Source organism: Macaca mulatta, chromosome 7, assembly GCF_049350105.2.
Source record: "Macaca mulatta isolate MMU2019108-1 chromosome 7, T2T-MMU8v2.0, whole genome shotgun sequence".
NCBI lineage: Eukaryota > Metazoa > Chordata > Mammalia > Primates > Cercopithecidae > Macaca > Macaca mulatta.
In genome coordinates, this window is record NC_133412.1 from 130,314,322 (window position 1) to 130,458,500 (window position 144,179).

Sequence of the window (144,179 nt, forward strand, 5' to 3'; positions counted from 1 at the left end):
GTTGGGATGTTCTCTCTCCTTTACTACTTTCTGAAAGGGTTTAACAATATTGGTATTATTTTTCCCTTTAATGTTTGGAGGAACTTATCAGGAAAGTCATTGGAGCCTAAATTTTCCTCACAGGAAAGTCTTTAATTATGGATTCACTATTTTGGACATAGACTGTTAATATTTTCTATTTTTATCTTATATCAATGTTGGTAAATTAAACTTATATATATATATATATATATATATATATATGCCAAATTACATACCATTAAAATTTCAAAATCATTCTCCTATGTTTCAAAGCCATAGATGGAGTTTTTTTTCTCCTGCCACAATTTCTAGCAGATTATGAAGTTTAAATTTTTTGCATGAACTGAACCAAGTTCTGGCAAAAGAGATGTTCTTTCAGTAGTCAGTGACATTCCTCCTAGACCTACTTTTCCTAATGTATATATTTTAAGTCCATAGTGTTGGTATTCACCAAGATAAGTAAACTAAGAATCTCGGAATCATCTTTGATTCCTTTTCTTGCTTACTCCCCACATCTAATAAAGCAACAATTAATAAGTCCTATTGGTTTAATCTTCCAAATATTCCAAATATTTCCTGAATGCATCACCTCCTCTTCATTCCTGTGCTACTCCCCTAGTTCAGGCTTTCATCAGATTAATGCAGTAGCCTGGTTTCTGTCCTCTTCTCTCCTGTAGTCCACTGCATACATTCTGACCAGTTCTTTTTTTCTAAAACACAGAATTGTTCATGTAATTCATTTACTTAATTTTCAATGGTTTTCTGGTTTTATGATAAAGCCTAAATTAATTGGGATACCATTTTAAAGACTTTTTTTTTTTTTTTTTTTGAGACTGAGTCTTGCTCTGTCACCCAGGCTGGAGTGCAATGGCACAATCTCAGCTCACTGCAACCTCCGCCTCCTGGGTTCAAGCAAATTCTCCCGCCTCAGCCTCCCGAGTAGCTGGGATTACAGGCACCTGCCATGTGTATTTTTGTAGAGATGGCGTTTCACCATATTGGCCAGGCTGGTCTTGAACTCCTGACCTCAGGTGATCTACTCACCTCGACCTCCAAAGTGCTCGGATTATAGGCGTGAGCGACTGCACCTGGCTTAGACTCTAAGTAAGCTAACCCCAATCCAAATATTCGTTTTAACTTGCCCTTTTTGATGGACCTCACACATTGAGCTCTACTCACACAGCAGTTTTTCCATTCAGTGATATACAAGTGACTCATGCCTCCACACCTTGCAAGTTTAAGTTACTTCTGCCTAGAATTCCCCTTCTCCTTCTCTACTGATGAAATGCTACTTGCCTTTTTAAAGCACAGCTGAAATGTGACCTCCTTTGTGAAATCTTCTTAGAGGTAACAGAGCAAAGTGGTTAAAACATAGGCTATAGAAGTCTAAGGATATAAGTTTGAATTCTGATGCTATTACTTTTTAGATACATAATTTTTGTGAAGTTATTTAACTTCTCTGTGCCTCCATTTGACTCCTATTTCACATTAAGTTTATTGTAACATCTATTATAACAGATCTAGCCCAGAGACTCCTTTCTCACATTAAGTCTTTCTTAGCATATATATTTTCTAATGGCCTACAAAAACAACAATTGTATGATCATTTTTCCTTTGAACTTTATTAGTAAAAATATCCTATTGGTATTCAGTACTTAATGGTCAGGTTTCCATTCATACAGTTTCTCTGATGAACTCTGTTATTAAATAGCAATTACAGTAGCAAGGAGATTATATAATAGAAAAACATACGGTATGCATTTCAAATTTAATTCTTTCAAAATGTAAGTTCTGTGTCTTGGGCATAACACTTTATCCCCTCTTCAATTCAGCTTTACTAATTTGCTCACTACATTAAAACAAACAAACTTCCACCAAAAATATAGTTGCTTCTGAGTGATAAATTGTAATTTTTAAATTTAATATTTTAAAATGTTTACATGATTTCTGCAATGACCATCCTTATTCCCTCAATTTGGTCCTAAAGCCAAAACTTTAAGAGCTATGTGAGATGAGGATGGTCTCCTCCTGAGAGAGGTGAAGCCCAGTACGGGGTATGGAAGCTCAAGTGAGGTGGGGAAGATGTTGCAGAGGGGAGCGTGTGTGCAGGTGTATATTTAAAATGTGTGTGTGTGTGTGTGTACACACATGAAGCCCCCTAGCATTATCTATTGAGAAAGAGTAGGGCTGGATATCTCAATAACAATAAGCACATCTCATGCACAAATCTTGGTTTCTAACTGCCAATTTCACTAAAAGGTAGAGGAATGGCTGATTCCAGAGCTAGGGCAAGTTAAGTACAAGATGAACTTGGAAAATCCTGTTGTGCCCAGAAGACAGTGCTGTAAAAATGACAGGAACATGCCAAAACAACACAGGAGACAACCTGAAGAGGCTTCTTCTGACCAAACTGAAATAATTTGAGATTTGGTAAAATGACAGATTATAATCAACTGAACAAAAAACTATGAATACATAGTGATACCAAGAGAATTCTGATTAGAAGGATACATACACATAAAGGATGGCTGGTTAAGGTGGCTCACACCTGTAATCCCAGCACTTTGGGAGGTTGAGGTGGGTGGATCACTTAAGGCAAGGAGTTCGACACCAGCCTGGCCAACACAGCAAAACCCCATTTCTACTACAAATACAAAAATTGGCTAGGCATGGTGGCATGCACCTGTAGTCCTAGCTACTTGGGAGACCGAGGTGGGAGAATCACTTGAATCCAGCAGGCAGAGATTGCAGTGAGCTGAGACAGCGCCACTGCACTCCAGCTTGGGAAACAGAGCGAGACTCTGTCTCCAAATAAATAAATAAACTAGGGGGATCTATATATGTCTGTATCTATTAACTAAACCTACCTCCAAAATATTTACAAAGGGAAAAGTAATAGTTTTAAAGTGCAGAAGCCTGGTAAACAGTACCTTAAGAAAGTGATAAAAATGAACATCATCAGAAATGGGGCAAATTGAAATTGTTTACTATGTGATAGGATGCAACAGTAACACAAAATTGCATCTGTGGTACTCCTGCCAAAAAGCACAACCAGAATCTAATTACGGGGAAACAGAAATCCAAATGTAGGGGTATTTTACAAAGGAACTTCCCTATAATCTATAAAAATGTCCGGAGTCACAAAAGTCAAGGAAAGACGGTGGAACTGTGTCAGAATGAATGAAACTAGAGACACTACAACCTAAAGCAACACATGATTTTGAACTGAGAACCTCAAAAGGAATTAGGACAGCTAGTATAACTCGACTGGGGTCTGAGGATTAGTAATATGTCAATGTTACGTTCCCAATTTTCATGTATTGTAGTTATACCGAAGCATTCTTCTTGGAAATACAAAAGTATTGGAGGATGGTGCAGCATCATGACAGTGACTTATTCTCAAAAGGGAAAATTTTTATTTGTACAGTATTTACAACCCTTCTGTTAAGTCTCAGATTGTTTCAAAATTTTTTCTTTAAAAAACAGAATTCAGAACACTAATCAGTAGATTCTTACTAGAGCTGATAAAGAAATTCAATATGATATATAACTAAGAAAACATAATTTTAATCATGGTAAACTTTGTTCAATTCCTGTGTCCACTGTGCACATGTTCTTCAAAACTGTTTTGGTTTTATTATTAATTTCCTTTGAAATTTTTCCCATGCATGACTTTCAGAATCTTGTTTACACACATGCACACACACACATAATTAGGAGAGCAAAATGTTCATAGATGCTGTAAAGTTATGTGAGTTCTATTTTTAAAATAAAAAAAGTACATATTACTATAAAAATAACTTCTCCCCCTTGTGGCAAAAATTGAAAATACATTCTACTGGAGAACTATAATGGAGAGGCACTTGGGTATTATTCCTTATAAAATATTCTCACATAACTTCATGTGAAATCCCCTATGTTATCCTCTAAATGGTACACAGTATTTACAGACAATATACTTAGAGGTAGCTTCACAGTTTTCTTTACATCCAGCATTGTCGAGACTCTATTTGGATATTTTCTATAGCAAAAAGCTAAGGGTTATTTTTCTAAAAACAGGGACTCACTATGTTGCCCAGGGTGGTCTTGAACTCCTAGGTTCAAGTGTTCTTCCCACCTCAGCCTCCCAAGTAGCTGGGAAGCTGCAGACTTGATAAAAGTGCTACAATAAAAGGCCAGTTGAAAGGAACCAGTTACGGTATAAAGATTAAAATGATAGGCAGGCAAAGAGGGATGGCCTCACTTAAAGGCACCTGCCAACTTAAGATGACAGGGGCATCAGGAAGACTTCTCACCTCTCAAAGTTTAATCTCAAAACTCTGGAAGTCCACCATTGGAGACTAATTCCTTTGTTAGTTCTGTCCAACCATCACTTAGTTTATTAACATAAAGATAACTGGAAAGGATACGACACTTTCTTCATTTAAGATTCCCAATGGTGAAAACAAAGAAAGTCACTCATCTGAGCTATAAAAGAAACTTAACTTTCTTATTCCAGGTTCCTACTTCCTTTCTTAACCCTCCATATTTCCTCCTATTAAGTCACTAGGCACTTATGATTCTACATTTTACTGACCTTTCAATGATTATAAAGTAATTTAAGTGATTTTTGAAAGTAAACTTAATTCCAGTTTCAGAGTTTTAAATTAAAAGTGGCTCAGTTGGATACTGTCTCTTAAACACAGTAATATAAATATTAGTATCTTGGCTAAAATGAATTATTGACAATTTTAATACATGTTGCACAGTACATATTAATATAGAAAAATACATGTTATCAGCAGCATAATGTTGACCATGTTCTAATCCATTCCACCTGCTCAAATATTAGTGCAAATAATTATATATTTGTAATGCATCACTGCTGTCTAGCAAAATCTACGCCTTCTGAATAAATGACTTTCCTCTGAGGTTGACTGCTATTTGAAGTATGATGTGATATATTCCTATTTAAACTGGCTTTGTATGGTGAGGCAGACTGCGACCTTCTAAACCACTTAGAAAATGGGCGAGCGTGTTTAATTACTCATCTTTCCCCCCAAAAGTAGATATTTAATCACAAAACAAAGGTTAATGGTACCTATTAAATAATAATGATAAAACACATGGCGTCTAGTTCAAAAATAGGAATTTTGTTAGGCCCAGGGGCAGCCTAACTGCTCTAATTTGGCAATTAAAATCTCTATTCTCTAAATGTCAGGTTTCTGTCCCCTATACATTTGAACAGTTGTTTCTTCCCTAAATTTGTAAAATGATTGATCAGTGGTAGAAATAAAAGGTAAGAGTTATAACAGCTTTTAAAACCCTTAACATGCAATTCTGATTACATGAAAATGACTATCTACTGTTAATATACTAAATATTTTGCCTTACATTTTCACTCCAGCATTAGTCATTTAAAAACTACCAACGTATTAAATAGTTAACACAATTGGCAAGCCTATGACATTTAATAGTTTTTGAACATAAAAACACTGATTTCTTCATATCTTCCAAGGTAGAGTTGTCATTTACTTCTATGTCACAAAATATAGTACCAAATATTTGGTCTCTTTCTATTGTGAAAATTATCAAGCTAGAAAAGTATATAAAATAATACCAATAAAGATTTGTGATAGACATATTTCTATTAGGTACAAACTTAACATTAAAGTTTCATGACCACTTATAAAATTTAAAAAAATCAAATTTAGAAAGTATGACCACACATTGAACATATTAAGAAAAACACAACAGTAAATTAGATATTGACCCTGTATGCCAACTCTGTAATATAAATGCTACAATAAGACTCATATTGGAAGAAACGATTAAGCAAAACTAATGAACCTACCAAACTAAAGGATCTATTTAATGTTATGTAAGGAGAATAGCATATAGAACCTAAAAGTGAGTGAGAAAAGATTTAGGTTTCAATCTGCGCATTTTACTAGCTGTAGACCTTGACTGGTCTACTTACCTTTCTATGCATTAGGTTTTTCATCTGTCAAATGGAAATAATAGTACCCAAATCCTACGGTTGCTCTAGAATCAAATAATGTATGCAAAGGACTTATTAGCACAGTGTGTGAGACTTAAATCAATACATGTAACTATAATTATCTTTATTATGCAGTAAAATTTTTTAAATTGCTAACTTTTAACTTTATATAGAATTATTCAGTCTGACAATATGAACTGATCTTTTCTTCTAAAGTACATAATAATGTATTACAGGATAGGTCAGAGAGAAATAGTACAGAAACTGAATACAGTTAAACTAATTGAATGAAAGCACAAAATGCTTTGTATGTAAAATTCAGTAATATATGGGTAATATGCAGAATATTTTTGCATTAAAAAAAGTTAATCTCCCAGATGTTGGCTTTGTTAGTCATCAATAAATTATGTACCGACTGAACTGCTGTCTCTCAAACACAGTTCAAGCATGCCTTAGCCACTACCTTGAGAACTTGACCACTTTAAGGGGTTTTGTGGCATTTCAAAAATCAACATCTCTTTATCCAGATCCTTGTAAATATTCACCATCATAGTTAAGAAAAACCCATTTTAGGGAAGCAGTCAATTCTGCACTTGGAATCAATCTACTGATTGATAATTAAATTATTTCCCTGTGAACCAGAAGGTTAGTACTTAGAAAGCAAAATACTTAGCAGTGAATGAGGGGGAAAAAAAGAATGATCTACAATGTAATATAAATTAACCTAATTTAAATTAGATTTTAATTTAACTTACTTTGGACAGTTCTTTTTAAAATAAGGAAGATTCTAAGGACTTGCAGCTATGGCAATCCTCAAAATGGGACTAAATATTGTCTTGGAATGGTCAGGTGGTCATCTGTCTAAAGATCCATCCAGCTACTATTTAATAATTCTTCATAAGGACACTTCATCTACTCTGGTTGACTGTCATTTTCAACATCATAATTTATATAAGGTAGGCTTCCTTTACTAAACTCATATTCTGCATTTCAGATATTTCTCAATTTTAGGAAAACAATATGCAGTGTGTTAGAGCGTATTTTCAACTTCATTCAATGCATTATGTAAATACTGCATATTAGCTCATGTGGTATTGTGTAATACTGCAAAGATTGCATTTATGTAAATGTTGGTTAAAGCTACCAATTATACAAAGCTCCATTCTCTACCTAAAATTTTACCATGTGCAAATGAAAAACATTTTACTTATTGATCATCTCTTCTGAGCCATACACTTTGGACAAAATTTTGTGATGGCTATAAATATGAAAACACTTAAAAAATCAGAATACCAAGAATGCATACTGCTTCACATGACACATTTTTTTTCCCCCTTAGAGAAAGACCATCTGTTTAGGATAAATTTCTAGTCTTATTTATATAGTCAGTATTTTTTGCTAAAAAAGAAAGTGAGAAGACCTATGCTGTGAAAAAATTTTAAAATCTTAAATTTTTAAATAAAAAATCATTTATAAAATTCAGGATGGATGGCTCTAAAATATAAAAAGAGTGAAATAAAAAAAACAACTGCAGGGAATTTGTTTATTGAGCATTAATGTTAACACTTCTAAATTAAGTATTCACTTATGAATTTTGCCACTGTCCTATCAACGGACATAATAGAAAATATTGCACAGAACTCAAGCATGAAAATATTAACAAAAGAACTAAGCAACAAGTATATGCTTTACATTTTAAAAATTAATCCAAACAAAATAATTTGAAGCACTTCTCTGATTTGGAAGTCTTAAAATGTTATCTCATGTTTTATTTGAGATTTTTTTTCGTTTTTTCTTTTTTACAAATTGACACTGTACAAAGAGCTTAAATGGCCAGTAAAACTACTGCCTTAAAATTGTTGGCTTTAAATAACAGAGGTAAAATTTGAATTCACATCAGAGCTTTCTAAAATGGCAATAGTACAAGCATATGACTTTCTCTAGTATCCAAAACCTGTTCTGGCTTTTCCTTGGCTAGAAAACAAGACAGCCTTCTAAAGCTGTCATATATGTCCTAAAATTCTTTGAAAAAAGTTGGTATACTTCATTCCCTTGCTTACCTTGGTAACACTGAACTAAACAGAAAATGAAGAAAATTCAGTCAATAGTAACTTAAACAGTACTAAGTTAGCTCTGGACTTAGAAGGTTTGGTAAAGTTGATGACATTCAGATTAAGGTTCTCAGAAGAAAAGCAGTTTTCCAAAAACAGGCTTAAAAGCCTGTATTAAAGAAAAAATGCCAAGAGTGAGTAACACTTAAGTTTATCCTGTTCCTAGAAGACTATGAACAACACGATGGGAGCTGAAACATTACATATAATTTAGAATGCATTCTCCCAGAGCAAGTTTACAAGGTTTATAGAATAGCAATGGCCTTTCTAAATTTTCACTTGATGTTCAAAATTTTATAAGTGATTTAATACGTCATCAAATTAAGTCAATTCCATTAACTATATCCAAGTAGGAATAACTTCAGAAATGCTTTGAAAAAGGACAATGACAGACCTATAGACATGAAAAGCAACCAGTCTTTGCAAAGCTCATCTCCAAATCTATCGATTCCTCTTAAAATAAAAGACTAACCACATATTCAGCCATTCCATCTTATTCAAGTTTAGCATTACGACAGAAAATCTTAAAGGGCTGCATTGTTGCTAAACACTGTCAATATTTCTTATATGCACTATTTAGACTATACCTCACTTTTTTTACTTCCCTTATAATATTAAAATAATGAATAAATATGGTCCTTTAGTTAAGGTCCTCCACCTTAAGTGAAATATAAAATAAGGTAGTTTTATCAATTTCTTACTAGAATTGGCTTAAAATCTATTTACCAAATAAGAAATAGTAAACTTTTAAGTTTTACCCAGAAAGCAGAAGTATTCTGATCCACTCCTAATGTCTACATAAAATATTTCATCATTTTAGTTCAGTTTATGACATTTTTTGGACTAGTACTAATGTTGTCCCTCAGAAAAAAATCCAATCAACCAACTACAGAAAGTAAACTTAATTGTTAACCTTTTGAAAGAGGCAAAAAAATTATTTATGAAAACCTAAAATAACCTGATTAACAATTGATGCTGAAAAGGTCATTAAAAACTGAGGAATAATAAATGTAGTTTTCCTGTATTTTGCCCATTATTAATGGAAAACAGAATGGCAAAATTTCTAAATGGAATATGTTAAAGGTACAAGAACCGAAAACACTGGTAACATTTCCTTTGCCTTCTGACAGCAACATTTTCTAGGATGAAAACAGTGACATGTAGTTTTAAAGAATCTGAAATTTCTACATTCAAGAATGGAATTAAAATTCAACATAAGGGGAAAAAAGCAAAATATAGTTAGTGGTATCCAAACTTTAAATAAAACCTCAAAGGTAAGTATGGCTGCTGTTTTGTTCCAGTCACTGTTTCACAAAATGTTGGCTGTGTCATAAGGTATCTCCTGTGCTTTCTATCAACCGAGGCCTGCTGAAGTACAAGAAATTCCTCTGTAAAGGAACTGACATTGAATTCCTTTGTAAATTCAATCTCAGCTGAAGTGTCGAGCAAGGCGGGCAGATCTATAATCAGCACGAAGTTGTACGAAGGAGTGAAGTATATTCTTGTCCAGATTAGCAAGTTGTTCTCCTGAGCAGACTTGCTTTAAATTATCTGGGGCAACTACCAGAAGATTGCAAAGAGCATGCAGAGTATCAAAAAGATGTAATACCATTGGAATCTGAATTGAGAGAAGAAAGAAAGTAACATTGAAACAAAACAGTTTCCAGTTTTACAATTAGCTTCTAACTTCTTACATACTGTCAGGTGGGACTTACTAGTGTGCGTGGAGTTCAACATATTAGAATTTTTTTAAAGATCACAAAGCATTAAAACTTAAAGATTTCGTAGTTAAATAAACTTACTATAATATTTCAAAAAGATTCATATGTCAATTCTCTTCAATGTAACAATCATATATACTTCAGTGGACTAAAACTAGTTATTAATATATAGCATTTTTCATAATTTAAATGTTACAGAAAAATTCAGAGGGACATAAATGAAGACAACGTTATTTTCCTAATGTGTGACATATACAGCATTAGTCATGGATGTCAATAAGTCAAAGACTGTGGAACTGAAAATACACCGTGAAGCAAAAATGTGTTTAATATTAAATATGTGGGCCACGTGTGGTGGCTCATTCCTGTAAACCCAGCACTTTGGGAGGCTGAGGCAGCGGATCACTTGGGCCCAGGAGAGACCAGCCTGGGCAACACTGTGAAACCCTGTCTCTGGAAAATAAAATAAAATTTAAAATTTAAAATTAAAAGAAAATGACTGGAACAACACTGTTTCAGGTAGAATGTGTTAATCTATCTCATACAATATCAACAAAAGTTATAAACCTTTCACTAATTGTAAGTACATAGTGATTTTTAATGATCTGACTTATGTTCCTGGGCCTATTTGCAAGATTGATGTTTTTGTATATACATACCTTGAAGTCTTTGGCACACTTCCTATATTCAGCTACATCACAAATTGCCAACATGCCACCCATACAACTGTAGGAATATTGTTGAAGATGCTCATAGATAAGTCGATGAAAACGTACTCCAAGTTCCATCAAAACTGTATCCACATTCTTCCCATCCATGGAATTTTTAATCTTCTCCACTTGTTTTCTTACGTAAGCACAGACTTTTACACAAGCCTATAAAAGTTTTTCTACACTCATTACACAGAAATGTATACCAGCTTAGCTAAAGAGGAAATACATAAGTTTCTCATTAATCTGTAAGTATAAAAGAAAAAAATCTAGGGCACAGTAGGATACACCAATGAAAATGTTAGCAAAGTATTAACAAATTGAATCATTTTACTCACATTAGTATATTGAATCAAAACATTGTTTTCATCTTCTGGCTTAAAATCTGTTTTCTTTTGTTCTGCAGCCAAAATATGCTTCATCTGTCCAATCATACAATTTAATGTCCTAGAGAATTGAGAACACAACATTCTTTAACTCATCTAACTTATTCTATGTTTATATTTAATTATATTATTTATGCTAAATTAAATCAGTTATTTAATATCCTATCACCATAAAACTCTTTCACTATTGGTAAACTTTAGATATTAGAAAAAGTCAGCTCTAGATCTTAATATGAAAGAGCTCTTGGTTTTATTATCTTTCTGCTCAAAACAGAGGGCAAAAATTCTTTGTGCAATACTTCAAGATTCAAAGATCTCAGAAGCCTGTCACTAGTTTAATTTCTTAACAACTAAGGATCTTCAAAGGCAAAAACCACATACAAGTTAACTATCCCTTTCTCAAAATTCTTGGGACCAGAAGTGTTTTGGATTTTGAAATTTTTCAGATTTTGGAATATTTGTATATACATAATAAGATACCTTGGGGATGGGACCCATTCCAAACACAAAATTCATCTATGTTTCATATACATCTTATACATGTAGACTGAGAGTAATTTTATAAAATATTTTAATAGTTTTATACATGAAACATTTATGTTCACTGAGCCATCAGAAAGCAAAGATGTCACTATCTCAGACACCCATGTGGACAATCCATGGCTGTCTGGCATCACCATCATTCCTGACTCTGAATTTATATGCTACCAGTAAGCAATCATTTTCTTATACTTATTCACACATAAGTACTTAACAGTAAAAAAGATGACATGCCATTCATACAGAGAAAAAATAATGTTTAAGGTAACCAAACAGCACAGTAACATCACCACAATACCTGTATTGCCTATTAAACAACAACAAACAAGGTAGCAGGTTTTCAGTCTCCACCTACGATGCTGTGCTTTCATGAAAAGGTTACTCTATCCTACATTTTATTTTTTTAGGTGACAGGAAACATCAGAAGTAGTTGAGAGACCAGAAAGCAGGACCTCTTTGGATGAGGAGATATTCGCTGGATGGCTTCTTAAAAGTTTCCTCTGGAGTTATCTGCCTCATTAATAACGGTTTTTGTCTTAGAAGTCTCTATTTGATTTTGTAAACTGATATGACTTCTTGTTCTGTTATGAATGTACACTGCTGTACTTTTTTTATAAGTCCATTGCACATTTTCACCATATAATCTACAGGCATTTTTTCTGCAGTGTTAGCAACATTACTTTGTCACTATTATCAAAATCACCTTGATTTAGAACCATTTTGGCTATTTCACTACCAGTCCATGAATGAGCAACTGGAGTCTCACTGATGTTAAAAATTATTTGATATTCACTTCATCCAACTTACTGATAGACTCTAAATGTATTATTTTTTGTATACGTAAGAAGTCAGACATCACTTTTTTCTCACTTGAAATATGGAAATCTTCAAAGTCACTACCTTGTTCATCCTCTTCACTGAACATAGCTGAAGGCCAGAGGTTGTGCCAGGCATGCATCACTGTCTTTAGTCACTGTGTTCCAAGCACTGGCAATAGCATATACAGCATCTTTCATGCTCAACTCATTTTGAAAACCTTCCATACTCCTACCTCTGTTCACCGTTGCTAGTATGCTGTTCAAGAAAGTGTTCTGAGAGGCCAAGGTGAGAGGATAGCTTGAGGGCGGGAGTTCGACAAGACGGGCCAACCTGGTGAAACCCTGTCTCTACTAAAAATACAAAAATTAGCCAGGCGTGGTGGTGGGTGCCTGTAGTACCAGCTACTCAGGAGGCTGAGGCAGAAGAATTGCTTGACCTGGGAAGATGAAGTTGCAGTGACCTGAGATGGCGTCGCTGCACTCCAGCCTGGGCAAGACTCTGTCTCCAAAAAAAAAAAAAAAAAAAAAAAGAAAGTGTTCTGAGACAGGGTCTCACTCCATCACCCAGGATAAATGCAGTGTGATGATTGCTCACTGCAGCCTGGACATACCAGGCTCAAGTGATCCACCCAACTCAGCCTCCTGAGTAGCTGGAACTACAGGCACATGCCAGAACACCTGTCTAATTCTTAAATTTTGGGCGGGTAGAGACAGGGTCTTACTATGTTGCCTTAGGCTGGTCTCTAACTCCTGGGCTCAAGTGATCCTCCTGCCTCAGCCTTCCAAAGTGTTGGAATTATAGGCTTGAGCCACCATGCCCACCCAAGAAAGTGTTTCTATATTTACTCTTCATTGATCTAAAGATACCTTGGTCAGAAGACTGAATAAAGTCACATTTGGGAAAAAGTATGACACGAACAGTTGTCAAGGAATAACAAAATCTTGTAGTTGTTATCCAGTCCAGCTTTTCTGCAGTATGTGCAAGCCACTAGTAAAAAACGTTTGTAAAACCAATCAGAAAAGACACCCTTGGTTATCCATGCCTTTCTGTTAGCATAACAGTGGACCCAACAAGAAATTCATTCCTTGGAAACAATGAAGATGCAAGCTTCAGCCTATTACAGCAAGCTTACACTTCTACATGCCTGCTGCATTAGCACACCCCAGCACAGTTACTCCGCCCTTGGCATCCTCAATTTCTGTAAAAGCCATCTTATCACCTGTATTGTCAGTGTCTTCCTGGGGCAGTAATGCCAAAATAGTAGTGTTTCATCAACATTATAGACTTATTCTCACACCAGATTTTCATCAGCAATAACCTTGGCAAACTCATTAAGGAATTTCTCTGCTGCTTCATGACCAGCAGATGCTTTATCACAACAAACCTTTGAAAACATAATGCCGTGTCTGTTCTTAACTTTTGGCAAACAGCCTATTGAATAGCCATGATTCCCTTCAATTTTCAATTCATTGTGATAGATCTTTGTTTCATCATCACCATACCATTAAGTGGCAATGTATTCATTGCAATGCGGACAGATCCACTCTTTCAATACATAATCAAGATCTTCACTTTTAGCTTTATGTAGTGTTTTTATATTTTTCATTAACTTCCGTTCATCACTTTCAGCACAGTTTCTCCTTCTGTTTCTTCAGGTAATATATGGTGGTCATTTCAATACCATACTCTTCTGTAATACATTTCACACTTACACCACCATCCTTTTTGTCCAACAGCTTTGATAAACATAAGTGCTGCTAGGTATGGTGACTCACACCTGTAATCCCAGCACTTTGTGAGGCTGAAGTGGGAGGATCACTTCAGCCCAGGAGTTCAAAAATAGCCTGGACAACATAATGAGACTCTATCTCTACATTAAAAAAAAAAAAAAAAAAAAAAAAAAAGGCTGAGTATGGTGGTGTGCATCTGTGATCTGAGCTACTCAAGAGGCTGAGGTGGGAGGACTGTGTGAACCCAGGAGTTCAAAGTTGCAGTGAGCTATGATTACACCACTGCACACCAGCCTGGGTGACAGAGTAAGACCATGGTCTCTAAACAAATTATTTTTATTTTTATTTATTTATTTATTTATTTATTCATTTTTTGAGACAGAGTTCTGCTCTTGTTGCCCAGTCTGGAGTGCAGTGGCGTGATCTTGGCTCACTGCAACCTCTGACTGCTGGGTTCAAGCAATTCTCCTGCCTCAGCCTCTCGAGTAGCTGGGATTACAGGTGCCTGCCACGATGTCTGACCAATTTTTGTATTTTTAGTAGAGATAGGGTTTCACCATGTTGGCCAGTCTGGTCTCGAACTCCTGACGTCAGGTGATCCACCCACCTTAGCCTCCCAAAGTGCTAGGATTACAGGAGTGAGCCATTGCACCTGGCCACAAAAAAAATTTTTTTAAAAGATAAACAGGCTGAGTGCAGTAGTTCACACCTGTAATCCCAGCACTTTGGGAGGCTGAGGCAGGTGGGTCACTTAAGGCCAGGAGTTCAAGACCAGTCTGGCCAACATAGCAAAACCCTGTCTCCACTAAAAATACAAAAAATTAGCTGGGCACGGTGGCGTGCACCTGTAGTCCCAGCTACTCGGGAGGCTGAGGCAGGAGAATTGCTTGAACCCAGGAGTCAGGGGTTGAACAGAGCCAAGATCACGCCACTGCACTCCAGCCTGGGCGACAGAGAGGGACTCCACCTCAAAAAACAAAAACAAACAAAAGGATAAACTTCCTCTTTTTCTTACCACTGTTAACCACAGGGGTATCTGCAGGCCTTTTTGAGATTTCACATCTTTATACCACAGAGCACAGAATAAGGAGAAAAAAAAAGCACACACACAGTGAGTAATACACACAGGTCTCAGCTGCATGTGGGGCATTGTGAGCAACCTACCACTGGCATGTCCAGCCTACACACATGCCATTTTATTATTCTTTGTAGGCATGCTTATTGTGGGGGGGCGGGTGGAATTCGGACATGAACAGAAAATATTTATCACAGCTGAAGAGGGTTGGGAGGGTCTTTTTTCCCTTGGGGGTACTCAAATAAACCATGTGCTGTGCATCTGTATTTTGACTGTGCCCTGTCACATGAGATCAGGTGTAAAATTTTCCACTTGTAGGGTAATTTCAGCACTCAAAAAGTTTCAGGTTTCAAATTTTGAAGCATTTTTATTTTGAATTTTTGGATTAGGGATGCTGAAAGTGTACAGAATGCTTCCAGTGGAGATAGGGAACTTACGAAGAATTGACAAGGTTGGGAAAAACAGGTAGGAGCAACGCTGAGTCGCACTGTGTAAGGACAATCAGAAGGATGGATAAGAGGTACTAAAGACTCAACTGAGAAATGAAAGCATGGATTTGCAGTGGTACTAATAACGTACCTGTTATGTGATATTCTCCAACAGCGAGGAGCCAACCAGTTATGGGAATAAAAGAGACTGCACCTATCAGAGGTTAGGGTCTGTAAGACAGTTGTGTTTGAAGGAAATGTACTTTAGGGTATTTCAAGAAAGTAATTCAAAAGATGGACCAAGTGATATAAGCACAATAACTAAAGAAATAAAGCTAGGAAAAGGATAATAGATTGGCAGAAGATGAAGAGATTAAGAGACAGAGTTCCTGCTGAAGTCAGAAAAATCCCAGGACCAGATGGCCTTACTAGTGAATTCTACCCAACATTAAAAGAAGAATTGGCTGGGCGCGGTGGCTCACACCTGTAAGCCCAGCACTTTGGGAGGCTGAGGCGGGTGGATTGCCTGAGGTCAGGAGTTCAAGACCAGTCTGGCCAACACGGTAAAACCCCGTCTCTATTAAAAATACAAAAAATTAGCTGGGTATGGTGGTGTGCACCTGTAATTCCAGCTGTTCAGGAGGGTGAGGCAAGGGGAATTGCTTGAACCAGGGAGGTGGAGGTTGCAGTGAGCCAGGATTGCGCCACTGGTCTCCAGCCTGGAAAGATGGAGACATCGTCTCAAAAAAGAAGAAGAAGAAGAAGAAGAATTAACACCAATCATTCTCAAACTTTTTCAAACAATGGAAGAACTTGTAACACTTTCAAACTCATTTTACAAAGACAGCATTACAGTGATACCAAAGCCAGAGAAGGACAATACAGGTAAGAAAATTACGGGCCAATATCCCTGATGAATAAAGATGTTTAAAAAAAAAAACAAACAAAACTAGCAAACTAAATTCAACAGCATACTAAAAGGATCATACCCCATAATCAAACAGAATTTATCCCTGAGATTCAAGGATGGTTCAACATATGCAGATCTATAAATGTGACAGACCACATTAACAGAATGAAGGATAAAAATCATATGATTGTCTGACAATGTGAAAAAAAAAACCACTTCTGGTAAAATTCAACACTCTTTCATGACAAAGACTTGCAAACAAATTAGGTATAGAAGGAATATACCTAAAGATAATAAAGATCATATATGACAAGCCCACAACTAATATCAAACTCCATAGTGAAAAGCTCAAAGCTTTTCCTCTAACTAACATCAGGAACAAGAAGGATGTCCACTCTCACCACTTCCTTTCAACACAGTAGTGGGTATCCTAGCCAGAGCACTTAGGCAAGAAAAAGAAATAAAAGACATCTAAATTGGAAAGAAAGAAGTAAAACTGTCTCTTTGCAGATGATATGATCTTAGAGAAAACTCTAAATTTTAGACTCCATCAAAAAATAGAATAAAAGAATTCAGTAAAGTTGCAAGATAATCATCACACAAAAATCAGTTGTTTTTAAACATTATCAGCAAACTATCCAAAAAAGAAAGAAAAAAAAATCCCATTTACAATAGCATGAAAAAGAATAAAATATTTAGGAATTAACCAAGGAAGTAAAAGACTTATACACTGAAAAAACTTCAGAACATTGCCAAAAGAAACAAGTAAATGGAAACATAGCTCGTGTTTAGGGCTTGAAATAATATTGTTAACACGTCCATACCACCCCAGGCAATTTAGAGTCAATGCATTCCCAATCAAAATTCCAATGGCATTTTTCACAGAAATAGGAAAAAAAAAACACTAAAATTCTTATGGAACCAGAAAAAATCCTGAATAGCCAAAACAATTTTGAGAATGAACAAAACTGGAAGCATTGTACTTCTTGGTTAGAAAATATATTATACAGCTACAGTAATTAATGCAGTATGATACCGTCATAAAAACAGATACACAGCCCAATGGAACAGGATACAGAGCCCAGAAATAAATCCATCCATTTATGGTCAACTGCTCTTTAACAAGGGTGCCAAGAACACACAATAGGGAAAGGATAGTTTCCTCAATAAATGGTGCTGGAAAACTGGATATCTACACACAGGAAAATGAAATGACACCTTTATCTTACACTACACCAAAAAAAAAAATCAACTCAAAATGAATTACATTTAATATAAGACCCACAACTATAAAACTAGTAGAAGAAAACATAAGAAAAAAGTTTCTTGACGTTGGTGTTGGCAATGACCTTTTGGATATGGCCTCAAAAGCAGAGGCAACAGAAACAAAGACAAATGAGATTGCATCAAACTAAAGAGTTTCTGCACAGCAAAGGAAATAATTAACAGCCTATGAAATGGAAGGAAATATTTGTAAACCGTACATCTCAGAGGGGTTTAACACTCCAAATATAGGAACTCAAACAACTCAATAGCAAAAAAATAAATGATCCAATGATTAAAGGCAAAGAACCTGAATAAAAATTTTTGAAAGAAGACATAAAGATGGCTAACAGGTATATGAAAAGGTGCTCAACATCACTAGTAATCAGGAAAATGCAATCAATTATCACTTTACACCCGTTAGGATGGCTCTTTTCAAAAAGGCAATAGATAACAAGCATTATCAAGAGTGTAGATAAAAGAGAACATTTGTACACTGTTGATGGGGATGTAAATTGGTACAGCCATTATGGAAAAGTATGGAAATTCCTCAAAAACTTAAAAACAGAGCTACTATATGATCCAACAACCCCACTTCTGATTATCCAGGCATACCTTGTTTTATTCTGCTTCATTTGATTGTGTTTCACAGATACTGTGGTTTGTTTTGTTTGTTTTTTTACAAGTTGCAGGCTTGTGGCAACGCAAGTCTATCAGTGCCATTTTTCCAACAGCATGGGCTCACTTTGTGTTTCTGTGTCACATTTTGGTAATTCTTACAATATTTAAAACATTTTCATTACTGCTAAATCTGTTATGGTGATCTGTGATCAGTGATCTTTGATGTTACTATTTTAATTGTTTTGGGTCACAAACCATACCCATAGAAGACAGTGAACCTAACTGACAAATATAGTGTGTGTTCTGATTACTCCAGTTAATGGCTATTTCCCTGTCTCTCTGCCTCTCCTTGGGCCTCCCTATTCCTTGAAACACAGTAACATTGAAATTAGGACAATTAATAATCCTACAATGGCCTCTAAGTGTTCAACTGAAAAACGTCACATACTTCTCACTTTAAATCAAAAGCTAGAAATGATTAAGCTTAGTGAGGAAGGTATGTTAAATGCCAAGATAGGCCAAAGTAAAAAACTTCAGGATCCAATAAAAACAACATTCTAATAAGGATGAAGGCAATATGTAAAAATAATTTTTTTTTTATCAAATGTTGTAGCAATATGGTGGAATTAAGATAAATATTTTTCTTCTCTACAAAGTATTTGCATGCTGCTATAATATGGTGTTTTTATAATTTTAAAAAATGCAAGAGACAAAACCAACAACTTGCCTGTCAATGCCAGTATCCAATTTCATCTCCATTTGTTCAATTATTTCTTTTTTCTTCTGAAGGCATTCAGATAACTTAGGAGAAGAGCTATTGTATATTTAAAATGGAAAAAGAGTCATATTAATAATATGAGATTTTCTGAAAGTTTTTCTTACATCGATGTGTATTACATTGTATCCATTTATAAATACATCCATATACATGCATTAATATTGTTAACAAATCCAAGAAGCATATAAGAAGCAAAGTAATTATTTAGCATTCACTATGCCCAATTCATTATAATAGACTAAGGAAGAGGACCACTTAAATTTGTTATTTTGATCTCTGAGGAGACATCTCTCAAGAATATAAATGTGACTTTAAAATTGTGGAATTATTTGGTTTTCTTTATAAACAAATATCTAGTGTAACACCAACAAAAGCTATAGACTAGCATCACCAGAGTTTTAAGAATACAGTAAATCATACTATAAAATTTGGAGGGAAACAGCCAATCCACTTGTATTTTTAAAAACCTGACAATCATATTTGCCTTCTGAATGCTATCAGAATGTCAAAACATTCAAAATATTAAGAAATAGGCAACCCTAATAATTGTGTGAATTCTCTGCTATGTGGTATAACAGATCTTGAAAAGTAAATTTCCTTTCAAAGTATGACTCAGGGATTACAAGTGACTGTTATCTTTGAGACTGTTTCTGGACTATTCTTGGCATGTCAGTGTTTATAACAAAAAGTCAAAAAATTTTATATGAATATTTTTCCTCTTACATAATAGTGCTAAAGAGAATTTTGTAAAGCATGTTCACATATACACCATCTTATTTGATTCTCAAATGTTTTATAAGTTCACATAAATTGATATGAAGATATAAACCAAACTTTACTTAATGCCTCATTAAAATCTGTCCTATTAATCTTATAAAATTTTTTGTATGTCTTTATAACAAGTGGGTACATGGACTTTGTCTATGAGATCTTTTAAAAGATGTCAAATTTGCTGAGTTTCACTAAGCTGGAGGTCCTCTTTCACATGAGATTTCAGATTTAGGTTTGTGACAGATTAAATCTTTTGAAATACACCAAAATTAATAATATAGTGGAAAGAGAAAACAGAAATGCAAGAAGAAACAATATTTAATGTTTTATTTCCTAGGAATTTTTATATTTTTATTTCATTCCACTTGTCCAGTCTGACATTTTTGTGAACATGTACTTTTTAAATTTAATGAAAATACACGTAGAATATTATGTAGAATGCTGTAACAGTCACTGAAATATCAATGAAAATCAGATAATTTGACTAACCTTATTAGTGGCATAAGGTGATCATTAAACTGTTTGTCAAAAAGATGAAAAATAGTATTGGCCTGTTGCACAACATCCAAAAAATAAAGATTTGCATTCCTAGAATCTGAAGAGGGAATTCCTAAAACCAGAAAGCATACATATGTTAGAATCATCCTTGAAGAAATTCATCTTGGCAACAGAAAAAAAGAATGTGGTTTTTAAATCTATAACATAAATGAAACCACTGTTTTAATACATCAGTAATGACTTCTGTGGACAGAAGAGGAAAATCAAGCTAAGCTTATACTAGTAAAACTCATCCAAAGTTATTTTTACGCCCAATGTTCACCATCTATCTACTTTGCCTTCATGATTCACGTGAGCCATGAATACATCTCCACATATTTCTTATAACCAGGCCTCTTTATCTCTGATAATAGTTCGAATAATTCTCTCATTGGTCTTCCTCATTCAAGTCTCTTTATCTTTTATCCTAGATACTGCTGCCATAGTAATATGCCTAAACTGACACATTTCACTTACGGTACTCTACACTATTTTCTCAAAAATACTCAAAATGTTCTATCTACAGATTACATACCTGATTTTATTCTGGAATTTATTCAGAATAAAATAAAAAGGGAATCAAGCCACTCCATATTCTGACCTCAAAATGTCAGCTGACCTCTGGATTTCCATTTCCTCCTTTTTGTAAAGAATAACAGATGAACTCTAAGGTCCTAGATGTTTATGTTTCTAGCTAAAAAGACTTAAGAGACTAAAGAAAATATGCATAGCTAATGAGAAAATACAGGCTTGATTACCTAGAGTTCTTTACAGGACAATGATTTTTTTGTCTTAATAATGGAAAATAAAGGTGTTCCCCTCCCCCACCCAAGTAAAAGACAAGATTACCAACTGGTAAGAAAACTGAAGGCTCCAATAACAAATAAACTTTACAAGAGAAAAAAAATCAATACATATGTAGAAAATATGAATCATTGTTATTAATGAAAGACATAAAAATTAAGGTAATACTGACGCACTTTTTTTCTTTATAGGCATCAGAACTCAGCTACGATGTATGTTTTTAACCATGAAATTAAAATTTTTAAAGAATATTCAATAATTACAGAAAAACTGGCACACACAAACAGTCCAGCAGTGGCATAAGTTAGTAGGAAAAGAAACCTTTAGGAAAACAGTTTAAATCAAAACAAAAAATTATTGAGAGGCTGAGGAGGGAGAATCGCTTGGAGTCAAGAGTTCAAGAACAGCCTAGGCCCCCATCTCTACAAAACAGCAAGACCCCATCTCTACAAAAAAAGAAAAAATTAGCTGGGTGCAGTGGCATGCACCTATAGTTATAGCTACTCAGGAGGCTGAGGCAGGAGTATTGCTTGAGCCCAGGAGTTCAAAGTTGCCATAAGCCATGACTGTGCCACTGCATGCTAGCCTGGGTGACAGAGCGAGACTCTGTCTCAAAAATAAAAATAAGGGCATATCAAAATTATTATATATACACACTGTTTAAAATTTTTTAATCCCTTACTCAGTTTTATTTTTCTTCATTGCACTTTCTAATCATTTGTCTATCTTCTCCATAAGCATGTAAACTCCACAAGTGCAGGAGTAGGCATTTAATAAGCATGTGTTAAATGAATGAATTCTGGTGAGTGGAGGCAGGCATTAACAGACAAAAATTTCATTGTGGTAAGTGCTATAAAAAAATTTAATGCAATGATAAGATAATGAGGATAACTGGGCTGGGAGAAGAGGGCTACTTTAGCTACGGTGATCAGCAATGGTCTCTCTGAGAAGATAACATCTTAGCTGGGATCAGATGACTGAAAAGCCAGCCACGAGAAAAGCTGAAGCAAAAGGATTTTGGGGATAGGGAAATACCAAGTGCAAAGAGACTAAGCAAGGAAAAACAATGAGGGTCAGAGTGACTGCTCAGTGAGAAGAAACGCAACGAGAGATGATGAATACATACCAGGCCAGATAAAAAGTCATGCTTCTCTAGAGTTTGCTGTTGTTTTCCCCTTAAGAGTAATAGGAAACCACTACAGAGTTTTAAATAAGGAAATAATTAAACTGGCTGTTACATGAAGTCAGTAATGTGGAGAGGCAAGAATGTATACAGGGAGACCAGTTACAAGTTGTCAGAGAAAATGGTGTTTAAATTAGGGTGGCATCAGTGAAGATGGAGAAAAGTACATGAATCTGGCTTATGCCTGGAAGTATATTAACAGGATTTGCTGATGGATTGGCTATCAGGATTGATTTCTGAAAAGGAGGAATTAAGGAACTCCTGGGTTTTGTTGGGGCTTGAGCAAGTGGTAAATGATTAGTAATGCCTTTCAAAAAACTGACATACACTAATCATGCATATTGGTAATGCCTTTTAATGACATGGGAAGAATGGGAAAGGAACAGGTTTAGAAGGAAGATAAAGAGTTTCATTTTGGATATGTTAAGTTTGAGATGACCATTAAACAGATGAAGCAGACAACTGCATTAATGAGACTGGACTCAGGTCATTATTATGCTACTAATACTAACTACTAAGACCAAAAGACCAAAAGCAAAATAAGAATTTTAATGTGAATCTATTTTTTTCCAGACTTAGTTTTTAATACTTCTCTTTCTAAATCTAGATTACTCAATTCCCCAATCAGAACTGTTTTTGCCTTCATTTTTGTTCCTTGACAGCATTGTAAGACATTGTGTCATACATTGTAGTGACTTAGGTAGCCTATTATTCTATTATGCCGTATGTAAACAATATGAGAGAACCATTCTGTATAGCTTTTAGCACCTGCCAAATCTTTGCATTATAAAAGCTCCAACTTCATTGCACTGAACTGAATTTGACAAACAGAGATGATTATACGCAAAACATTATGCATATAGTTTAACCAAGCAGGATCAAAGGAATTTAACACAAGTGTAACACAAATATACTTACCAGCAAGTCCTGTTTCCAAAGCATAATCAATATGCTCAATACATAAAAATTCCACAAGAATGGTAAAAATTCTGAAGGCATTCCTTGGTAAGTCAGAAGGATCAGAGAGCTTAAAAACAAAAACCAAACAATTATCACTCCTCAAGTCTACCTTTTGAAAATGCCAATTTTTTAAGCAATTTTTTATAAGATGTAGTCAGTGTTTCAGGTATCAAAATAACTCACAGCTCCCCCCATACTGCGCATGCATGCACAAACACACATACACACAATTTTAACGCTCCATATTTGCCTATAACTCTCCTGACTTAGAGCAACGTTTTTCAAACTTGGACTGCAATCCAATAGTGAAATCCAAGTACACCTTCATAAAATGTATACCTCCCCCATTTAAATATGTATACACAGGGCTAACGTGTAAAACGCATTTCTTACTGTGGGTCAGAGGTTTGACAGCCACTGACTGAGCAAAGAACAGTCTAGTAAAACTTAGAACAAAAAGAATTCTTTGTTTCACTGGGGAGTGGAGATGGAAATATTAATAATAGATGCACCATAAAATATGACTGGCTCAAATAATGGTTTTATCATTTCCTGACTAAGTGAACCTTTGAGATGTTATTTAACCCCACCATGCCTCAATTTCTTCATTTGGAAGATGGGAATAATATTAACAGTACTTACATTCTAGCCTTGAAGTGAGAATAAAATACGAAAATAAGCGTAAAGTGTTTTTAGCACAGTATTTGCACATAGTGAGCTTACAATATTCATTTTGGTGCTGCTGTTGCTGTTAAACTAGCTATTTAGTAAAATAATTATTAGTTATGCTGGGAAAATAAAATCCTTTTTTAACAGAAAATTACTCGACTTCTTATAATTGCTTTCCATATTATTTATACATTGATTTCTGCTTCTGTCAAACCTATTTGTAGTCTTCATTCACGTATTCTCTTGGGGTTAATACTTATTACCTGATGTATTAAATTAGAAGTTGATAGGAATTCTATAACCCCCTTTGAATTCCCACTGATTATAATTTGGTATTACTCAGCTTCCTTCCTGGTCTTATTAATAACTACCCCAATCTTTACCCCTCCTTCATCAGTCTCTCTACTCCAATATTCACCCTCCTCCTCTAATCACTGATGCACAAAAAATGCTCTTACTTTCTTCACAAGCCATTCTTACACTCCTCCTATTTACATCCAAACATCCATGAATAATAGACAGAAGAGGCAGATGGAAAATTGGTAAAGATATAGAAGACTTGAAAAACATAATCAACTAAGCCTAACTGACATTTATACAATACTCCATCCAACAACATCAGGATATATATATCTTTTCAAGTGCATACAAAAAAGATGGACCATATTCTGGGCTAAAAGAAAACCACAAGTCTTAATAAATTTAAAATGGGTTCACATCATACAAAGTACATCCTCTGACCACAATGGAATCAAATTTAAAATCAGTAACGGAAAGATATCTAACAAATTCCTAAATATTTGGAAACTAAATAACATATTTCTAAATCACGTTTGGGCCAAAACAAATCAAAAGCAAAATTAAAAGGATTTGAACTGAATGCAAATAAAGCACAACATACAAAAATTCTGGGGATGCAGCTAAAGTAGTATTTACAGGGAAATTTGTAAAACAAAACACCTGCATTAGATTAGGACAGAAGGAAGTTCTCAAATCAATGACCTCAAGCTTCTACCTTAGAAAACTAAAAAAACAGGGGGGTTGTGGTGGGGGGTATAAAACCCAAGTAAGCAGAATAACAGAAGTAATAAAGAGTAGAAATTGATGAATATAAAACAGAAAAACAACACGGAACAATTAATGAAATCAAAAGCTGGTTCTTTGGGGGGAAATAAATCAGTAAAATGAATAAACCTCTAGCCTGATCAGAAAAAAAAAAAAAAGACATAAATTACTATTAGGAAAGTGGTCACACCACTACAAATTCTACAGATATCAAAAGGATAAGAAAATATCATGAATATAATTTTATTCCAATAAATTCAACAACTTATGTGAACTACACAAATGCTTAAAACATACAAACTACCAAAGCTGACTTAAAAAGAAGTGGATAACCTGAATTGTTCTGTATCTACCAAAGAAGTTGAATTTGTAGTTTAAAATCCTCACACACAAAAAAATTCAGGCCCAAATGACTTCACTTGTGAATTTTACCAACCACTTAAAGAAAGAAAGAATTCCAATTCTACGCAAACTCTTCCAGAAAATTGGGAGGGGTGGTGGAAATATTTTCCAACACATCCTACGAGGCCAACATTACCCTGATTCTAAAACCAGACAAAGACATAAAAAGGAAAAAAAGCCAGGCGCGGTGGCTCACACCTGTAATTCCAGCACTTTGGGAAGCTGAGGCGGGCGGATCACCTGAGGTCAGAGATTCAAGATCACCCTGGTCAACATGGCGAAACCCTGTCTCTACTAAAAATACAAAACTCAGCTGGGCATGGTGGCAGGAGCCTGTAGTCCCAGCTACTCGGGAGGCTGAGGCAGGAGAATGGCTTGAACTCGGGAGGCGGAGGTTGCAGTGAGCTGAGATCATGCCACTGCACTCCAGCCTGGGTGACAGAGTGAGACTCCATCTCACAAAAAAAAAAAAAAAGGCCAATATCCCTCATGAACACAGATGTTAAAATTCTTTACAAAAGTTTAGCAAAACTAATCCAACAATATATAAATATGACAAAAGGTCAAAGGTCAATTGATGACCAATTGGAGTTTATCAAAGAAGGAATGCAAGGCCAACATTTGAAAATCAACCACTATAACTTACCATATTAACAGAATAAAAAAGTTTTGCACAAAATCTAACATCTAATCCTCACAGTTAAGTAGGATAAAATAATTTTCTCAATCTGAAAAAGAACATCTATGAAAAACCCAATTAGTATCATACTTAATGGTGAAAGACGAAATGATTTATTCTTAAGATCAGAAATAAAGCAAAGTGTTCACTCTCACCACTTCTATTCAGCATTGTACTAGAAGTCTGGCCAGTGCAATAAGGCAAAAGAACAAAATAAAAGACATCTATATTGGAAAAAATAAGTAAAACTGTATTTATGGGCTGATAATATGATAATCTATACAGAAAAGCCAGTGGAATCTACAAATAAAAAAAAAAGGCAAATAGAACTAATAGGTGAGTTTAGTTAGGTTGCAGGGCTGAACCCAAAAGTATCTGAGACAAGTCTCAATCAATTTAGAAAGTTTATTTTGCCAAGATTAAGGACATTCCTGTGACAGAGTCTCAGGAGGTCCCGCTGATATGTGCCCACCTAAGTTGGTAAGGGCACAGCTTGGTTTTATCCATTTTAGGGAGACATGAGACATCAATCAATAGGTGTGATGTACACTGGTTCTGTCCGGAGAGGCGGGACAACTTGAAGGGGTAAGAAGGTACTTCCAGGTTACAGGTAGGTAAGAGACAAACAGTTGTATTCTAAGTGTGATCCACCCTTTCACTGAATATACAATTTGCATGTCAGAGGTGGGTAGAGGAATAATCACTTATACCTTAATCTGGCTCAGTGAATCTACATTTTTACACAAACAATAGGACAGAGGAAACAATGAGATATGCATTTGTCTTAGGTGGGCTGAGGGATGACTTGAGTTCTCTCCTTTGTCCTGCAACTGTGAAGACAAGCTATCAATTTACATTGCCAAGGTGAAATTCAAAAAAACTGTTTTAGGGGAAAGATCTTGAGGCCCACAAGGAATTTCCTTATGGATATAAGAGCAACATAAAGAAATGAATTGTATTTCTATATACTAACAACTAAGTTAAACTAGAAATTAAATATAAAATTTAAAAAGACCATTTACATATACTATAATGGCATCAAAATATGTCAATTCTCCCCACATAGAACTACGGAGTCAATGTAATTCCAACCAAAATCTCAGACTTTTTCAAAAACGGACAAGCTATTATAAGATATAATACAAAATGATTTATATAAAAATGTTAGAGGACTTACACTACCCGATTCAAGACTTATTATAAAGTTACAGCAATTCAGACAGTATAGTACAGGCATAAAAACAGACCAATGGAACAGAAGAGTCCAGAAACAGACCCACATATAAAAGGTCCATTGATTTTTTGACAAAGGTTCTAGAGTAATTCAGCCGGGAAATGATAGTTTTTTCAATAAATGAAACTGAAACAACTGGATGCCTAATTGTAAAATTATGAACTTTGATTCACAATACTGTATAACTTAACTCAAAATTGATTATACATCTTAACATAAAGCCTCAAACTATAAAACTGCTAGAAGAAAACACAAGAGGAAAACTTTGTAACCTTTGGTTAGGCAAAGATTTCTTATATGACACCAAAATCACCATCCAGAACAGAAATGTATTATTAAATTGGATGTCATCAAAATTAAGAACATCTATCCTTAGAAATACTGATGAGAATAAAAAGACAAGCCACAGGCATTAAAAAAAATGTGCAAATCACATCTGATAAATTGTAACAATACAGAGTGCTCAAAAAATAAGAAAACACATGACTGATTTAAGAATGCACAAAAGATTTGAACAAACACTTCACCAGAGAGTATATATTGATGGCAAATAAGCACATGAAAAGATGTTCAACATGAATCATCACTGCATTAGGAAAATGAAAACTAAAACTATAATCAAATATCACTACACACTATTAGTTTGGCAGTTTCTTAAAAAAAAATACCATATGATTCAGTAATACCAAGTATTTTTGAGATTTATTCATGTTGATACATGTAACTCTACTTCATGTATTTAAATTGTTGTATAGTTTTCTACTGTATGAAAAACACCAGTTTAACAATTCTCTTTTTGATAGACACTGAGAGTTTGCTTTTAATTTTTCACCATGACAAAAACTGCTGTTATGATGTTAGACATATCACATGAACCTATGAGTTTCTCTAAGAAATTGCCAAATTAATCCTCAAAATAACCGTACCAATTTCACTCCCGTTGGTGGTGTGTGACAACTGCTATTGCTCCACTTCCTTAACAATACTTGGTCATCAGACTTCTCAATTTATCCCAACCTAATGAAAATGGGATGGTAATTCTCTTATTCTAAGTTGCATTTCCCTATTAGTGAGTCTGAGTATTATACTAGTGATTTATATTTCTTTTTTGCAAACTGTGTATGTGTATCTTTGACTTGTTTTCTATTGATTTATATTCACATGTATAATTTAATTTAGTCTCAATATAAATGTAGATTATATACATCAACATAAATAATTAAGACTGCCTCAACTCTCAATCCACTACTTAAAAGTCATGTATTTCAGTTCTTTATTTGCAAAATAACAACCTCACAGGGTGGTTATATGATGAAATAAGTTTACATACATATATATATACACACACACACACATCCCCGTATGTAAACTACATACAAACAAGATACACACACACACACACACACACACACACACACACACACACTCCACACTCTCTTAAACGCTTAGAAGAGTATCCGGCACTTCTCAAAAGAAGACATTTATGCAGCCAACAAACATGAAAAAAAGCTCATCATCACCGGTCATTAGAGAAATGCAAATCAAAACCACAATGAGATACCACCTCATGCCAGTTAGAATGGCAATCATTAAAAAGTCAGGAAACAACAAATGCTGGAGAGGATGTGGAGAAATAGGAATGCTTTTACACTGTTGGTGGGAGTATAAATTAGTTCAACCATTGTGGAAGACAGTGTGGTGACTCCTCAAGGATCTAGAACCAGAATTACCATTTGACTCAGCAATCTCATTACTGAGTATATACCCAAAGGATTACAAATTACTCTACTATAAAGACACATGCACACATATGTTTACTGCAGCACTACTCACAATAGCAAAGACTTGGAACCAACCCAAATGCCCATCAATAATAGACTGGATAAAGAAAATGTGGCATGTGTATACCATGGAATACTATGCAGCCATAAAAAAGGATGAGTTCATGTCCTTTGCAGGGACATGGATGAAGCTGGAAACCATTATTCTCAGGAAACACACACAGGAACAGAAAACCAAATACCGCACGTTCTCACTCATAAGCAGGAGTTGAACAATGAGAGCACATGGACACAGGGAGGGGAACATCACACACTGGGGCCTGTTGGGGGGCGTGGGGGGGCTAAGGGAGCACTAGCATTAGGAGAAATACCTAATGTAGATGAGGGGTTGATGGGTGCAGCAAACCACCATGGCACGTGTGTACCTATATAACAAACCTGCACGTTCTGCACATGTAACCCAGAACTAAAAAAAAATAAAGAGTGTCTGGAACATATTATGTACTATGAAATTATTGGCTACTATTATGTTTCATACACTCTTTTGCTAGTAGTATCATTTACAAATACTTTATCACTCTGACTTATCTGTTTATTTTGCTAAACTGTGTTTATTAGAGAAGAAAATCTAAGTTTTAATGGAGCCAAATCTTCATTCTTTCCCTTTGATGTTGATGCTCTTAAAACACTGTTCTTTCCCTGATGCACGATTTCTTCAAGAGAAAAGTCTAACTGTCCTTTTCACATCTTCATTTAATCTTACATAACAAAAATTTGATCTGGTCAACTTTAAAGTTATTTTAAATGCGAATTTAAATTCACATTTATTCCTAATTTTAAAATTATTCTGATCTCCAAAACAAAAATCCTATCTTTTATTACAAAAAATAGTTGTTCCTAATCAGAGAGTAAATTTGTATCTTAGTAAAACAAGGTAAGACTTAAAACACACAACTATATAGTCAATCCTCCCTATCTGTAAGTTCTGTATCTGTGGGTTCTGCATCAGCAGATTCAACCAGCCACAGATAAAAATATTTAAGAAAAAAAAAAGAGAATGGTTGCATCTGTACTGAAGATGTACTGTCATCATTCCCTAAACACTAAAGTTACAACTATTTATGGAGATTTACATTGCACTAGGTAATGTAATAACATATATAAAGTTATAAGTAATCTAGAGATGAATTAAAGTATAAAGGAGGATGTGCACAGGATATATGCAAATACTACACACTTTATATAACAGACTTGAGCATCCACGATTTTGGTATCCTTGGAGGTTTTGGAATCAACTCCCCACAGATATCAAGGAACAATTGTATATGTAAAATAAATTTACAATCACTCTTACCCTATGACATCTTTCAAAGGCTTGTTTGGTTTCTTGTAAAAGATTAACCACCACTTCCTGGGATAGAAAAGTTTCCCCATGAGTATCGATACTTGGCCCAAGTGGTAAGTTGGTACGTTGTCTAATTCTCTCCTTCAAATCCTGAATACTAGTACATCATAAAGAAAAATGAAAAAAAGAAAACATTTTACTTAGATTTCAACTTCGAGTACTTCCAAACTTAGTATATATCAACAACAACAACAACAAAAATGGACCAATAGCCAAGAGACCTAATTTCTAATTCCAATAACTAGTTTTGTGAAATAGAGTTAGCCTTGATCTCCAAATGGAAGATTTTCATCTGATAAATGAGTAGATTTGGACTTCTAATTTCTGAAGTTGCTTTACAATTCAGCCTTACAATTCTGACTCAATAGTAAAACTTGTTGGGTTTCCTTAGAAAGTGAGCTATTCCAAACAGGTTAGCATTCTAAGTGACTAAATAGTCCTGTTTAAAAAGAAAACTTTAAAAGTTTAACAATTTTAAAATAAAGTCATTTTAAGATTCTGCACATTTACTCATGATATTAAAGAAGATATATTAAACATAATTTAGCTATTCTTAATTACTGAGGGTCACCTGAAACACTTATATGGGGTATCTTTGGAGGGTTAGACATTTTTTGCTGTATCTTTGGAGGGTTAGACATTTTTTTGCTCCTAGGGTATGTAACTCCAGACTACTGTAAACTCACACACACACACACACACAAAATTCCTATTACTCATTAGTTTTTCTCTTCCCTTCCTTGCTACTACCTTTCAGGTATACCTCTTACTACTAATTTTAACTCTCTCTAATCATTATTTAATACACAACAAAATGGGAAACAAGAAACTGGTTTGTATATATATGTGTGGGGATTCTGGACTCTCAGTCCACCAAAGTCATTCTGTCTCTTTTTAGAATCTGGTTTCCAGGCAGTTAAAGCCTGGTAGCTGAGTTGCCAACTATCCTTGGAGCAAGTTACTTTCTTCTAGTCTGTAACTAATTGCAGGCTTTAAGGTATTCATTTAATAGTTTTCTTATGCTAAAGTCTCTGAACAAAACTCACCAATTCAAGGTACTTAAACTGCAAACTATTTTCTATTTTTTTCACACCTGCAACAGTAACAAAATAAGATGTGTTTTCTGGTCAATAACCTGGAATTTATTCTATCTAGAAAAAAAAATGAAAGAAACTATGGAACTTTTTATATTACTAGTGTTCTGCTTGATAGTTTTAAAAAATTATTTTTTTATTGACAAATATCTGCTTTACTTTTTTTGACGTAGAGTCTTGCTTTGTCGCCCAGGCTGTACGTAGTGCAGTGGTGTGCTCTTGGCTCACTGCAGCCTCCGCTGCCCGGATTCAAGTGATTCTCCTGCTTCAGCCTCCCGAATGGCTGGGATTACAGGTGCCTGCCACCACGCCCAGCTAATTTCTGTGTTTTTAGTAGAGATGGGGTTTCACCATGTTGGCCAGGCTGGTCTCAAACTCCAGACCTCAGGTGATCAGCCCACCTCGGCCTCCCAAAGTGCTGGGATTACAGGCGTGAGTTACTGCACCCGGCCTACATTTTAATCATGTTATGTTAGGTCATTTCAACATGTGGTTTAAGAGCAAGATTTGATCAATAATATAAGAATCTGGATTAAAAGAACTCTTCATAAAAAATTCTAATGATAGTCAACATTTGATAAATTTGCCCAAATAGAATGAAGTTATTAATGTCTTCAGTTTTAACAGTAGTATTTAACAAAAATACTCACCCTCCTGTGCCAATGGATCTCTTTTGATGGTTTTTCGAATCATAATAGCGCTGAAGGATCATAGCACTTCTGCTTTTCAAATATCCAGTCTCCACCTCAATATAGTTCTCCAAATAGGAAATGAAAATGGATTTGATAAGCTTAGACAAGAAAGTCTGTTTATCAGTACCTAAATTAAACTCCATCAGCTTGCTGGAAAGATTGGTGGTTCTTTTCATGAAAAAGGGGGAGAAAAAGATTAATATATGTTTTAGGTATAGTAACAATATTAAGGAATACAAATTTTTACAATGTGACTTTAATGATTTATGTTAAGCCACCATTTCTTAAACTCCGGGAGAGTACTTACGATGCAGAGATCAACTCTACAGGGTTACATGTAAAAGTACAGTGAAATATTATGAACAACTTTATGGTTTTGAGAACTGTTACAAATTCCTAGGAAAAGAAATTGTGAGGCAATGAACTAGTCCAGAAATGGCGACAGTGGCAGACTGGCCTCAAGTATGTCTAATGCCATTCATCGCATGTGACCCAAAACAGAGTACTGAGAGATCTACTGTCTGTTCACCCTCTTTTGTTTTGTCCTTGTAGACTTTCCCTCTAATTTTCTATTTCCCGTTGCTGAAGATAGGGTCAAAACAGTGTTGTTGTTGAGATGGACTTCCTCATTACAGTAACTTTGGAAAAACCTTCTCCCAAAATGAAGACACTGAAGAAGAGTAATAGGGTGGGGAAAAGTCAAGAGAAAAAAACCCCCACAAAACTCCATATGAAGCTTCTGAGATAATCTCTAAGAGTAACACTGACATTTATAAAAGCACAAAAAAAGTTCCTACATAAGACTTAGAGCTGAAACTATCGTTTAAGATTACATCACTTCCTTTTGCAGTTTCTAAAGTTTTGACTGCAGATAAATGTACACTAATGCTTAGAGAAAAGATAAAGCATAACATCCAATTCCTCAAGTTAATGTATTAAGAATGTTGTACAATACAGTCTTGTGCAATAACTAGTCTATACAGCTAAGCATTTAGTGCTAAAAGGTAAACTGGTGACAAACTTATTCAAAAATACCTGAATACTTCCTCATTTTCTATCAAAAAAATAAAAAAATCTGTTATCTATTATTTTCTAATCATTAAAAATTTACCTTGTATAGAGATCATAGAGATTTTTGAGATACTGCTCTGCATCAGACTTCCTACATTCTTCTAATTGCTCTTTCACAAAACTCTAAAAGAAAAAGGTTAATATTCTGTTAATTAGGCAAACATTAAATTCTGTAACTTCTCAAGATATTCTTTTAAAATTCACTCCACAGTTTTGAACCTTTCTGACTTACAATCCAATCAAAAAGGTAATGTACAGAAAACAGACCAATCATAAAATATTTTAAAACAGGTTTTTAAATTTTACAGCTTCTCGTATTTACCTGTAGAGGATCTATATCAGTCTCAGGAATAAGTATTAAGAATTTAGAAATACCTTTCCTTTTAAATTGGCCTATTCTGCTCTGTGAGGTAGATCAAAAAACAAAACTGAGAGTATAAATAATAGAGTCAATTCCTTAAAGCAGCATTTCCCAAACTGAGCTCCAGGTAATACTAGTGTTCTTTCAGACATCTATAGGCATTACTATAAAACAGGGTTTCTTAGTAAATGTGTGAAATGCTATACATTACATCCCCACTTCTTGAGAATGACAACACTATCAAAATTCCCGAATTGTGTTAAAATTAAAAAAAAGCAAGCATTTATTGAATGTTGTTTAATCCAGTAGTAAACATAGTTTAGGAAATGTTATCTGAAAGTACAGTGATATGTGGGTAAATTGAATTTCTGTGTTTTCCCTTTTCATGTTAGTACCATATTATTAAAAATTCTACAGACTGGGCCAGGCACGGTGGCTCACGCCTGTAATCCCAGCACTTTGGGAGGCCAAGGCAGGTGGATCACAAGGTCAGAAGATCGAGACCATCCTGGCTAACATGGTGAAACCCTGTCTCTACTAAAAATATAAAAAACTAGCTGGGCGCGGCGGCGGGCACCTGTAGTCCCGGCTACTCGGGAGGCTGAGGCAGGAGAATGGTGTAAACCCGGGAGGCGGAGCTTGCAGTGAGCTGAGATCTGGCCACTGCACTCCAGCCTGGGCGACAGAGAGAGACTCCGTCTCAAAAAAAAGAAGAAAAAAAAAAAAAATTCTACAGACTACTCTTGGAATTCTTGTTCAGTTTCACAAATGACATCTATTGGTGAAGGCAGGGACCAAAAAAAAGAAAAGTCTTCAAGGCTATCTTACCACAATATATTATATTACTACTACAAATACTACACAAATTTCATGTGTGTTCTCTGATAATACTTACTGATTAGCACTTTCTTCTTGGTGGATAACAAAACATTTTTTAAAAAGCATGAGGATTCCTTTCTCCTTAACTAGATTACTATTTCTAAGGTCATTACCTAAGTAAACTAAATTTTAAAAATACTTTTAAAATACAGGAAAAAAATTACATATTGCCTTAAGAACTATTTACTTTGTTACTATTTAAAATTACCTGTAGTTTGATTTCAAATACATTTTGAATAAGTTTAGCCAGGACTGTTTCTGGATTACTGAAGATATCTCCAACTTGTTTGTTCACTCGTTGACAGAGTATTGCAGCATCTTCAAATATATCATTTCTCAAATAAGCACCCTAAACAGCAGAGGCATTTTACACAGTGAACATATAATTTCTAAATGATTTTAAAACACCAAATTAGCAAAAAATAATATCCAATAAAGTGTACTGTTACGTTACCTCCTGGCACTGCTTTATATAAACATCAACACAATGGGAGTAACCCTACAAGGAAGAAACACGTTGTTATTATTCTGGTTCAATTATAATAATTAGTATTTCAATAAAAGAAGTGTTATATGTCATAAAGCTATGTCTATTTACCAGTAAATGGCTGATAGCAACACCTGTTGGACTTAAATAAAATTAACTGTAGAAAACCAATAACTTGATAAAGTTATCGTCTCCCTAGTCACTTTCTATGATAAAATTTATCAGTTGGTACATATCCTTGTTGAACTTTAGACTGAAACAAGAAAGATGAAGTATGTAACTGAGTTCTTTAGAGTGATTTTTGTCCTATGATCATTCTTTAGCCATCTCCTCCAACTCCAAAACATACCCACTCACACCCACCCACCCACATGCATACACACAAACACACACACACACACACACACACAGTCAAGGTCTTGGGAAAAGGTTTTACATATATATATGTATGTGTCTTATATACATATAAAAATATTTATATATATTAAAACGTGTGTATATACATATATATGTATTTCTTTTTTTTTTTGAGACAGGATTTCACTACCGTCACCAGGTTGGAGTGCAATCATGTGATCTTGGCTCACTACAACCTCTGTCTCCCAGTTCAAGCGACCCTCCTGCCGCAGCCTCCCGAGTAACTGGGACCACAGGCGCACGCCTCCCCGCCAGCTAATTTTTGTATTTTCTGTAGAGACAGAGTTTCACCATGTTGCCTAGGCTGATCTCGAACTCCTGAGCTAACTGATCCACCTGCCTCAGCCTCCCAAAGTACTGGGATTACAGGCGTGAGCCACTGCGCCTGGCCTTTCTCTAGCATTTAGTTTTCCTTGCAAGAATCTGGAGAGTTGTATTCAGCTGGCAGTTTGGAAATTTACTTTTTAAACTGAATCTATTTTAATAAAATGTGTTTAAAACAAACTAATTTGTCATTAAGCTCACTATAATGAGATTTTTGCCTATTAATAAATCATACATAAAAACCAGTAAGGAAAGCAATATGAAGTGCACTACTGTCTCAAGAGCCATTCTCAATACTCATTCAGATTTTACCAAAATGAAAAGTCCAACAAATAGGCTTCCCTTTCCCTAATCTGATACAAATCAAAGAAACAGACTGAAGGAAGAACCATTTCTTTAAGCACTTTCTTTGCAGAAATATACTCCTACACAGGGATTCTCTCCCCAGTTCAAATTCTAGGAAAACAATTCTGTAATACAAGGTCCTGAGGTCCCCTGGATTTAACTCTCTTACTAGTCATATTCCATCTACTCTCTGGTTCCTATATTCTACCAGATATTTACAGTCAAGTTTTCTTTCTTTTCACCTGTATCATAATATGTGAAAGTAAAAAGGCAGACAGTATGATTTTATCAAACTATAAAAATTCACCAATATGTAATTGATCAATTAATTTTAATTCAATATTAATATTGAATATAAAACCTTAAATATTAAATATATAACATTTAATACCATTTACAGAGTATAAACTGTGGAAATTACTCAAAACAATGAAAATTATCACTGTGATATAGTTACATAATGATGGGGGAAGTCAGAAACTATAATATATAGAACTTACACAATTTCCATAGCCTTGAACACTAGTCTTCATTTTTAATTCTTAGTATTTACCTTAAAATGAAGTAAAACTGCTGCTACTTCTCTCATTCTGGAGATTTCACCTCTTCTTTGAGCACTGGTAAACTCCTGAATCAGCTGGCATTCTAAATCATGGTATTTACCTAAAAATAAAGTCATTCAGCTACACTGAAGCATACAAGGCATCCACGTCATTTAACAGTATCTACATTATTTACAAATATAATGACTATGAACATAAATTTATTTTGAAGGAATTACAAAAACTAATGAGATTATAGGCAGTGAACCTAGCCCCTATAATACACTGTGGCATATAAATCTATATTTTCAAGACAAAAAACTTCCAAACTGGCAAAACTACTGAGTGTTTCCAGAGTCTGACTGTCATATGCCATTGTTACTTAAACCAGTAGCTAACTGGAAAAAATCCTCCAGATGCTATTTCTGATAGCAACGCACATGAAAAATCCTACATACGGAAAGGGTGAAGAGGACTACAGAACTCTTTACTAGAGTTCTGATGCCTCTACCTTGAACTATAGTGGACTGATGACTGAACACCAAATCTCATCCTGATAATATGCAGTATTTATATTTTTTTCACTTTTTTTTTTTTTTTGAGACAGTTTCTATCTGTCACCCAGTCAAAGTGCAGTGGCGCAATCTCGGCTCACTGCAACCTCCACCTGCTGGGTTCAACTGATTCTCCTGCCTCAGACTCCCAAGTAGCTAGGATCACAGGCACCCGCTACCATGCCTGGCTAATTTTTCTATTTTTAGTAGAGATGGGGTTTCACCATGTTGGCCAGGCTGGTCTTGAACTCCTGACCTCAGGTGATCCACCCGCCTCGGCCTCCCAAAGTGCTGGGATTACAGGTGTGAGCCACCATGTCCGGCCCTATTCACTATATTCTTGAGGCTAGTATGGTTCTCAATGAACACCTGAACTTCACACTAATCTACTGTGATCAAAAATATTCCCAGGAAGTCTAACTAGCTGTGTCACCCTTATTCTAAGACTTTTTGGGAATACAGATGAATCTTTGAATCCTCTATGCAGTGGCCTACTCTAAATAGTGACCCCGGCTACCACAGAGCCTGCAAATTTAGTGGTCTTTTCAAAAACCTAGAATGATCTAACCTAAAATAAAATCCAAGACTGGCAAGAACCAAACTAATCATGTAAGGAGTTAAACAGATACTGAAATGCTTACATAATCTTTAAAAAAAAAAAAAAAAAAAAGAGAGAATCTTATTCAGAGAGAGATGTATGGAAAGCACACAATTTCCAAAATGCACTGTTAAATTAAAAATGCAAAGCATAAAGCTATTTATGTAGTATGGTAGCAATTATTTAAAAATAAGTGAGGAGAGAAGTACATATAAATATCTATACACACACATATACATGTACACACACACATATATGGAATTTATGTCTTATGCTTGTATATCCATAGATTATTCTGCAAGAATATCCAAAAAATTGGTAATGGTTGTTTTCAGGGAAGAAAAATCAAACTCAGGGATCTTCTATGCAGTGGCCTACTGGGGTAGGAAGATGACATTGTTCCTGCTTTTTCTCCTTTTGCTATTTGTTTTATTTTTACACACGTAGTTTTTTTACTTATTAAAAAAAGGTAAAATAAATACATCACTTACTTGCAATTTTGGATTTAACTTCTGAAAATCTGAAAGACAAAAACCAACGACGAGGTTTGTTAGTTGTGACAAACATCCTATAGCAATGTAAGATGCTAACCAAAGGGGAAAATGGATGCAGGGTATATGAGAACCATCTATCTTTGCAACTTTTCTGTAAATCCAAAACCATTATAAAGTTAAAAGGTTATTGTAAAAAGAAAAAAGACCAAATCAGACGAGAGAATACCGATAGGAAGCATGCCAGGTGATAGAACTTAATGTAGGTAATTCAGATGGGGTAGCTGGTTCTCATTTAGGAAATTTACATTGAAAATCAATTCTCTTTTTAAAGAATCAACTGCTCTGCATAAGACACTAACAACCCAGCCAGTCCCAAAACTGACTTACTGTTCTTACTTATATTTGCTGGCATTTTAAACACACTTTATTATTTGTCTCCCTCCCCACTCCCATGGTTGGTATTTTTAAAAATAAAGTTCAATCATTATTATTCAAAAGAAAAAGATGATCAAATAATATACTATATGATAATGATGTATTAATGACAAAAGATAAAAAGACCCAGCAATGTGCCTAGCAGAGTAGCCATTCGATCTTTACAAATTAAAAAACTAAAATACCACACAGTAGAATTTTTTCAAGTTTCAAATATCTAATTGAAATGCATAGCATGAAAAATAAATGTTTTAAGATTGTGTGCAATTGTTTGCAGAGAGAGGAAAGTGGCTGGCAAAAGAGATGCCAAAGACAAATGAAGAAGGAAATAAAAATCTAGACTGTTATACAAAAATGATGTATCAAAGTCACAGTAGATCAGATCACATATAAGGCCATATTAATCTGTGTGAAAAAAACTGAATCTAATTAGGATATATATTCAACTCCAAGGCTTGGTGAAGAGGCTAAAGCAAAACCATAAGAGAAGTATGTTCCTGAGTGGTGGTGAATATGAGTGTGTGTGTGTGTGGGTGTGGGTGTGTATAAATATATATTTATATATGAAAGTGTGTTCTGCAGTAGAAAAATAGAATGAAGACAGGGGAGGGGAATGCAGTCAATAATTATTATGAGCCTATTTTGAGCTAGATATTTTACCCATTTAAGTAAATAGTTCAATTCTGAAATGAGATAAAGTTAAAGAGAAGTTTTGGTGGGTGGCTTTAAAAATTATTACAATAAGTTAAATCATAATGCTGGGCAACTGCCAGATTATTATTAAGAATGACAGATCATCATTATTGCTAATTCTTCATGATAATCAGAGTTGAGAATAAAACAGACACATTTTTTAGGGGGAATTCATTACATGTTTGGGAGATAATGGTTAAGCTTTAAGTATAGCAATATGTCCATACTTCATCTGTTCCTGAAGATCTTCAAGTATCAACAAAATAACATGTCTATTAATATGTATCATTTGTAATATAGTAAATCATATTTCTTTCAAATATTCACATGGAGGAAGTACTAATTTACCAAGAGTTTATTAAAGAGTCTGACATTCCATCACTAGAAGAAATCATGAAAAAATTTCCTTCTCAGTGGATAGTTTATTTTAGGATGAAATCTAACTTAGTAATGGCTCTGGGGCCTTGTATTTAAAAAAAAAGGGGTTCTTAATGTGAAGTCCCTAGGAAGAGTTCTGTGGATAGGCTAGAGTCTAAAACACCATGAAATTGTATACAATAATCTGTGTGTATCTTAATTTCCTGAAGAAAGGTGATAGCGTTCATCAGCTTTTCAAAGGTGTCCAAGGCCTCCAAAAGCGTAAGAACCTCCATCAAGAAATAGGAAGTGTTCTCTCTATCGTCTACCTGCTTCTCAAAGTCCAAAATGTGAAAATCCAAATTTTACCTCAGTTGATTTCAAAATTCTCCATCAAATTTTTTTCAGAAGACAGGGATTGAAATTATTTCAAGACCTATCATTAAATTTAGATATTAAGAAGAGACTGTATTTTTTCAATAAATTATTTTACACTGCATGTTGTACAAAGTGAATAAACTAGCAAGTAAATGAACCAGCAAGTGCTCAATAAATTCCTGTTTAATTAACGGGCAAAGAAAATCATACAGGAAAAGACACAATTTTATTTTATAAATTATACCATACATTCAAATTAGCTCTTGAGAAATGAACTTGCCTATCAAAAGGTAACTCTTGGGCAATTAGGTGCAACTTCTGAATGATGTCTGCTGCTTCCTTTATCTATTAAAAAATAAATAAAAGCAATAATTTAAAAAACTTTTAGGCATATCAAAAAATAATTACGTATTTGAAAGTAGTAGTATCTCCCTGCAAATGCCCACAGTCCCTTCCCTAAAAAAATTTCCTTTAAAAATTCACAACAAATAAAACTTTATGAGCAACAAGAATACATTTGGGGTGTTATCAATAATTAGTCAATAAAATATAAACATTTATCTTTCTGGTACTGAAATTCTGTGATTTTTTTTGATGCCATAATCCCTTCCCAATGAAACCCATAGTTCAAGTTTATTCTAAAGAAATTCAAATCATTGCTTGCTGAAAGCCAAGTGTAAATCTCAGAATTCTAAGTTTATGAACCCGAAAAGGATAAACAAGATTTATAAAAATAATTTAGAGTATACTGCCACATATATCCTACTTTAAGCTAAATGCCTGTCATTTACTGACCATATGAATTTATAACACTTGTTCTAAAAGAAAAGATAAAGTTTAATGTAAAGCCCCATGATGAAATATAATATAGAAATGTGTATATTTCTTTTCTTTCTCCTTTTTTTTTTTTTTTGAGACGGAGTTTCACTCTTGTTGCCCAGGCTGGAGTGCAATGGCGTGATCTCTGCTCACTACAACCTCTGCCTCCCAGGTTCAAGTGATTCTCCTGTCTCAGCCTCCCAAGTAGCTGGGATTACAGGCGCATGCCACATGCCCGGCTAATTTTTGTATTTTCAGTAGAGATGGGGTTTCATCATATTGGTCAGGCTGGTCTTGAACTCCTGACCTCAGGTGATCCACCCGCCTCCGCCTCCCAAAGTGCTGGGATTACAGGCATGAGCCACCGAGTCCAGTCAGAAATGTGTATATTTATTCAAGTTGTGGAAGTAAGGAACTTAGGCAAGAGTTCTAAAATTCTTTAATGCAGATATCTGTGCTTATTTACACAACAGTGTAGGGGAGTTATATAATGTTCATTTATTCTTTAAATTTCAAATTAGTTCTCAGTTTTACTTTGGCACAATTTTAATAATTCACTTTATGAAGATTCATTTTCTTTTACATTTGAAAAGACAGTGAGACTCATAAATATGAAGGAAGAGCTAAGAACATCAATATATATTTTTTTTCTTTTCTCTTTTTTTTGAGACAGAGGCTTGCTCGGTCGCCCAGACTGGAGTGCAGTGGCATGATCTTGGCTCATTACAATTTCTGCCTCCCAGGTTAACGCAACGCTCGTGCCTCAGCCTCCCAAGTAGCTGGGATTATAGGCATGTGTCACCACACCCGGCTAATTTTGGTATTTTTTTTAGCAGAGATGGGGTTTCGTCATATTAGCCAGGCTGCTCTTGAACACCTGGCCTCAAGTAATCTGCCCACCTTGGCTTCCCAAAGTGTTGGGATTACAGGCTTGAGACACCATGCCCTGCCCAATATAGATTTTTCTAAGTAGGCATATCAACTCTGACAAACAACTGTGAATAACAACAGCAGACCCTCTTCTCCCTTCTTGCTCCAAATTATAGTGAATATAGCATTTCTGCTTCAGTCATCTCTTTTCTCCTAGTCAGCAGGTCACTGTCATTTTCAACTACCAAACACTCACTCTGTTCTGTTGTATATGGGCACAAATATTACTGCAGTATCTGTCCTCACCATGCCATTTAGTTGTATTAGTAAAGTCCATCATTTTCTCCTCACCAATACCCCCTTCAGAAATAATATACTAGGCATATAGCCTGCTCTATGCTTCCATAAGGAGTTTGCTCATGTTCTTTTAAGAAGTTGTCATCATCATTGTGCTGTCTGCAAACTTTGTTTAATGTACTAAGTAGAATAGAGGTAAATGCACTTGTTTATATTGAATTTCCATAGCAAATTATTTTATAGAAATTGTGTAAAGCACAGGTATCTCTTAAGGTTACAATATATGACATTTAGTCAGTTAAAACATACTACAACAATAGGTAACAAAAGCTGTCAAAACTATATTCTAATAGTTACTGATATTTGGGCGAGGTGAGAGACTACCCTTGCTAATAGTGTTAAAGATAATCACAGTCATCAAGTATTATCCACATGAGGTACAGTAAGCTGTCACTCTAGGTAAAAAAGAAAAACAAAAAACAAAAAACAACATATATGCAAGGACAGAGGTAAACAAATAATAGGGTTTTTTTTCCCCAGAATATGAGAAGATTCCTTTTTTTTTTTTTTTTTCTTGAGACAGGGTCTGTCTGTCACTCTGTCACCCAGGCTGGAGTGCAGTGTGGCAGTCACAGCTCACTGCAACCTCAACCTCCCAGGCTCAAGCAATCCTCCTGCCTCAGCCTCCTGAGTGCTAGATCTATGGATGTGTGGCACAACGGCCAGCTAATATATATACACACATACATATATATACACATCTATACACATATGTATATGTATTTTTTTTTTTTTTTGTAGAGACGGGGTTTCACCATGTTGCCCAGGCTGCTTTCAAACTTCAAAGCCCAAGCAATCATCCTGCCTCAGCCTCCTAAAGTGCTGGGATTGCAGACCTAAGCCACCACACCCAGCCAAGATTCTAAAAGAGAACAATTAAAAAAAACAAAAACGACTAGGGGGCGAGAAGAAAAAGAATATGATGTGTTGATATCTTAACCCATTCTAATTCCTCCTACAATCACACATTGGTCTAGCTCTGTGGGTGCTTTCTCCTTTTCTTTCCATTGGGAAGGTGACTGGTACAGAGTCCAGAAATTGAGATAGCTAGGAGTTTATCTAATAATTGGCAATCTAATACTACATAAGTTCTTAAGGATGGCTAACTGGTAGAACCAGGCCAAAAATTAATTTAACTGCAAATACACGGAACCAACCTAAGTGCCCATCAACCAACGAACAGATAAAGATAAATATGGTACATTTACACCATGGAAAACTACTCAGCCACAAAAAGGAACAAAATTATGTCTTTTGTAGCAACTTGGAGAGAGCTGGAGGCCATTACTCTAAATGATGTTACTCAGGAATGGAAAACCAAATACCATGTTCTCACTTACAAGCGGGAGCTAAGCTATGAGGACAAAAAAACATACAGAGTGATATAACGGACTTTGGGAACTCTAAAGGCAGAAGTTGAGAGGGGAATAAGGGATACAAGACTACATATTGGGTACAGTGTACAATGTTTGGGTGACAGGTACACTAAAATCTCAGAATTTAACACTAAACAACTCATCCTTATAACCAAAAAACCACCTGTACTCAAAATACTAAATTTTTCAAAAACGCCTTTTCTTTAGAGGAATTATCTGTACACACATAACTATTTTCCAAAAAACTCTAAAAATTATAAATTCTATAACCCTATAGAGTTATATTAAAAAAGTGCTGCTTAATTCAAAGTGAGTGTCAATAATACTTAGCTTTTACATTCCAATATCTGAAATATTCTATGGAGTAAGTCTGGAATAATTCAGGAAGACTGTATTCAATATGAGTGGACAATGTTGCTATGTACACCTAAGATCCATAAGAATGTCCATTTTCTCACACATTTTGTTTTTTTTTCCCCTGAGGGAAAGAAAGTGAGCGAAATTACCTTCTTTCAAGATTGCAGAGCAACCAATACCATGTACCCTTAGACCAGGAGTAAGTGACGAGTGCTATGAAAAGGATTAACATAAACAATTAATTCAGAATTTTTTCAATTCTCCTTGGTCCAAACTGCTTTAATTATTTATAAGAGATCTTTATTCAAGTAATAAAAACCAGAAGTTCTGAATTCCTTCTTCCTTTACAGAAAAGCATCTCAGCTTATCAATGATTTAGGTCAGACCACCCCACCACCACCCAATAGACTGTCCCTATTTAAAGACTACAGAAATTCTGTTAATATTGAAAGAAATGTATGGTAAAGAGATACTTATGAACACAGTTACCACAGCATTTTTAAGCCACAAAAAAATTCATTTAAAAAAATGCCAGGAAACCCAATTAAAAATCTCAATATTAACACTTCATCAGCAATCTACAAGTGACTGTATTAGTTTACGTTTCAGAACAATAAAAGCTTTTAATAAGTCAGCTTCTCAGTGATTTGAAGTCTAACTCTGGAAAGCAATTAGTGCAGTTCATAATTAGGGCACTGTTATTAATGCTGTGATTTGGTTTTATCCTCTGACAGTACTTACCTTTTCAGAATTTGTAAAAACATCAGATTTCAATTCTCCATCTAGAAACTCATTAAAGTATTTCATCAATTTCTGAGCCTCCACTGCCCGTTGTCTGGGTGTGTTTACCCCCTCTAACTGGTCTCCAAGGTGACAGACTTTAGTTGCTACATAGCTAATGTGCTCATCTAGTTCTTGGAAATGTTGGAAGGCAACCTAGGAAAAATGTGCATAAGCATAAAATACAATCAGTGTGCTCAGTTTATAATCTAAACTACTAATCTTATTGCTACTAACTAAAGATAACGGAAGATATATATGAGATGATCTACAAAATTCATGCTCATTAGTGTGACATGATCTGAAAATCTGTTAACCAAATTGCAAACTTTTATACCATTAACTATTAAAATAATATTTATCATGAGTACATTAATCAACAAAAAAGCAAACAAAAAAAGCTATTTACTCCTCATCCTGTTTTAACAAAACACTCAACACCATTTAGTCCCAAATAATGATTCTGAAAACAATTAGCTAACTAAACTGAAAAGAGTAAAAAATATGTCAGTAGGAGGCCGAGGCAGGCAGATCACTTGAGGTCAGGAGTTAGAGACCAGCCTGGCCAACATGGTAAAACCCACTCTCTACTAAAAATACAAACATTAGCGGGGTGTGGTGGTGGGCCCTGTAACCCCAGCTAGCTGGGAGGCTGAGGCAGGAGAATCGCTTGAACTCAGGAGGCAGAGGTTGCAGTGAGCTGAGATCACACCACTGCAGTCCAGCCTAGGTAACAGAGCAAAACTCTGCCTCAAAAAAAAAAAAAAAAAAAAAAAAAAAAAGTCAGTAGTAAAATATACCTATTTATTTTAAATATTTTAAAATGTGATGTTTATATATAAAGTAAAATAGTTCTTTCCCAATTTTGAAAACAGAAAGGTAGCAATTATTCTACTAAGGCAAAGGTATATTACTTTCTAGAATATTCTTTCCCTTCTACCCGGGTACACTGATTGTCCTGTGGCATATCGAAATTGAATGCAATGAATGCCTTGTAATTGCCAACAGCAGAATTGCTGATAATCTAGTATGGGACTTTTTTTCCAACCTTAAATTGAGGTGGGGAAGAGCTGTAAACATTTATTGAGGACTTTCTCTGTGCTACACTAGACACTGTACTAAGCATATTACATGTATTTACTTATATAATACTCTCAACAACACACTTTACAGATTTAAAAAAAACTGAGTCGTGAAAAGTTTAAATTGCTTGAGATTACACAGTTCATAAGTGGCAGAGCTGAAACTAAAACTCAGGCAGACTGGTTCCAGAGTTTATTAGCTTAACTATTAAATTATTATTACTAGCAAGGGAAAACTGCATTAGAAGTGTTTGGAAACTGTGACCTTAACTACTTAAAAATGCATTCCTTACCTTAAATTACTGCCTTATTTCTCATAGCTGCATATGTTTAAGTAAAGCAATCTTAAAAATTGAAACTTTAGCAGAAATCAGTTTGCTAATCCCTAACACTAAAGAATTAACGATCCCTGGGAGGCAGCAAAGCTAAACAATATCCCAAACTACACTAAGGGCAATCAAGGCCAGTAGCAGTAGCTCACACCTGTAATCCTGGCACTTTGGGAGGCCGAGGCAGGTGGATCACCTGAGGTCAGGAGTTCAAGACAAGCCTGGCCAACATAGCAAAATCTCTACTAAAAATACAAAAAGAAATTAGCTGGGTGTGGTAGCATGTGCATGTAATCCTACTTACTCAGGAGGCTGAGACAGGAGAATCACTTGAACTTGGAAGGCGGAGGTTGCAGTGAGCCAAGAACACACCACTGCACTCCAGCCTGGGCGACAGAGTGAAACTCTGTCTTTAAAAAAAAAAAAAAAAAAAAAAAAAGAAAGGGCAATCAAATTCCAGATAAGGCCCAGCCTGTGAATGGGATTCAGAGGTTCCAGATTAAGTCTAGGACCTAAGAGTGACTAAGAAGTTTGGTCTGCTTAGCCTCAGGACCAATCTAGTGATCTGGTTTTACTCCAAAATGGATCAAGGCAGTTTTTCCTATAGTTACACTAGAATTCTCACTGGAGCATATACCTCATGACTTTTGTGAAAGTTCCCAGACCAGGTTTTCTCTAGGGAAAACCTAATCCAGACAATAGTTGGTTTCATATTACTTTGTCTTATGATTAAAGAGAATGCAAATGACTACCTAAATATCCAAGCTAATAAAGAGTCCCTAAAACTAGGGGTCTATTGAAGTGTCATTCTTGAAAGTTTGCATTATTAGAGGAGAATCAAGGACCACACTCAACTGGATACCACTCTATCCTGAGAAGAGTACCATGATCCTAAACCAACACTATGGAAAGCCAATGCCAAGAGTACTTGATAATAATTCATTAACATTTTACCCCATGGGACTGAGGCAGTAGAGAGAAATCTTGACAGTTACTACCATGTGACTAGACTTTTTTAAGAGCTTAAAACTGGAAGGAAATAAAGATATTATAGCCTATATAAAATACCCATTTCTTAACAAAATGTTTACCTGATTGCTTTTCTGGAGCTCTTGTACCTTCTTGGCAAATTCTTTCGCTTCTTTCTGACATTGTTGCTCTAGTTTCTCTACTTTCCTTTGAATCCTTTCATCCATTATCTGGAGTTCCTGAATATGATTTACAAATTCTTCTAATAATCTAATAGAGGAAAGTTTGAATATGTATCAATCTACCTATTTTTAATCCTTAGGAACTGACCAGTTAACTTATAATCATAAAGTCTTAATAAGAAGTGTTCCTTGAGCTTCAAATGATCATGTTAATTTTTTCTTTAGCATCTTGTTAGAAATTTCTTCATCAAAAGATCAAGTCTTTCTGTAATTTCATAACTTCCTCATAGTTGTGTCCAGGCCACATGGCTTTAAAGCAAACATGACGTTTGAAAATACGGCCAGGCTTTAACTATTGACTTTTTTTTTTTTTAATTTATTTATTATTATTATACTTTAAGTTGTAGGGTACATGTGCATAACGTGCAGGTTTGTTACATATGTATACTTGTGCCACGTTGGTGTGCTGCACCCATCAACTGGTCATTTACATCAGGTATAACTCCCAGTGCAATCCCTCCCCCCGCCCCCCTCCCCATGATAGGCCCCGGTGTGTGATGTTCCCCTTTCTGAGTCCAAGTGATCTCATTGTTCAGTTCCCACCTATGAGTGAGAACATGCGGTGTTTGGTTTTCTGTTCTTGTGATAGTTTGCTAAGAATGATGGTTTCCAGCTGCATCCATGTCTCTACAAAGAACACAAACTCATCCTTTTTGATGGCTGCATAGTATTCCATGGTGTATATGTGCCACATTTTCTTAATCCAATCTGTCACTGATGGACATTTGGGTTGATTCCAAGTCTTTGCTATTTGGTGGAATATCTCAGAGGTGAATGAAAACCTCACCCAGAATCCCCATTAAACCCCTACAATAGAAATACATTTTATAGCCTATTTAAAATAGTCAAGAAGGTAAATGTACTGTATAAAAATAATAATATACATTCTAGAGTTCAGTAACTCTGTTCCCCTAATTTACAACTATATTTAAAACAATGTATTTAATGTTTTTATTTTAGAAGTATAACCATTTCTAGTTTATGACTCATTAGAAGAAATGTCAAATTCTTATACTCAATAAAATTACTTCCTGCATACCAGTAAAACTGCTTCGTTAAAAGAATGTCAAAGAAAAAACAAAATCTCAAACTTTTAATGCTCTGCTGATTTATGTCTTTTATTGGCCAATTGTTAACTAAAATCCTTGTAGAGGAATGTTTAAAGCAATCTCAACAGTTATCTCTATTCTAACACTAATGTGTACCAGATTAGATCTGTGGGGAAAAAATTTTTTTTTATTTCACCTTTTAGGATCAAAAGCTTCAGGTCCACCTCTAGAGCCTCCTCCTGGGGTTCTCCATACAAGACGTTCAATATATTCATCTGCCACAAAAGGCTCCTAGTTTACAAAATAAATATGCTTTAACAAAGTTTCACACACAAGTACTTAATATTATTTATAAAATTAAAACAGCTACTAGGTAAAAACTTAAAATGAAATTACTGTTTAAATACATCTATATTAAAATATACAGTTTTTTCAATTAAAAAGTCTTCAATAAACAAAACAAACTACTTAACGAAAATTAGGATATTAAAATACTAGAACAGTATTAATGACCAACTGGAACAACTCAACAGAAAAATGAGCAAAGTAAACAAACAAGTAATCTATAGAAGAAATAAAATGGTCAAAAAATTATTTTTAATGTACGGCCTTACTAGTAATCAAATTATCCTTTTTTTTTTTTTTGAGCCGGAGTCTCGCTCTGTTGCCCAGGCTGGAGTGCAGTGGCACGATCTCGGCTCACTGCAAGCAGCTCTGCCTCCCGAGTTCACGCCATTCTCCTGCCTCAGCCTCCTGAGTAGGTAGGACTACAGGCGCTCGCCACCACGTCCGGCTAATTTTTGTGTATTTTTTAGTAGAGAGAGGGTTTCACCATGTTAGCCAGGATGGTCTCGATCTCCTGACCTCATGATCTGCCTGCCTCAGCATCCCAAATAGCTGGGATTACAGGCATGAGCCACCGCACCCGGCCTATCCTTTTTTTAAAAATCTCACAAACTGACAAAGTTGTTTTTTTTTTTAAATTATAACAAGCAAGGCAGGAAAGGATAAACTGAAATTTATACTCTCATTATTGTTAGAAATGTCAACAGTTAACTATCTTTTTGGAGGCCAACTGGTATTAGGTAACATCAATAGTGTTACAAATGCTCGTATACCCTAACAGTAATTTTATTTTTAAAATCTAAGGGAAAAGCATATATGAATGCAAAAATTTCTGCAGAATGTTCATTGAGCATTATGTATATTACTAAGAAATTGTTTACATAAATAATATTCACAAAGCCATAACTGACAAATTACGGTAAACTTACAGGATGAAAAACAATGTTCCTATTAAAATCATGATCATGTAAAGAGTTTAGAAACGAGAAAAAGTCTAACACATGATAGCCGATGAGAAAAAGATACGAAATCTTATAATTTTCTTTAAAAAACCATTTTTTAAAAAAGGATATTAGAAAAGGCTCAATCAAGAAAACTTCAAATGTTCACCATCAGCAGATAATACATTTTTTAGACTAATACACACTAATTTACATACTTTTCATACTACCCTCTTTCATGTAAATGGATACCACATATTGCCTCCTACCTAGCATGTAACTTAGTGATCAGCAGCAATTGCTGATGATTACAATTTGAACTTTCATATCTGCAAAGTTTTTTCTTAAACTTTTAAAGATATAAAGTGCTGACATGTTTAAGAATTAAGTTCCAAGGATGAATTAATATCCTTACAAAGAAAAAAATATGGCACCCTGAAATAAAATGAACGCATTTAGCAACACATAATCATTTAGATAATCAGCCTCTAGTCTGCCTCACTTCTGTCGAAACAAGAGTTGATGCGAATCTAAAGATTTTTAACATCATCTAAAATTGAGAAATATGAACTCAAGATGAACTTATATTTAGAACTACTTAGAACTTTAGAAACTAAGCTACTTAAAAATTTTAGAAAACTTGGCCATCACATGAAATACTCCTATACAATGAGATGGCGATGACAGCTAAAGTTTTTTAAGTACTTACTATGTGCCAGGCATTGCCTAGTATTTTACATACTTTATCATATTCAATATGTACTATGGTAAGTAGTAAGTCTACAAGGTAGGTTCTATTAATACCAATTCAATTTACAGTTGTGAAATTACTTAAGGAAGTAGTCAACCCTTTCAAAAATCTACAATATTTCCAGTAAAAAACTTCATATAGTAATCATGTACCTTTTCCCTATCATTGCTTGGCATACACATTTGTATAAATACTTAATAATCTTAGTTCTTGTGTGTTGTTAATTTGTTGAGTAATCATAGTTTTCAATTAAACACGTTATACTGTTCATCAATTTTAATATATTAGTTTTATTAAATGACATATACTAAAAACTTATAAATAGCAGGTATTTACTGACATAAAAAGTTAAGCATTTTTTTATACAAAATATTTTCAATCACCTGAAAATACAGTATTCCTTCATTCAGCAAATATTAATTGAGCACCTACTACATGCTAGAGACTATGCTAAATATCCAGGAAATAGTAAAAAAGGAGCAAAAAAATCTCTGCTCCTCTGGATCTAGTAGAGGAGAGTGACAGACAAATGAGCACAAAAAATGACAGCGGAATAAGAACCATGAAGAAAATGAAAGAGGATACAGAATGATGGGTAAGAGTGAGATGATGATGATGAATTTTTTTTTTTTTTTTTTTTGAGACCGAGTTTCACTCTTATTGCCCAGGCTGGAGTGCAGTGGCATGATCTCGGCTCACCGCAACCTCCACCTCCTGGGTTCAAGCGATTATCCTGCCTCAGCCCTCCTGAGTAGCTGGGATTACAGGCATGCACCACCATGCCTTGCTAATTTTGTATTTTTAATAGAGGTGGTATTTCTCCATGTTGGTCAGGCTGGTCTCAAACTCCCGACCTCAGCTGATCCGCCTGTCTCAGCCTCCCAAAGTGCTGGGATTACAGGCATGAGCCACCGGGCTGGCCAGAGTGAGATTATCTTTGAAAGAAGTCACCAGGCAAGGCCTTTCTAAGAAAATAAATTTTGAGTAAAGACCTGTATGCGGCCAACTAATAAGCTATCTGAGGGAGGAAGACTCTAAGCACAGGGAACACTCTTGGTATACAATCAATGAAAAGAGGCCAGTGTGACTAAAAGAGAGTGAATGCAGGGGAGAATAATTGTGGATGAGGTCAAGAGAGGTAATGAGAATCCAGAGTTTATACCAAAGTCTTATATGATGTACTATGATATATTTCCTGTTATTGATTGAAGAAAAGGCCAGGTTCTCAAGAAGATAGGTATTACCTTCTTCTTGGGAATGCCAATACACAATAATAATTCTCCTATTCCTTCTTCCAAAAGAAGCTACAACCATTTACTTTAGTACGCTAAGGAAAGAAAAATATGCAAATATTTTGAAGTCTGTTGGACATAGGGTCCTAGTTGGCATTGGCACTTGGCTGGCCCAAGGCATCATGGACCGTGTCAGAGTGAGAACCTATGGGGGCCAGGTAATAGATTCCTGGCCAAGATCTGGCAGAGTCAAACCAATATGTCCATGAGCATACCTAGTGGTGATTTCTGCAGTCTACAAATGTTTAACAGGTATAGACACACTTAAGTGGCTGATATGACTCCAACACTGGGTCCTTGGTCTACAAAATAAGAACTATTACAATGAGGAAGCCCAAGTAAAAATCCCTAAAATTGCCCCTGTCCAGTCAAGGTAGTTAATCATGTAGGATGGCAAAAAGTAATGCCACTCTTAAGAATATAAAGTAGAGATCGACAATTTTTTCTTAGAAGACCAGATAGCTAGTATTTTAGGCTTGCAGACCACACAGTCTCTGTTAAAACCATTCAACTCTGCCACTGTGGTGCAGATGCAAACATACACAACACATGAATGAGCATGGTTATGTATCAATAAAACAGACAGGATTCTGGGAAGATGGTGGAGTAAATCTGTCTCCCCATCTAGGTAACAACTGCACTGGCAGAATCTAACTATTTTGGAACTCTGTAGGCTAGTGAAGGCTTGTATCTTCCCAGGTGAAGACTTAGACAAGAAAATGTGGTAATTTTGGTCAATTTCAGCTCTTAGCACAATAGCAGCTACCCAGGTCCCACCCTAGCCCTGTGGGAGAGTGCTGTACACAAATTTCTGGAACAACATGCACACAGGTTGTAGAGGCCAGCATGACCAAAAAGGACCCTGTCCTCTAAATATCTGGGATCCCTGCACTGAGGGCTAATTGCTGCTTCAGACCACAGAGGCATAAAAAGGCCTTTGTTGTTGCACCTTCCCCATTTTTGCAAGCCCCTCTCCCTCTGGATAAAGTGACTGTCAGAGGATTTAAGTAAATGGATCAAAGAAGAAATTACAAGGGAAATTGTAAAATACTTAAGAAATGAATGAAAATAAAAACACAATATACAAAAACATAGGGCACAGTGAAGGCAGTGCTAAGGAGTAAATGTGCAACTAGAAATATTTATATTAAAAAATAAAAAAGATCTCAAATCAACATAACTTTAAAACTTAAGTTACTAGAAAAAGAAGTATAAACTTAAGTAACCAAGAAAAAAAAGAAAAACTAAAGCCAAAGCTAGCAGAAGGAAGAAAATAATTAAAACTGGAGCAGAAATTAACAAACTAGAGAACAGAGAAACAATAGGAAAAAAAAATAATGAAACCAGAAGTTGGCTTTTTGAAAAGATCAACAAAATTGAAAAGCCTTTAGCTAAACAGACTAAGAAAAAAAGGGAGAAGGCTCAAAATACTAAAATCACACATGAAAATGAAGACGTTACTACCAATTTTATAGAAACAAAAAAGATTATAAGACAGCATTACAAACAATTGTATACCAACAAATTTGATAACCTAGATGAAATAGAAAAACTCCTAGAAACATAAAATCTACTAAGGCTAAATCCTGAAAACATAGAAAATATGAATAGACCTATAGCCAGTAAGGGGGATGAATTAGTAATCAAAAATCTCCCGACAGAGAAAAGCCCTGGAACTCATGCCCTCACTGTTGACTTTTGCTAAACATTTTACAAAACTAACACCAAGCCTTCTCAAACTTTTCCAAAAAATTGAGGAAGAGGAAACACTTCCTAATTCACTGTATGAGGTCAGCATTACCCTGATACACCAAAGCCATGCAAAGACTGTGCAAGAAAACTATAGACTAATATCCCTTTATAAACATTCATGCAGAAATCCTCAATGAAGTATCAGCAAACCAAATTCCATAGCATTATTAACATGATTATATACAACCTACAGGAGAAAATATCTGCAAACTATACATCTGATAAGGGGTTTATCTAAAATATATAAGGAACTCAAACAACTCAATAGGAAGAAAATAAACGACCTGAATTTTAAAAATGTGTGAAGGGCAGAAACAGACATTTCTCAAAAGAAGACACATAAATGGCCAACGAGTATACGAAAAAATGCTCAACACCATTAATCATCAGGGAAATGCAAATTAAAACCTCAGTAATGTATCACCTCACACCTATTAGAATGGCTATTATCAAAAAGACAAAAGATGAAGTGTTGGTAAAAATGTGGAGAAAAAGGGAACCCTTGCACACTGTCGGTGGGAATATAAATTACCATAGCCATTACGAAAAACGTTATGGAGGTTCCTGAAAAAACTAAGAACAGAAATACCATAATGATCCAGCAATCATACTACTAAATATATATCTAAAGGAAATGAAATCAGTATGTCAGAGATATCTGTACCACCATGTTTACTGCAGCATTATTCACAATAGCTGAGATACAGAATCAATCTAAGTGTCCATCAATGGATGAATGGATAAGGAAAATATGGCATATATTCACAATGGAATACTACTCAGCCATTAAAAAGAAGGAAATCCTGTCATTTGAAAAAATATGGATGAACCAGGAGAACATTATATTAAGGAAAATAAGCCAGGAATAGAAAGACAAATACCACATGACCTCACTCATATGTGGAATTTTAAAAATGTGATCTCATAGAAGTAAGAGTGGATTGGTGGTTACCAAAGAAAGGCTGGGAAGGGTAAAGGGGAGGGGAGGAGGAAGAAGACAGCCTGATTAACAGATACAAATACATAGTTAGATAAAAGAAAAACTGAAAAATTAGTTGCCATTTCTATATACTAACAAGGAACAATCTAAAAAGGAAATTATGAAAACAATTCCATTCACAATAGCATCAAAAAGAACAAAGTACTTAGGAATAAACTAAGAATTAGCCAAGGAGGCTAAAGACTTGTACAATGCAAACTATAATACTTCGAAAGAAATCAAAGAAGGCACAAATAAACGGAAAGACATCCTATGTTTACAGACTGGAAGACTTAATATTGTTACAATGTCAATACTACCCAAAGTGATCTACAGATTCAACTCAATCCTTGTGAATATCCCAATGACTTTGCTCTATTCAAAAACAGACAAGAAACCCCAAAGAGCCCAAAACAATTCTGCAAAAGAACAGAGCAGCAGGACTCACACTTCCTGATTTCAAAACTTACTACACAGCTACACTGATCAAAACAGTATATGATACTGGCATAAAGACAGGGATACAGAACAACTGAACAGAATAGAAAGCCTAGAAAAAAACCCTCACATATTTGGTCAAACAATTTTTGACAAGGGTGCCAAGACCATTCGAAAGACAAAGGACAGTCTTTTCACACTTTGGGAGGCTGAGGCAGGCAGATCTCTTGAGGTCAGGAGTTCGAGACCAGGTTGGCAAACATAGCAAAACCGTCTCTACTAAACACACAAAAATTAGCTGGGTGTGGTGGCGAGTGCCTGTATTCCCAGCTATTTGGGAGGCTGAGGCAGGAGAATCACTTGAACCAGCGAGGCAGAGGTTGCAGTAAGCTCAGATCACTCTACTGCACTCCAGCCTGGATAACAGAGTGAGTGAATCTGTCCAAAAAAAAATGCCCAACATTACTAATATTTAGGGAAATGCAAATCAAAACTACCATGAGATGCCACCTTACACAGGAAATGGCAAAAGGCCTAGCTATCAGAGAAGTAAGACTGGAAGACCAAGGACAAGGAAGTCTAGAGTAGAGGCATATGGACGATACAATGAAAGAACTGTCCTGCCAAAATTCATAGGTTGAAGACCTAACTCCCAATGTGATGGTATTTGGAGATGGGACCTTTGGGGAGGTAATCAGTGTTAGATGAGGTCACAAGGTACAGACCCTCATTATGTGATTAATGTTCCTACAGGAAAAAGAAATCTCTCTCTGCACACACAAAGAAGAGATTGCGCAAGCACAAAGTGAGACGGTGGTGCCTACAAGCTAAGAGAAGAGGCCTCAGCATGACAACTACCTTGCTGGCACTTTGATCGTGGACTTCTCAGCCCACAGAACACTGAGAAATAAACTTCTGTTGTTGAAGCCATCCAGTCTATGGAACTTTGTTATGGAAGTCTGAGTTGACTAAGACAGACAGATATATGAGACTGGATGAAAAGTATGAAGTTCTTTGTATAACACGTTAGCACCAGAAAACATATAACATGAAAGAGGAACTAAGCAACCAAGCAGAAAAAATGACTCTGCTTGGCATTAGCACTCTGAGCACATGAACAAAGCAGACACAGTACAGAGACAACATGACCCCAACGGCAAGGGGTCCTACTTACCAAGGCTGATTCAGCTACTGTGAAACCAAAAATCTAGCCTAACAGTGACAAAGACCAACTCTAAGCCCCTAAAATAGCCCCATTCAAGACTAATCACATGGTTGGCAAGTTGACTACACTGGGACCTTCCCACTCTAGAAGAAAGAATATTTTACTTTGATAGAGAAATATTTGAGTTGGATTTGCCTTTCCTCCGAGGGAGTGTTTGTTCCTCTGGCACAGGACTTCACATACCACATCACACCAAAGGACCCAGGCACCCAGTTTACAGCAAAGGAGGTAACCATGGGATTCACTGGTCATATCATAAACCACACCAAACAGAGGTAGGCAGACTAACAGAGCACTGGAACAGCCTGATGAAGGCACAGCTGAAGCACCAGTTCAGAGGGTGTACTCTATCAAGATAATGCACTGGTCGGGGGTGGTGGCTCATACCCGAGCTCAGGAGTTTGAGACCAGCCTTGGCAACACAGTGAAACCCTGTCTCTACTAAAATACAAAAAATTAGCTGGATGTGGTGGCGGATGCCTGTAGTCCCATCTACTTGGGAGGCTGAGGTAGGAGAGTTGCTTCAGCCCGGGAGGTGGAAGTTGCAGTGAGCCAAGATCACACCACTGTATTCCAGCCTGGGCAACTGAGCAAGACTCCGTCTCCAAAGGCAAAAAAGAAAAAAAAAAAGAAGCACTATCCTCCAAGATGCAGTATATATTCTGAATTAAAAGGCTTTATATGATGCTTTGACTCCAATACGAAAAACACATGAGTCTGGCAACAAGGGGTAAAAGCAGAAAGTAGGTTCACTTATCATGATTCCCAATTTGTGCTTGGGATCCCTGTGACTCTAGGTTCTTCGGGAATAGTCTTGGTCCCCAAAGAATGAATACTTTTGCCTACGAACATAGTATAAGAGTATCATTAAACTATAACTACAAGTACCGCCTGGTCATATTGTCTCCTTATATCTAGGGAATAAGAAGAGGAGTGATCATCTTTGGCTGGGGCAATCAACCATAATGATCAGGATGAGGCAGGGCTGCCCACACACAATGGGGGCCGAGAGCAGTATGTTTGGCACACAGATGATCCTCTTGGGGATCTCTTGACACTCCCTCAACCAATTCTGAAAATGTATGGACAAGTGTTACAACCCTGGCCTAAAAAGGGTATTGTAACCAGTTAAAATACCAAGAACATCAGAGGTACTAGCTGAAGGTAAGGCAGAGTTACAATCGACAGTAGAGGTGAGAGATAGTGAATATCAGTTGCAACTCTGAGACCAGCTATAGTAGTGGGGGCCACAGTTCATCTCACTAGCCTTCTTCGAATTTTCCTCCAGGATAAGACTCAACCAGAATGTCAGAAGAGTTACTCCCCAAATGTATATGAAGAAGTGAAGTCTAGTAGTGGAACAAGGGTGGTCTGTGGTGAACACAACTATGTGCCATCCAGCTCGCCCTTCAAGAAGGGACTTGCCCTAACTGCTAACAGTGCTGCCAACAAAAAGACTTCATGGGCAGTATTTTCAGGGACTTCATCAGATGCAAAGAGCCACTTCACCCAATGTCATGCCTTTCCCAATGTGATCCATAGCCAATGACTGATTAAGATGGGAGTATAAGGGCCAGACCACTTTGGTCCAAAGCAGGACAACTCTGACAGGTCATTTTAGTTTCAGACCTCCCCACAGGAGCCATCAACACTGCCACTGGACCAAAACTGTAACTCTGTTTCTCCACATGCCCAATCTTGTATCCTTGCTCTGCCCCCTCATAAATGTTTATCCAAGGTTACTTCCTAATAAATATTCTGCATGCTAAACTGTCTCAAAGTCGGCCTCCCAAAAGACCCAACCTGCAATACCTTAGTAGTCCAGTCAAGAGACGGCAGTGACTCAGATGAAAGTGGCAGTGGATGAGGTGGTGAGAAATAGGTTCATGACGTTTTAAGGCATGCATTCATATAAGTTGCTGATAGATTGAATATGTGGAAAAAGAAAAAAAAGGAATAAAAGATTACTCATAGAGGTAGAGGTTTGCAGCCAGGACGACTCTGTGAATGGTGGTGCTAATTACTGAGATGGGAAGATCAGGGAAAGAGATGAATGAGGGAGCAGTGAAACAAGAGTTTTGTTCCGCATATGTTATATTGTAGACGCCTATTAGATAAATAAGACAAATATAGAGCACATAGATGGAAAAACAAGTTAGTACTACACGGAAGAAGCTGGAGCTTCACAAAATTTGAATCATCAACACATAGATGGTTACCGAAGGACTGGGTGAGATCATCTAGGAGGAAGAAAGGCATGCCAACATTTGGAGATAAGAGGAAGAAAACAATCCAACAAAAGAAAACAGGAGGCACCAGTGCAGGCAGAAGAAAATTAGAGGTCAGTGTCCTGGAAGCAAAGTACACGTTTTATCCTCAGAGACAAATTATCACTAGGGTTTAAGAGAAGTCAGCGATTGATCCCCAAGGGATGGAAGTTCCAAAAAAGCAAAAAATAAAAATAAATAAATAAATAAAAATAAAGAATTCTGCTTATATAAGCAAATAAATCCTAATGCCTTGCTTTCTAATACTTTACCTTGCTGCAAAGGCACTTACAGTGAGAAAAAGATAGCCAAATTAACAAATCCTAAGACCTCCAAATGACCAAGTCCTCCCAAGAGACTTCTCAAACAACTCCCTATAATACAAATACCTGTAAAAAATTTTTTAAATCCTTTAGAATTTTATAAGCCTGACAAAGGTTTAGCTTCACTTTCTGTTTGCTACAGTAATCAAAAGCAAAAATCACCAAGCCAAAACAAAAATCTAGAACTATGCACTAAGATACTATCATATGAAACTTAGCTTTACATAATTGGTTGTTATATTGCTCCGTTAAACTGATTTTAAATGCTTTACAAATGTTACCAATTGTAATATTAAAATATGGTGTTTGTCATTGTGGAATACAATGTGGCGATTCCTAAAGGATTAGAACCAGAATTACCATTTGACCCAGCAATCCCATTACTGGGTATATACCCAAAGTATAACAAATCATTCTACTATAAAGACACATGCACATGTATGTTTACTGCAACACTATTCACAATAGCAAAGATTTGGAACCAACCCAAATGGCCATCAATGATAGACTGGATAAAGAAAATGTGGCATATATACATCATACTATGCAGCCATGAAAAAGGATGAGTTCATGTCCTCTGCAGGGACATGGATGAAACTGGAAACCATCATTCTCAGCAAACTCACACAGAACAGAAAACCAAAGACTGCATGTTCTCACTCATAAGTGGAAGCTGAAAAATGAGAATACATGGACACAGGGAGGGGAACATCACACACCAGAGCCTGTCAGAGGGTGGGGGACCAGGGGAGTGATAGCATTAGGAGAAATACCTAATGTAGATGAGGGGTTGATGGGTGCAGCAAATCACCATGGTACATATATACCTATGTAACAAATCTGTAAGTTCTGCACATGTATCCCAGAACTTAATGGTGTTTGTGGTCATTTCTACTGAAAACTCCCTTGGATGTCAATCCCTTGGACAGGAACATAAATCCCTAATTTAAATAATGTTGCTTCCTTGACAAAAATTCAAATGTTTGTATTTTCTTATATCTCCATTCCCAAAAGTAGATCCAATACAATGTGTTGGAACCACCCACAGACTCAAAGAAACTAGGATATTTACCCCAGCCTAGGTAAAAAAAAAAAAAAAAAAAAAAAAAGTAAGTCTCAGATCATTTCAGAGAGATATTTCTGTATCTTGTTAAACCAACTAACCCATCGGTTCAAAAGTACTGCCTATCATGTATTTTCCTTAAATTTATTATGGATACCACTATCTAACAGATCATTAAAACACTACCTCCTTTTAGTGAGAAACTTCCCTATACAATTCCTATTACACTATCGAATTCACACACTTTTTTTTTTTTTTTTTTTTTTTAAAGATATAGTCTCACTCTGTCTCCCAGTCTGCAATGCAGTGGTATAATCTCGGCTCACTACAAACTCTGCCTCCTGGGTTCAAGCAAGTCTCATATCTCAGTCTCCTGAGTAGCTGGTATTACAAATGTGCGCCATCACGCCCGGGTAATTTTTGTATTTTTAGTAGAGATTGGGTTTTGCCATGTTGGCCAGGCTGGTCTCTAACTGCTGGCCTCAAGTGATCTGCCCGACTCAGTGCTTGGATTACAGATGTGAGCCACCACACGCAGCCAAGTTCACACTCTTATATCTACCCTTTAGGGTTCTTATCTTGTACCACCTACCCAAATTTCTCTGTACCTCAAAACAAATAGCCACACTTCCATCAGACTATGCCAGTCTTCTTTTTAAGCCCATGTTACTCCTGTTTCCTAATCTGTGGCCAGGTAACTCACCCTACTAAGTATGCCCTTTCTCCTCCAAAACTTCAAAGACTGCTACACCATTACTTAAAGCCTGGCTCCATTCCCTTTTCTTCTTTGAAGGGTTCCTTCCCTACATGGTCTCCATTAATTTCTCCACTCTTAAACCCCTATGAAGCTTAAAAATTGAAATCCCAACACAGAATATTACTAACTGTCATTTTATCATTTATTGATTTAGAATCATTTTCGTAAGTTTCACTCTTTTCTCCACACTTAAATTGAAAGCAAGGGGAGGCTGTGTCATACATTTCTCTTGCTTTCCAGCTGTAGTCAACAGAACAATGCTGAGCATACCAAAACACTAGCTAGTTGGGGCCATGGCTGAAATCCCTGCAGAGGGTCTTGAAAGTCATGCTCTTGATCCATATATCCAAAACCAAAAGGGCAGGACCACTACCCCACAACCCAGAAATAAAGAACAGGCATTACATGGTACTATCAATCCAAGATTCTAACAGAAACCAAATATGAGCCTAATACAATTCTGGCACTACAAAGAACTAAAGAATTTTACAATATTTGGCCTCTACTTTCTAACCCCATTTTCTTTGATTTTTCAGTGAGATTCTTTACGTGTTTTCTGTATATTAATAACTTATATTTATTGACTACTGATTTTTTTTAAAAACCACAAAATATTGTGTCTCCAGCTAACAAAATGGATTTCAAAAGTAGTATGAAAAGGTAGAAAAATAAAGCATTTTAAGACACAAATATAACTAAGGCAAACTTTGAAAAAGTATTTTGAAAACTACTTGCACAAACACTACAAAATAAATAATTTTACTTTTTAAAATTAGTCAATTTTAACATTCAATCTTGAAGCCCTTTAAACTATGAAATTGGTCAATTAATCATGTCATCAAAATTGTTTTGAAGACTACCTGAATGATGGTAACTTAGAATCTTACAAAATATTTTAGATTCTCTTAAGAAAATATTTTTCCAGGATAGAATATTTCTCATTTCTAACCGTAAAGTAATATATATCATGTGTATGTCCAAACGGGAGAGGTAACAAAATGTTACAATTCCTGTTATACTAGGCTCAGCAGAATCATATAATCAGATTTAAAATTTGTAATGCAAGAATGTTCTTTAAATATCATCACAGCCCAGCTCTTTCATCTCATTTTTACATATGAGGAAACTGAGGAAATGAAATTTAAGTCTTATCAAGGTACTAAACCAGTATTCTAACCCAGATATTTTTCCCACTCTATTACAGAGACTTTAATATAGACTGTGAAATTACTTTAAGTATTTAATAAAATCTGCCATTAGCATTTCAAATCAAATTAAGTGTATTTACAAATATACACATTAAATATTCTTACAGGCATTTAATAAACACCTTGGAAATAAAATTAAACAAGTAAGGAATCATTGCTTCTTTCATTTATTATACCCTGAATAAGCAAAGATATATAAATAACTATATTTTCTTATTTTCATATTTCAGCTTCAAGGAAATAGCATCAGAAAAGTTTGCTAAGTTTTAAAAATACATATATACATAAAATATTAACCACCAAACTTTTAAATTATTTATCACTCAACTAGAACTTTCATTTAATTTGTAGGTTATATGTTTATTTGCCGGGTGTTATGTGCAGTTGCAATCCACTTTTAAGAGAACAAGGCAATCACTCTTTCAAATCTCTCTCACACATGTTGGGCACACACACACCTCAACGATTTAATTTCCTGGGAACACCAGGGATTCAGTATTTTAAATTAATTATACACATGTGCAGTCTATAATACTGTCCTCAATTTAATGACTTGCTTATTCCAGAAGTTCACTTTCAAGTTGGTTTGACTGGAGAACTCCAAAGCATAAAACACTTAAATGGAACTCTATTACTCTTAAGCATCAACCTCTACCTCTATCACTCTCTCCACTAACACCAATAGAAGGTAAGAAATTGATCAGCCTCTGTTTCAGTTATCTATTGCTGCCTAACAACCACTCAAATAGTTAGTGGCCTAAAATAACAATAATCATACTGTTCACAAATCTGATTTGAGGAGGGCTCAACAGGGAAATCTGGTCTCTGCTCCACATGAAATAAGCTGGGGCTGCTCAACTTGGCTAGAAGATACTCTTTCAAGATGGCAAGCTGGTGTTTACCGTTAGCTGGGAGTTCAGCGAGAGCCAAGAGTGAAGGGCCTTGGTTCTTTAAAAGGGCTGCATGGGCTTTCTCTTGGTATGGTTGCTAGAGTCCAAGAGGTTAGGTCATCAAAGGTAATACATCTGGCCCTCTATGGGGCCTAACCTTGCAAATCACTACGTAGCAACACTTCTATAGTCATAGGCCTGTACAGATTCAAGAAGTGAGCAGAGACCCTACTTCCCTATGGGAGGGGCATAAACATCACAATGTGGGATGGCAGATCTTGTGACCATCCTGAAAAATATAACCTTCCATAGCCCCTTTTTGTAATCCTCTCCTACTATAATCTCCTACTTCTTGGATCATTTACTCTAAGTCAGCTGAGACCGACAAGGCTGAAGGCTTTCTCTCCCTGATAGATCTTTAATCTAGTTTTCATCTCAATCCACTTAAATTGAAAGTGGCCGACACCTAATTTTTAAAAATGGATACTACTCTTTTGATAGTATGCTAAGCAATTTAAATTTCTCAATTCAATTTAGTCATCAAAAAAACCTTCTGAAGTAGATACTACTATTTCCCCCATTATACAGATGAGAAAATTGAGGTACAAAGAGGTTGGGTAACTTGCCAAGATCACACAACTAGTAAGGGGCAGAGCTGAGAGATGTCATCCACCTCCTGACTAAATTACCACCCATATAAAGTGATACTTCCTAAACTGCTATCTCTAACTGTGATCTCTTTCTGAGTTACTAATTCATATTTCCATTTGCCTAGTGGACTTCTTTACCACGATGTCTTGCTAAAAACTCAAAGTATAAAACAAAAAATATATATACATATATAAAATAATATATATATATATTTAATGAATATATTATTTCTTTCCCCTGCAAAGGTCCTTCTAATTTTCTCTGTCACAGTTAATGAATCACCAACCACCTACTTTTCAAAGTTACAAATTTGGAATTTTAACTCCTCAGTAATTGAATTATTTTAATTCTTCCTCCAAAATGTCTTTTCAAATTTCTTCTTTGTTGCCATTGAATTAGGTTAGAATTTCATCTGGCAAGATTAATCAGTCAACAGATAATTCTGGAACACTTACCAAATGACAACAATTATGTTAGGCTGCCCATGATCCCAATTTTCCCAGCTAACAATTTCTTCCCCCATCGAAGGCCATTCTTCACACTAACATTAAAATTGTCTGTCGAAGGAGAGCCTGTTCGGCGATATGAAACTGCTCACCCACAATCTGCTGAGCTCGCATGTGCAGGGGGTGGGGTCCCGTGGCTTCCCCCTGCGCCTCCAAGCCACTGAGGTCCGTATCTGCCCTGTGAAGTTCAACCCCAACTTCGTGGCGCCTATGATACCTAAGGTGGAGTGGGCGGCGTTCCTGGAAGCGGCCGATAATTTGCGCCTGATCCAGGTGCCTAAAGGCCCGGTTGAGGGATATGAGGAGAATAAAGTTTCTGAGGACCATGCACCATCTGCTGCTGGAGGTGGAAGTGATAGAGGGCACCCTGCAGTGCCCGAAGTCTGGACGTATGTTCCCCATCAGCCGCGGGATCCCCAACATGCTGCTGAGTGAAGAGGAAACTGAGAGTTGATTGTGCCAGGCGCCAGTTTTTCTTGTTATGACTAATGTTTTTGTTGATGTATACCCTGTTTCCAAATTCTGCCGTGTGTATCCCCAACCCTTGACCCAATGACACCAAACACACAGTGTTCTTGAGCTCGACATTATATATTTTTTCTCATTAAAGGTTCAAAACCAAAAAAAAAATAAAAATAAAAAAAATAAAATTGTCTGTCTTCCTGATCCTTACCCAAAAAAAGTAAGATCAGCCCTCTTGCATGATCTATAAAAAGCCTTCTTAAAAATTCCCCCGGGCTGGGCCCAGTGGCTCATGCCTGTAATCCCAGCACCTTGGGAGGCCTGAGGTGGGAGGATCACTTGTGTCCTGGAGTTCGAGACTAGCCTGGGCAATATAGTGAGACCCCATCCCTACAAAAAATAAAAAATTAGCCAAGCATGGTGGCACATGCCTGTAGTCCCAGCTACTTGGGAGGCTGAGGTGGGAGGATTGCCTGAGCCTAGGAGGTAGACATTGCAGTGAGCTGTGATTACACTACTGCACTCCAGCCTGGGTGACAGAGCAAAACCCTGTCTCAAGAAACAAAGTAACTGGCCAGGCACAGTGGCTCATGCTTGTAATCCCCCAGCACTTTGGGAGGCCAAGGCGGGTCGATCATGAGGTCAGGAGTTCGAGACCAGCCTGGCCAACACAGTGAGAGCCCATCTCTACTAAAAATAAAAAAATTAGCCGGGCATGGTGGCAGGCACCTATAATCCCAGCTACCCAGGAGGCTGAGGCAGGAGAATCGCTTGAAACCAGAGGCGGAGGTTACAGTCAGCCGAGATCATGTGACTGCACTCCAGCCTGGGCAACAGAGCTAGACTCCTTCTCAAAAAAAAAAAAACAAAAAACAAAAAAATGAAAAACTGCCCTCGAACTCCCATGGACTCAATGCCTTGCCACCACTCCCTGTTCTTAAAATATGCACATACACATCCTAACTCTTCTCAGTTGCCTCACCTTACAACAAACTGGAGTCATCTTGTGTCTCTGCCTTGGAATGCCCTTCTCCTGTTTGAAAAATCTCTACTCATCCATCAATATCCAATTTCTATATGCCATTACTAAATGAAACCTTTCCTAATAATCCCTGGAAAAGATTCTAAACTCCCACTGCACTGTATTAATGTATTAACATGTCTGTCTCCCTCAATCAGATGCTTAACTCAACATCTTTTAACTCTAGTACCTGGAATAATGTCTGGCCTACACATTCATTCAATGTTTGCAGAATGAATACATTTTATCATATACATGATTGGCTACATTGGCTACAATTGATAGCCAATGTCTATAAACACTTAACAACTAATATGGTTAAAATAAATAGCATTTCAGCACCTTGACAGTTAACGGGGTGCTCCTTACTTGTATATCTCATGCTCATTAGTATACACCTGGCTAGCTAATTGAACAAGAGACATCATTTTCAACAAGTCCATTTTTAAACAGCTTTTGTAATTTAGTTTGAAAAATTAAGAGACAAATAAATGTGGGAAAATGTGTTCTTCAATATTCATACTCTAATTTGGAAGTCAAACAGCCATTGCTATCACAGCCAAATTACCTGACCTCAAGCACTATTATCAAGGAACCTACATTTACAGAAAGAAAAAAAAAATGAATTTTTAAACCTGGCATTTAAGACCTCCAAAATTAAACCCCAATTTACCTTACATGCCACTCCTCCTCTTTATGTGTGCTATACTCCAGCCAAAATGAATGTTCCCCTTATCTCCAGGGCCTACAACCCTCCCTTTATGTCTTAGCTTTCATTGTCTGCTTTACTGAAAAGTCCCTCCACCCAGTTCCACAAACTCAAATCTAATTTTTCCTCTGTAGATAATTCAAATGATAATAATCCCTCTGTAGATAATTCTAATCCTTTCTTTCTTCTAGAGGTAATCTTCCCATCCTCTTGACACCTATGGCACTTGATCTAGACTTCTTTGAAACCATTTATAACCTTTTTTTTAAGAGTATAGTATCATATATCTACCTTCTCTCCCTCTATTTGCTAAGGACAGGTTCTATACTTAACATTTTCCAAAATATGTACCTTGTAATTCACAAAATTAAGTTAACAAGCAGTAGAAAATAAAAATCTCTTAAAAAAAAGAAAAGAGTCTCATGGTGAAAAAAGTTTGGGAAATGGACTTCTCATCATCTTTAACATATTAAGGTTTACTGCAAATCTCCAACAAAACAGACTATGCTCATTTCCATAAGTTATTTGGCCACTGAACCCTGTTAGTTTTTTTGCAACACATCTTGTAGGATTAACATTTCTTTGGCATGCCCTTTGAGGCATGCAGATAAAGTTCAAGAACTTTACCTTGAACTTAATAGGTACTCAACAAATATTTGTAGAATGAATGAATAATTAACCCTAGTTACTAACCAAGAACTCTCCCATAATGGTAGTCTAACCAGAGAAAAGGGAAGATTCTTGAAGAATTATGGGGAAAAAATAAGCAAATGAGAAAAGAATGTCCTCAGTAGTACAATAAAAGGAGAAAGGAATATTTGCAACAACATAAAAAGAACTTCTGGCGGGGCACAGTGGCTCACACCTGTAATCCCAGCACCTCGGGGGGCCCAGGAGATCAAGACCAGCCTGGGCAACATGGTGAAACCTTGTTTCTCCAAAACAATTTTAAAAACTAGCTGGGTGTGGTGGCAGGCACCTGTAGTCCCAGCTACTCTGGAGGCTAAGGTGGGAGGATGGATTGTGCCTGGAGGGTAGAGGCTGCAGTGAGCAGTGATCACCCAACTGCACTCCAGCCTGCGCAACAGAGCAAGACCGTGTCTCAAAAACAAAGAAAAGAAAATTTAAAAAGGAATTTCTGAGCCCAGCCACTTTGCATATGTAGAAGATACAATTTATCTACACCACGTAACAATCCTTATTCAGAATGTCTATCCTGAGAAGATTTAATAACACTGTACATGGATCTTTTCAGAAAGATCTGTCAACAAAAGTTGAAACTAAGAAGGTATTCTGAGAAACTTTCAGGATATACACTATTACAATAGCCAAATCATCTATTACTAAATCATTTCGGTCAACTGAGGAAATATATTACAGTCTGATTTTGTTATATGAAGTTGTTTTCATTAAGTGTCATGGGACCAATAAGATTTTAAAAGAAGTATAGTTAACACAATTAAATTTCATGGATTCAAAAGCTTAATTTTGTTTTCATTTAACTTCTATTAACATGAAAAGTGAAAGTACAATTCTATTTAATAGTGCATGAAAATTAGGATGAATAAAAACCAAACATCCTTGACTACATCCTGCCTTCTGTTTTCCACAGTTCTCCAGCTGGGACTAAGAAAGGGAAGCAGGGGGAAAAGATACTTCCTTTGACTTGTACTAAAATCTAGATGCTATGGCAGTAGCTACAGGAAACTGAGCAGTGACAAGATTTGTTTTTCCTCCTCCCTCCAACGCCAAGAGATCAACTTTTCACTTGGGGATGAAAACTTACTCAAGAGTCGAGTCCACTGTAGGGCTGGATTCATAGCAGTACCAGAAAAAATAAATGCACTTCTTAATTATAACTACTAAAATTTAATTATAACTATTATGCTTTTAATTTTGACGAAGCAACAATCTACATACAGTGAAGAAAAAAAGTCACATAAGTTTTACGATCTATATATATGTTTAAATTTGTTCTAAAAACCCTCTGGCCTAAGAGTAGTGTAAGGGCTACTGTCTCTATTATCACTGAATCTTACTGGCTACCATATAACTAGAGTCACTAAATTACATTAAATCCTAATCTGGTTTAACTACTCAACCTAATGGCCGGACCCCAGAAAGCAAAATATATATTTCCCCACCTCCTCCCCTTCCCCGCCAGGGAGAGGGAGAAAAAAAATCAAACATATTTCCAAATAAGTTACCAAAATCATGCGGTCAAATATTTAAATAAAAATATACATAAGATGGTCCAAAGTACAACTGGAACTGGATTAACTCAAAGGATAATGTCTTATGAACTGTATGACAACATATATAATAGTTTTCTGTTAAGACCTGGCTTGTCAGCAAATACATTAATTGAAGATCTCATACAACTTCATCGTGTTCTCCCTCTGTAAGATGTGAAAAATAAAACAAGGAACCACGGCACTACTTAGTACCCAGGGACACAGTAAAAGTTCCTAGTAGGAAAAGTGTCTCCCCGATCTTGTGTCAATAAACAGATGGCACAATTTTGGAATTACAGAAATTAATGTAGCTTATCTCCCAACACTTAACTGAGAAAATACAGTATCTCTGAAGTCTTTCTTGTAATTACGATCCTTCATTCACAAATTACTGTCTTATTACAAGTTATTATAACAATAACATATATTATTCCTCTCAAAAAAAGCACTATCGATCCGAAAGCTGACTGATACGCAAAATATAGTAACAATAACAAATGTAAAGTTCCATTTATCAAAACTGTGGCATTCAAATTGTAAGCCACAAAAACTGCTGAATCTTAGGCAGAAAAAGGATACCATTTTCACTTATGGAGAAGTTCCCTATTGTGGATTACAGTCTTCTCAATTATTACACTTTTGTTACTCAATGTGAAACACAAGCACACACACACAAAAGGGGTCTTTTCCTTTTTCTCATGTGTTTTCATTTATTTCACACGAGATGCTTTATAAGTTTCATTGTTTTGTAGTCCAATTAGTTTTCCTATTCTATTATCTCAAACTTTTATCACAGCTTCTTACACCAGACTTCACGAAATTAAATTTTAAGGTTTAGATACTGAAAACGCTCGAGGAAAGATAGTATTCTCACTATTACGTATTAAGGATTCTCTAGCTTGCAGTTTGGTGATTTTATAATACACGTAAATGAATATAATACACTTAAGGTGCATTATATATATGAAACGAAGTGTTCGTTTTATAGTGTTCATTTCGGTTTTATTTTATAATACACGTAAATGCTTTCAGTGTATTATTATGTATTATATGAAATAAAGTGTTCACTTGAATTTTGCCTCCCTTCAGTCGAAAGAGATAAGTAGGCCTTTATTGTACAAAAAAAAAAAAAATTGTCTCAGCCTTTTCAAATGTAAGGTTAAACTGGCAGGCCTATGAATGCCACCTGCAGCCTTACTAATGGAATAATTATTCAAAACGAGAAGCCCCCAAGAGTCCCCATCTTAAGTGGCTTCCTGCTATTATTCCCGCAAGAATCCCAGCGACAAGACTCGCCCAACCTGAGGCTCCTGGCTCTCTTTCCTCGTCCTGAGTCAGCCCTTCCCACTACTCATCCCGAGTAGACATCTTCCAACACCCGAACCTTCCAGACTCCCCCTCTTGCCCCCACAGAGAAAACCAACCCTCCTCCCTTCGGCCACCCGGCTTCACCTCTCGGCCGACCGGTCGCCCAACCCACCTCGGCCCCAAGCACCCCTCCCCCATTTCACGCTCCGCCCGCGCTAACACGGAGCTGCCACCCCAACCCTTCAGTTTCGCGTCTCTCTCCCGAGGGCTCCTCCTGGGTAGCCAGCAAACGCCCGCTCCTCAGCCCGCCCACCTAGCTGCCTGCAAACCCCGAGCCTGCCACTCCCTGAAGAGCCGCCGGGGCCCACCTCGAAGAGCTCGGCCGTGGTAGCCATCCCGGCCGGCTGAGAGGCTCGCCCCGCACTGGATGCCGTCTCCGCTTCACATGCTGCGCCTCAGAGGCGCGGCGCACAGGTCTCCGCTCGGCTCGCCAACCCTGGCTCCGGGCCGCCGCGGGCTCCCCCACTCCCCACAGATCCCAGGCGCGGCGGGAGAGCTGCCATGAAGCGAAGCCGCAAACGCCTGTCAGCTGCCTCCCGGCGCCACCCGCGCTGCTCCCATTGTCACCGCCTCACACGCCGGAAGTGGAACTGCGCGCGTCCCGGAGGTTGTCGGGAGGGGCCCGTGAAGAAAACAAGCGGCTGGCGATCCGAAAAGAGGCTCGACGCTACGGTATATGAGGAACTTTGATCCTTGCGGGCCACCGTTCCGGAAGTGGAATTTAGAGGAAGAAAGTACCGGAGTTGCAGGGGATAGGTAAATTTCTCAACGTTATAGGTTGGGGTTCTTAGAACTTTTTGTGGTGTATGTTGAGCTAGAGCGACTCAGAAGTGTTAGTTACCTCACCTAAAAATAACCTCTCTGCTGAGCGCGACCGGTTTGTGGCGCAAGATGAGCCTTGAGGCTTCTGAGACAGCCGGTCTGCACTGTTCCTCGGTGGCGACCTTATTTATGAGATGAGTTAATGCTTCACTGACTTACCATGGCGCAGCGGGCAGTGTGGCTTATAAGTCACGAACCGGGAACTCCACTTTGTGGCACCGTGAGATTCTCCAGGTAAATGCAAATCTGAATCCTGATCGATGAAGTAGCATAGTTTTGTGGTGCTTCGTGGCCCAGGTTTGCCACGAATAGCTGCGTGACCTTGGACTAGCCAGTTAACAGACCTCTGTTTCGTCTGTTAAATAGAGATTTTAATAGTCTTACCTTACAGTGTTGTGAGAATTGAGTTGATGACTCGTACATATTAAGTATTACGGTGTATGTTTTCTATTAGTATTGGATTTTAAAATGACCTCCGTCTGCTTAGGATTAAAATGGAGATGACTAAGGGAAAGGTAGAAAATTTACTGAGCACTAAACATGTTTCAGATTTTCAACATGCATTGACAAAATCATTCAGGAACATTTTATTCTACTGAAAAATCCATGCTAAGTTACATCAGACTTTTTTGTTGTTGTTGTTGTTATCGCTATTTTTTGGAAACGGAGTCTTGCTCTGTCCCCCAGACTGGAGTGCAGTGGTGCGATCTCGGCTCACTGCAAGCTCCGCCTCCCGGGTTCACGCCTTTCTCTTGCCTCAGCCTCCCGAGTAGCTGGGACTACAGGCGCCCGCCACCACGACCAGTTAAATTTTGTATTTTTAGTAGAGATAGGTTTCGCCGTGTTAGCCAGGATGGTCTCGATTTCCTGACCTCGTGATCCACCCGTCTCGGCCTCCCAAAGTGCTGGGATTACAGGCGTGAGCCACCGTGCCCTACCCAGATTTTTATTTTTATCTTGTAAATTTGTGTCATTGGTAGAAATCATCTGTTTACAGTTCCTAATTGTTGAAGAAAATAGAAACACAAAAAAAATTAATTCACTTTTTCGTATATTGTGTTAAGTTGATCTGGTCCCACTTTTAGAATTTGCCCTGTGTAATCAAAATAGCTCTGTTAAGAGAATTATACAATAACTCATTGTAAAATGTTGGTGGCAGTCGACTGGGTCTGTTCACCTTCTGTTCTCTGGTCGTTGATAATTCTTTTTTGTCCCAATTCGTTCTTCCCTGAAGAAAGTTTATAGTGAAGTAGCACCATAGTAGAATTGAGATCGAGGCAGAAAAAAAATGATTGTAATTTTAAATGAAAATTGGTTGGCAATGAGGATATGAAAAATTCCTTCTTTGCAACCTAAACAGTTTTTGTTCCGGAGGGCATCAGAGTTGGAGTTTACCATATCCCCGCAGGATTTCTGGCTGACACTAAGCCCAACATTTGTTGTTGGATCTCAAATACAGGAGATTATATATATTCTTTAGTACATACTTTACCAGGCGCATCAGTCCATCCAAAGTATCTCTCATTTACTTTGGTTACATATTCCCTTTGGTTACCTATTTCTAACTGCCGTTCTCCTCCCCTTGACAGGTAGCTCTTACATCTTCGATGTTACCCTTTTTCATTGTATGCATTTTTCAAATTACATAATTAAATGTGCTTTAGACTTCACTTCCTAATGTTACATTTGTCAGATTTCTCAGTACTATTTTAAAGAAACATCCATGATACTTTGTGTTCATCTAAGGCAGCATGCCCAATAGAATTCTTTATGATAATGGAAAGGAGAAATGTTCTTAATTTGTACTGGCTAATACTGTAGCCACTAGCCACAAGTACCTATTGAGCTTTTGAACTGCAGCTAGCATAACTGAGGAACTCAATTGTTACTTTTGGGTAATGTTAATTAATTTTTATTTAAGTTTAAATCGCCACATGTGGGTAGTTCTACTGTGTTGGACAGTACAAATCTAGGCCATTGTTTTTTCTTGCTCTGTATTACTCCATGGTTCACATCCTACACATTTTACCTGTCCCCTTTCCCTAGTGACGACCTCTCCCAAATTTTGCCTCCAAAGAACACTGCCAAAGTATGCATCCTCAAATTGGTCCATTGGGCATGTCTATGCCGATTTTGACTAAAGACTGCCAAATAATCTGCACGTTTACCCACCTACGCACTCACTAGCAGCAAGAAGGGGTTCCCATATCTCCATTCTTTCCTAACATTTAATTTTTTCCAGTAAAGGACATCTTATTTTCGTTTGCATTTCTGTGTGTAATAATGATTGTTAGTCCTTTAAGTTTCCTTTACTGTGAATTGCCTGTACATGTCTTTTTTTTCTTTCAAAGTTGCTTGTTTTTTCCTCTGAATTTGTAGGAGTTTGTTTTGTATTCTTGATGTTAGTTCTATGTCATTTTTAGAAAGTACTGATATTTTCTTTAATTTTACCATCGTCAATTAACTTTATGTTTCCCTTGGTTAAACAGAAATCACTAATTTTGATGCAATAGAAGTAGTCGCTTTTGGGAATTTGTTGAAGTTGTTTCTTACCCATATTTCCCAAAAATATCTTCCTACAGTACCTTCTCTTAACTTTATAATTTCACCTGTTACATTTAGGTCTATAACCCATATGTAGTCCATCTTTGGATATGGTGTTAAGTAGGAATCCCATTTTGTTTTTCTCTGTACTGTGGATCAGTTTTTCTGACACCACCTTTTAAGCAGTATGTCATGTCTTCATTAATTTGTGAGGCTATTGGTAATGTTAGTTATGTCTTCTCATATAAATGTTGGTTTGTCTCAGTTCTAGTGCTTTGTCTTTCTTGTGCCAATACCATATCTGTTGCTTTTGTAGCTTATCTTAATATCTCATAGAGGTAAACTTTTTACTTAAAAAGAGTAAACTTTTTATCTTAATATCTCATAGAGGTAAACTTTTATTTTTACTTAAAAAAATAAGTTTCTTAAATCCTAGTTTTCAGAATGACTTTTAACTGTGCTCAGGATATTATTTCAGAATAAAAAGTCAGATATGTTTGGATGGGCTTTTCAATACATTTATGGAGGTAGCAAGTTGGGTTCAAATAATTTAATTCTGTATCATTGAATGACTTAGTTAAATTTTATTGTATTTTCAGTTTTCTAACCTCTTGGGGCAGGTGTTAGAGCTACACAGATATGCACTGACATAAGTGTCAATAAGTGGCCAATATTTAAGATTTAAGAAGGCAAATGATATTTTCTCTATCTAAGTACTTATTTACCATGACAAAACTTGGTTAAGATTCTGGTTTAAAGGTTTCCTTTCCAGATAATAATAGCATCCAGTTACATCTGGCTTAGGCCGGTATCATACCCCATAGTTGTAGACCCATTTAAGCTTTGAATCCTGTTTTAGAAAAAGCATATAATAAATTAGAAATGATAGGTTGAGTCATCCAACAAAATATTCATTGAACACATATTGAGACATTGTATAAGGGTCCCAGATTAACTTATCTTCACAGTCAGTTGTGAAATTTTTATACTTAAGAACTTTATCCTCTAGAAAATTAGATAATAAGAGATTGGACTACAGTTTAGTACAGAGATCTCTACTATTCATATACAGAGATTTAGATTAATAAATGGCATTAACCTGCTATGCCATGTCATTACTGGTGTGCTACCTGATTCTTCCCCTTTCTCACTCAAGAAAATGCATCAGAATGTAAGTGAGATTTACCTATGCATGGGTAACTGCTTTTGGGTTTTTTGGTTGGCTGGTGGTTTTTTTTGTTTGTTTGTTTTGTGTGTGTGTGTGTGTTTTTTTTTGAGATGGAGTCTCACTCTGTTGCCCAGGCTGGAGTGCAGTGGCAAGATCTCAGCTCAGCTCACTGCAACCTCCACCTCCCGGGTTCAAGATTCTCCTGCCTCAGCCTCTCGAGTAGCTGGGATCACAGGCATGCACCACCACACCCAGCTAATTTGTGTATTTTTAGTAAAGACAGGGTTTCACCATGTTAGCCAGGCTGGTCTCAAACTCCTGCAAACTCCTGCCCTCAAGTGATCTGCCCACCTCAGCCTCCGGAAGTGCTGGGTGAGCCATTGCACCCAGCCTACATATAGATAACTTTGAATACATTCTATTTTTTATATATATATATATATATATATATATATATATATTTTTTTTTTTTTTTTTTTGAGATGGAGTCTGGCTCTGTCGCCCAGGCTGGAGTGCAGTGGCCGGATCTCAGCTCACTGCAAGCTCCGCCTCCCGGGTTCACGCAGTTCTCCTGCCTCAGCCTCCCGAGTAGCTGGGACTACAGGCGCCCGCCACATCACCGGGCTAGTTTTTTTTGTATTTTTTAGCAGAGACGCGGTTTCACCGTGTTAGCCAGGATGGTCTTGATTTCCTGACCTCGTGATCCACCCGTCTCAGCCTCCCAAAGTGCTGGGATTACAGGCTTGAGCCAACGTGCCCGGCCTTTTATTTTTTTTAAATATTAATAAACATCAATTCTTTTTTTAGCAAAAACTGTTTTAGCCAGGTATGTTTTTGACTCTGGTAAAAACTGCTGATTTGTTGCCACCCCTTTATTTACAAACAAGAAGATAGGCTAAGGGAAGTTAAGTGATTTACTCAAAAGTTAACAGCTGATAAATGACGTTGTTCTGGACTTTGGAGTGGAGGTAGAAGGAATGAGGAAAAGTACATATTTTGGAACTGAGAAACTGTGATCTAACAGATTTCTGTAAATAAGCAAAAACATCTTCTGTTTCCAACCAAAGAAAAGATAAATTAGTAACTGCTTACTGTTCAACTCAGCACATGCAAAAACATTCTGATTTTATTCTTTTTTATTACCTAAAAGTATCTTCCAGGGCTATAGAGATAAACCGTTATTACTAAAATGATCTTCCTTGTGTTTGTAGGGATTGGCAAGAAGACTCAGGGTACCTGTCATTCACTATAGGTTGAGTAGAATAGAACATTCCTTTTAAAATTATACCATCTCAACTAATGAATCCAAAATTGTGGAGGGTTAAATTGAACCACTTTGTTAGTCCTACTGTAGCTGCTAAGACAGAATCAGAAGAAAAAAAAAGTTCTTATAGATGCCTAAAATGGTTCAAGTATATACTCCTTGCTGACCAAGATGATATCTGAGTGGCTGAGAGACAAGGATTTTGAATTAGAATCATGTACTCTACCTAAACTAAATAAATAAATTGAATTAAGCATTTTCAATAACAGATTATATACCAAATATGAAAGTTACTCTAATAGTAACTTAATGGGCATTATAATTTTTTGGTTGTTGGCATTTGTGGTTGTGTGTATGTATTTGTTTCTCATGTATTTTATTATTATTACTGTTTGCCTTATATTTGGGAGTTTTTAAAAAATTCTTTCATCTTGGTTTTACTTGGAAGAATCACTTATAATGTTTCCGTTTCCATAATGCAGGCGGTATCCAACGGTTGAAAAACGAGCCAGAGTCTTCAATGGAGCAAGTTATGTGCCTATTCCCGAAGATGGTCCCTTTCTTAAAGCACTGCTCTTTGAACTTAGATTATTGGATGATGATAAAGACTTTGTTGAGAGTCGTGATAGCTGTTCACGCATCAATAAAACATCCATTTATGGACTCTTGATAGGAGGTGAAGAACTCTGGCCCGTTGTTGCTTTTCTGAAGAATGACATTATATATGCTTGTGTTCCACTAGTTGAACAAACTCTGTCCCCTCGTCCGCCATTAATTAGTGTTAGTGGAGTTTCACAAGGCTTTGAATTTCTTTTTGGGATACAGGATTTTCTTTATTCAGGTCAAAAAAATGACTCTGAGCTAAATACAAAATTGAGCCAGTTGCCTGACTTGCTTCTGCAGGCTTGTCCGTTTGGCACTTTATTAGATGCCAACTTAAAGAATTCATTAGATAATACCAATTTTGCATCTGTGACTCAGCCACAAAAACAGCCAGCTTGGAAAACTGGAACGTACAAAGGAAAACCACAAGTTTCTATTTCTATCACTGAAAAGGTAAAATCCATGCAATATGATAAACAGGGTATAGCGGATACATGGCAAGTTGTTGGAACAGTGACTTGCAAGGTGAGATTTTTCTCTGGTATTTGCTTTATCATTTTATTTAACATATGGAGAAAGTTAAATTTGCTAGTTGTGGTTTAAATAACATTTTTTATTTTCATCTTAAGCAGCAGTTGTTAAATGGGAGAGTCATGTAAAATTTTATGTTGTCTTTTTAATTCCTTACCAATTATATTAGTTATCTGTGGCTGTGTAAAGAATTGTCTCATTGTCCCCAAAATAGACATTTATTATTTTCATAGTTTCTGTGGGGAAACTACACTGGGAACTTTCAGTGTAGAGTCACTCATGAAGTTGCAGTCAGGGTTTCAGTTGAGACTATAGGCATCTGAAGGTCTGACTGAGGCTAGAAGATCTACTTGCAAGATGACTCACTCACATGGCTAACAAGTTGGTGCTAGTTATTGGAGGAAAGCCTTAGTTCCTTTCCACATGGACTTCTCAACTGGCTGCTTAAGTGCCCTCACACTTGGTGACTGGCTTCCTTCAGACCAGATGATCTGAGAGAGAGAGAGGAGAGAGAGAGAGAGACAGCCAGGCAGAAGCGATTATTTTTATTACCTAGCCTGGGAGGTTACACTTCCACTACTTTCTGTTCAGTAGAAGCAAGTCATTAAGTGGTCCATATTCAAGGGGCATGGAATTAAGCTCCACCTATGAAAAGAGTAACGTCAAATAACTTCAGAACATACTTTAAAGTCACCACTCCTATTTTCCATTTTCTTTAGGGGGTGAAATTGACATCTCTGACATATCTAAAATTATATTGAAGGACTCTTATTTAAATAAGTCATTAGATTAATATTGGGTTCTCTGTAGAAATAGAAAATAGGAAGGAAAAGACAATGGAAATAACAATACAGTTAGTGGTGAGTCATGCCATGTTGAATAATGATTGAAAATAAAATCCTCCAGGTAAACTTTCTACAAGTTTATATTAATAGTATTCTCATTTCTTTATTTTTCTTTCTTTATTCCCTGCAGTTATGTATATTTTTTATATGTCAAATTTAATGTGTGGCTGTATATAAATCTGATAGATAAAACTAGAGTTCAAGAGCAGAGAATTAGAACAGTCCTGACAGAAATATTGGGTCTTTTTTTTTTTATCCTGTTTAACGTTAAAGTTACGTAAAAGTTTTTGTGCCTATTTTAAACTCATATCTGTCGTGGTCAAAAATACACTCCAGTTACTCACTTTCTTAGAAATAACTATTGTAAATGGCTCCAAAATTGAGGTGTTCATGGATTATGTCATTCTTAAGTTTTAAAGTAGTTGAATCTTTTTTCTCATAAGTTCAATGAAATGAAAATAGAAAAATAGGGCCCGGCGCAGTGGCTCATTCCTGTAACCCAGCACTTTGGGAGGCCAAGGCAGGCAAATCATTTGAGGTCAGGAGTTTGAGACCAGCCTGACCAACATGGCGAAACCCTTTCTCTATTAAAAATACAAAAATTAGTCAGGCGTGATGGAGCACGCCTGTAATCCCAGCTACTCAGGAGGCTGAGGCATGAGAATCACTTGAACCTGGGAGGCAGAGGCTGCAGTGAGCCAAGATTGTGCCACTGCACTCCAGCCTGGGTGACAGAGCTAGACTCTGTCTTAAAAAAAATAAAATAGAAAAATTCACCAGTTCTGTTTTTTTTTTCATTCTGTAGCAATAAATAGGGAATATGTTATTTTTGATATAATGCTAATTAATACCATGGCATTTAATGTGTCTGTGCATTGATAGGCTGACTGCAGTTTACTTGTAGGAGAATTTCAGATTGGTTCCTACTCTTAGTCCTGATACAGATTATCATGATGGGCAATTTTCTTATTTAAAAAATGTTCTTAAGGGAAAAAAAAGGGGTATACCTTAACCTACATGCTAAATGTTTCTTTAAGGTTGTATGTACATAACATAACTGTTAGCCAGACATTCTTTAAGTACTTCCAAAACTTACTGTTTAAAGGAATTTTATTGTGAAGCCCATTGTAAATGGAAATAATCATCTTCATTTTATCCTACTCTGGTAGAAAACCAGAGCCAAAGGCCAGTGGTCCAAAGTTCTAGACCTCATTCTTCCACTAATTTTCTGTATGTCTTTAGAAAGTTACACAATTTTGTGAATCTTTTCTCATTTTTAAAATGAGATAAACTCTTAGGTGCCTTTTTTTTTCTTTAATAACTTTTACTGCTAAAGTTGGGTTTACATATGCCAGATTGGTTTAAAGGGTAGTACACCAATTCCTTCTAGAATGGATGTTCTCATCCTATAGTAAATAACTGATGATCTGGCATTTTAAGTGCCCAGATAGATTCATTGGCAGGTTCCATGATGGCTGATGTTTCTCTGACCCTTTACGAATGTTAAGAGATTAATTTACTAAGTATAAACTGAATATTATTAAATTATAATGGTATTTACTATTGATGTTTGCTTATTTTGTCTCCATAAATATCTATCAAAAACAAAACTACTTTTCATTTGTTCTTATTAGTTCACATATAGAAAATAGCAGATGGTTTAAAAGTTAAAACCCTAAGTTTTTTTTTTTAAGTTTTAAAGTAAGATTATATGGCATATTTATTTTTAATGTGACTGACATTGTTGTAATTGTCACTGACAGACCTTATAAAGGCACTGATTATATGTAGTACTCTTCATAATGCCTGCCCGCTAAGTACTTACATTGTATAGCAGATACATAATGAATTCCCACACATGTCAAATAGTAGATAAAACATTAAAAGTGAAACATTTCATATTAGAAATTGAAAACAAAAGTAGGTTTATAATTAGAAAAAGATAGCCAGTCAGCAAACATTTTTTATTACTGTTTTCTATGCATAGAAATGTGTCAGGCACTAGAGATACTAAGAAAAATGTAACGATTCTTGTTTCAAAGAATTTAAAACTTGAAAAGAGAAATGGACCAGATACCTGTAGATAGTGGACAGTTAATGCATGGTGCAATCTATGTATATGATAGTGCATTAGGAACTAAGTGTTATGCTTTCAGAGTTCATTAACTCTTAAAATATTGTGTAGTTCTGGTGAAACAGAAGATACTAATAATTCTTATGGGGCTCAGTTGGTCAGTTTGATCCAGGCTTTAATAGAGGTGAATTTCAAGAGAGAGGTACAAAGACCCTGGCTACCTATACAAACACAAGTAAAGTATGTCAGTCTGGTTGGGCCAGAAGAAGCCACTATAAGATTTATAGGAGTAAAGATGTTTAACATAGAAATTAGGGCTTATTCAAGAAGCACTGAGGAAATAAGTCTTTGATCCTCTAGCTATAGGCTTTCAGAAACAGTCACTGAGGAGATAGTGAAATCAAAAGTTCACAAAGAAGTCTGAGAAACTGCCATGTCTGTCTGTTAATGACCTCACAGAGGAAATTCAAGGAAAGGTCCGCAGAAGTATAGCATCTGGCCACTTTGGCCTTGAAGTAGGAGTTCAAGGACAGGTTTGAGAAGCTGACCTATCTGGCTTCAAGGAACTTTCAAGAAAAGTTACTTCCTTTTCTCTTTTCCCTTGTGAATCTCTCATGAGTACCTCTCATTGGCAAACTAACCCAGACTACATAGGGAAGAAGATCCTGGGCTTCTCTGCATAGCAAAGGTAGGCTGTAGAGGTGATAGAGAGTGTAAGACTTCACAGAGAGCATCAAATGAGCTAAGACATGAAGAATGAAAGCATTTACAGGGAGAAAACATTGCAGCTGGAAGGAATAGCACATGCAATAGCACATGCAAAGGTGCATTTGGAGGTATAAGACAGTATGGTTTATTTAGGAAAATGCAAGAATCCAATATGACTACATGTAAGTTGCAGGGTAGAAAATTATTAAGGAGGTAGATTAAAAAACAACCCCATTAAAAAGTGGGCAAAAGGCATGTACAGACACTTGCCAAAGGAAGACCTACATGCAGCCAACAAACATGAAAAAAAGCTCAACATCACTGATCATTTGAGAAATGCAAATCAAAACCACAATGAGATACCATCCAACACCAGTCAGAATGGCTATTATTAAAAAGTTAAAAAACAACAGGTGCTCACAAGATTGCAGAGAAAAAGGAACACTTTTACGATGTTGGTAAGAGTGGAAATTAGTTTAACCATTGTGGAAGACTGTGGCAATTTCTCAAAGACATTGAGGCAGAAATACCATTTGACCCAGCTATTCCATTATTGGGTATATACCCAAAGAAAAATCATTCTGCTATGAAGATACATACACACGTATGTTCATTGCAGCACTATTCACAATAGTAAAGACACGGAATCAACATAAGTGCCTATCAATGATAGACTGAATAAAGAAAATGTGGTACATATACACCATGAAATACTGTGCAGCCATAAAAAGGAACGAGATCATGTCCTTTGCACGGACATGGATGGAGCTAGAAATAATTATTCTCAGCAAACTAATGCAGGAACAGAAAACCAAACACCGCATGTTGTCACTTATAAGTGGGAGCTGAATGATGAGACCACACGGTCACGGGGGGAACGACCACACTGGGGCCTGTCAGTTGGGGAGGTTAGGGGAGGGAGAGCATCAGGAAGAACAGCAAATGGATGCTGGGCTTAATACCTAGGTGATGGGATGATCTGTGCAACAAAATACCATGGCACGCGTTTACCTAGGTAACAAACCTGCACATCCTGCACATGTACCCCAAAACTTAAAAGTTGAAGGAAAATGAAAAGGAGGTAGATGAGAACCAAACAATGAAAGGCTTTACAAGTAATTCAGAATTGAAGTAGAATCACTGAAAGCATTCGAGCATGGAAAAAGTATAATAAAAATTATGTTTCATTAAGATAGCTCTGGCATGGAGAGCTAGGAGGATGGAGGATTAGAGGACTGATTATAGGAAAGCAAGTCCAGAAATATTTAGTGGGCTGTGGCAGAAATTGTAAGGGCCCGTATTAATGTGGTTCAACAGGAATGGAGAAAATTCAGCAGATTTAAATTATCTTTGTAAGAGCTTTAGAGATAAGCAATGGAGTCTATGAGGGCCCTCCTGGTCTCTGGCTTGGGTGTGTAAGAACATGATAAAACCATTAATAAGAACACAGAAAGGGCCGGGCGCGGTGGCTCAAGCCTGTAATCCCAGCACTTTGGGAGGCCGAGACGGGTGGATCACGAGGTCAGGAGATCGAGACCATCCTGGCTAACACGGTGAAACACCATCTCTACTAAAAAATACAAAAAACTAGCCGGGCGAGGTGGCAGGCGCCTGTAGTCCCAGCTACTCAGGAGGCTGAGGCAGGAGAATGGCGTAAACCCGGGAGGTGGAGCTTGCAGTGAGCTGAGATCCGGCCACTGCACCCCAGCCTGGGCGACAGAGCAAGACTCCGTCTCAAAAAAAAAAAAAAAAAAAAAGGAACACAGAAAGCAAAGAGAACAATACCTAAAGAAAAGTAAGTTAATTGGGGAAAATGACTTTGGTAAATTTTGAGAAGCCTGAAACAGACATTTGCTTCTGAGATTTTGGTGATAATCTTTCTGTTTGCATTTCAGTGTGATTTGGAAGGAATCATGCCAAATGTTACCATCAGCTTGAATCTCCCCACCAATGGATCTCCACTTCAAGATATTCTAGTTCATCCTTGTGTAACTTCTCTTGACTCTGCAATTCTGACTTCTAGTAGTATTGATGCAATGGATGACTCTGCATTTAGTGGGCCTTACAAATTTCCATTGACTCCACCTTTAGAGTCATTCAACTTATGCTACTACACTTCCCAGGTAAACAACCCTAGAATAGTTGAGAGTTTGCTGATCTTTATATTCATAAATACTATTGATAAGTAAATAATTCACACTCTTGGTATGAGAACTTAGAAAAAGTTCTATTTATCAGGCAATAATTGATGAATGAAGATTTAGGCCGGGCACCGTGGCTCACGCCTGTAATCCCAGCGCTTTGGGAGGCTGAGGCGGGTGGATCACTGGAGGTCAGGAGTTCAAGGCCAGCCTGCCAACATGGTGAAACCTTGTCTCTACTAAAAATACAAAAAGTTAGCCAGGCATGGTGTCGTGCGCCTGTAGTCCCACCTACTTGGGCGGCCAAGGCAGGAGAATCGCTTGAACCCAGGTGGCGGAGGTTGCACTGAGCCAAGATTGCACCAGTGTACTCCAGCCTGGGTGACAGAGCGAGACTCCATCTCAAGAAAAAAAAAAAAGATTCACTTCTTTGAATGAGATACCTCTTATCTTTGGTGTCGGTAACTACTTGTAAATAGCTTTCAAAATAATTGAATTTTTTGTTTTAATGTTCCCTAAAAATGTTCACGGTCATGGGATAGATTTTGGTATGATTTAGTCGTGGTTTTAACCATGAACATAATAAAATACCCCTCATCGCAGGCAACCTGAATTACAAATATATATTATTACTCATATCTATTTATTTATTGAATAACTGCTTGTGTGTTAGACATTGTCCTAAGCATGTTACATGTATTTTCTCTAGTACTGTAGTACTGGTAACAACCTTTAATTAGACATTATCCCCATTTTACAGCTCAGGAGAGTCACAGAGAAGTGAAATGACTTGCACCAGGTCTATAGTTGATAAATGGCACTGCCTGGATTTGAACCCCAATTTTTCAGACTCCCAAACCTCTTTTCTACTATACCATTTATCTCTTGTCCTAGTTGTGGATGAGCAGGTTAGAAAAACCTACTCAAGCTAGCTTAAGTAGAGCAAATTTATTTTGAGAATGCAATAGGCAGTCTCATTGCCATTTAAGAATAAGAAAAGAAGCAGACACAGTTCTTACTGGGACTGGAACCAGAAAATTAATATCAGCCTGTACTCAAGGTCCACCTTGTCTGTCACATGTCTGCTTCTCAGTCTCCTCTCTCAGCTGGCTTTCTCTGCTAACACATGACCTTACAGCTCTAGGGCTTGCACTGTGTAAGTAGTCTTTCTGTGTCTTACTTCACATGTACCAGAAATAATGATTGGCTCACCCCAGCCTACAAGTTGTTTCCCCTTCAGTCAGTTATTGATGACCAACCAAGTAAGTTACTGCTGAACGAGGGGATTGGAGAACTCATGGGATTCAATTGGAGAACAGGAGCTGTGGGCAGATTGGCAGTGCCTGCTGCACGCCTACTGTATACCCTATGCTGCAGGTCAGAGAACATGGAGACGGGGAGCCTGGATGAGCAAGTATAGGAACAAGAATGCATTGTACACCTTTGTAAAGCACTTTTCTCATCTCTGAAAACAGAAAGAGAGAAGAATCCCTATCCTTAAAGCGAATATAGATTCATCATTGCTGTTACTAAAACAACTTGGAATAACCTCTAAGTCATTAAAAGTAACTCTTCTCAGTTACTTTTGGTGTTTTAGACCCATTAACCTGAGAATTATATAGACATTTATGTTTCTTTTTAGGTCCCTGTCCCACCAATTTTGGGATTTTATCAATTGAAGGAGGAAGAAGTACAACTAAGAATAACCATTAATTTAAAACTTCACGAAAGTGTGAAAAATAATTTTGAATTCTGTGAAGCTCATATACCTTTTTACAATAGGTAGGAATAAAATCTGTATTGCCATAATTTCTGTCTTCCTTAATACATTCCCACTGCTCCACAATAAATTGTCTTTCTCTTTTACCTTATTTTTAAGGTCTGAATAATTTTATTCTATTCAAATGAATGCTGATTTTCATGATATAGTCATAAAAATAATCTGTTTACCTTTAAATATGCCTTTATCTTTCTAGTAAAACTTACTAGTAAATTATACACTTAAACCAATGTAGCTTCCTCAGGAATTATTTTCTAGCAATTTTTCCATATACAAGTCAAACCAAACTATCAACAACCCGGTGAATTAGCCAATTATAATATTACTTTATTATCAGTTCTACTTTTAAATTTATTCTGCAGCACAGATTTTTGTCAAAGTATATCTACATATGTAGTAAAACCATAGTCTTAATGTTATAGCAACCTATGTGACTGTATTAATACATTTTATATGATTTCATAGTTGTCTTAAGAACTAATAATGAAATACACATCATCACCAAAAATGTTTATGTGTGTTTTATTGTTTTTCAAGATTTAATATTCATTATTTTTTCTATTCTGGAAACTTGAATACACATCTGCTTTTATGCTGTCCTTGTATTAAGTAACAGTGGCCAAGTTTGACTTAGATCTCTTAAAACTGTTATATCTGTGATCTTTTTCTATTTTATCCCTTTCTTTTTAAAGAGGTCCAATTACACATTTGGAATATAAAACTAGTTTTGGCCAGCTTGAAGTATTTCGAGAGAAAAGCTTACTGATCTGGATTATTGGTGAGCAAGTTTTATTCATTGGTTTTTTTTTTTCTTTTCATTTACTATAGAATCTACTTGATTTAGAATAGTTGATTGGTATATTTGTGTTTTAGGCCAGAAGTTCCCAAAATCAATGGAAATTAGTCTTTCTGGAACTGTAACTTTTGGAGCCAAGAGCCATGAGAAGCAGCCATTTGACCCAATTTGTATTGGAGAAACAGCATATTTAAAGGTAAACGTATTTATATGGCTTACTACAGTAGAGCCCTTCCTTTGTTTATAAATTGCGTATTTCTAGTTGATTTTTAATGTTTTCCACCAATTGTTTTAGAATTCTATTCTTTTTGTCTGGTGTAAGTTCTCTTTTGGATTTTTGTTTGATTTTTTATTGTTGTTTAGTATTAGTCACTTCCATTTCACTTAATACTTGAACATTTTAAAAAGCCAGGCATAGTGGCGGGGTGTCTGTAGTCCCAGCTATTGGGGAGACTGAGGTGGGAGGATCGCTCAAGCCCAGGAGTTCAAGGTTACAGTGAGCTAAATTTTGCCACTGCACTGCAACCTGGACAACAGAATGCAACCAGATCTCTTTTAAACAAGGGTTTTTTGTGTTTTTTTAAAGGGAACCAGCTAACCTAAATACCCCAACTCAGTCTAATTCCACTCAGCTCTTGGTTATCAAATTTGAGATTTGGGCCGGGCCTGGTGGCTCCCACCTGTAATCCCAGCACTTTGGGAGGCCAAGGCGGGTGAATCGCTTGACTCCAGGAGTTCAAGACCAGCCTGGCCAGCATGGTGAGACCCCACCTCTACAAAAAATAGAAAAATCAGCTGGGCATGGTGGTGCACACCTTTAGTCACAGCTTTTTGGGAGGTTCAGATAGGAGAATCACCTAAGCCTGGGGAGTTCAAGGCTGCAGTGAGCCATGATAATGCCACTGCATTCCAACCTGGGTGATAGAGTAAGACTCTGTCTCAAAAAGAAACAAAAAATTTGAGATTTGTGTACAAAAAATAGAAGATGTAGTCCTTACCCTCCAAGAATTTTTCAGTGTTGTACATCAACAATTTATCAGTGCTAACAGCTTTGATATTTCAAGAAAAAGGTGCTACAGCTGAAGTTATTGTGGAAAGCTTTACAGTGGAGGTGAAGTTTAAGCCAAACTCTGAGGCCTAGATATGCATGAATATGAAGACTTGAAGACTGACTAACAATTGTTTAGGTAAAGAAGTTACTTAAAAGAGTAAAGAAGGATAAACAAGGCATGCTTAGAAACCAGTGCTAAAAGTAGTAGTACTATAAGAGACTGGATACATAATTTAGATTAAGATTATACAGAATTTGAATCTGACTTTTATTCCTTTGGTTGATGGTGTACTTTTTTAAGTAGGGGAGTAGTCTTTCACAAGTGATACTTTATGAATATTAATCTGGAATGGACGTAAGCAAGGTGAGTAAAAAAACTAGAGACAAGCCAATCTATAGCATATTAATATTCCATATGAAAGGGTAATATTATAATAAGTTAATAATGCTGAGTTAGTGTAGTGTCAACAGAAAGAGAAAAGAAGGGAAAAGGGAGAAAAATGAAGGGACTGCTGTAAAAGCTGTGATAAAAGTAAAGCCTTGACTACTAAGTAAATACAGAGACAAGAAATGTTGTTGTTCAAAGATGATATTGTTAAAAAAAAAAAAATGGAACTTAAACCAAATTTGACGCTTTTGAAGAGGGTAGAGACATGTGAATCTCATTCGTTCATTGTTTTATTCCAAATATCTAGTCCAGGACCTAGCACATAAATATTTGCTGAATGAATGAATATACCTAAATTATTGATATGAAGAAAATTGGGAAGAAATGGGTTTCATATCATATTTTTGGCTGGTAATAGCAATATAGCCCATTGTAAATGTTCAGTGGGTAGCTAAAAATCTAAAGCTTGATTCATAAGAGAAGGCTCAGCTGTATATAAGGATTTAGGAATTATCCACAGAGAAGAAATAGTTGAGGCAGTGAAAATAAATAACCGAAAAAAGATAAAATAATACAGGAAGATTCAGAAGAACAAGTGAGGCAATTGAAGGAGTGATTAGAAAGGTAGCGAGAAAACCTAAATAAAATGTATTAAAGAAATCAAGAGAAATACAGGCAATTAGGGGAAGTGGTAGTGAAGTCAGAAGTATACTGGTGATAATTCATTTCTTCTATCTTGGCTTCACTTGTGTCCAGAAGCTTTGTTTCAAGGATTATTATAAAAATTCCTACTTCAGATACCTTTCAGAAAAAAATGTGGAATGTTACCACACATTGTATGTCCTTCATGGGTTGGAATTATGATTTTTCTATTCATTCCCATCACCAACCAGTTACACTCACATTGAAAGCATGTAGCACATATTTTTGTTGACTGAATGATCTAAGTGTGTTTTACAGTATTTCAGTTGTATGGATATCAGTCTGGTCATAACTTATACTTATAACTATACTTAATGTTGTATTGAGAATTATACCAGCGTTGAGAATTATACCAGCATTGAGAATTATACCAAAAAAACAAGCAAAAGCCCTTTAGTATCAGAGATAATTTGAGTTGCAACAGGAAAAAAAAATTGCTGAGAAGATCTGAAAATTACATTCTAAATCCCATCTTATGCATGTGATCAGTTAGTTTGGTAATTAATAAAGTTAGGAAATGGGAGAAATTTTGTGGGAATAGAGATAGGAGAAAAAATATATAAAAAGATATCAGGGTACTGCAAAAATCGGGAGCATTTAGCAGCAGAGATGAGGAGAATCACAGCAAAGGAGAACAGGCGCTCCATGAAATGTAGATTTTTTTCACAGGTCATGTGAATGTTATTGTAACTTAGGGGCACCCTGGCCACTACACTGCAACCTGGACAACAGGGTGTGCTATGTCTTCAGAGAAGGTACTAATGATTCACTCTCTTACAGCACAGTGTAATAGTTGGCATGTGTAGTGATAGCCCCACATTGTCAATGAAATCCAGGAATTATGGAGGATGTTTTAGAAAGGTTTTCTAGGTAAGGGAAAAGGTAATTCCTAAGCTTAGTTCTATAAAAGTTAAATTTCACCCTTCTGGAAAATTAAGTAGTACAGCTCATTCACCCCAAACACAAGATAAACTGATGTTTCTGTTTTCATAATTACATTATATTTTGCTGGAAGGTTTACACTTTCCTGCCTGTAAAAGACTTATGATCTAGAATATATCATAACCACGTAGCCCTAGGGATAGAAGAGAATATACGGCATACAAGACAGCAGCACAGTGGGAGACAGCACCAGCTTTTGGAGTTGGTGTGGTCTGAGTTCAAATGCCAGCTCTGCTGCTTATGTGCTGGGATACCAGTTGCTTCCATCTTTGAACCTCAATTCACTCAGCATACCTTGCAGTATGGATTAGAGCTGTTAGTGAAGTCCATATTGTGTGTTAAGTACTTCATAATGACAGCCTTACAAAGAAATGGCCCTAAGGCAAAGGGAAAAAAAATTATGTGTGTGTTTTTGTATACATATGTGTGCACACACACATGCACACACACACAATTCAAGTTTAATACTTGTGTATTAAATTTTTTATTTTATTTTGTCAACTGTGTAAAATAAATTCGCTAAAACTGGGTCAAGGGAAAAAATGTCACCATCCTTTTTACCAAATGATCACCTTAATTTGGTATATTTCTCTCTTCTTTCTAGCTTCATTTTAGGATCTTAGATTACACACTCACTGGGTGTTACGCAGATCAGCATTCAGTTCAAGTTTTTGCATCAGGAAAACCAAAAATAAGTGCATGTAAGTTATACAGATTCAAACTAACTTAAGGGAACTAAAATGATGTTTGCAGTTATTACCTAAGGTAAAATTTGAATGTAACAGAATTTAGAAATTAGAGAATAATCCCAATTTATAAAATTCTGGACTTATCCTACCCCACATAACTGTTTGTGTACTTTGCACTGTCCTCTGCCTTCTCCTTGTTTATAAAGTGGTCTGGATGAGCAAAGATTGGGATAGAGGTGAACTTCAGTATAAAATTAGATTTGTTTTTCTCTGGTTATTTTATTCAGAGATGATTCACAGAGACTGTGGTGTTGAACAGACAGGACCTAAGCCTGGCTCAGCCATTTCATTAGGTGTATAACTTTGGGCAAATTAGTGAACTTCTTGAAGTTTTAATTTTCTTGTCTATAAAATGGAAATAATAGTGTGATTTACCTCAGGCTTGTTATGAGGTTTAAATAAGATTATATTGACTCAGTATGATACTTAGCATATAGTATGGATTTAGTAGATACTAGAGATGGTTCTTATTTAAAACTTTTAAATATCTTTAGCAAATATTGCAATCAATAAGCATTATTTAGCACCTTCTCTATTCTTAATCAATAGGAAGACAATAAAAAAGACGTTTCCGGATTTTAGTATGTTTAATGGTTGGTAAAGTATGGATCTATATGTATGTACACACACACACACAACATATGAAAATATAATGAGACAAACAAACAATTTATAAATGAATCAAAATTATTTAATTCAGATCAAATGGAAATATGTAACATAGAATAGTAGCTAAAATGAGGTAGAGTTACCTAAACTTAAGCAAAACCTTTTTGCCTCAAGGAGAATAAAGCTGTTATATGTGTGGACAAGAATGATCCCAATTTACACACATTTTTATTATTATAGTTAGATTAATATTTCTTAAACTAAGGATTAGGGTTCCTAAAACAGGAAGAAGAGGAAAGGACTCTCCATGGACATTTCAAGGGAATTAGAGAACTTAGAACTACAGAATTTTAAGCAGCTACTGTGCATGACAATATAACTTCTATGTAATGTAACCAGAGTAAACCAGTATTCTTTACTTCCCTAGGCTTGCCCTGTGTTTTCTCTTACATCATTTTTTTGTTGTATATATGGGAGACTGAAAGCAAACAGACCAGTATTTTAGATTGTCTATGGGAAAATATTTTAATTTATTTGTGTTAACTAAACATACCACAGTAATTTCCAGAGAGCATAATACAGGATGGGACTATACCTACTTCTTAATACAAAATATGTTGAATGAAAGAACTCATTTTAAATTAATATTATGACCCATCTTTTCTTCCTCTGTTAGTTTCGGAATCTGACTGCCAGTTTGTGCAATTATGTAAAACTTTATTTTGCCATCATCTTGACAATAAAATCTATTTTCAAAATATACAACTTAGTTTAAAAATAGTAATAATAATACTTTAAATAGTAATGGCTAATTTAATTAATTTAGTAAGTTTAAATAATAATGGCTAATGATAATTTAAATAATAATGGCTAATATTTATTGCTTACTATATGCCAGGCAAAGTTCTAAGTGTTTTATGTATATTATCTCATTAATCCTCACAGCACCCTATGTAAGTGTTGTTATCTCCATTTTACAGATGAGGACACTGATGGAACTGAGAGATTAGGGTCCCATAGCTAGTAAATGGCAGAACTGGGAGTCAGATACTCAAGCATTCTTGCTCTAGAACCTGTCCACTTAACAGTATGCTGTCTTGCCACTCATTGTTACTGGGTTTGAGTACTTTGAAGAGAACAAAAAAGACAATATAGTCTATATTCTTTTCATTTATGAAGAAGGGCATGAAGAAGAAAGTGAAGGCTGAATTGTGTATTTAATTATATTTAATTGGATATTTAATTATATATATATAAAGAATTTACATATGTAATTCCAAATGAACATTATTATCTCAACTTTACATATCAGAAAACTTTAGTTCAAATAGGTTGCCATTTTTGTAGGGTTTCAAAGCTATTTTTAAAAAGGCTTAAATTGATCAGAACTAGAATAAGAAATCAGTGAAGCGAACCGTTTAGAATGTTGCTAGGAAGTTGGGTGTTAATTTATATCTCTGACATTTTGGGTAAAGAATAGCAAGACCCAGAATCAGGGCCATCGTGATAAGGTTATAGAAGAGAAACCAATGAAAAATGTTTACTGTTTTTACAGTCAGAGTAATGGTCCATACGAAAAAGATTTTAGAGAAAATGTGAAGATAAAATTGGCAGATTTGGCACAAATGAGAGATATTTCATGTAAGGTCAAAGATGGGTTGTTCAAATATTTAATGAGTCCGTATTTGTAAAATGGTAAAAGTTATAATAAAGTCTTGATAATATCAAATTAAAATGAATATTTCAAAGTATTGCCTTGAAATAACTGCATTGCACAATTTCAAAAAATCATGACTTTGCTCTCGTTGAATTTTTGCTAAGATAAAATAGTCTTATCATTAATTTCTTTTTCTTTTCTTTAGACCGGAAACTAATTTCTTCTGATTATTACATCTGGAATTCTAAAGCCCCCGCTCCAGTAACATATGGATCATTATTACTGTAATAGTCTCATGTTTAAATGGGATTATATAATGATAACAGTTTGAAGGAAATCATAATCTTACATTTTTAATGTGGATGCATAGAACCTGTGAGTGAAAAATCACTGAATTATTTAATTGTAAAAGTAGTCTTATTTGGTGTTTGTAGTCTGATAGAACTTGAAAGGATGTTTTAAAAGCTAATGTCTCCAATTTTGTTAACCTTTGATTTTATGCCAGTATAATTCAGAACATAGAAAAGTAATGATTCACTTGGGCTCATTTTAGACTAGTCCTGGGTCACCCTGCCACACTTGTTTCTTAGTGTTTCTGTGGCAGACATTGCTAATCAATTATAGCCCTTTTCTGTACTGAGCCTTGGATAAAGGGTCAGGCTCCTTTTCAGTTCAGAGATTCAGGGTTGTAGATGATGTGCAATATAAAAACTATTTTCTCTTCCACATCTAAGTACTAAGCTCCTAGTATAAGGTGTTGTTGCACAATACCAGAGGCCATGTTAGAAACAACTACATCTCTTCAAAAAACAGCCAACAGAGACAAAGGAAAAGTGTTTAAGTAGTAACCTGTTCTTCTTAATCAGAACTATCCTATTGACTAATAAAGAATCTGCATAATTCTACTTTTCTACTTAAGGTGTGTAATCTCTGTTCGAGAGTTAGTTTTTAAGTAAGCTTGTTAATCTGCCACAATGACATTTTGCTTAGGATGTCAGTAGCCATATTAAGATGTGTGGAATAGCTTCAGAAGAGGATCATAGTGTTTTGTAATCGTTTAATGTCTGCAGCTAAATTTTTAAAGGTAATTTAGATCTAATACTGCTCTTTCTGTGTCTTATTAAGTTAAAATTAATGAATGAATTCTGGAAAAAAATTCAAAAGGCACTCTGTGGGTAGAGAGTATGATTTAAGCTTATTTTAGTCACATGTAGTATATATCTCCTTAAAGCTGTCACTCTCACTTTCTTACCATTCTCTTGATTTCTTCAGAAACCATCTAATCATCTTTATTCTCTACCTACTTCTGCAATTATATGTCATATTATGTTTTCAGAGCAGTTCATTGTCAAGTTGGACTTTAAGTGACCATTCAAGAAAAGATGAAATCTCACGAACCTCAAAACTTCATTCATGTCTTTTTACAGATTAGAAAAAAATATGCATTAAAGATTAATACTCAATTTGATAATATCTTGGGTTCTGTTTTTTAATGAGTCTTCTAAGGAAAAGCTTAGAAAATTTGCTAACTCCTCAAAAAAGAGCATGATAGTTTAAAGGGATTGTGCATATAAATTTAGGATTTGAAATATGATTTTTTAATTAAGGTCAGTCCTACTCATAAACTCATTTTCTGCAAAGCATTATCGTGGCATAAGGTTCTGTGTTCAAAATTATCCCAAGTAACAAAGAAAAAAGAATAATTGCCTGACCAGGACTTTAACTTGTTATTCTAGCTTAATCATAGATAATCAGCAGTGAAAACTTTCCTTTAGAAAGAAGAAAATACCATTCCCTGTAAGTTATTTGATCTCTCTTAAACTCAAATAAAGCTTAACATTTCACTTATGTTGATAAGTTAATGGTAATGGAGCCATTTGGAATCTTGATTGTATAAATGTTTACCAAATACACTAAGGTAAGCAAGAGGCATTTATCTAGTGAGTAGGCGAAGATTTAATATAATAATCCCCTAGGCAAAAGTTTATAAGCAGTTAGAAAAATCAGTGAATCTTCTATTTGGCATTTCTAGAAACCGGAGGAAAATCTAGGGTGTCCTGGAAAAGTGATGAGGTGTTGGGGAACCTGATGCCATCTGTTGCCATTCCATTCTAACATAGTGCTACAGAACTGAACCAACTTAGGTTTTCATCCCATTGAGATCAGCTGGGCACACTGTGATGCTTTTGATTTTGTCTAGAAACCTGTCACTTCAGGATAATTTCTGAAGACAGAGTCTGTTTCCCGTTTGGTAGGTGACCTGTTTAATGTTTTCCCTGTGTCTGGGAACTCCTTAGTGTAATTAGCGACCTTTGAACTCCACAACTAATCCTGAGCTATTTTGTATTCCTTACTCATCTTTAAGGCTGGACCTTTCTTTTCTTCAGAGTCTGCTGCCACAATTAAAGAAGAAACAGCTGCATTTCAAAGGGATTCCTATTCCAGAAGCTTAATCGTGATTGACATGTTCTTATTCTAAGCTATAAGACACTCTAAGAGTCCTTTCTTGGGTTAAAACTTCAATCATTTTCTAAAAAATTATCTCACTATGGATTTTATTCATTTTCTTTGATAACTATTCTTTGCATTTTTTAACTTGAAAGATGCTTTGCGTTTGCAGTGCATATGAGCAGCTACTTCCAGTGAAAGATTTGGATAGTGTCAGACCTTCTCTAGATGCAAAATTGCTAAATTCCCTTTTAGTGCCAAAATATGATTATGAAATCTGATGTCTATCACATAGGTAATTATTCTTCAATAAATTCGAAAGGTTAAAAAAGAAAAGTGTTAAATTTTTTAGAATGAACTCCAGAAAAGATGGTTCATGATTTTGTAAACCCTTTTCTCCATTTTTTACTAAACAATATTTTAAAAACTTTTTAAAGCCAGCAATATAGTACTCAAGCAATACACCCTTACAGTAGTGGCATTTTTTTTTTTTTTTAACTTTTTAAGCAATTGATTCAAATGTCAAGTTTGCAGTAGGCTTGTCAGGAATTCCGATGACAATTATTTGTTTAAAAAAATTTTTGTATTAAACATTAGTCTGTCCCATAAAATAGTTTTCATTTTTTCACACCAATTCAGTATTTCTACTGGATTAAAATTATTATGGTGTTTTTATACATTGTATGATTTAAGATCTTTCAAGGCAGACATTTATACTTAGTCACAATTGCCAATTTTTTTTGGTTTTTGTTATAGTATTTCAAAATACTTCATAGACATTGATAAACTGCTACACTACCCCTGGGAGCTAGGTAGGTGGAATTATCATCCAGGACTTCTGTAGGGACTGCTGCCACAACAGAATGGTTGTTCCTAAGACAAAGGTCAAAAAAAGGGGTGTTAATAAACAGTCCTCAGGTTTAAGGGACTTTTTTAGGATTACATCTTAAATTCCAACAAATCAGATTTAGGAGTTACTGAAAGTGAAATTGATCCATCCCTCATCCAAACTTTGCAATACTTTCCTGTTCTGACATCATTTAGATAGTTAGCTGTATTATCAGATTAGAAACCATTGTACCAGGCTGCTGAAAGGAAAAGGAGGCAAAAAGCTAAACATGGGATGAATTCTGAACCTTTTAACCTGGCTGAAGTACGTTGGTCCCTGTTATGCAAATACCTTCAATCCTCTGCTAAGTTCAGTGGAAATAATTTTCTTGAATGACAGGTTTATTCAGCAAGGATTCAGTTGGTGATTAATCCCCCTTTGATCTAGGGTATTTCACTTAACTACCAGTTACCTCGTTCTGACAAAGTGCAACTGAGATTAGGGAGATCACTAGAACACTACCAGGGTGTGCGTTTATTCTCTATAACCTTTTAAAGCAAGGGCCAAGAATGCAATTTATTTTCAGTATTTGAAGATGTAAAGTCCTGTCTGCTAAGTTAGAAAGTCAATTGAATACCAAATGAAGTTTATGTCTTACGTAATAGAACAAACATTTCTTTTTGCTTTGCCTAACAATGATATTAGGAAACACAGGCTTTGAAGAAAGAAGAAACAAAGACTACATTCTAAGTATTGCTTCTAGTTTTGTTTCATGCACTAGAGTATACTTACTGGCCCTGAGATAACCCAAAAATCAAAGCAGTGGCTATAACGTAGGCTGAGAAAATGCTTCTGTTTTATTAAGCTGCGTGGTTTCTTCTCACCTTTCCCCTACCACCACCACCACCACCATTAGAAAATGTCATACTGTGTGGTAAAGAAATCCAGTTGAGGAAAATGTGTTGCAGTACACGGTTATCCACCTTAAGACTAATGATTCTGAAGCTTTGTTAACTATTTCTTTTCTTGAGGCAAAGGAGCTTCTTATGTTTCCATTATAAGAATAATTGCATTCATTGTCAGGACGCTTTTTTTTTAAAAAAAAAAAGTGACAGCATTACCAAAATACTCGAGTAATTAAATTTTTTCTGCCTGCCTTTCTCTCAGTTATCTGAGTACCTCTTCTTCCATAATTTTAAATTTTGAAATATTACATGGGATTTTGCACAGTATTTTGAGAAAAAAATTTAAGATCATGTTTCATGCTAGGTTTCTCAATTTGCTGTTTAAAACTGTTTCAATAGTAATGTCAGTCTTTATCTTGCAAGATGTCAAATCAGAGGATTTATTCCTCCAGTATATTTTAAGACCTTTAAAAAAAAAAGTATACTGATTTGTCACAAAATATGTTTTTAAAGATTAGATTTTGATTAATGATTGAATTATAAGCAAAGCATTTTAATGCTTAGTAATTACTATTCTAGTAGTATTTTACAATACAAGTGATGTATTTAGATTATCATACCTTTTTTTGGCTCAGACTTTTTGTGATCTAATTTATAAATTGAAACAACGACTCAAAGAAGTGCATATCTAACTTATGTTTGTGCCAAGCCAGCTTCCTCTAGTTTCAATTTAATAACTAGTTTCAAAATATATTTTGATAGCAAGTTCCTAAACCACAACAAAATTGCGGATCAGGAAAAATATAAGATGCAGTATTCTATAAAGATAGAGGGCAGGTTCCCATTGGCTATGTTGCTAAGAAACTAGTGTTTTTAATCATTACACTCCGTGCAGTTATATTTATTCAATAAAACAGGATATATTTTGAAATTGACCATCATAGAATATGTATATATACACACAACATACATATACAAGTATATGAATTTATGTAAATGTATACAACACTAGTGTGTCTGACTTGATGGGTTTCCCTGTGAAACATGTCGGTATCATGTAAGATAAAGAATATTTTAAGGTCGAATATTCAAATATCTTTCCTCCAAACACAGTATTAGTTAATAGTAGTGAAAGGATTCATTAAACTGAAAATTGCCAAGGAACTCATGAGTTGGGGATTGAAACAAAGTGATTAAAACTCATGACCTGAAGTCTTTCCAACTAGCCTCCAACTTTCCTCACCAGCTGTTTTATGGATATAACATTAGTGTTTGTGTATAGCCTGGAACAATACAAAGCTGTACCTGTATCACTAGTTTCTTGCCTTATAAGCAGGATACTGCAAGGGCTGTTAATTTTTCTAATGCCCTGGCCAATCTGTATAATTGACATCAGTGTATTGTTAATGTGTGATGCACAAGCATTTACAGATGGACAAATACTCCACACTAAAAACCACCTGCTGAATTTTTTTTCCAGTAGGATGTGAAAATTTGCATTTCTAATCTGTCAGACATTTAAAGTCAAAACTGCATATTTCCTTTAAATGGCCTCTTTTAAATATTTTATGTTTATAAATTTTGTTGTAATGAAAAAATTTTAAATTAGTTATTCCTCTTAAATTTTTACTTTTTCCTTCAAGGGACTTGGGTGCCCTCTGCAGGTTATAAAGAGATAATTAGTGACTATATTTTAAAACCCTGTGATTTTTCTCTTTCATACACATAGCCTGCTTACACCCAATTTCAAAGAAAGTGTGAGCTAATTTATTTGTGTTAACTCTTATTAATTTGCCAGTGGTTGAAGTTGGAGTTTCTTTTCTCCACTAGTTTTATAGGTGTGTTTAGTGTGAAGAATGTGATACCATTGAACTTCCAGACTACTTAGCTGGAGCTCTTTAAATGTTGGAACTGTAGTAATACACATTCCCTCACAGAAGGGAGATTGGGAAAATAACTATTTTGAAATTTATTGCAAATGTAGGGAATAGCTTGTTTCCCATTACGTTTTTAGAATATTACACATTTGGAGTAAGCCTTGCTTTTTCAACAGTCGTCATGTAAAATTACATGAAAGAAAATAATTTGGAAATTGCACAAGATTTCTCTTTCTTGATCTTGTTGATGATGATGATTGTGTTCTAGCTCAAAAAGCAGACCTTCTCAGAATTGCTTATTTTTTAAAAAAGTGAGTACTAAACAGATCATGCGTAGGTACTGCCCATTGCAGACATAGGTCTACTAAACTAGAAAGAGTATTTGAAGAGCAAAAGGCAAAGGTTTCCTCACCATCCTGTGGAAGTACATGAGTTACTCCTTTCAGTACACCTATACTTTCTCAACAGGTGTAGCAGATTTGTTTCTGAAGGACATAGGAATTCATTTTTTATATGAAACTGTAGAACTGGAGTGGTAATGGCACTTCTGATTCAATTAACTTACTTGGTGAAGCTGCCAGGGAAGCTAAATATGATGAGAACAAGAGGAATGACTGGGTCAAATTAATAGAAATAGATCTTTTTGCAAGCAACATAATGATTCTGATCATCAACCTTGAAAAGTAAATTAGAACAAGCAAATTGCTGTTGAAAAATTCTTTCAGCACTCTGCTGTTGCTACTCAGCTAGTCATAGCTCAGCCAGAGGGAAGGAAAAAATGCACTCAGTTTTGCATTAACAAAGGAAACATTATTAAAGTGAATGTTTACATTGTGTTTATTGAAGTGTTGAAAGAATATTTGTTGCATCTTCAAGCAACCTGCTGCTCTCCAGACTTACAGTGCATGAGTGATAATAAAAATGAGTCAGTAACTTGTACATTTTAGAAAATAAATAACTTTTAACATAATATTTCTCAACTATGTTAATTCAAAATATTTAAGTGCCAAATTTAATGTTACCTTCTCTGCTAAAGATTTTTGTCTCTAGGAAATATATTCCATCAAAAAAAAAAGAAAAGAAAAGAAAAGAAACTCTCATTTATTTATTTGAGTATACCTTCCAGTTACTTCCAGATGCTTTATGTAACTTTCCTCCCAGAAGCTACAATACATAAGAAATAATAAGCTGAAAATAATCAAAAAATGAAAACAATTGTGAAATTACTGAAATGGGCATGTAATATATGCATTGGAGAAATACCAGTTGATTACTGTGATAACTTTTGAGCGCTGCAGTTATTTTGAACTACCTCATAAAGACTGCATTGAGAATGAAAAAGCCATTGAACAATAGGTGTACCAATTTGACCTTTAAAAGTTCAATCTTTATTATATGCATTGATAAGTGGGAAAGTTAATAATTAAAAATTTAGAAAGAATTTTAGCCTTTACCTTTTTAAAATGAACAATTTAAATCACTCTTACACTTTAGAAATTGAAATATAGTATTTAACAGGTATTAAAATGTTTTACTTGGTCTCTTAGTGTTATTGAATACAAGTTTAGTATTCTGTAATCCCTTATGGATTGGCTGATTTTTGAAGAACTATTTTCTTAGATTTACCAACAGGACAAGTTGTCGGCCTTTTCCCACATTTCAACCTAAAAATGGTATCTATCGCGGTTATCAAAGATTAGCCCTTAAAAAACTCTTAGCCTGTTACTTTATTACTTACCATTTCTATAATATGTATGTTTACAGAGCATCATATATTTTAAGTCTAGAATCAATAAAAAGTTGTCTTTGTCAATAATCAAAAAATTTTTAATCTAAAATAAAGTAGATGTCACGCCTCTAATTCTGCTTTTGCTAAGGCAATCATCAGTAGAAGTGGTTAGTAATATTTGTTGCTTGTTAACTAACTGGAGCAAGGGGACTTTTTAATATGAATAACAGTGGTCTCGTGCCATAAGTATTTATTTCCCTCATACATATTAAAATAGCACATTATTTTATTTAATATTTAAGGCCTAAGCAATTGATCATAAGGTATGGCTTGGAATTTAAAACTGCTGAGCAGTATGGTTCAGAGGGAGACCTTAATTTGGTCAATAAAAATTCATAATTAATGTTAAGCTTTGTGCTCATGTTATATGCTACTCTGGGATTAGACACAAAGACAAAAAACAGTTCCATATTTTGAAGGATATATTCTTGCCTCCTGCAATGTATTAGTATTGTAGTGTAGAAGACTATTTGTATATGTTGTTAGTACAGAAACTGCCCAAAAAGGTGATGGTGGAAGTCTACCTGCCAGTTATACGGTATGCCGCAGGGGCAGCATATCACCATGGGTCTATCTCTAGCAAACGGAATCCTGGAAACTTGAGCACCTGATAGAGCAGAAGGAAAGAAAGATTATAGTAAGTATATGCATGAGAGAGAATTTGGTTTTGCCTCCAGATGTTTGGGGTTTGGATACGTAGGGTAAATATAAATGTCTAATGAAAGTGATTACTATTGTATTTGATTTGATATTTAATTTATTATACTGAAATACTAAATTAAATACAAAAAAACTCCTACATACTGAGTATACGTTTCTCCCATTGATTCCCCTCCTGCCTCCTCCACTGATTTTGAATGTGTGCTCAGTTTGCTAGTATGAGATTTACCTCTGCCTTACCAGTGAAGAAAATATGATGTCTATATAGAATTATAAGGAAAATATATATGTGAAGAAATGTTACGTAATCTAACATTTGTATGCTAATGTGTCTTAGATTTACCAGCTATCCTAATGTGTAGTCCATTGATAAACTAAATTTTTCTTTAGTATAGTTCACATCCAGTAGAACTTCTACCTTGGAACACATTCTTAGCCTTGTTCATTTTGAATATGTGTGTATGTGCATGTGTGGAAAACAAGAAAAATACAAGCTCTAGAGCAGTGGCCTCACACTGGTTTATATTAGTGTGCCAGTCTTTCCCCTGCCTCCCTAATATTTCAAACCTCTTGTGGACCATGACATTCATTTTCATACCTTCAGATTTCTGGTGCCACCAGAAACACAAAAGCAGCTTAGTGTTGATTTAGTGAAGTAGCAAAATGTTAAATACATAATAAAGCAGATTGTCGTGTCACCTAAAACAAATTAGTGATGTTTGAGTAATTAGGGTTTTGCATGTGTGTATAGAAAGGCCATGGTGCAAACAGTGGTTCATTCTGTATTGGGCACAGGTGAATTCTGCCCTGTGATTGCCATCTTTATAGCACTTTTCAGAGAATTTGTTGCCATTTATGACACTGATCTTCAGACACACTTTGTAGTGCCTTGGCTTAAACTGTCAGACTGGCAACAGCTGAGGCTGCCCATCATAGGACACATTGCTTGCAGTTACGCTTCAGTGAACCTTAAAACATTTGGCACTCGTATGTTAGAAATGTCCTTCTGAAACTCACTCTACAACAGCTTTGTGGGCTCCCTACTATTTACTAGAGTCAATCCTGATTTTGTTTGGCATAATACGACCTGGTATGCTATGACTCTCCTATAAAACCACAGCTTTCAGCGGTCCCCGTGTACTAATGAAATGGAGTCGCCAGTATCCAAAAGTTCCAAGTGATTATTTAGAACATTTCCATTAACCATAAAGGCAAAGTGGTATAGAGAAAATAATACAGTCTTTGAAGTCACACAGGCCTCATTTCAAATGCCAGCTCTGCCATTTACAATCTGGGTGGTCCTGGATAAATTACTTAACCTCCGTGGTCTTCAGTTTCCTCCCAACTTTGTAGGGTTATTGTGAGCCTTGAATGATACTAAGTTATAAGTGCAGGCCGGGCGCGGTGGCCCAAGCCTGTAATCCCAGCACTTTGGGAGGCCGAGACGGGCGGATCACAAGGTCAGGAGATCGAGACCATCCTGGCGAACACGGTGAAACCCCGTCTCTACTAAAAACTACAAAAGAAGTAGCTGGGCGAGGTGGCGGGCGCCTGTAGTCCCAGCTACTCGGGAGCCTGAGGCAGGAGAATGGCGTGAACCCGAGAGGCGGAGCTTGCAGTGAGCTGAGATCTGGCCACTGCACTCCAGCCTGGGCTACAGAGCGAGACTCCGTCTCAAAAAAAAAAAAAAGTTATAAGTGCATAGGTATTCAATCAGTGTTCATTCCCTTCTGTATTAAAGATTCATAATGGCCTTTTCATGGAACTGTCTCTACCTATAATTATGTGATTGTGCCTTCAGATTATCAAAATTAGATGAATTATCCATGTGCCCTTGGTTTTGAATGTTCAACTCTGTATTGCAGAATGCCTACTCAGTTGCTTGAATGGGTCTTGGAGTTAATAAAATGGCTGTAGAATTGAGTGGGCGTAAGTGTTTGCTAAAGTTTGCTAAAGTTTAACAATTCATCATTATTCATGGAAAGACATTTAGTCAAAATTCACGAATTATAAGAAAACAGTTATATTCTACCCAAAGTGGGACTGAGTGAAAATAAAACTTATCCACAGGAACATTGGACAAATGTGGTAATAATGCACAAACTATTAATAGAGCTCACTTAACTTCTGGAGGTCTTTTATATTGTCCAACATATGGTCCGTACCATTCATAACAAATTGCTATTTGTGGAAGTCATTTCTTTTTAAGATGAACCATGATCATACCTGAGTTGGATGTCTGGTAAAGAGATGAATATGTTCAGAATATTCTAACACACATTACGTAATATACCGTACTAGGGCCTGGTTGGGGTTGCGGGGGTGGCGGGAATGTAAAATTAGAATAAGTACCTGCTTTCCTAAAATTTACAATCTAAAAGATGTAGAAATGCTTGAGTACCAGCTATTATCTCTTGGGGTTTCTTCACTTTTTTTTCACAAAAAATAGAAAAATATTGGCAATATAAAAATTTTTAATATCAGATTGCTTGATTTATTCATGTGGTGAAACATTTGAGTTATCAAATTTTGCTTCCTGAAAATCTGAAGTTTCCGAACAATGGCACTTAAATCTCAGTAATGCTAAAAGGAGTGGAAATTTATTTTCATCTCACAGAAGAGACACATTTTGTTTTGTTTTGTTCTACCAGCATTTTCCCCAAATTTGCTCCATTGAATAAGGTATCCTAGGCTGCAGCTACATATTTCTGATGGCAGTGGGTATATTCCTTAATCTTCCCTAGGGTTGCATCTCTGCCAAATGCCAAGTTTCTCTCATGTTTGAAAGGAGAAAAGTAAATGACATCGAAGCCTGGATTTGACCCTCAGAAACTCCCGGAGACCACTCCCCTACACTCGAGGAGCTTCCTGACTTCCCAGTCCTGCATAAGAGGGCCTCTGCCCTCCAGGGAGGCACAGTTGGTAGTGCTGGAGAGCTTAGGAACTACATGTATTCCCATCTTTTAATAGTTACTTCTCTGTGTCTTCTGTTGCTGGCAAACACATTGGTTTTACATTTTTAATAGTGATTTAAAGTTCTCTTGAAATAAATTTAAAATGAATTCATATAAAGAAAATTAGTAAATCATTTGGGTAGAGTATAGCTAACATAAAGGTTAAAACTCAAATGAGTGCACAGTAATCTTGGGCCTTTGTGAAAACCAAAGATTGATGCTTAGGGAATCCAAAAGAAAGATAACTTTTTATTATGCTACCTATCGATAGTTTCTCAATAAAGCCTTTGGTGGGTTTAGTAAGCAGTGTAGTCAGTGGAGTATGTATTCTGGCTGTAGCATTAGGCAGGCTACATTTCAAATGCCATCTCTGTTTAAGGAGGTCTCCTGGGGCCCAGGGACCTCATTTATAAAATAGGAACCTTACCTCTTCAGATTGGTGTATGAATTAAAGACGTAGCACATACAAAATGAATGCAACATAGCTGATACCTTTTCATTCCCTCTGACTCCCCTCGAATATCAATGTCAGCTGTTTCTATTCATGACTTATGAACTGAAAATAGGTCATAATTATTTACATCCAATTATTGTTTGTAATGTATTCTAGTAAAATAAGGAAAAGCCAAGTGTTAAATCCTCATGTTTACTGCAGCACATAGAAATCAAAAGTTTATGTCAATGGCAGAGTCAGGTTTAGATTTTCATCTAGTTAAGCTAACCAGTGCCACTTCCCCTACACACACACACACACATATTAGTGTATATATGTTTTGTAACAGATTGTTTTCCTCTCTGGTTTGATAACTAGGAAACTGAGAGCTGAAATTCTGATCTTTATTAGAGTTGTGCAGAGCCTTTTCATGTACATGCTTTGTTAATAGCTTTGTATTGTCTTCATTTTTCTATTCTTTCCTGATTTTCCCTTTGCCTCAATTTTGTTTTTTTTTTTTTAGCTAGGGTCTTGCTCTTTTACCTAGGCTGGAGTGCAGTGGTGTGATCACGGCTCACTGCAGTCTCAATCTTCCAGGCTCAGCATTCCTCCCGCCTCAGCCTCCCAAGTATCTGGGACTAAAGATGCCTACCGCCATGTCCAGCTAATCTTTAAAACATTTTTTTGTAGAGATGGGGTCTCGCCATGTTGCCCAGACTGGCCTCGATTTCCTGGGCTCTAGCAATCCTTCCACTTCAGCCTCCCAAAGTGCTGTGATTACAGGTGTGAGTCACCTCTCCCACCCTCAATCTATTTTTTTATGTTGCATCCTATTGTACTACCCTATCATATTATACTGATCTTTATTAATGATGTACTACTATATCCTTTATAGTTTTCGCAAATCATTTTTGGAATAAGGCTGAGGATAATTATATATACAAAATAATGTCAACCCACTGCTGAGTGATGTTCTAGGCCAAATTTAGAAAAAAAGATGGGGGAAAATGTAATGTGACCCTGAAACGGATGTCAGATAATTCCCTGGTGGCTTCTAAATTTAAGCACTTCATTCTTGCCCACACACAGCTGTGTTATGCCACTGATTGTTGCTTCACATCAATAGCCATTAAAATCTATTTGACTATTAAAAGAAAAAGGAGGACTCACATCATTAACAACTCTACCAGTTCAAATACATGTCTTTCAAATTAGCCTCCTCTGAATATGATTCCAGTGTGTCATAGCTAGAAAAGTATTCAGGGTACCTCTCTTACAAAAGCCTTCGTAACTAATTTAGAAGCTACAGAAGAAAAATGAACCTCATAATTCCCTCTTCTGTTTAAATAATAACCATTTTATCTAACATAATTAACCACCTTATATTCATGAGGCTCAATACATCAAATGTTTGGAAGAATATGCCACATGGTTTAAGGGCCATTCACAAGGAAAAAGAAATTCCCAGAAAGATTTGGTGCAATGGCAGAGTTACTGGAATAAGTGTAGTTAACCAAAAGCTACTTTGAGGCTCAGTTGCAAGTTCTGGTATGTTTGTTTTTAAATGAATCTCAATAGGACACTCCATACAGCATAATCCTACATGTTTCTAGGGAGCCAAAATATTCTAAATATCAAGATTTATTTGGGTTCTGTTTGTACAAAGCATAAAGATAAATTATAAAAACAAAAATAACTATTTAGAAGTCTTTTATAGCAAATATCTATTTTGGCAGGAAAATTACAGCAATCGTACCTGTAGTGTATAGTCTAGGACTGGGACTGCTTTGAATGAAGGGAAAATAAAAGAGTATTTGTATATGTGTTTTCATATTCTGGTTTGAAATACTCTATCAAGAGAAACTAAAAATTATGTTTTACAGCTCATTCTCATTCTTATGACAATCTTGTGATTATTTTTATTTAATGTTAAATATTTTCTGGCATTTTTTTACTTTAATTATTTTTAGCTATTCACCCACAATTGCAGTAAGGCTGACATAATTACCTCCTTTAATTCACAAAAGACATGTATTTACCTATTTGTTATAATGCTTCCTATGCTAGCATGCTGTTACTATGACAAGACTACTCTGAACACACAGTAGGTGGAATGATACCATATATTGCACAGCAACCCCAATAACTGAATGTTAATTTAACCGATCAAGACAAAATAACTGCAATAATAAGTACTCTTATCTTTTAACCAAATTAAACGGAGCTCACATTGGTCTTAAGTAGCTCATTGCTTTAGCAATCACTAGAAATATCAGCCAGTGAAGGTACAAAGTGTATTTGCAAAGCTGCAGGTAATTAAGAGATCCGAGTAGAAGATCTCATTGTAGTACCAGTGTTGTAGGTATTAGTGTCATATCTAGAGTATTTGACACCCAAAGTGGATTTTTTTTAATACCCACCTTCACAGGACAAAATTGTTTTCAGTAATAATCATGAAAGGAACGAGAACGATGACTGAAAAAGGAGTGCAGATACTGAAAATGTCTTTTATTGAAAATGTGTGTGTTTGTGTGTGTGTGTGTGCACGCGCATAATAATCATGCCAGTACAAAAATTTAAAAAGGAAATATTACAAAATAAAAAATATCATTATTTTAAAATTATATATCTCAAAAAGAGGGGAGAGTTTATACCTACATGTTAGTCTGTCTCGGTAATACATACTAACATTACAGTAATTGATAACTGAATTTTAGTAAAACCAAAACATCTGCAAAAGGTACAATTTAGACAACTAGATTACACTACTGATGTAACATTCTGTTTTCTTGAGTTATTCTTTAGTTGAAAAAAAAATGGTTAGACCAGACACGATGACTCACACCTGTAATGCCAGCACTTTGGGAGGCTGAGGTGGGAGGATATCTTGAGACCAGGAGTTCAAGACCAGCCTGGGCAACATAGGGAGACCCCGTCTCTACAAAGAATTTTTAAAAATCAGCTGGGCGTGGTGGTATGAGCCTGTGGTTCCAGCTACTTGGGAGGCTGAGGCAGGAGGATTGCCTGAGCCTGGGAAGTGGAAACTGCAGTGAACTGTGATTGCACCACTGCACTCCAGCCTAAGCAACAGAGCAAGACCCTGTCTCAAAAAAAAAAAAAAAAAAAAAAAGTTAATGAAGTAGTAGTATTCAAATTTAGTAAAAGACAATGCTTGAAATAAAATTTGCACTTGTCAAAAACATTACACCTCAGACTTGGCATGCTGCTTCACTATTGTAATAAAAACTACACAGAATGACCTAATTGAAGTAACTCAGGTTCTTCATCTTAAAATCACGGCACTAAATTGTTCATTTCAATTATACTGCTTAAATATAGAAGTTGCCTTCAAAGCGAATTTCAGCGCTTCTCAATTGTTACTCTCAAAAAGAATGGGTATAGTAGAGCCCTTTTGTGGGGGATTAACTGTATAATTGGAAATTCTCCAAATTAATTTACATGTAGGATACAATGTTTATTAAAGGATAAGTTATCAAGATGTGGTTATTTGAAACTTTCATATGTTTTATTTCAACTCAACCACAACCGGAGCAATTGTTTAGAATTTAACACAAGGTAGTTTACAGGAGGATTATTTTATTATTTGCATAGTTTAGAATTGGTGGCACACAGTGATAATGAAAAGCAGACAAACTTTTGGTCAGTTGTATTACTATGTACTTCTCTACAGACATTGCATCCCCTTTTGCCTGTATCAGGAGGGGACTACCCTGCCTGCGACACATTACTGCTTACCCTCATTTCATCTCTCTCGACAAAAACGTGCTTTGTTTTGTGCCAGGGGCATCCAACTGCAGAAAACCTTCAAAGATGTGCTACACCAACCTTGAACGTTGTATGTTCATCAATATTCACTTAGTGAGAAGGAGATCCAAGGATGCTATCTATTAGTAAATTAACAATTCTCGAATAATTGTGTGTCAACCACATGCTTCCCAGGGCCTTTATACAACATGATTAGTTCTGCATCATAGTCCACCATTAACACTATGCAGGCTCGTTTGGCCCTTTTTACTGGGGAGGACATTCAGAGCTGGCCTTAGGTGGGCAGTTGACCCTCAGCGTTTTTGCTTTCTCTTTGAGTACATTACTAGTATCCACTTTGCCCCTTCTCCATACCTAAAATCTCAGTACTTCTGTGTGCCTAGATTTTGGGAATCACTTCCAAGTCTCCGTGTCTTCAGTAAAGTATTACGGATTTCACGCGCTCTAATATTAGAGGATTTGCTTTTCAGATAGAATGTTGCAAAGTGAATAAAGCTGAGCAAAAAGGCCAATGGTGCAATTTCTGACATTGGGAGTGTTCTGTATTTTGGGCTATAGGGCCTCCATACTGTTAGATACCTTTCAAACTATGCTACATCAGCAGCTCCTTATTCGTCCTACTCATGTGGTCCATCCACCTTGATAAAGGGACAGCCAAAATTATTACTCGTGTTTGCAAACAGGGAATTAGGGCTCATGAGCTTATGGGAGCATCTATCCTCATGAGCACAGGTTATCAAATCTTTTTATAAAGTCACAGGGCTTTTCTATCTTAAAACTAAAACAACACTCCCCCAGTCCCCAAGATCCACACAGTGCAAGTAGCTGTGCAATCACAATTATATCTATTTTCAGTTTCTAAATCTGAAAAATGTGGAAGCAAGGCAAGATGATTAGATGATCTGTTTTTTACCCATCTCTTTTTAAATCTTTTAAAAAGTCAATCTCTGTTTTTTAAATTGGGTCTCTTTTAAATTAGTGTAGGTATCAAATTTTATTGTTAGTAGCCATGTAGTTCTGAGAGATAAGACAATAAGAAAAAAGTAATGGTGACAATGATGATAGGGCTCATAGTTAAGGAAGTTGAGTTATAAAAATCTTCACCTATAATTTTGGAGATTAGGTCACAATTTTAAAAATTAATACATTTTACCTATAGATAACTATTTGTTGAACATCTACTATGTACCAGGCATTATTCTAGTCACTGGGGATCAGCATGAATGAAACAAAATCCCCTGATCTCAAGGAGTTTAACTACAGTAAGAGAAGATAGAAAATAAAGATGTAAATAAGTAAAATACATAGTATATCAGGTGGTGATAAATTCTTTGGAGTTAAAAAAAAAAAGAGGGAAGAGGTAATCAGGACAGAATCCTAGGAATGGAAGTGGGGTACAGTTTTTAAAATGTAATGTATAACGGTCACAAAATGGGGGAGAGCCAGGTAGCAGGGGGCAAAAGTGAACCCTCTAATGATTGGGAAAAGAGAAGCACATGCTGTGAAAGGCAAAATCCACACACCAGGAAAAAGAAGTGACCCAAGCTTAATCATCACAAGGACATCTAGGCGTCACAAGACAAGTAAAGGTATCATTGAGAAGTACTTCTATTTCTCAAACTCAGTATCTTGCTATTTTAAAAGATCTTTTTAAAAACAGCTGTTATAGTTTCACAAAACACCTAAAGCCTAATTGCAATTGCCAACTGCCTTCTGAAACATCAGCATAAAATCCACAGGTATGAAAGATAATGCTTGAAATATTGTATCCTAAGCAAGACTGTTTCTCAATAAGATAGTCTGCTATTTGACTTTTTAAGCTTTCTATTAGTAACTATAATTGGAAGTCAGAGGTTGGAAATTTTCAATTCAGGAAATCCATTGTGAGTACCTTGAGCAAAATTGTGGGGAGAGGGAACTGCATTCATGAGGTGACTGATCTAGAGTTGCTGAGGCCAACTGCTACCCTGGAGGATGTGGGGTATAAAAGAGAAAGAGGCATACGTTAGAGCTGCACCGTGGTCAAAGTCAGCTCCAAGGAAGAGAAGTTGGGCTTTGTCTAAGAACTGCTTTGTCTTGCCCAGAGAGGTAGGCAGTAGACCACCCACTTTTCAACGGGCTCTGGGCTGCAATAAGAAGCAAGAGCAGTAGTGGACTGCTGTGCTCAACATCAGTATTCCATGCAATTGGGTAGAGAAGTTGGACCAAACAAAAACCCCTTGTGTTTTGGATAATGGAGGGAAAAGTCCATTATTTGCCCATATTTATCCATATATTTATGAGCAATTTGTAGAACAGTTCAGACATATTACATCTCCAAATTGTATAAATATTCTATACTACTTCTTAAATTGAGAGGATCTTAAGTAAACTATTTAATTACACACAAGTAAAGTTTGAACATGGAAATTTTGGCAAAGGATATGTTGAGAGTATTAATTATCACACATATTTACTTATGCTATACAAATGCATGGTGGTGTAGGCTAATTGTGAACCTAGGTAATAATACCTAACATTTGTCAAGCACTTACTATTGATTAATCTCTGTGGATTTTCTCTTTTAATCCTCCCCAAACCCGTGGACGTTTGTTCTATTGGTACCTCCATTTTGCAGAGGAGAAAAATAGGGACTTGATGAGAGTAAGCTGTAGAGCCAAAATGTGAATACAGGACAGCCTCTCTGGGGAGCTTGATTTCTTCTTCCTCTAATACAAGTGCTGTCAGGAGCAAACCTGACTCTTTGACAGCTGCAATGCCAAGACTTACATCTATTTTTATTCTTCAGTCGTCTTCTTTCTAACGCAAATAACACGAAAGCTAAAGTACTGACATTGATCCAGTTCATCTTTTCCCTAATTAGGTTGGTGTGAGCATTTCTCTGCAGATCTTTCACCTTTCTTAACCCTCCCTTTTACTAATGGGGGCATTCAGTTGATGGGTGCTCTCTGGCAAGCCTGCCAATGATGCTTTGTAATCATCTGTAAAAGAAACTTTTGCCCTGATCCCTCCATTTCCACAAGCAAATGACTCACTCAAATTTCAGAGGCAAGAGGTGAGAAAAACATAAATGGGATTCCTTGAAATGCCTCCTTCAGGTTCAGAGACCATACCTTGCAGGGGCTAATTGTCAGAAAGTTTAATTGTTACCCTGCAACTTGAGCTTCCCTCCTGTGCTGGGGCACACCATAGGTGCTAATAGTGAGGAAATTTGTGGCTCTGCCGTGCTCTCTTCATTAAGCTAATGGAATATTTTCCTCTCATTTTCTCCCTAGGGTGGCTGTAGGAGTACAACCTTATAATTGTTACTCTTACAGTAATTGGAGGTAGTAGGAGTATATATAATCTTACTGTCTTTTCTGTGTGAGGGTAGTTTATTTATGACCTATTGATAATTCTCAGCCAGCAGCAGAAATCAGTGAGTATTACATTAGCATTCCCTCCTAGGAGAGTGACTACTAAACAAAGACTATTATTAACCAAAATAAAACACATGAGGGATGGCCCATCATCCCAGACATAAACTTCATTACTGCAAACATTGACCCCTCTGGGAATCATGGGCGTTCATTTCTTCCGCTAGAATTCATAAAGGCTTAATCTTTACCTTTCTTTTGATATATGACTAGGCTTCATGAATCATTTTGGGAGGCTCTCAAAGTCCACTGCACATTCTTCAATATGGTAGCATGTTCTGTTTGGTCGTTAAAGTCCTTGGAGTATAATAGGCCAGGAGAAAAATATCAAAATTCACCATTCAACCCCTGAATCAGAGCCAGTGGGCCATGCTGAGTATAATTTTGGGCCAGGAGGACCCTCCCCAAAAGAAGGACGCTGGGATGCCCTTGGAACCTGTTAACCTACAGACAAATGGGGAGATGTACAAACACCCTTACTGCCAAATCTTGACCCCCTGCAGTGTACCTTGATGAATTAACCCTTTCATTGCCATCTATAAGGTGGAACATTCGTTAGTACATTGAGTATTCTCTGAAAATTCTCCACAATCCATGTGTTACATTTGGTCTTCGTTGCAGAGCAGCTGAAAAGAATGTGCATGTTGGCAATTTTGCTGCTTAAAATAGTTCCATCCAAGGACTGCCCTTTATTTTTGGATAGACAATCTCTTTCAAGATAAGTACAAAGAGCTCATAAGTATAAAAAATTAGGTTGGTACTCATGAGAATATAATATTACATATTCTGCTCTACCAGGATATTAAACATCCAAATATGGAATGCTAGACAGGATGCATGGTCAAAAATCTGAATTGATAAAACTTAGAAATTAATGCTTAAAATCAGCATTAATTAAGTATCTATTATGCGGCAAGCACAGTGCTAAGAAAATTCACAGATATTATTTCATTTTCTACTCTGGTGGTAGGTAGAATAATGGTCCCCCAAAGATGTTCATATCCTAGTCACCAAAAACTGTATGTTACCTTACGTGGCAGGTATTATTAAGGATTTGATACGAAAGATTATCCTCAATTACCTGGGTGGGCCAGTGTAATCACAAGGGTCCTTATAAAAGGGAGGCACAAGGATCAGAGTCAGAAAAGAAGATATAACCATGAGAGAAGTCAGTGATATGACCATGAGCCAAGGAATGTAGGCAACCTCTAGCAACTGGAAAGGGCAAGGAAATGGCTTCTGCCTCTAGAGCCGCCAGAAATAATGCAGCTCTGCCAACCCACTTTGGGCATCTGACCTCCAGAACTGTGGATAATAATGTTGTGTTGTTTTAAGCTACATTTGTGGTAATTTGTATTGCTATGCAGTAGTAATGGCCACAAGCTATTGGCCACAAACATGGCCACCCAATTGACTAAGTAGGATACTGTCTTAATCCACTTGGGTGGCTATAACAAACTACTGCAGACTGAGTGGCTTACAAACAACACAAATTTATTTCTCACAGTTCTGGAGGCTGGGAAGTCCAAGATCAAGGTGCCAGCAGATTTGGCATCTGGTGAGGGCTGGCTTCCTGGTCCATAGGCAGACATCTTTTCATGTGACATCATGTGGCAGAAGGGAACAGGAGCTCTCTGGGAGTCCCCTTTATAAGGGCACTAATTCCACTCATGCAAAGGTCCCAGCTCCCAACACCATCACACTGGAGGTTAGGATTTCAATGTACGAACTTTGTGGAGAGATATAAACATTCAGTCTATAGCAGACACTAATGCAGCTCCCAACAATTTTACAAAACAAAACTACCATCTCAATTTTAAAGACAGAGAAATTGATATTTCAAGGGATTCAGGTGGCTTGATTCAGCCTTCAAGAGAGAATTTAGGTACACTCAAAAATAGCCACACCTTATGCATTGTGAGAGCAATCAGTCCTTGAAGCAAATAAGTTTTCCCCAGGTCCTGAAAAAGCTGCAAGATGCATAAACTAGCTAACTTACTGACAGAACATTCATTCTTTTGTCTTCAGTCGTCAGACTAGATGACTTTTTAATGAACGTAGCTTTTATTTTTGAAAAATCTGTTAAGTTAGTGAAGATTAATTCAGCATTTCTGAAATCAGAGCTTGCTGTATTGCTTCTTCCATTCTCTCACCATTTTAGTTTGGGCTCTCAAACCATGTATACCTGAGTGAAATAAACAGTCTGTGAGGAAAAAGGGCTTACTGTGTTTCCTAGTATGCAAAATGGCAACTTTAATCAGGTAGGGGCCTAGGAAAAGATGTCATATTCTAGTCTCAACTTTGCAGCCTATGTAAATCGAGAGTGTATTTTTGGATGATTAATGGTCATTTTCCATGTACCTGGCATCTTGCAGTTCACTGAGTTCTGCAGCACGTCTTTAATAAAGATCTGAGCCACCGGGATTTAGGAGGGTTGCTTTAACTTTGAGCCCATTTGGTTCTATAATAGATATAGTGTTCATGGCCCATCACCCCTAGCTTGGGGGAATATCCCTGCCCTTTCTATGTGGTACAGATGAGGACAAGCTAAATGTCCCCATGTGACCTAAGCCTAGCCAATCAAAGTGCTCTACCTTCTGATCATAATGATTGGTTCAGGGATCAGGGATGGGTATGTAGCCTAAGATGATCCAGAGTTCTTTTTTGGACTTTATTACCAAAGAAGAAAGATATTTTTTCTTCCTCCTTGGCAATCTATAATAATAGATTGTAGCCACTGTCGGCATGTGACTCATGCATCTTGCAACCATTTTTCCAGAACCTTAGGGGGCAGCCATCTGCTGTAAGAGAATGCAGCCAACACCCTCAAACTGAGAGTTGAGAGTTAGGGAGGAAAGAAAACAAAAGCAAAAGAGTCCTAATTTATCCAGCCATACCTTATGCAGCTAGTCCTGCTCCTGGACTCTTCAAGTACATAGGGCAATACACCACCCTTTTTAAACTTAAGTTATATTTGATATGGATTTGTGATTAAAATAGAATAGGTTTTTTGTTTTATTTGAGACAGAGTTTCACTCTTGTTGCACAGGCTGGAGTGCAATGATGCGATCTCACCTCATTGCAACCTCTGCCTCCCGATTCAAGACATTCTCCTGCCTCAGCCTCCTGAGTAGCTGGGATTACAAGCATGCATCACCATGCCTGGCTAATTTTTTGTGTTTTTAATAGAGATGGGGTTTCACCATGTTGGCCAGGCCTGCCTCAAACTCCTGACCTCAAGTGATCCTCCCGGCCATCTGCCCAGTACCCCACAGGTCATTCCTAATTTTTAAAATGTAACCTTTTAGATTTTCTTAATGCATATATAAGCAAATGGACAAATATGTCTCTATTTTCCTCTATTTTAACACAAAAAGTAGCACAGTAGACATTTTTCCTCACCTTGATTTTTTTCACCTAAGAATATATATTGGCAGTCCTTTCCTATCAATAGATAGAGAGCTTCTTCACTCCTGTATACAGCTATACAGCACTGCAAGATCAGTTCTGATCACAGGCCGGGCGCAGTGGCTCACGCCTGTAATCCCAGCACTTTGGGAGGCCGAGGCAGGCGGATCACGAAGTCAGGAGATCAAGACCATCGTGGCTAACACGGTGAAACCCCGTCTCTACTAAAAATACCAAAAAGTTAGCTGGGCATGGTGGCGGGCGCCTGTAGTCCCAGCAACTCAGGAGGCTGAGGCAGGAGAATGGCGTGAACCTGGGAGGCGGAGCTTACAGTAAGCTGAGATTGCACCACTGCACTCCAGCCTGGGCGAGAGAGTGAAACTCCTTACCCCTCCCTGCCCTCCCACCAAAAATCAGTTCTGATTAGAAGGACTGTGGAAAAGCAGGCTGGTTTTGAGAAACTGAGTCAACTCTATGTGAAAAAAATAGTATAACTCTTATGGCAAAGAGTATATAGGATTTTTGGCCCGCATTTTTAGTAAGTCAGAATCTCCCATTTTTGCATCCTACTAAGCCTAATATTTCCCAGAGATGAATATTAATCTTTGGCGCTACTTTTGCCATGACAATTACGAATGACCCTATATAATCTTGAAAAATGAATCCAGGGCAAATAGAAGACTATGGCACAGGTTGCAAACTGGAGACCTACAACTCAGCCTGCTTCACAAACACATTTTCTTTGTCCTGCACACTATTTAAAAATATATATATTTAGCTACTTTTTAATGTTTAAAATGTTTTAATTGGGCTATTTCATATTAACATTTTAATATTTTGTTTTATATCTTATTTTAAAATTTCATATTAAAAACACAGATTTCTGGTTTCCCTTGACAACTTGGATTTTTCATTTCCACAAGGCAGCAACAGGTTGAAGTTCAATAGTGAGGACCCTCTTTAAATAGGGCATTCCCTTTTCAGTTCTCCACAATTCCTATTGCTTTTTGTGGTCCCCCACCTGTAAGGTCAAGGGTCTTCTGACATATATTATGTCTCTTGCTCTATTGCTTCTCTTTATTTACACCCAGGTAACTTCTATGGACATTTGACTGTGTGACCTTAAGTTTATTATATTTGAATCCTGGAGGACAGTAACACCCCTTCAAAGAAGAGTTATTTTCACAAGACTATCTTGGAAATGCTCAGGGGGGAAAAAGAAAGTTTTCCTCTTTTTCATCTTCATTAGTTTTTTGGGTTGAATAGTAAAAGAAAAGAAGAAAAAAATTATTACAACATATAGACATCTCAATACATAAAGTACCTAAGGAAGATTTTCATACTCATTCTAACAGTTATTACACCATGTTTTTTTCCATCTTTGATTTGACCTCGATCATGGGAAAAGTAGCATCTTGAATTACTCAGTCTTTCCTAAGGCCAATTCTAAATTTCAGGTTAAAACTGAGTCGTGACAGTGATTCAGTTTCATGACTCGAGGGAACATCTTATATTCCCCATTGTTCCTAGCACAGTCCAGTCCGTAGTAGGCCCTCTATAAAGACATACTGGATTTCCATCTAAAGATGACAGGTTGCACATATGCATGCCTTCTGTCAGCCTTAACAAAACCCACAAAAATAACAGGAAAGGGTTTTTTTCTTTAAAAGAACAAGAAGCACCCTCACGCGGTGGCTCATGCCAGTAATCCCAGCACTTTGGGAGGCCGAGGCAGGCGGATCACCAGAAGTCAGGAGATGCTCAGGTCAGGACAAATAGAAAACATAAGAGCATTTATTCAAAAATTAGAGGAGAAATACAGGAGATTCAAAGGAGATAATCAGATAACAGGGAAAATGGAAAGGGGAAAGGTAGAAATCACCAACAAAAACAGTCATGAGAATTTTCCAAAGTTGAATTAAGAACATGACTTTCTGCATTCAAAGGGCCTGGTATATGTCCAGTCCAATAAATAAAAATACACTTATACATGGCTCATAATTTTGAATTTCAGAACTCAGAGAACAATGAGAAGATCCACAAAGCTTCTAAAGGGAGAAAACATTAGACATAAACAATCAAGATTCAGTATTGGATCAGACTTCTTAAGAGAGCACAGAAAACTAGAAGAAAGTTGAATAATGCTACAAAATTATGAGGGAAAATAATTTACATTCTAGAATTCTAGGCCCAATCAAAAATCACTTGAATGAGACATTTAGAGATTCAAGTTCTCCAAAATTTGCTTCCTTATGTATTCTTTTCAATGAAACTTCTAAAAGAGGTCCTCCATTAAAAAAAGAGAGAGAGAGAAAGCCAGTTAAAAAAAAAAAAAAAAAAACTTATAATTCAATAGACCAATAGACTGGGGATGGATCCTACACATTTGAGAGGCAAAGGTAATCCCTAGCACAACAGTAATTACAGGTGCCAGTCCGGGTTATATCAGAATCACAGTTCCAGCCTATGCCAGATGAGGCAAATCCATCACATTAACCATTAGCTTAATACAAAACATGGACTTCTTCAAACCCAACTTACAATATGATCACTAATATCCAGAAGGGTGGAAAGCTTTGGGAGTGAGTGTGACGGGGAGGTATTTTTCACAAATCATGTATGCTTTTTGGAGAGAGAATTAGTTCTTGTGCCACATTTTCCTATCCTCCAGCTCCAATTTCCCCCCAAACCTATCAAGATCTATGTAACAGAAATGAAATATTAAATACCCTTTCTTTTTTAAACAAATTTTAAAATTTTAGAATAGTTTTTGACTCACAGAAAAGTTGCAATAATAGTACAGAGTTCCCTTATTATACCCCTCACCCAGTTTCTCCTGGCTCATTTGTCACAACTAGGGAGCCAACACCAGTACATTACTATTAACGAACTTCCACAGTTTCTTCAGTTTCACTAATTTTTGTTTTCTATTCCAGGATCATATTTCCAGGATATCGCATTATGTATAGTCATCATGTGTTTTGTAGAATGTCTTTCAATTTGGGTTTGTCTGACTTTTTTTTTTTTTTTTTTTATCATGTTTAGTGTATTAGTCCATTCTCACACTGCTATAATGAAATACCCAAGACTGGGTAATTTATAAGAAAAGAGGTTTAATTGGCTCACGGTTCCACAGGCTGTACAGGAAGAGTGGCTGGGAAGGCCACAGGAAACTTAATGATCATGGCGGAAGGCGAAGGGGAAGCAGGCACGTCTTACATGGCCGGAGCAAGAGGAAGAGAGAAGCAGGGAGGTGCCACACACTTTTGAACAACCAGATCTCATGAGAACTCTACCATGAAACAGCATGAGGGGGATGGTGCTAAAACATTAGAAATCAACCTAATGATCCAATCACCTCCCACCAGACCCTACCTCCAACACTGGGGATTATAATTCAACATGAGATTTGGGTGGGGACATAGAGCCAAACCCTATCAGTTAGACTGGGGTTATGAGTATTTGGGAGGAAGACAATGAAGGTAAAGTGCCATTCTCATCATATCAAGAAAGCATGCTATCAACATGACTTTTCACTGATGATATGTTGGAGCCAGATGATATATTTCTCTGCTGTAGTTACTTATTTCCTCTTTCCACATTCTACTTCTCACAAGAAAGTCACTAAGCACAGCTCAAACGCAAGGGGTGGAGAGTTAAACTCTACCTACTTGAGGGGTGGTGTTGAGCTTCTCCTATTTGTTTGTTTATTCAAGCTTTGATTCATGAATATTTATTTTATACTTTGGGTTATAATTTAATACTACCTTATTTATTTATTCCAGATTTGTCCACTGGCAGCTTTAGTTTGACTCCTATGTTCCTCTGACATGCCTGATTTATTTTTTGTCTGTTTTTGTGTTTTGAGCACTTTCTTACCCTCTAGTTTTACAAGATGCTGTAGATTCATCTTGCATATTCTCTGCATCAGCTCTCTAATCAGTCATTTTTCTAAGGAGCCTTGCTCCTTTAACTAGAGTCTATCATGTGCCTCTTCTTTATTGCTGTTATTTTTTTAAGGCTTGACTCCTTCTGTAAAGTTAAGAGCTATTTGGATGATCAGGGAAGGAGAAATATATTGATTTCTTTCCTCATGATTAATGTATAATTTATTTTAACATCTTAATCTAGCTTCCTACAAGACAGAGACAATATTAATTGTCACTTATCCTAGGTAAACATTACTAGAAGCTGAAATTTTCATTATTAACCTTATTCCCTTAGAAATATTATTTAACTAGCAATTTACAATCCATCCGAAGAATGCTAATCAGGTATTCTAAGAATTAGATTCTGTGTTACTACGTATCTTAAAAGCAAGGGCCACATAAACATATATGATAATTAATATTCTTAGTCTTCACATTTTTATTAAGAATATCCAACAGACCAGCCTGGCCAACATGGTAAAACCCTCTACTAAAAATAGAAAAATTTGCCAGGCATGGTGGCAGGTGCCTTTAGTCCCAGCTACTTGGGAAGAGGCAGGGGAGTCGCTTGAACCCAGGAGGCAGAGGTTGCAGCCAGCTGAGATCATACCACTGAACTCCAACCTGGGTGACAAAGCAAGACCTTGTCTCAAAAAAAACAAACAAACAAACAAAAAAAAACTAACATACTTTACAAATTCAATACTCTGAGTCATTCCGTCTGTACACAGGTATTGTCATTTATTTTTTAACTTATCTTAAGGAAGAAAAGATATCTTCATTCTACACATAAAATGAATGGCCAATACTAGGCCTAAACAATTACTTCGTAAAGGAGCAGTTAAGTTAAATTAATCTGAAATCTATGCTATGTAAATGCAAATTCAAAGTTAATTATATTTTTTCCCAAAAAGCTACATTTGCATTTACAGATACAGGGCTCAACTCAACTGTCTGTGTCAAATGACATAATCTGGTTATTAGACTTATGATGGGATTTAAACATTTTAGTGAGAGGAGAAAAATAAAATATTCTTTTGTTTAAATTAAGTTTGCAATTCAAAGGATTTGTTCATTTGGTTCTCCAAGTTTTACCTTTCAACATGAGAGAGTCTTGAAAGTAGTATCTTTGCTTCGGAGGCTTTTGCTTTCAAATTTAACTTTTACTTTGAAACGAACTGCAAAGAAACTAAGTGTATCAGAACCATACCTAATCCCCTAGGAGTCAGCATTGTATCGAGTTTATTAAAATTAAACATTCCTCTTTTTTCCTCTCCTTCCCAAATAGACATCTGGCAATAAAAAGCAAATCAGCTGGGCTAGGATAAAACAGGAAATGTTTTTCCTTCACTAGTTCATTTGGAAAAGTCGCTTTGCTAATTGAGAAAAATTTTAATGAACTTTACTTGTATTAAAATAAAGATGATTGCTTCATGGCAACAATGTACTCATTTGAGAAAGTCATTACATTTATGTAGTGTGTTGTCATGTAAATACTTTTGCCAAAATGTATTAACAAGAAATATAATATTATGGTTCATGGTTCATGTAATATCTGAAGAGAATAATTGTATAACTAATCAGTGAAAACAAAGCAAACGTTCCTCTTGGGTTTGTACAATAAAAATGGAATTAAAATTATTCAGGCTCAAAAATGCAAATATAACACATCTCCACCAGCAGAAAAATAAAATTTTAAAGGCAAAACTTTTATGTTCAGTTCTTCTAAAAGTCTTAGTTTGATTCCTAAGCCTTTCTCATCAAAGTTCACTTCATGCCTTTTTACAAAGTAATCAAATATTTCATTGTTTTAAAAACAATAAAATTATTATTTTTTTTCCTGAACAAGGTCACTGATATTCAGAACACATTCTGGGAAAATTTAACGCTGATCAGTGCAGTGGCAGCAACCAAAATGGCACTTCAATGTATTAAACAGTAGCATAAGATTAAATTCACAGTAAACTTAACAGCAAATAGCCAATATCAATGTAAGCACATTAAATCTTGGGAAACGGTAAAGATTAGAAATGATCTGAAGTAATAACCAAATTCTCTTGCAAAGTATAGGCCTTATATTAGACAACAGCACCCCCTACCGGAAGCTTGAGTCTGCAGGGACCGATGGGCCGGGGGAAGGGAATCTGTGAGGCTGGCAGATGGAGCCACAGTGGAATTCAAGTGCATCAGCAATCCTAGAATCATTTCTTGTCTGTTGTATAACCACAAACTTCAGGTTCATCACCTAGAACTTTAATGATTCCCTCAACTGTAAGTGGGCGAGAAACTGATTCAGAGTGTTTTATTAGTAAATATTTGGTATGTCTTTTTATTTAAGAAGGCTAAAATTCTGTGATAAATACCTGACATTAAAAAAAAGGTATCTGGTCATGCAATGATCTTGATTAGACTTCCTTGGAATTTCCCCACAGTGCTCAAAATTGTTTCTTTTCTTAGTAGATAATATATTTCTGAGGGTGCTTTGTTCTGATACCCCACAAGCATGCATGGTGGCCATACTTACACATTTATATACAAATATTAGTACATGCAAATACACACATACACACACACACCATATACACACAAGGTGCCACTATGGTTCAAAGTGGAACATAGCAGCCTAGAAGCCTCAGTAAAATGGAAAGTCTTTGCCATCAGTTTACCCTCCAGTGTTTATGGCTTTGTTCTATGATATTGTTTGACTGAGTACACATCCTTAACAATCACTTACAAGAAGAAATATGAATACTTCTGAGAGGTGATAAAAGGCAGTAATTTGACAGACTAGCCATATCTACAAAAATACCCTCTTTAAAATATTAATATAAGCATAGGTGATCTTTAGACTGAAAAAAAATACTAACATGACATGCTCAACAGTGTTTTGAATGCAGCAATTAAATAAATCAAATATCTAAACTGGGTTATGGCCTATAACTAAAGGAAACCTCAGTCACGCTGACTTGCTAAACATGTACCTGCCACAAGCAGTAAGCACAGTGATCAGAGAAATAAACTGAGGGAAAAAATCAGGAGGGATCTCTTTTTTAACAGATGTTGCAGATCCATAGAGAGAATGGAAGAAAGAGGAAAACAGAAGCAAGCCTTAAAACCAAGTTGGGCTTGCAGAGCAGTCCATATGACTATGAAAAAAGATGGGAACAGCTCTGAGCTTTGTATTTTACTTTATGAACACCCACCCCACCACCTCCAGCACCACATGCTTTAGTTTCGTGACTTTCATGTGAATGATTTTTATAAAAACACACCAAGGAGACCCAGTACCTAACGAAGGCGATCTGATATCAGACCATGTTCATTCTCCTAGCCAAGTGAGAGGAGAAGCTGACTTTGTTTTCCTTCCTCGAAAGTTTTGGAGTGCACAGAGGAGGCCAGGGGCAGCCAAGTTGGAAGGCACTCTGTTTAACCCTCCTGCTTGAAATACAGAGTAAAATCATTTCAGAGAAAGGTTAAACATCTATTCAAAGTTGTCTACAGGTGGGAGTGTTTGTTTCCTGAGGTTAGAAGCACATCATGGGCCAGGCGCGCTGGTCCATGCCTGTAATCCCAACACTTTGGGAGGGTGAGGTAAGTGAATCACTTGAGCTCAGAGTTCAAGACCAGCCTGGGCAACATGGCAAAACCCGATCTCCAGCAAAAATACAAAAAATTAACCAGGAATGGTGGCATGCACCTGTGGTCCCAGCTACTCGGGAAGCTGAGGTGGGAAGACCGCTTGAACCCAGGTGGCAGAGGTTACAGTGAGCTGAGATCAAGCCATTGCACTCTAGCCTGAGTGACAGAGTGAGACTCCATTACAAAAAGAAAAGAAGAAGAAGAAGAAGAAGAAGAAGAAGAAGAAGAAGAAGAAGAAGAAGAAGAAGAAGAAGAAGAAGCAGAAGCAGCAGCACTTTATGCATTTCTCAAATAAATACAATCAAAAGTATTTGCAGTTACAGGTATTTGAGGGGCAGCCATGTAGTAGTTAGAAAAAGCATGGAGTCAGGACACAGGAGCCCAGGATCCTGTCCCAGTTTGGCCCCACTGTGCCCCGGCATGTCATTCCACTGTTGTGTGCCTTAGTTTCTTCATCTGTAAAGATGAAGACACTTGACTACATTTCCATCTCAGCCTTTGATGACAAAGAAGTTTCAATGAGGATTTAGTGTTCAGACAAGACATGATCTAACAGTGCTTCATAAAATGATCATGGTGCAAAAAGGGAGAAGCTTCACAAGATCAAAGAACTATAGTTATGATGGATCTTCCCTGGATTCACTCATTCATTTATCCTTCTGTGGGTGTTTATTAAGGGTCTATTATGTGTCAGACTTCAAACCAGGCAATAGAATACAAATTTGAATAAGACTCACATCTCTTCTCTCAAAGAACTCACAATTTAATGGGGAAGAAAGACAAATCAATCTGTATTCACAAGACAGGGCAGGGAGTTCTCTACTAGCATATGCGGGAGTGCTGGGGAGCATGTCTGGAGGATCTCAAGCAGGAAGGAAAGGGTGAAAGCTGTCACCAAGGAATGCTTGGAGGAGGCAACCACAAGCCTGACCTTAAAGCATGAACAGGAGTTAGCCAGGAAGAAAAAAGAAAGGAGGGGCATTTTAGGCAAAGGGAGTAGTCTTTGAACTAAAGACTGAACAAAGGAGAAAATGTAGAAGATTCTTGCAACTTCAAGTAGTTCAGTGTGGCTTGACAGCAGGGTGTGTCCTGAGAAGCTGCTTCAGATGGAGTGGAAGTGGAGTCTGAAGTGCTGAAGGAAAAAGCTCATTCTACCCAGCATGGGGGTGGGGACAGGATAGAATAGACTGGAGGTTTTGAAGACTGGTGGCAAGAAGAGCACAGTGGTAGAGATTGTGATAATGATCTGTACCAAGGTCACAGCAGTGGAAATAGAGAGTTGGAAAAGAAATTGCAAAATATTTTAAAAATAGAATTAACATAGTTCAGTGATTGACTGTATTTGAGTGAGGGAGAGGGAGATGTTGAGGATGACTTACTTTCAGATTTCTGGCTTGGATGGCTGGTACTGGGACCAGCAATGCAGGATGGAGATCGGATTGGCTGAGGAAAGATGCAGAATTCTGCCTGGGCCAGGGATTAATGAGACATTCAGATGCAGGTGTCTTTAGGGCTCTGGAGGATAAAAGAGTTTAGAGCAAAGCAACAAATATTCCCAACACCCTTCTACATACCATCCATTAGCTTCTGAATAAGAACTCATTCTCATGACCACATCATGAAAATGTATCATTCTGGAACTCCTCCACTGTTCTTGCAGATCTATACACAGCCTTCTGTCATCTTGCACCTGTCTCCAAAACTCCCAATCTCATACTTGCACTTTACCTAATCTTCAACTTCATCCAGACTCCAGTTTGCAGGTTGCTGCACATTTTCTCAACCCACCAGGCTCCTTCCAGCTGTACTTTCTTCCGTATCTGGAGAAGGGAATCATATTTGGTCTTATTGTGATACCATCTAGGATCACAAGAAACTCTTAGGAGACACCATGACCATACTGAATGATCTCATAGACTCAGATCTCAATATTCACACAGTCCCTAACACGTCCTCCCCCAAAAAACCAGAGTTTAGATGGTGCTCCACTCCCACACAACTACCTCTGCATTGTCCCAGACTAGGTATGGTTTTTGGTTTTTGTTTTTTTTTGAGATGGAGTTTTGACCTTATTGCCCAGGCTGGAGTGCAAAGCGCGATCTCGGCTCACTGCAACCTCCACCTCCTGGGTTCAAGCGATTCTCCTGCCTCAGCCTCCTGAGTAGCTGGGATGACAGGCATGTGCCACCACACCCAGCTAATTTTTTGTACTTTTAATACAGATGAGGTTTCACCATATTAGCCAGGCTGGTCTCAAACTCCTGACCTCAGGTGATCCACCCGCCTCGGCCTCCCACAGTATTGGGATTACAGGCGTGAGCCACTACCAAGCATGTTTTAAAGTGGCCTGAGATTGAATTCCTGGGCCAAATCCTCTCCCTTTAGAAAATTCAGAAGCTGCCAGGGAAGATCACCACAATTTTAAAATGGCAGCTTCTCTGAGCCATTAGGCAAATCTCACAGTTGCTAGACTTGATGAGTTAGTCTGTTTATTTTTTCAGTTAAGTACTCAGTGAATATTTGTTAAGCAAATGGTATTTTCAAAGTATGTCTGTAGCCTTTAAAATTTGATTCTAGACTGGTGATGGTGGTTTATGCCTGTAATCCCAGCACTTTGGGAAGCTGGGGCAGGAGGATCGCTTGAGCTCAGGAGTTCAAGACCAACCTGGGCAAGATGGTGAGACCCTGTCTCTATTTTTTTTATTATTCTATAAATATTTTAATAATAAAATACTTAAACCTTTTAGCTGTCTGCCAAAATGCCAACCCAACAGGGACCATTGATAAATATGATGATAAAGAGAAATAAAAGTACCCAGTTAACCCTGGAGAAACTATCGGTATCCACATATAACGAACATGAACAGCCATCTGAGGAAGTAAACCAAGACTCCAATTATAAATATGTGACATAAACCCTTACAATTGGAATCCACACAATTCCAATCAAGATGACCTGGAAAGGGTGTTTAGAAAGGAAAATCTTATGTGGCTAATTATATGGTACCAAGACTGGAGATTGACTATATGAACTGTCCTGGAAAGAGAGTAACCTATCTGAATGACAAGGCTGCATACACATTTAAATCATTGTTGATGCTGTCTGTTTGTAAACTTCTGTGTTTTTTTGTTTTTTTTTTGATTTTTTTTTGCTAGCTGTTTGACAACAGAAGGGGAAATACTGGTTGTACACATGGAAATGTACCATCTTCCTGGCAGTTATATATCATATTGCCAATTAATAAATTTGTCTTAATTCAGCCATCTCTACTGGGTTTAGTTATGTGAGTTGCCATCTCCAAATCCTATGTAGGTAGATACATGTTCTGCAAACTCTAAGGTTTGAAAGCCATAGAAAAGTAAGTTCTACCTTGTGAAACCCTCAGGGACAAGGCTTGCTAACCCCTCCAGCCATATACCTGAATGTGACACCTACAGGGCAACTTCTGTAATATTTGAATGGCAACCCCAATGGATAGTCAACAAACACTTATTGACTTTGCTGCACATATGTGTGGTTGTCAGTAATTATAATAATTCTTATTTCTCAAATGGCTACAATGCATCAAGAATAGCTCTAGGTCCCATCAAAAGTATGTAAAATTTTTTCCTTTTAATCTATTTTGAGCAATTGATGCTCTCTTGAAAAAAAAATATTATTCATAGCAGTGAAAAACTGGAATCAGCCTAAACATACAACATACCATAATAAAGAGGGATCTCAACTGGTGAAAACACATACATGAAAAGACTAAAGAGCTACACATCAAAAAGTTAACAGAATCAGCTGTCTTTTTCATCATCGGCTTTGTTCTTTTATATATTCACATTTTTTTCTGCACTGAATATGTACTTTATAATTGAGAAGTTTTCATTCACTGCTAATTCACAAAAAGAAACTTCAAAATTATTATATGTCTTCGGAGTCTTCTTTGGGTCTTAGTATTTCAACAGAATGTGGGAGTTCTTAAAAAATTACATGAATTTTTAGATGAAGTACAATTAAATTGTTCCTTTGGTTTACTAAAGAGTTAATCTGCCATTATGCTTGCACATATTTGGCCTCTCATTCAAAGCAAACCCATAGAGCAGTATCAGCCCAGTTTTGCTTCATTACCATAGCAACATAATAATGACAACAGCACACGGCTCCTTCCCTCCCTCTCACACATATGCCCTGTTACTGTTTCTCTTTCACCTATTTCTGTTCATCGCCATTTTCCTCCATCTATTTTTTAATCCTTTTTCCTATGCTGGCTTCCTTCTTCCCAAAAAAGTTTATGTGTGGCAAAAAAAAAAAAAAAAAAAAAAAAAAAAAAAAGTGTATGTTACTAATCCTAACACCCTCAATTCAAAATGCCAGTTTGTTTTTTCTGTTTGCACTCTTCGAGACTCTTGCTAGTCAACCATAGGTAAGGAACAGCTATATTTTTCCTGGGAAACTTCTCTAATCAAATAATTTTGAATACAAATAATTTCAATACTCAGAACTTAATTCAAATGAGCTTTTAGGTGGGAGGAAAGAGTGCATACTGGGGGAGCCACTAGCAGTAACTGCATTTAATTGAGCTTCTTCCACTTCCCTTTTCTCGTCTTCACACACGAAAACACAATAAATCCACTATTGATTCTGGCAGTGTGGAGAGATGGGACGGTAATAGGAGCATCACAGTAAACACTTCAATTGCACTTCATGGAATCAGGGACCTGGACACTGCTGCACTCCACACAGACGGTAAGCAGTGACCATGCCTACCAAATCCACTCTACACCCCTCCTTCTTTCCTGTTTTTTCTGTGTCCTTTACTTCTTCCTAAGAATTCTGACTTCACCCAGGTATCTGCTCTTTTGCTGGAAGTCATATCCTTCAGGAGAGGCTAGTCCCAATTCCAAGCTTAGACTGGGAGTCTTGATTGATGTAAGCTAATCATGATGGCACCTACCAGTCCCTTGTCAAGGTTGGCTTAGGCATGGGCATGCAATACTTTGCTGGCCAATAGGGCATAAGGGGGAAGTCTGCCAGTGGCTTCTTGAGAGGTTCAAGAATGTGGCAGTGACAGCTTGTGGTTCCCACTATACATGTTCCACCTGTTCCACAGTAGCAGAAAGTTTAGCTGGGTACATGGACATCCAGAATAAAGAATGCATTTCTCAGCCTCTTCTGTTGCCCAGGTGGCCTGATAAGTTCTGGCTAATGAGATGAAAGCAGAATTGTAGTGTGGCAGCTCCTGAGAATCTTCCCTATTGGACAGCTGACAGGTGCTTTTTACCTACTTTTATTTTTTTTCCTGACAGGGTCTTATGCTGTTGTCCAGGCTGGAGTGCAGTGGCATGATCAAAGCTCACTGCAGCCTCAAAGTCCTGGGCTCAAGCAATCCTCCTCCTCAGCCTCCTGTGTAGCTGGGACTACAGGTATGCACCTGGCTAATTTTTGTTGTATTTCTTATAGAGATAGAGTCTTGCTGTTTCCCAAACTGGTTTTGAACTCCTGGCCTCAAGTGATCCTCCTGCTTTGGTCTCCCAAAGCACTGGTATTACAGGTGTGAACCACCACACCTGGACTTTTTTTTTTCTTTTATTCTGCTATGTAGTTGTGGTAGTTGGAGGCAGAACAACCACCTTGGATCATGGATGACCTTAGGAATGGAGACTATGTATGGCAGAACCAAAAAAAAAAGCCACACTTAAGTGGCTGTTATTTTAGGTTTCCTGTCATTTACAGTCAAATCTTATACTAACTAATACAAAGAAAGAGATGGCCCATTTTCAGTTTCTAAATGTTATTGTATCTAGAAGTTATGTCTGGAATGCTGCATCCATTTTGTAAGCATGAGGAGAACCAGCTCAAGGCCAATGTCAAACGTAAAGATGGCAGGGGATGACATACAGCTAGCATCAAACAGCCCTGCAACCACCTTCCAGAGGATTTTTTATTATGCGAGAAAATATACTTCAATATTGTTAAAGCCATTGAATTGATGATTTCTGTTTCTTGCAGTTGAAAGCACTCTAGTTGTTACAGATATTAATAGTTTCTTTTTTTTTTTTTTTTTTTTTGAGATGGAATTTCACTCTTGTTACCCAGGCTGGAGTGCAATGGCACAATCTTGGCTCACTGCAAACTCTGCCTCCTGGGTTCAAGTGATTCTCCTGCCTCAGCCTCCTGAGTACCCGGGATTACAGGCATGTGCCACCATGCACAGCTAATTTTGTATTTTTAGTAGAGATGGGGTTTCTCCATGTTGGTCAGGCTGGTCTCAAACTCCCAACTTCAGCTGATCCGCCCACCTCCCAAGGTGCTGGGATTACAGGTGTGAGCCACTGCACCCAGCCTTTTTTTTTTGTTTTTTCAGGCTGAGTCTCACTCTGTCACCCAGGCTGGAGTGCAATGGTGCAATCTCTGCCCACTGCAACCTCCACCTCTCCGGTTCAAGTAATTCTCCTGCCTCAGCCTCCCAAGTAGCTGAGACTATGGGTATATACATGCCACCATGCCCAGTTAATTTTTTTTTTTTTTTGTATTTTTAGTAGAGATGGGTTTTTGCCATGTTGGCCAGGCTGGTCTTGAACTCCTGATCTCAGGTGATCTGCCTGTCTTGGCCTCCCAAAGTGCTGGGATTACAGGCATGAGCCACTGTGCCTGGCCACAGATATTAATAGTTTCTAATGATTATAAACCATAAGCTCCTTCAGAGAAGACTCAGCTAACCAAAGATTTGAAAGAAGCAGGATTAAACAGGAAGGTCTGAGGAAGGTGTGCTATAAAATGTTTAGAAAATAGAAAATGGGGGGAAAAATGACACCAGTGCAAAATAATCATGATGATAATTTTGAATATCGAGTCTTTAAAAAAAAGTATTACATATAACTACACATATTTTTAAATGTAAGTAATCACACTACATGTTTATCTTCATCTGTCCCACTGAATATAGATAAAGACTACAGAATTCAAGAAGCAACTGCCTGGGAACTCTGAGAAGTATAACAAAGCAGTTTGAGGAAGAAATTCAAAACTCAAAGAATGGCTGCGCGAGGTGGCCACACCTATAAGGCGAACACTTTGGGAGGCTAAGGTGGGAGGACTGCTTGAGCCCGGGAGTTTGAGATCAGCCTGGGCAGCATAGAGAGACCTTGTCTCTACCCAAAAAAAAAAAAAAATTTTTTTTTTTTAAATTCACTGGGCCAGGTAGCACATGCTTATGGTCCCAGCTAGTTGGGATGCTAAGACAGGAGGATCGCTTGAGCCCAGGAGGTCAAGACTGCAGTGAGCCGTGACAGCACCATGGCATTCCAGCCTGGGTGACAAAGGGAGATCACCATCTCAAAAATAAATAAATAAATAAAATAAACACTAGAAGAAAAACCTCAATGGTGTTAGTAATGGTGATCTTTCTTTCTTTGGGGGCGGGCAATTTTTGATTTGGGGCTTTTTGTTTTTGTTTTTGTTTTTTTTTTTTTGCTTTTACTGGAGGGTGGGTCACATCAGAAAACTGCTCAGCAGATGCAGACAACAAAAACTTTCTGGCCAGAAGACTGGAAAGAAAACCACTGAAAACTGAAGAGTGCAGGGGACGTCCCTGTTTTTCACCTTCCCCTTTTCCCTCTCCCTGACCTGACCTGAGGCCAGTCATGCATCTCTGTGTCATGGCATGCATGTGGTGAAGGGTGTAGAGGGGTCTCCCATTATTTTTCCCTCCACTTTTCTCTCACTCTCGCACTGAGAGTGGGCCCAGTTGTATGGAACTGGGAGTTTCATTAGCACAGAGGTGAAAACTCTTAACGAACCCCATCTCTCCAGCCAGAAGAACCAGGAAAAGAGATCACTGGAAGTTAGACAGTGTGGAGGAAATCTCAGAGAGGAGAGATTTTGAGAATGAACCTAATTCTGTGAATGAACTGACACAAGTCCCAGGCTCACCTCCAAGCTGTACATGGAGGAATACACACACACTCACACACACACACACACACGAGCATGGCAAAGGCTTTATGAACTGAACTAGTATTGGAACTACTGCTCAAAGAGAGAATTTATAATCTAAACCTATGTGGGTTTTTGCCTGCTGAAACAAATAAAATGGATATTCTCCAGAGAATTTTAACAGGACTCAGAGACTCACAACATAATATTTAAAATGTTCAGGATACAATCCAAAATTACTTGATATATAAATAACCTTGAAAATGGGATCAATTCTCAAGAGAATAAACAATCGACTAATGCCAAACCCAATGTATTAGTCAGGATTCTCTAGAGGGACAGAGCTAATGGAATAGATTTATACATAAAGAGGAGTTTATTAAGTATTAACTCACACCGTCACAAGGTCCCACAATAGGCCATCTGCAGGCTGAGGAGCAAGGAGAGCCAGTCAGAGTTCCAAAACTGAAGACCTTGGAGTCCGATGTTCGAGAGCAGGAAGCATCCAGCACAGGAGAGGATGTAGGCGGGGAGGCTAGGCAAGTCTTTTCACACTTTTCTGCCTGCTTATAGTGTAGCCTTGCTGGCAGCTGATTAGATTCTGCCCATGAAGACTAAGAGTGGGTCTGCCTTTCCCAGTCCACTGACTCAGATATTAATCTCCTTTGGCAACACCCTCATAGACACACCCAGGATCAATACTTTGTATCTGTCAATCCAATCAAGTTGACACTCATTTATTAACCATCACAAGTCCACCCCTTGTTAACTTGAACCCATACACATCTTCTGAGATCATATATAATCTTCGAATAAAGACAATAATAAGGTCATAATTACGCCTGATAATACAACTATCCTTCATACAACCAGAAATGCACCCATCCCCAATCCAAATACTGTTACATAAAGTTAACAATACTTAAATGCTGAGGTGAAGTCAATAAATCTTATGCCACATGATAAAGGAGAAAGGAAATAAAGTGAAGATATTTTCTTAGTACAAGTGTATACATGCACAAACATGTTTTTAACAAAAGAAGGAGGAAATATTCATGACAATTACAGTCCTCGTTTCTGCAGCTGGTCACATGGTCATAGCTGGTATTGATGACTACCTTCTTCTACTACCCATTCTGTATTCCCTTTGCATTCAGCAAGCACTTCAGCAGGTTGTGGTTTTTTCTTGGTGGAGCGACCCAAACCTTCATTCCTGAAGGGTCTGGATCATTTGTAGTCCTGCCTGGATTGGGCTGCTGTAGTTTCCCATTGACCTTAATCATAGCGCATGGTAATACTAAGAGATACCCTAATGGATCTCATGTATTCCATACACACTTTTCCTTACCTCCATTGTGAGGTAGTAGACTGATTTCATCTTGATAGTCCAGGTCAATCACCCCAGCCAACACTGTAGCTCCCTTCTGAGCCTGTTGACTTAAAGATAGGAGAAGCCCAAAGTGTCCAGGTGGCAATCTTAACTTCCAGTTTAATGGAATCGTTGTTGTGTCTCCTGGTGGCAGCATTTCTCCCTCTGGAAGTAAGACCTCTAGGCCACAGAACGTAATGTCGCAGGAAAAGGAAGCAAAAATTTTGCTAGTAGATCACTAGGGGGTGATGGTGAGTGGTGCTACTTCCACTTCCACCCCTTGATTCCTGGACCTGTGAATCCTGGCTGTGGGAAAAACAGTACCATATATTGGACACTGATTGAGAGCATACGGGGCCTTCTGGAGAACTTTGCCCCAACCCTGCAAAGTATTGTCACCTAGTTGGCATCGTAATTGTGACTTCAAAAGGCCATTCCACTGTTCTATCAATCCAGCTGCTTCAGGATGACAGGGAACAGGGTAAGACCAGTGAATTCCATAAGCATGAACCACTGCTGCATTTCTTTAGCTGTAAAGTGCGTGCCTTGGTCAGAGGCAATGCTGTTTGGATACCGTGATGGTGGATAAGGCATTCCGTGTGTCCACAGATGGTAGTCTTGGCAGAAGTATTGCGTGCAGAATAGGCAAACCCATATCAGCAGTAAGCATCTATTCCAGTAAGGACAAACCTATGCCCTTTCCATGATGGAAGAGGTCCAATATAATCAACCTGCCACCAGGTAGCTGGCTGATCACCCCGAGGAATGGTGCCATATCAAGGGCTCAGTGTTAGTCTCTGCTGCTGGCAAACTGGGCACTCAGCAGTGGCCATAGCCATGTCAGCCTTGGTGAGTGGAAGTCCATGTTGCTGAGCCCATGTGTAACCTCTGTCCCCACCACCATGGTCACTTTGTTCATGGGCACATTAGGTGATGACAGTGGTGGTGAGGGAAAGAGGCTGAGAGGTGTCCACAGAACAGGTCACCCTATCCACTTGATTATTAAAATCCTCCTCTGCTGAGGTCAGCCACTGGTGAGCACTCACATGGGATACAAATGTCTTCACAGTTTTTGACCACTCAGAGTGGTCCATCCACATACCTCTTCCCCAAATTTCTTTGTCACCAATTTTCCAATCATGCTTCTTCCAAGTCCCTGACCATCCAGCCAAACCTTTGACTACAGCCCATGAATCAGTACATAATCACACATCTGGCCATTTCTCTTTCCATGAAAAGTGCATAACCAGGTGCACTGCTCGAATTTCTGCCCACTGGGAAGATTTCCCTTCACTGCTGTCCTTCAGTGATGTCCTAGAAAGGGACTTTAGTGCAGCAGCTGTCCACTTTTGGGTGGTGCTTGCATATCGTGCAGAACCATCTGTGAATCAGGCCCTAGTCTTCTCTTCCTCTGTCAACGGATCATAGGGAACTCCCCATGAAGCCATTGGTGCAGGCTGGGGAAAAGAAGGCAGGGTGGCAGGAGTGGAGACCATGGGGATTTGAGCCACTTCCTCATGTAACTTACTTGTGCCTTCAGGACCTGCTCGAGCCCAATCACATATATACCACTTTCATTTGATGATGGAATGCTGCTGTGCATGAACCATTTTCTGGCTAGATGGGTCAGAAAGCACCCAATTCATGATAGGCAGTTCAGGTCACATGGTGACTTGATGACTCATAGTCAAATGTTCAGTTTCCACCAAAGCTCATTAACGGGCCAAGAACTGTCCTCAAAAGGAGAGTAGTTATCTGCAGAAGATGGCACAACTTTGCTCCAAAATCCTAGAGGTTTCCACTGTGATTTACTTATGGGGGCCTGCCAAAGGCTTTAAATAGCATCCCTACCTGCCACTGACAGCTCAAGCACCATTGGACTTGCTGAGTCATATAGCTCAAGTGGCAGAGCAGCTTGCACAGCAGCCTGGACCTGTTGCAGAGCCTTCTCCTGTTCTGGACCCACTCAAACTGGCAGCCTTTCAGGTCACTCAATAAATGGGCCAGAGTAACACACCCAAATGAGGAATGTGTTGCCTCCAAAATCCAAATAGACCCACTAGGTGTTGTGCCTCTTTCTTGGTTGTAGGAGGGACCAAATGCAACAACTTATCCTTCACCTTAGAAGGAATATCTCGACAGGCCTCACACCACTGGACCCCTAGAAATTTTACTGAGGTAGAAAGCACCTGAATTTTAGTTGGATTTATTTCACAACCTCTGGCATGCAAATATCTCACCAATAAGTTCAGTGTGTTTGCTACTTATTGCTTACTAGAACCAGTCAGCATAATGTCATCGATGTAATGGGCCTGTTTGATATCTCATGAAAGTGAAAAGAGATCAAGGTCTCTCCAAATAAGATTATGACACAAAGCCAGAGAGTCGATATACTCCTTAGGTAGTACAGTAAAGGTATATTGTTGGTCTTCCCAGCTGAAGGCAAATTGCTTCTGGTGGGCCTTATGAACAGGAATGGAGAAAAAGGTACTTGTCAAGTCAATGGCTGCATACCAGGTACCAGGAGATGTGTTAATTTGCTTAAGCAATGAAACCACATCTGGTACAGCAGCTGCAATTGGAGTCACCACTTGGTTAAGCCTAAGATAACCCACTGTTATTCTCCAAGATCCATCTGTCTTCTGCACAGGCCAAATGGGAGAGTTGAACAGGGATATGGTGAAAATCACCACGTCTGCATCTTTCAAGTCCTTGATAGTGGCACTAGTCTCCGCAATCCCTCCAGAGATGCGATATTGTTTTTGATTTATTATTTTTCTAGGCAGAGGCAGCTCTAATGGCTTTCATTTGGTCTTTCCCACCAAAATAGCCATCAGCCTATCAGTCAGGGAGCCAGTGTGGGGGTTCTGCCAGCTACTAAGAATGTCTATGCCAATTATGCATTCTGGCACTGGAGAAATGACCATAGGATGAGTCCCAGGACCCACTGGACCCACTGTAAGTCAAACCTGAGCTAAAACTCCATTAATTACCTGAATTTCATAAGCCTCCACTTTAACTAGAGGACCACAATGATGTTTGGGGTCCCCTTGAATCAACGTCAGCTCAGAGCCAGTGTCCAGTAGTCCCCGAAATGTCTGATCATTTCCCTTTCCCCAGTGCACAGTTACCCTGGTGAAAGGCCAGAGGTCTCCTTGAGGAAGGATGGGAGATTTACTGCATGAATTGTCAGTAATGTAGTGGGGTCCTTCCTCAAGGGGACCTGGCCTCCCCTTCATTCAAGGGGCTTTGGGTTTATAAACTCACTCAAGTCTGGAAATTGATTGAGGGGCCATGATTCTGCTTTTATAATTCAAATTAGTCTTTTGTCCATTTGAGTTAGAAGTCTTCTGCTTGTATAAATTAAGTAGGAATGCAGTAGGTTTCCTATGAATTTCACTTCTAGGAACACTGTGATGAATTAGCCAATGCCAGAGCTCTACAGAAGTCAGACTATTCTGATTGCCACTTTGCCTCTGCTGTTCATTATGGTATTAGCTACAGCCACCTTGCCTTTGACAATTGAGTGCCACCACTTGGCCTCTCCCACCTTGGGATCCAATTATTCCCATTGTATTTAAATTTTATAGTTGAGTGACTGTGGTTCCCACTGTTAGATCTGACATACAGAGAAGAGCAATTACAGGGATCTTCAAAAATGCAGGTGCTGCCCTCACAAATTTATTTGGCAAGGCATTGGTCAAGGGTATATCTTCTGGGCCCTCCCAGCTGGGAGGGGTAGGTCTAAAGTGGCTAATCCACTCCACTGTCCCCATCTCCCTAAGCCTTTGGATCCCTTCCTCTACATTAAACCAAGGGAGATCAGGCATTTCCAGCTCATTCACAGTGGGCCATCTTGTAATCCATATTTCAGCTAACCAAGCAAATAAACTATTAGAACTTTTTTGAACTCCCTGAGCTGCAACATTAAATGCAGAGTCCCTATTTAGTGGGCCCAAATCAATAAATTCAGCCTGATCCAACTCTATGTTCCTTCCACCATTATCCCACACCCTTAATATCCATTCCCATGCCTGTTCTTCGGATTTCTGCTTATATAAATCAGAGAACTCAAGCAGTTCTTTTCAAGTGTAGTGCACCTCCTCATAGGTCATATTCTCAACGTCACTTCTAGGGGTCTGCCAGGACTTTAGTCTAGTTGTAGATCTAGAAGCAAACAGGGGTGTTAGGGGTGGCTCCTGATGAGAATCAATAATATCTTGCCTGTTGCCTCAGGCAATGCAAGGTTTATCTCCTCCGACAAAGGTGGAAATGCTGATGGCAGCATGGGTTGGGGAGGGGATGTTGCCACTACTGGGGATGGGGAAGCTGTTTATTCTGGCAAAAAAGGTTTCATCACAGTTTACAAACTCAGTGTCCCCAGTTTCATCAGGGTCCTCCCACACGTCCCCATTCCAAGCTGCAGGGTCCCATTCTTTTCCAATCAAGCCCTCATTTTAACAGTAGACACCTGGTGAGGCTGTGCATGCACCTTTCATGGCAGCTCAGCCACTTGCATGATAAGAGCTTGTATCTATTTTTCCACAATTTCAGCTCTTTCTCTACAGGAGATAAGACTCTCACTCAGGGCAATCTTAGCAGATTTGAGGCTCAGTATCTGCTTCTGAAGCTGGGAGTTAAAATCCCTGAGTTCATCATTTTCTTCCACCACTTTGTCCACTGAACTTAGGAGCAACCAACCAGCTTCATCATGTTTCTTGGTTCTCCACATAGGGTCAAAGTTATTATGTATAGAGTCACTAAACTCCTTGCCTCTCATGAGTGGTGAATCAGGAGTGTCAAATGCATTTATTTTGCATAACTCTCTAAACAGTCCATGCCATGGACTATTAGTGTTCTCCATACTATTAGAAGTAGAATCCTTCACTTTTTTGGGTCTAATTATATTAAGCAGCCAACTCCAGAAACCCCAAAACCAATGAAAGAACTCCATCCTTAATATTCTGTTCCTCTGGAACCACTCCTGGTAGCAAAATCTGTATTAGGGTTCTCTAGAGGGACAGAACTAATGGAATCGATATATATTCATAAAGGGGAGTTTATTAAGTATTAACTCACATGATCACAGGTCCCAAAATAGGCCACCTGCCGACTGAGGAGTAAGGAGAGCCAGTCTGAGTTCCAAAACTGAGGAACTTGGAGTTTGATGTTTGAGGGCAGGAAGCATCCAGCACGGGAGAAAGATGTAGGCTGGGAGGTTATTTTTCTGCCTGCTTATATTCTAGCCACGCTGGCAGCTGAGAAGATTGTGCCCACCCACATTAAGGGTGGACCTGCCTTTCCCAGCCCACTGACTCAAATGTTAATCTCCTTTGACAACACCCTCACAGACACACCCAAGATCAATACTTTGCGTCCTTCAATCTAATCAAGTTGACACTCACTATTAACCATCACATCCAAGATTATGCAGATGTTGAAATTATAATACAAAGATTTTAAAGCAGCTTTTATAACTGGTCTCTGTGAGATAAAGTTAAAGGCTCTTGAAATGAACGGAGGGATAGATGATCTTAGCAAAGAAGTAGAAAGCATAAAAAAAGAACCAAATGGAAATTTTAGAACTGAAAATATAGGAACTGAAATTAAAAATTTACGAGATGAGCTCAGTAGTAGAATGGCAACAACAGAGAAAAGGGCCAATTAACTTGAAGATAGACCAATATAAATTATCCAATCGGAAGAAAGGGAAAAAACAAAACATGTTAGAGTGTTTTTTGTTTTTGTTTTTGTTTTTCCCCAAGATGCAATCTTGTTCTGTCTCCCAGGCTGGAGTGCAGTGGTGCAATATCGGCTCACTGCAACCTCTACCTCCTGGGTTCAAGTGATTATTGTGCCTCAGCCTCCAGAGTAGCTGGGATTACAGACATGCGCCACCATGCCCGGCTAATTTTTGTATTTTTAGTAGAGATGGGGTTTCACCATGTTGGCTAGGCTGGTCTTGAACTCAGAACCTCAGGTGATCCACCCTCCTTGGCCTCCCAAAGTACTGGGATTACAGGTGTGAGACACCGCACCCAGCCCTCACTGGCAGATTTTGAAGAAAATCTGTGATCTGTGCTATGTAACCCCCATTCTCCACCGTGTATAAATTTCAGTGCAAACTGTAAAGCTCATTAATCCTTTGTAGCATGTGTCTACTTCTAGAAAATAGGGCAAAATGGAGACATACTTCAGCCTTGGGAGGGTGAAACAGAGGCTGTCCTTATGTCCTGTGACTTCTGACCATGTCTTCCTTCTCTTGACTCTGCTGCTGCTGCTGCTGTTCATTCTCTTTCTGACCTTTCTCTAGCACAGGAGTGAGCAAAATTTCCTGTAGGATGGCTATTTCAAAAAAAAATAAAAAATAAAAATCCATATTAAAACATTACGCTTTAGATCAAAAACCCTCTAAAACCAAGCTTAGGCATTTCTTTGAAATGTTCCTTTCACTAAAGTTTTTCTCTTTATTCATTTCTTTGTCTTTTCTTTCTTTTGTTTCTTTTTGTTTAAAAATAACACACTTACATATTGCAGTTATGTAGTATACATTGGAATCCCTAATTATACTGTTTCTTATTGAACAAACGTTATTTTGACATGTTTTTGTTGTTCACCCTTCCTTGTTTTGCCTTTTAATCTACAAAAGGCAAATTAGGCCTTTTCTGTCTCACTTAGGCCTCTAAAAATTATGTCTTTTAAATTTAGGAATAGAATGGAAGGAAGGAAAAAATTTTGTTAAGATTGTATCTTTTTTTTGGGGGGGGGGGACAGAGTCTTGCTCTGTCGCCAGGCTGGTGTGCAGTGGCGCAATCTCGGCTCACTGCAACCTCCACCTCCTGGGTTCAAGCAATGCCCCTGCCTCAGCCTCCTGAGTAGCTGGGACTACAGGTGCGCACCCCCAAGCCCGGCTAATTTTTTTGTATTTTAGTAGAGATGAGGTTTCACCATGTGGCCAGGATGGTCTCAATCTCCTGATCTTGTGATCCACCTACCTTGGCCTCCCAAAATGCAGGGATTACAGATGTGAGCCACACGGCCTGGTCAAGATTGTATCTTTTAAGACAAGACATTTTCTTCTTCGTTTTAAACAAGTGGCAAGGTCCGTAGTACCCAAGAAGTACTCTTCAATTAATTTATTTGAAATCATTAACATTATCAGTCATTTTTCTATATTGATAGCATCCACAGCAAGGGTTTCCACTTTAGTTATACCTACATTCAGCCAATTTGGTCTCACAACCAGCAAAAAAATCAGATCCATTGTTTTTCAGGACAGCACAGAAACACTGGTCGTTCAATGTAAGAGGTGAACCTGGCTGAGCTTGGCCATCCCTGGGTTATTTTCTCCCTTCTGTAAACCTAAGGCTTCCTGACTGAAGCTAACCATGATGGCCTCACTCTTGTGCAAATGAGCAGAGAACGTGAAGAGAAATAATAACAAAGAATACGACAATGGGTATGGAGGAAGAAGGCCAGGGTCATCTTTGCAGCTAAATGCTCATTGATCTCAGAGAGGTGGCCTAAGCAAGCAGGAAGCCCAGGCTACTCTGTGGGATGCTTATCTTTTTCCTAGTGGATTTCCTGATAATCACAGCTCAGAAGAGTTTTTCCTTTAAAGTGACAGCATTGGGGTGCTTGTCTATAATCAATCCTAAGTGATGCTTACTTTAAGATTCCACAGTAGCACTGAAAATAAAATTGAAAATACTTTCTGCCTTAAGATGTATACATTATTGGTTTTTGTATGTTTGCTGATTTAAAATAATCATTATTAAAATATGATTTTTAATAAAATAATCAGCATTAAAATATGCTGATTTAAAAATAATCATTTTATCTATAATAAGGCAATTCAGAAAATTCTGATATTTAAATAATTCATGGTTCTTTGCGTTCTGTTAGGTGTAAAGCATTTTTTTCTGTTAAAAGTGCAAAACCTTTTTTGTAGACACCAAGTACAATCTTCGTAAATGTAGTTGTCTCAAAACACATCTGTGCAAACAATTCTTAAACTGAATATCCATAATATAGAAATACATACGCATACATAAAACGATTTTAAAACTTCAGTCATAGCAAACTGAAGATTATCTAAGTTTAAAAAAGTTAAAAAAGTTATTTTCAGCCTGTTTGCAAGATTATAGCTTTATGTCTAGCATAAATGTTTCTCCTAGTTTTCTGGAACAGGTAGGCTAGAAAACATTCACAAACAAATAAAAACAAAGAATTTCAGGCAAGAATAAAAGTTAAAAAAGAAAGAATGCTGTTTCCTTTACCAGGCTGGGCGCAGTGTGGTTCATGCCTGTAATCCCAGCACTTTGGGAGGCCGAGGCAGGTGGATCACTTGAAGTCAGGAGTTCGAGACCAGCCTGGACAACATGGTGGAACTCCATCTGTACTAAAAACACAAAAATTAGCCAGGGGTGGTGGCACACGCCTGTAGTCCCAGCTACTCGGGAGGCTAAGGCAGGAGAATCACTTGAATCTGGGAGGTGGAGGTTGCAGTGAGCTGAGATGGTGCCACGGCACTCCAGCCTGGGTGACAGAGCAAGGCTCTGTCTCAAAAAACAAAAAACAAAACAAAACGAAAAACTTTTACCAGTTCCAATGCATTCATGCTTACACCACCATAACAAAGTAGTTGAAATGTTTGTTGTGATCAAGAAATTGCAAATAAATGAAAAGCCAGATAGATGAATAGAAATAGTTTACCTGTACTACAATAAGAAGAGGAAACTTACCATCCTGTGCAAAGAGGCAGCATGCAGGGCAGAAGGGCAGGAAGCCGAAGGGAGTCTGCACTCAGGAACACTGAGTTGTCACCTCAGAGAAACATCCATCTCCCTTATTACCCCACGGTGCTTTTCTGCCACACATCAAACACCAGCTGGACAGCCAGCTGTCAGAAAGCATTGTCTGCGTGCCTCATAAATGGGAATACAGTGTGTAGACGGTACCATTTTAGAGTCTTGTACTTTCATGTAGAAGTGCTGGTAAGGCAGCAGGAGCTCAGGGTAGGGGTTACACGTTGCAAAAATGTCCAGAAACATCAAACACTGTGCTCTCTGCAAAAAGGTAGGCTCCAGCTTTAGCTGCTGATTCTTTTGGCTCAAGCTGAGTCAAACAGTACACAAAGAATAGACAAAAGCCTGCAAACGACTGGCAGTCACCATGGGGTTCGCCAAACCAGTGCTGGCCCACTCTAGACATTGTTCTTTCCCTGTGGAAGTGCGGCTGCACCTGCGCCCAGATGGAGCTTGGCCACATCTCCTCTGCCGGACCTCTGGAAAACTCGCCTTTAACGAGAAGACAGGACTCAGGTCATTGAAGGTTTTTGTTTCTGTACAGGGTTGAATGCTTATTCATATGGAGATTTTTATTCCCCAGTCTTCACTTATTTTAAGCTTGAGGGTTTATTTAATTAATCCATTAATTTATTATTATTATTATTATTATTATTATTATTATTATTATTTTGCTGGAGTGGACTGGCGCCATCTTGGCTCACTGCAACCTCTACCTCCCAGGTTCAAGCGATTCTCCTGCCTCAGCTTTCCGAGTAGCTGGGATTACAGGCACCTGCCACCATGGCTGGCTAATTTTTGTACTTTTAGTAGAGACAGGGTTTCACCATGCTGGTCAGGCTGGTCTTTGAGTTTTTGTTTCTTTCTTTTTTTTTTTTTTTTAATGAACTATAAAATGAGGTATGACACAACTGTTAAAAACAGTTTCTTCTTCAGCGACCAAACCCCAGTGCAGTTTCCTTTTTCTGGAGGCACATGGAATTAGCCACATCCCTCTAATATTACCACTTATATTGCCCACCCAACCCTCTGACAACTCAAACTACCCACTCATTTTAATCATCTGTTTTATTTTTGCCTTAATACCAATTCTCACAGACCAATTTTTTGAGCGCCTTCTCACCATTGTCAGGGCATATCAACTTTTTTTTAAATTACTCTTTTCTTCAAGAAGTGAAAAGAAAAATCATTTTCTTTCATTTAATAGTATGGGTATCAAGAATAATGTGATATTTATGGATCTTAAGAACTGTCTGCCCATAGGGTTCATTTCTTAAATGACTATTTCTTTTTTTTTCTTTCTTTTTTTTTTTTTGAGACGGAGTCTCGCTCTGTCACCCAGGCTGGAGTGCAATGGCGCGATCTCGGCTCACTGCAAGCTCCGCCTCCCGGGTTCCCGCCATTCTCCTGCCTCAGCCTCCCGAGTTGCTGGGACTACAGGCGCCCGCCACCTCGCCCAGCTAATTTTTTTTTGTATTTTTTTAGTAGAGACGGGGTTTCACCGTGTTAGCCAGGATGGTCTCGATCTCCCGACCTCGTGATCCACCCGTCTCGGCCTCCCAAAGTGCTGGGATTATAGGCTTGAGCCACCGCGCCCGGCCATTAAATGACTATTTCTTAAATGTGTATAAAATATCCTATTACATGAGCAAGAGCCTCTTATTACTCTTTTCATTTTGTAGAAAAGAAAATTAAGGGCAATTACATGATTTTTTTTAGACAGCGTCTCACTTTGTCACCCAGGCTGGGGTACAGTGGCGCAATCACAGCTCACTGCAGCCTTGAACTCCTGGGTTCAAGCAATCCTCAGTTTTATGATTTCTGCAGAGCTCTACCTTGCAGTGGAGGGAAAAGTTTATGATGAGAAATTTCAGGAATAATGACTGAAGCACTATTGTGTTGTCATTTATCAGTGTAGAAACAGTATCAAGAAATCTGCACATTTCAATCCTTTATAGAATGCAAAGTTGAGGAAAGAAAAAACACTTCGCTCAACACTTCCTTTTTTGGATTTTCTCCTGTATCAGATATAGGATAGGATTGCTGACCAGTGTTCACAACTCCAGTGGGCTCCTGGGTATTTCTGAGACAGAGCCTCTCTGAGCAAGAGATGTCTGGAGGTGGGTGAAGTAGTGGGCACACTGAAAAGGCAGATCTCTCATGTTAGACTTTCTTTCCTATTTGTAGTTATGTGGTTGAAAGATCCTTCTTTTGGTCAAGTATCTGTTTACTTCCACACAAGTATGTGGCTATTGTTATGTTCACACAAAACACTCTGTTCAAAAGTCGACCTTCAAATATCCTTGATGGTAGGAAAGCAAACAAATGTGCCATTGTTCACTTAGATGACACAGGGCACCTCCCAATGTTTGCTCTAATCTGCTAATACCCTGTGGCAGGTGGAATCAGTTAAAAGAATTCCCACAAGAGCCATTTTCTCAGTTGAACAAGATGGAAATTGCGCTGGATTAAGTTCAAATATCATTTGTGACTGTAGCACATGAAGACATTAAAGAGGTTTATAACACTGTGATGACTACCATTAATTTCTCTTAACCAGTTTAACCATTACTTTCTCTTAAGATCCACCTCTATAGCCTATTCCCAAAACTCGGTAAGAAAATATAATGTGAAAGAGTGAACAACATAGTTATTTCACAGTAGATCTAGTAATTCATATGTGTTTAGTAATTCATTTAGAGTCTAATTTTTAAAAAAAAGCAGGTAAAAATGACACTGATTATTTCATTCGTGGTCAGTCACAGAATACCCCAGTATGGACCATGACAAGCATCATGAGACATGCAAGGGGCGCCAATATCTATGGTGGAAGCAAAGTCTCTGGAAGATACAAGTCAATCATTTGCCACAAATAATTTCCTTGGCAATTCATAATTGGGTAATTCCCATACAAGATGACTTCAAAAATGAAGTACTAATCTGACCTCTGAGTCTGACTACACAATTGAACATATAAACAGAAAATGCACAAATCTTGAACAACAGGAGCCATAGTACTGATGAGATTATATATTCTTATAACCTGTATAGACAGGCCAATAGATTCAACACCGATGTTCTAAGATTTTATAAAATCAATAATTTTGAAGAAGTAACTGATAATTACTGTTCAGTAGAAACGTCACAAAATTAAGCAAGACTTTAGCTTTGGCAGAGGGGCAAAGGAAAAAGCTAAACGAAGAAGCACAAAAATAAGACATGCTATCATCTTGGGAAGTCTCTGGTTTCATGTCCACTGCTGACACTCATTTTAATGACAATTCAGAAAATAGTATCTTCAGGATATTTCTATGTTAGCAACAAACAATTATTGATAAGTCCATATTGTTACATTTTATACCTGTTTCACTCAAGAAGCAGTTGTGGTGAAACATGAAAACTTCTGGTATTTCTGGTATCCTAAAATAAATTAGAATGAATAGATATAGCCTTTATTACCTAAGAGACACATTTATTTTAAACTTGTTTCCTTATTAAATCTTTATTATCTTTGCTCTATGTTATATTGTGAATGAAAAGTAGATGCTGGGGAAATATGGAAAATATCCTAAGTAGTATAATATGTCTTGCCTCAAAACATTATGATCATTGTTATAACACACGTACAGAGCTAAAGCCATTAATTAAAGTTTATGATTCTAGTTTTAAAAATACAATGAAGCAACTTATATTTCTTTGAAAATATAAAAGCATATTAATAGTCTATGCACTTGGCAAAAAAATCAATAACAAAATCTGGCCCCATTACAAAATTCAAGAGGTACTATACTTAAAAAAAGATCTATTATTTAAGCAAATTCCATTACTTGAATGTGTTCCAAATAAAGAAGTTAATATTGATGAGAGACAGAACAAATTAAAGTATATTTTAAAACTCATAAAAATAAAATATTGAAAAGAACAGGAAAGAAAGTCTGAATATTTTGGAAATTGTCATTAGGGAAAAGAGTGACAATCCTTGTATTAGTGTTCTATTTCTGTAAGAAACTACCATAAACTTAAAGGCTTAAAACAAAATGCATTTATTACCTCACAGCATCTACAGGTCAGGAGCCTGGGAAAAGCTTTTCTGTGTCCTCAGATCAGGCTTTTACACAGCAGCAATTAAAATGTCACCTGGGCTGCATTCTCATCTGGAGAGTTAATTGGGGAAGAATCCACTTGCAAGCTTATTCAGGTTGTAGGCAGGATTCATTTCTTTCAGCTTTATGACTGAAGGTCCCTTATTCTTTTTTGAGACAGAGTCTAGCTCTGTCACCCAGGCTGGAGTGCAGTGGTGCAATCTTGGTTCACTATAACCTTTACCTCCCAGGTTCAAATGATTCTTCTGCCTCAGCCTCCCAAGTAGCTGGAATTACAGGTGCTCACCACCACACCCAAAATTATACAAAATTATACAAAAATGTAATTTTTGTATTTTTAGTAAAGACAGAGTTTCGCCATGTTGGCCAGGCTGGTCTCAAACTCCTGACCTCAAGTGATCTGCCTGCCTTGGCCTCTCAAAGTGCTGGGATTACATGCATGAGCCCATCTCATCCATGAAGGCCCCATATTCTTACTGTCTGTCAGCTAGAGGCCACCCTGAGGTCTTTAAAAATCACCCACAGGTCCTTGTCATGAACCTATCACAACATGAGGCAGCTTACTTTTTCAAGGTCAGTGGGAGAATCTCTCCCACCAGCCTGTTAGACATTGTCTTATACGATAAACATAATTGGAGCAGTGGCATCTCATCACCTCTTCCATGTACTAATAGTATAACCTACTCAAAAGAGTTATACTCCCATTCTTTTGGTTAAAAGCAAGTCACCTACTTCTGCACACAAGAGGAGAAGATTATACAAGGGTGTGACTCATTGGGAATCACTGGAGGGTGTATCTGCCATAGTCCCTAG

General features: G+C 37.1%; 2 protein-coding genes and 1 pseudogene across 8 annotated transcripts; 2 read left to right on the top strand and 1 right to left on the bottom strand.

Moving 5' to 3' along the window:
* Positions 1-7,530: 7,530 nt before the first annotated feature.
* EXOC5 (exocyst complex component 5) lies at positions 7,531-70,280 on the bottom strand. Of its 2 annotated transcripts, NM_001261248.2 has the most exon segments (18): positions 8,751-9,730; positions 10,493-10,708; positions 10,882-10,990; positions 19,043-19,129; positions 20,354-20,474; positions 23,307-23,415; positions 30,533-30,680; positions 32,328-32,537; positions 33,481-33,563; positions 34,889-35,029; positions 35,135-35,179; positions 36,807-36,916; positions 38,439-38,467; positions 40,585-40,649; positions 44,825-45,019; positions 47,366-47,513; positions 48,731-48,825; positions 70,025-70,280. In NM_001261248.2, coding segments are annotated over 18 exon segments (2,127 nt in total). In that variant the 5' UTR covers positions 70,052-70,280; the 3' UTR covers positions 8,751-9,541.
* LOC699260 (multifunctional methyltransferase subunit TRM112-like protein pseudogene) lies at positions 63,989-64,583 on the top strand (annotated as a pseudogene). The gene has a single exon (XR_010952.5). The product of XR_010952.5 is annotated as a multifunctional methyltransferase subunit TRM112-like protein pseudogene (transcript).
* A 138-nt stretch (positions 70,281-70,418) lies between the features above and the next one.
* On the top strand, positions 70,419-92,563 carry AP5M1 (adaptor related protein complex 5 subunit mu 1). Of its 5 annotated transcripts, none has more exons than XR_013395127.1 (9): positions 70,419-70,772; positions 75,997-76,642; positions 82,171-82,398; positions 84,059-84,198; positions 84,889-84,974; positions 85,070-85,188; positions 87,803-87,888; positions 88,680-88,776; positions 91,296-92,561. XR_013395127.1 is itself a non-coding variant. In XM_015143758.3 (9 exons), exons 1-9 carry the CDS (start codon positions 70,699-70,701, stop codon positions 91,376-91,378), a joined length of 1,533 nt encoding a protein of 510 aa, XP_014999244.2. In that variant the 5' UTR covers positions 70,419-70,698; the 3' UTR covers positions 91,379-92,561.
* The last annotated feature ends 51,616 nt before the right edge of the window (positions 92,564-144,179 follow it).

Bases quoted from the DNA above. Each gene is read 5' to 3' on its own strand.
- EXOC5 (XM_028850247.2), bottom strand. From the start codon at position 70,051: ATGGCTACCACGGCCGAGCTCTTCGAG. The intron at 47,514-48,730 runs GTGAAATAAAAA...TTCCTCTATTAG, and splicing joins GAAGCTTTTGATCCTAAAAG to ATTATTAGAAGAATTTGTAA. The intron at 35,030-35,134 runs GTAACGTAACAG...TCTGCTGTTTAG, and splicing joins ATATAAAGCAGTGCCAGGAG to GGTGCTTATTTGAGAAATGA.
- AP5M1 (XM_015143758.3), top strand. From the start codon at position 70,699: ATGGCGCAGCGGGCAGTGTGGCTTATAAGTCACGAACCGGGAACTCCA. The intron at 84,199-84,888 runs GTAGGAATAAAA...TTCTTTTTAAAG, and splicing joins CATATACCTTTTTACAATAG to AGGTCCAATTACACATTTGG. The intron at 84,975-85,069 runs GTGAGCAAGTTT...TTTGTGTTTTAG, and splicing joins CTTACTGATCTGGATTATTG to GCCAGAAGTTCCCAAAATCA.